The sequence below is a fragment of the Anomaloglossus baeobatrachus genome, chromosome 12 (assembly GCF_048569485.1).
Source record: "Anomaloglossus baeobatrachus isolate aAnoBae1 chromosome 12, aAnoBae1.hap1, whole genome shotgun sequence".
In the NCBI taxonomy this organism is placed as follows: Eukaryota; Metazoa; Chordata; class Amphibia; order Anura; family Aromobatidae; genus Anomaloglossus; species Anomaloglossus baeobatrachus.
The window spans coordinates 103,133,704-103,245,991 of NC_134364.1; the positions used below are offsets into that span (position 1 = coordinate 103,133,704).

Consider the following 112,288-nt stretch of genomic DNA (forward strand, 5'->3'; position numbering starts at 1 on the left):
TCTCCTGACTGTTCCTACACTACTGCCAGGGTCTCCTGACTGTTCCTACACTACTGCCAGGGTCTCCTGACTGTTCCTACACTACTGCCAGGGTCTCCTGACTGGTCCAACACCACTGCCAGGGTCTCCTGACTGGTCCTACACTACTGCCAGGGTCTCCTGACTGTTCCTACACTACTGCCAGGGTCTCCTGACTGTTCCTACACTACTGCCAGGGTCTCCTGACTGGTCCTATACTACTGCCAGGGTCTCCTGACTGGTCCTACACTACTGCCAGGGTCTCCTGACTGGTCCTATACTACTGCCAGGGTCTCCTGACTGGTCCTACACTACTGCCAGGGTCTCCTGACTGGTCCTACACTACTGCCAGGGTCTCCTGACTGTTCCTACACCACTGCCAGGGTCTCCTGACTGTTCCTACACCACTGCCAGGGTCTCCTGACTGGTCCTATACTACTGCCAGGGTCTCCTGACTGGTCCTACACCACTGCCAGGGTCTCCTGACTGGTCCTACACTACTGCCAGGGTCTCCTGACTGGTCCTACACCACTGCCAGGGTCTCCTGACTGGTCCTACACTACTGCCAGGGTCTCCTGACTGTTCCTACACCACTGCCAGGGTCTCCTGACTGTTCCTACACTACTGCCAGGGTCTCCTGACTGGTCCTACACTACTGCCAGGGTCTCCTGACTGGTCCTACACTACTGCCAGGGTCTCCTGACTGGTCCTATACTACTGCCAGGGTCTCCTGACTGTTCCTACACTACTGCCAGGGTCTCCTGACTGTTCCTACACTACTGCCAGGGTCTCCTGACTGTTCCTACACCACTGCCAGGGTCTCCTGACTGGTCCTACACTACTGCCAGGGTCTCCTGACTGGTCCTACACTACTGCCAGGGTCTCCTGACTGTTCCTACACTACTGCCAGGGTCTCCTGACTGTTCCTACACTACTGCCAAGGTCTCCTGACTGTTCCTACACTACTGCCAGGGTCTCCTGACTGTTCCTACACTACTGCCAGGGTCTCCTGACTGTTCCTACACTACTGCCAGGGTCTCCTGACTGTTCCTACACTACTGCCAGGGTCTCCTGACTGGTCCTACACCACTGCCAGGGTCTCCTGACTGGTCCTACACCACTGCCAGGGTCTCCTGACTGTTCCTACACTACTGCCAGGGTCTCCTGACTGTTCCTACACCACTGCCAGGGTCTCCTGACTGTTCCTACACCACTGCCAGGGTCTCCTGACTGGTCCTACACTACTGCCAGGGTCTCCTGACTGTTCCTACACTACTGCCAGGGTCTCCTGACTGTTCCTACACTACTGCCAGGGTCTCCTGACTGGTCCTATACTACTGCCAGGGTCCCCTGACTGGTCCTACACTACTGCCAGGGTCTCCTGACTGGTCCTATACTACTGCCAGGGTCTCCTGACTGGTCCTACACTACTGCCAGGGTCTCCTGACTGGTCCTACACTACTGCCAGGGTCTCCTGACTGTTCCTACACCACTGCCAGGGTCTCCTGACTGTTCCTACACCACTGCCAGGGTCTCCTGACTGGTCCTATACTACTGCCAGGGTCTCCTGACTGGTCCTACACCACTGCCAGGGTCTCCTGACTGGTCCTACACTACTGCCAGGGTCTCCTGACTGGTCCTACACCACTGCCAGGGTCTCCTGACTGGTCCTACACTACTGCCAGGGTCTCCTGACTGTTCCTACACCACTGCCAGGGTCTCCTGACTGGTCCTACACTACTGCCAGGGTCTCCTGACTGTTCCTACACCACTGCCAGGGTCTCCTGACTGTTCCTACACTACTGCCAGGGTCTCCTGACTGGTCCTACACTACTGCCAGGGTCTCCTGACTGGTCCTACACTACTGCCAGGGTCTCCTGACTGGTCCTATACTACTGCCAGGGTCTCCTGACTGTTCCTACACTACTGCCAGGGTCTCCTGACTGTTCCTACACTACTGCCAGGGTCTCCTGACTGTTCCTACACCACTGCCAGGGTCTCCTGACTGGTCCTACACTACTGCCAGGGTCTCCTGACTGTTCCTACACTACTGCCAGGGTCTCCTGACTGTTCCTACACTACTGCCAGGGTCTCCTGACTGTTCCTACACCACTGCCAGGGTCTCCTGACTGTTCCTACACTACTGCCAGGGTCTCCTGACTGTTCCAACACCACTGCCAGGGTCTCCTGACTGTTCCTACACCACTGCCAGGGTCTCCTGACTCTTCCTACACTACTGCCAGGGTCTCCTGACTGTTCCTACACCACTGCCAGGGTCTCCTGACTCTTCCTACACCACTGCCAGGGTCTCCTGACTGTTCCTACACCACTGCCAGGGTCTCCTGACTGTTCCTACACCACTGCCAGGGTCTCCTGACTGTTCCTACACCACTGCCAGGGTCTCCTGACTGTTCCTACACTACTGCCAGGGTCTCCTGACTGTTCCTACACCACTGCCAGGGTCTCCTGACTGTTCCTACACTACTGCCAGGGTCTCCTGACTGTTCCTACACTACTGCCAGGGTCTCCTGACTGGTCCTACACTACTGCCAGGGTCTCCTGACTGTTCCAACACCACTGCCAGGGTCTCCTGACTGTTCCTACACCACTGCCAGGGTCTCCTGACTGTTCCTACACTACTGCCAGGGTCTCCTGAATGTTCCTACACTACTGCCAGGGTCTCCTGACTGGTCCTACACCACTGCCAGGATCTCCTGACTGTTCCTACACTACTGCCAGGGTCTCCTGACTGTTCCAACACCACTGCCAGGGTCTCCTGACTGTTCCTACACCACTGCCAGGGTCTCCTGACTCTTCCTACACCACTGCCAGGGTCTCCTGACTGTTCCTACACCACTGCCAGGGTCTCCTGACTGTTCCTACACCACTGCCAGGGTCTCCTGACTGTTCCTACACTACTGCCAGGGTCTCCTGACTGTTTCTACACCACTGCCAGGGTCTCCTGACTGTTCCTACACTACTGCCAGGGTCTCCTGACTGGTCCTACACCACTGCCAGGGTCTCCTGACTGGTCCTACACCACTGCCAGGGTCTCCTGACTGTTCCTACACTACTGCCAGGGTCTCCTGACTGTTCCTACACTACTGCCAGGGTCTCCTGACTGTTCCAACACCACTGCCAGGGTCTCCTGACTGTTCATACACCACTGCCAGGGTCTCCTGACTGTTCATACACCACTGCCAGGGTCTCCTGACTGTTCCTACACTACTGCCAGGGTCTCCTGACTGGTCCTACACTACTGCCAGGGTCTCGTGACAGAGAGTCCACTCCTCCAGTGAGATAGGTAAGTGATATCGTATTTAGGGTACGGTTCCACATGCGTATGACTCATGCGAGTCTCACCCGGCACGGTGCACACTCTCCTGACAAGAGCGGGTCGGCTGCATGTATTTCCATGCAGCTGAGGCACTCCTGTCTGGAGACTGTGTGCCGTGCCGGGTGATACCGATGCGAGACTCGCACGAGTCATACGCATGTGGAACCGTATCCTTATTATACTATCTGAAAGACAGACTAATATTCCTCGTTTGTCACGGTCCTGGATAATAAACTCTTCAGAGAAATAATGTGGTTAATTGGACTCAAGAATTTGTGACCTGCACAGGGGAACTCCTCTCTTTTGTTTTCCAGGTCGATAAACCAGTTCTACTGGACAAGTGAAACTGGTTTTCTAAGTTATTTTTATCTCATCACATCACCAGTCCCTGCATTAGTCCTCAGAGAGGTAAAGTACAGCACACACAAGGATGAAATGCTGCTAGGATCAGTAGGTGTCCAAGCTCTGGGACCTCCACCAATACTGAGAATAAGGGAACCACAGCACCCATTCACTATCTATATTTTCCATCATGCTTTTTTCCAATACATGTAGATAGGTTTACAAAACCTCATTCACATGTAATGGAAAGTCCTACACTACTGCAAGATCTACATGACGGGGCCTACACTACTGCAAGATCTACATGACGGGGCCTACACTACTGCAAGATCTACATGACGGGGCCTACACTACTGCAAGATCTACATGACGGGGCCTACACTACTGCAAGATCTACATGACGGGGCCTACACTACTGCAAGATCTACATGACGGGGCCTACACTACTGCAAGATCTACATGACGGGGCCTACACTACTGCAAGATCTACATGACGGGGCCTACACCACTGCAAGATTTACATGACGGGGCCTACACCACTGCAAGATCTACATGACGGGGCCTACACTACTGCAAGATCTACATGACGGGGCCTACACCACTGCAAGATTTACATGACGGAGCCTACACTACTGCAAGATCTACATGACGGGGCCTACACTACTGCAAGATCTACATGACGGGGCCTACACTACTGCAAGATCTACATGACGGGGCCTACACTACTGCAAGATCTACATGACGGGGCCTACACTACTGCAAGATCTACATGACGGGGCCTACACTACTGCAAGATCTACATGACGGGGCCTACACTACTGCAAGATCTACATGACGGGGCCTACACTACTGCAAGATCTACATGACGGGGCCTACACTACTGCAAGATCTACATGACGGGGCCTACACTACTGCAAGATTTACATGATGGGGCCTACACTACTGCAAGATCTACATGACGGGGCCTACACTGCTGCAAGATTTACATGATGGGGCCTACACTACTGCAAGATTTATATGATGGGGCCTACACTACTGCAAGATCTACATGACGGGGCCTACACTGCTGCAAGATTTACATGATGGGGCCTACACTACTGCAAGATTTACATGATGGGGCCTACACTACTGCAAGATTTACATGATGGGGCCTACACTACTGCAAGATCTACATGACGGGGCCTACACTACTGGAAGATCTACATGACGGGGCCTACACCACTGCAAGATCTACATGACGGGGCCTACACTGCTGCAAGATTTACATGATGGGGCCTACACTACTGCAAGATCTACATGACGGGGCCTACACTGCTGCAAGATCTACATGATGGGGCCTACACCACTGCAAGATCTACATGACGGGGCCTACACTACTGCAAGATTTACATCATGGGGCCTACACCACTGCAAGATCTACATGACGGGGCCTACACCACTGCAAGATCTACATGACGGGGCCTACACCACTGCAAGATCTACATGACGGGGCCTACACCACTGCAAGATCTACATGACGGGGCCTACACTACTGCAAGATTTATATGACGGGGCCTACACTACTGCAAGATCTACATGACGGGGCCTACACTACTGCAAGATTTACATGACGGGGCCTACACTACTGCAAGATCTACATGACAGGGCCTACACTACTGCAAGATTTATATGACAGGGCCTACACTACTGCAAGATCTACATGACGGGGCCTACACTACTGCAAGATCTACATGACGGGGCCTACACCACTGCAAGATCTACATGACGGAGCCTACACTACTGCAAGATCTACATGACGGGGCCTACACTACTGCAAGATCTACATGACGGGGCCTACACTACTGCAAGATCTACATGACGGGGCCTACACTACTGCAAGATTTATATGACGGGGCCTACACTACTGCAAGATCTACATGACGGGGCCTACACTACTGCAAGATCTACATGACAGGGCCTACACTACTGCAAGATTTATATGACAGGGCCTACACTACTGTAAGATCTACGTGACGGAGCCTACACTACTGCAAGATCTACATGACGGGGCCTACACTACTGCAAGATCTACATGACGGGGCCTACACTACTGCAAGATCTACATGACGGAGCCTACACTACTGCAAGATCTACATGACGGGGCCTACACCACTGCAAGATCTACATGACGGAGCCTACACTACTGCAAGATCTACATGACGGGGCCTACACTACTGCAAGATCTACGTGACAGAGCCTACACCACTGCAAGATCTACATGACGGAGCCTACACCACTGCAAGATCTACGTGACGGGGCCTACACTACTGCAAGATCTACATGACGGGGCCTACACTACTGCAAGATCTACATGACGGGGCCTACACTGCTGCAAGATCTACATGACGGGGCCTACACTACTGCAAGATCTACATGACGGGGCCTACACTACTGCAAGATCTACATGACGGGGCCTACACTACTGCAAGATCTACATGACGGGGCCTACACTACTGCAAGATCTACATGACGGGCCTACAGTACTGCAAGATCTACATGACGGAGCCTACACTACTGCAAGATTTACATGACGGGGCCTACACTACTGCAAGATCTACGTGACGGAGCCTACACTACTGCAAGATCTAGATGACGGGGCCTACACCACTGCAAGATCTACATGACAGGGCCTACACTACTGCAAGATTTACATGACGGGGCCTACAGTACTGCAAGATCTACATGACAGGGCTTACACCACTGCAAGATCTACATGACGGGGCCTACACCACTGCAAGATCTACATGACGGGGCCTACACTACTGCAAGATCTACATGACGGGGCCTACACTACTGCAAGATCTACATGACGGGGCCTACACTACTGCAAGATCTACATGACGGGGCCTACACCACTGCAAGATCTACATGACAGGGCCTACACTACTGCAAGATTTACATGACGGGGCCTACACTACTGCAAGATTTACATGACGGGGCCTACACTACTGCAAGATTTACATGACGGGGCCTACACTACTGCAAGATCTACATGACGGGGCCTACACTACTGCAAGATCTACATGACGGGGCCTACACTACTGCAAGATCTACATGACGGGGCCTACACTACTGCAAGATCTACATGACGGGGCCTACACCACTGCAAGATTCATATGACAGGGCCTACACTACTGCAAGATTTATATGACAGGGCCTACACTACTGCAAGATTTATATGACGGAGCCTACACTACTGCGAGATTTACATGACTGGGCCTACAGTACTGCAAGATCTACATAACGGGGCCTACACTACTGCAAGATCTACATGACGGGGCCTACACCACTGCAAGATTCATATGACAGGGCCTACACTACTGCAAGATTTACATGACGGGGCCTACACTACTGCAAGATTTATATGACGCGGCCTACACTACTGCGAAATTTATATGATGGGGCCTACACTACTGCGAGATTTACATGACGGGGCCTACACTACTGCAAGATCTATATGACGGGGCCTACACTACTGCAAGATCTACATGACGGGGCCTACACTACTGCAAGATCTACATGACGAGCCTACAGTACTGCAAGATTTACATGACGGGGCCTACACTACTGCAAGATTTATATGACGCGGCCTACACTACTGCGAGATTTATATGATGGGGCCTACACTACTGCGAGATTTACATGACGGGGCCTACACTACTGCAAGATCTATATGACGGGGCCTACACTACTGCAAGATCTACATGACGGGGCCTACACTACTGCAAGATCTACATGACGGGCCTACAGTACTGCAAGATTTATATGACAGGGCCTACACTACTGCAAGATTTATATGACGGAGCCTACACTTCTGCGAGATTTACATGACGGGGCCTACTGTACTGCAAGATCTACATAACGGGGCCTACACTACTGCAAGATCTACATGACAGGGCCTACACTACTGCAAGATCTACATAACGGGGCCTACACTACTGCAAGATCTACATATCGGGGCCTACACTACTGCAAGATCTACATAACGGGGCCTACACTACTGCAAGATCTACATATCGGGGCCTACACTACTGCAAGATCTACATGACGGGGCCTACACCACTGCAAGATTCATATGACAGAGCCTATACTACTGCAAGATTTACATGACGGGGCCTACACTACTGCAAGATTTATATGACGGGGCCTACACTACTGCGAGATTTATATGATGGGGCCTACACCACTGCGAGATTTACATGACGGGGCCTACACTACTGGAAGATCTACATGACGGGGCCTACACTACTGCAAGATTTATATGACGGGGCCTACACTACTGCAAGATCTACATGATGGGGCCTACACTACTGCAAGATTTATATGACAGGGCCTACACTACTGCAAGATTTACATGACGGAGCCTACACTACTGCGAGATTTACATGACGGGGCCTACACTACTGCGAGATCTACATGACAGGGCCTACACTACTGCAAGATCTACATGACGGGGCCTACACTACTGCAAGATTCATATGACAGGGCCTACACTACTGCAAGATTTATATGACAGGGCCTACACTACTGCAAGATCTACATGACGGGGCCTACACTACTGCAAGATTTACATGACGGGGCCTACACTACTGCAAGATTTACATGATGGGTCCTACACTGCTGCGAGATTTACATCACAGGGCTTAAACTACTGCAAGATTTACATGATGGGTCCTACACTACTGCGAGATTTACATCACAGGGCTTAAACTACTGTCAGGTTCTCATGACAGGCGCTACACAATTGTCAGGTTCTAATGACTGATCCCATGCTACTGCTAGGTTTTTAAGATGGGGCCTAGACTACTGCCAGGATCTCATGACTATTCCTACATTACTGCCAGGTTCTGATGACAGGTCCTACAGGTTCTCATGACAAGTCCTACACTCCTGCAAGCTTCTCAGGACAGGTCCTACAGGTCCTTCTGACAGTTCTTATACTACTGCCAGATTCTCATGACTGGTCCTACTCTACTGCCAGTTTCTCTTGTATGGTCCTACACTACTGCCAGGTTCTCATGACTGGTTCTACACTACTGCCAGGTTCTCATGACTGGTTCTACACTACTGCCAGGTTCTCATGACAGGTCCTAAACTCTTACCAGCTTCTCCTGGACTGGTCCTACACTATTGCCGGGTTCTCCTGACTGGTCCTATATTACTGCCAGGTTCTCCTGATTGGTCCTACATTACTGCCAGGGTCTCATGACTGGTCCTACACTACTGCTAGTTGCTTATGTCAGGTCCTACACTACTGCAAGGTTCTGATGACTGGTCCTACACTACTGCCATGGTCTCCTGACTGGTCCTACACTATTGCCAGGTTCTCTTGACAGATCCGACACTACCGCCAGGTTTTTCTAAGAGGCCCACATCCTACACCACTGTCGTGTGTTACATCTACCTTGGTGAGGTGGATCCTTAAAGACAGGTAGTACTGTTTCAGTGGTACAACAGAAATGGTGTAGAAGTGTTGTTTCAGATGTAAAGGGTTATAAAGAAGAGGCTGTGTTCACACTTAAACAGAGCTTAGATGATCAAAAAAGGACACTGTCTCACGGAGCTGTTCCACTTTTAATATTTTTCTTTTTAATTTGTGACAATAACACAGAATATTCTCTTATTTCATCTACTAAGGCATAAAGGTGTCAGAACGAACAAATAAAAATGGACATTGAATTAACTGAGGGTGGGGACAACTTGTAAAGAGGCCTAAGAACAATGATGACCGGTGGATGCAGGTCATCTAGATGGGATCTTTCGGCTCGCTGAATCGTTTTCTTTTTGATACAGCCGATTCCTCCTGACTACAGGAAAGTTCCAAAGGCTGAATCTGCAAGAAACATATGGAAGCTGTTACCACAGTGTCCCGATTGTTAGTTCTCATAGTTCTCTGCGACTGCTTCTTATTGATTTGTGTCACCAAAAATGGATAATCGCAATTTTCCATGCAGTTCCGGACACTTCCAGATATTTTTTCGATGACTGCACCCCCCATCTGATTGTTTGTCATATGCTGCACTTACCTTCCTCTTTTCTTCTCTTCAGTTTCCATCTTGTCTCTGAGCTCTCCTCCTGAACTTGTTCACGCTATGCTCCACTGTCAATCCCACAATACATCAGTACACCATCACAAGACGAGCTATTGCCAGTACCATCCATTCCTGTTGTACTAGCATTGTGATTATCCCTCCCTCTATATTTTCCTAAATAAGTTAATATATTATGCGTACACAGTCCAGGCGGGCAGACAAATGGTCATCATTTTCATTATAACTGTGTGACAGGAGTTGTCTAGTCATCATCTGCACTTGTGATAGGAAATTCTGTTAGCCCTGTGATACAATGAATTTAGGTCTGGTTACTCAGATTGTGACCTCCTAGATGCTCTGCTATGTACAATCGATCTCTATGTCCAGCGTAATCTGTCTCTGGATTCAGAGGCAGCAATGCAGCTTCTAGTATAGAAAATCCTGTCTGTCATATCATGATAGTGTGTGGCTGAACAGCTAGGGCTCCTGCTAAAATGTTTGAGAATTGTTGGTTTGAGTCCCAGAGAGCATCAAAAACAATGGCCTTTTTGTAATTATTTTATAGGAGCAAAAAAAAAAATGACTTTTTCTTCATCTCTAGGGACACAGAGATATACTGTTGTGCTCAAATGTTTACACACCCCGGCAGATTTTTTGCTTTCTTGGCCTTTTTTCAGAGAATATGAATGATAAAACAAAAACTTTTTCCCACTTGGTTAGTGGTTGGGTGAAACCATTTATTGTCAGACTACTGTGTTTTCTCTTTTTAAATCATAATGACAACTAAAAACATCCAAATAACACTAGTCAAAAGTTCACATACCCCAGTCCTTAATACCGTGTATTGCAGCATCTAACATCAGTGACAGCTTGAAGTCTTTTGTAGTAGTTGTGGATGAGGCTCTTTATTTTCTCAGATGGTGAAGCTGCCCATTCTTCTTGTCAAAAAGCCTCCAATTCCTATAAATTGCTGGGCTTTCTTGCATGAACTGCGCTTTGCTTGAGTTCTCCCCAGCGTGGCTCAATTGTATTGAGGTCAGGAGACTGGGATGGCCACTCCAGAACCTTCCCTTTGTTCTGGTGTACCCAATGACAGGTCAACTTGGCCTTGTGTTTTGGATCGTTGTCATGTTGGAACGTCCAAGTACATCCCATGCGCAGCTTCTGGGCTGATGAGTGCAAATTTGCCTCTATTATTTGCTGATAACGTGCTGCATTTATATTTCCTTCAACTTTGACCAAGTTTCCTGTGCCTTTGTAGCTCGCACATCCCCACATCAACAGCGATCCACCTCCGTGCTTTACAGTAGGACTGGTGTTCCTTTCATCATAGGCCTTGTTAACACCTCTCCAAATGTAATGTTTATGGTTGTGGCCAAAAAGTTCGATTTTGGTCTTACCACTCCAAATTACCTTGCTCCAGAAGTTTGGAGGCTTGTCTCTGTGTTGTTTGGCATATTGTAGGCAAGATACTTTGTGGCATTTGCGCAGTAATGGCTTTCTTCTGGCAACTTGAACATGCAGCCCATTTTTCTTTAAGTACCTCCTTATTGTGCATCTTGAAACAGCCACCTGCTAGTTTTCAGTGAGTCCTGTATTTCAGCTGATGTTATTTGTAGGTTTTTCTTTGCATCCCGAACAATTTTCCTGGCAATTGTGGCCAAAATTTTTTTGGGTCTACCTGATCATAGTTTGGTTATTACAGAGCCCCGATTTTCTATTTGTGTACCATGTGTACCATGGTTATCAGCTTACCGACGTACACTGGTAACAAATGGTACACAATACTGTAACTATGGAAAGCGCTTTCGTTAGTTACCCAATGTGTACCATGGTTACCACCTTACCCCTGGCTCCCGGCACATGTGTGCTTGAGCCGGCGTACGCTGGTAACCATGGTACACATCGGGTAACTAAGCAAAGCGCTTTGCATAGTTAACCAATTGTGTAACATGGTTAACATGGTAGCAATGTACGCCGGCTCCCTGCCCATTCAGATCGTTGGTCTCTCACTGTCAAATACGCCGATGCGTGCTGCACAGCGGGAGACCAACGAGCAAGAAATGAACCATCATTATTCAAGACTTGCTGATTATATTATTATTCAATCTGCTACCCTACATACACATTCTACACTACCCGATACGTTAGAATCGGGCAACCTTCTAGTATAGATATATATATATATATATATGTGTGTGTATGTGTATATGTATATATATATATATATATATATAAAATAATAAGTGAGAGAATGAATTAAACTAAAATCTGTGGTCAAGTTAAGGGAACATATAATGTGAGGAATGTAAAAGAATTCAGCAATATAAGATGTAAGCAGGGCCGGATTATAGGCGGGGCAGGCGGGGCTTCAGCCCCGGGGCCCCCACCAAAAGAGCTTCCAAGGGGGCCCCCACCACCAGGGCCATACTTGCCACCCGTCAGCAATTTTTTTTTTCTTTTCTTCACACCCGCTCCCCCTCCGTTAAGACAGTCTAAATCAGCTGTGTTTTCGGGGGGGGGGGGGCACCTACATTTATTTGTATCTGCGTCTCCAAGACGCAAAAACAAGCTGCGGGCACAGGACGCTGATTGACCTCGGAAGTACCATCGTTTGTACTTCCGGGGTCAGAGGTGTGCCTGCTCCCTGCTCTGCTGCGGCGTCCAATGCTGCGGACGTCACAGCAGGACGCCGCGGACGTCACAGCAGGACGCCGCCGCGGAGAAGACCCACGCGCGCGGCCGGCTGGCCGGCCGCGGAGGAGAGGACCCACGCGGGCGGCCGGCTGCCTGGCCGGCCGCGGAGGAGAGGACCCACGCGGGCGGCCGGCTGCCTGGCCGGCCGCGGAGGAGAGGACCCACGCGGGCGGCCGGCTGGCTGGCCGGCCACGGAGGAGAGGACCCACGCGCGCGGCCGGCCGCGGAGGAGAGGACCCACGCGCGCGGCCGGCCGCGGAGAAGACCCACGCCGCGGCCAGGAGAGGAGACTAACCGGAGCAGGAGAATGGCCGCGGCACCGGAACAGCAGCAGGACGATGGCGGCCTATACCGGAGCAGCAGGAGGATGGCATCAGAGCAGGTAGAAACAGAGCTGAAGAAAGATGTGTGGTGTGATGCAGAGCTGTGTGGTGTGATGCAGAGCTGTGTGTGTGAAGCAGAGCTGTGTGTGTGAGTGTGTGTGTGAAAGAGAGCTGTGTGTGTGTGAAGCAGAGCTGAAGAAATATGTGTGGTGTGAAGCAGAGCTGTGTGTGTGTGTGTGTGTGTGTGTCTGTGTGTGAAGCAGAGCTGTGTGTGTGAGTGTGTGTGTGAAAGAGAGCTGTGTGTGTGTGAAGCAGAGCTGTGTGTGAAGCAGAGCTGAAGAAATGTGTGGTGTGAAGCAGAGCTGTGTGTGTGTCTGTGTGTGAAGCAGAGCTGTGTGTGTGTGTGTGAAAGAGAGCTGTGTGTGTGAAGCAGAGCTGTGTGTGAAGCAGAGCTGAAGAAATATGTGTGGTGTGAAGCAGAGCTGTGTGTGTGTCTGTGTGTGAAGCAGAGCTGTGTGTGAGTGTGTGTGAAAGAGAGCTGTGTGTGTGTGAAGCAGAGCTGAAGAAATGTGTGGTGTGAAGCAGAGCTGTGTGTGTGTCTGTGTGTGAAGCAGAGCTGTGTGTGTCTGTGTGTGAAGCAGAGCTGTGTGTGTGTGAGAGAAGCAGAGCTGAAGAAAGATGTGTGGTGTGAAGCAGAGCTGTGTGTGTGTGTGTGTGTGTGTGTGTGTGAAGCAGAGCTGAAGAAAGATGTGTGGTGTGAAGCAGAGCTGTGTGTGTGTGTGTGAAGCAGAGCTGAAGAAAGATGTGTGGTGTGAAGCAGAGCTGTGTGTGAAGCAGAGCTGTGTGTGTGAGTGTGTGTGTGAAAGAGAGCTGTGTGTGTGTGAAGCAGAGCTGTGTGTGAAGCAGAGCTGAAGAAATATGTGTGGTGTGAAGCAGAGCTGTGTGTGTGTCTGTGTGTGAAGCAGAGCTGTGTGTGTGAGTGTGTGTGTGAAAGAGAGCTGTGTGTGTGTGAAGCAGAGCTGTGTGTGAAGCAGAGCTGAAGAAATGTGTGGTGTGAAGCAGAGCTGTGTGTGTGTCTGTGTGTGAAGCAGAGCTGTGTGTGTGTCTGTGTGTGAAGCAGAGCTGTGTGTGTGAGTGTGAAAGAGAGCTGTGTGTGTGTGTGAAGCAGAGCTGAAGAAATGTGTGGTGTGAAGCAGAGCTGTGTGTGTGTCTGTGTGTGAAGCAGAGCTGTGTGTGAGTGTGTGTGAAAGAGAGCTGTGTGTGTGTGAAGCAGAGCTGAAGAAATGTGTGGTGTGAAGCAGAGCTGTGTGTGTGTCTGTGTGTGAAGCAGAGCTGTGTGTGTGTCTGTGTGTGAAGCAGAGCTGTGTGTGTGTGAGAGAAGCAGAGCTGAAGAAAGATGTGTGGTGTGAAGCAGAGCTGTGTGTGTGTGAGAGAAGCAGAGCTGAAGAAAGATGTGTGGTGTGAAGCAGAGCTGTGTGTGTGTCTGTGTGTGAAGCAGAGCTGTGTGTGTGTCTGTGTGTGAAGCAGAGCTGTGTGTGTGAGTGTGAAAGAGAGCTGTGTGTGTGTGTGAAGCAGAGCTGAAGAAATGTGTGGTGTGAAGCAGAGCTGTGTGTGTGTCTGTGTGTGAAGCAGAGCTGTGTGTGAGTGTGTGTGAAAGAGAGCTGTGTGTGTGTGAAGCAGAGCTGAAGAAATGTGTGGTGTGAAGCAGAGCTGTGTGTGTGTCTGTGTGTGAAGCAGAGCTGTGTGTGTGTCTGTGTGTGAAGCAGAGCTGTGTGTGTGTGAGAGAAGCAGAGCTGAAGAAAGATGTGTGGTGTGAAGCAGAGCTGTGTGTGTGTGAGAGAAGCAGAGCTGAAGAAAGATGTGTGGTGTGAAGCAGAGCTGTGTGTGTGTCTGTGTGTGAAGCAGAGCTGTGTGTGTGTCTGTGTGTGAAGCAGAGCTGTGTGTGTGAGTGTGAAAGAGAGCTGTGTGTGTGTGTGAAGCAGAGCTGAAGAAATGTGTGGTGTGAAGCAGAGCTGTGTGTGTGTCTGTGTGTGAAGCAGAGCTGTGTGTGAGTGTGTGTGAAAGAGAGCTGTGTGTGTGTGAAGCAGAGCTGAAGAAATGTGTGGTGTGAAGCAGAGCTGTGTGTGTGTCTGTGTGTGAAGCAGAGCTGTGTGTGTGTCTGTGTGTGAAGCAGAGCTGTGTGTGTGTGAGAGAAGCAGAGCTGAAGAAAGATGTGTGGTGTGAAGCAGAGCTGTGTGTGTGTGAGAGAAGCAGAGCTGAAGAAAGATGTGTGGTGTGAAGCAGAGCTGTGTGTGTGTGAAGCAGAGCTGAAGAAAGATGTGTGGTGTGAAGCAGAGCTGTGTGTGAAGCAGAGCTGAAGAAAGATGTGTGGTGTGAAGCAGAGCTATGTGTGAAGCAGAGCTGAAGAAAGATGTGTGGTGTGAAGCAGAGCTGTGTGTGTGTGTGTGAAGCAGAGCTGAAGAAAGATGTGTGGTGTGAAGCAGAGCTGTGTGTGAAGCAGAGCTGTGTGTGTGAGTGTGTGTGTGAAAGAGAGCTGTGTGTGTGTGAAGCAGAGCTGTGTGTGAAGCAGAGCTGAAGAAATATGTGTGGTGTGAAGCAGAGCTGTGTGTGTGTGTCTGTGTGTGAAGCAGAGCTGTGTGTGTGAGTGTGTGTGTGAAAGAGAGCTGTGTGTGTGTGAAGCAGAGCTGTGTGTGAAGCAGAGCTGAAGAAATGTGTGGTGTGAAGCAGAGCTGTGTGTGTGTCTGTGTGTGAAGCAGAGCTGTGTGTGTGTCTGTGTGTGAAGCAGAGCTGTGTGTGTGAGTGTGAAAGAGAGCTGTGTGTGTGTGTGAAGCAGAGCTGAAGAAATGTGTGGTGTGAAGCAGAGCTGTGTGTGTGTCTGTGTGTGAAGCAGAGCTGTGTGTGAGTGTGTGTGAAAGAGAGCTGTGTGTGTGTGAAGCAGAGCTGAAGAAATGTGTGGTGTGAAGCAGAGCTGTGTGTGTGTCTGTGTGTGAAGCAGAGCTGTGTGTGTGTCTGTGTGTGAAGCAGAGCTGTGTGTGTGTGAGAGAAGCAGAGCTGAAGAAAGATGTGTGGTGTGAAGCAGAGCTGTGTGTGTGTGAGAGAAGCAGAGCTGAAGAAAGATGTGTGGTGTGAAGCAGAGCTGTGTGTGTGTGTGTGTGTGTGTGTGTGAAGCAGAGCTGAAGAAAGATGTGTGGTGTGAAGCAGAGCTGTGTGTGAAGCAGAGCTGAAGAAAGATGTGTGGTGTGAAGCAGAGCTATGTGTGAAGCAGAGCTGAAGAAAGATTTGTGGTGTGAAGCAGAGCTGTGTGTGTGTGTGAAGCAGAGCTGTGTGTGTGTGTGTGAAGCAGAGCTGAAGAAAGATGTGTGGTGTGAAGCAGAGCTGTGTGTGTGAAGCAGAGCTGTGTGTTTGAAGCAGAGCTGTGTGTGTGTATATATGAATCAGAGCAGTCTATGCGGCACCCCAGAACTATATGGGTCCCCCAGAGCGCTAAGCCACCCATCCCAGTAATGTGTACGCCACCAGAGCGGTTTGCCACTCCAGTAACGTCTATGCCCCCCCCAGTAATGTCTATGCCCCCTGCCCCTCCTGTAATGTATTTTTCTCTATCGTTTCATTGGGGGACACAGGACCATGGGTTATGCTGCTGTCACTAGGAGGCTGACACTAAGTAAACATAAAAAAGTTAGCTCCTCCCTAGCAGCATACACCCCGAGCCGGAGGCGGGCTCAGATCAGTTTTTAGCTTAGTGTCGTAGGAGGCTGATGTGGGCCGTCTCGGCCCCCCTCAGCCATGTATGTTTTTGCGCTTTTTTATTTTATTTCGGCGCCGCTCATCGCTCTCATACCTGTCGTCTTCTTCTCTGCAGGTATTCGCTTCACTCATTCTCCGCAGCCCCGTGGGTACCGCTCCCCAGGGTCGCAGGGGCTTGAGACTTCGGGGCCCTCTCCCCCGCCCGTCCCCGTGGTACCACTCCCGGGGGTGCGCGTGTGGGCAGGTTGTTTTGTGGGCACCCCTGATTCGCCCTGAGGTATCACCCCAAAGGGCGTACAGGGGAATACAGCAGGGATGGAACCTCAGCAGCGTTTGTGATAGATGGGGCCCTGTCACGCTGCCTTCTCCTGATAGGGGGCTGTCTACCCCCATCATGATGCCTACTACCCTGCCTTCAGCACGCTCTCCCCCGGAGCCTTCCTGGACGAGCAGCGCTGTTCACAGGCAGGGCCAGGGAGCTCTGCCTGCACCGCATCCATCGCTGAGCCGGCGCCGCCGATGGCAGGTAGGATCCGACTTCCCTGCTCTTTCCCCCGGCCCCCTCCATAAATTTAGTCCCCGGCTTCGGCCTAGTCGCTCCTGCGTCCTAGCCACGCCCCCGCTGCATGCTATTGGCCGCCGGTCGTCTCCCTCTGTACCTCCCACTGCTCTGCCTCCTGGCAGATGGTGGGGGCTGTGAATCCTCCAGACTTTTCGCGCCGGAATCCTGCTCCTCCCCCAGCCTCCTCCAGCGTCCCCTCTCCATTTTAGCCTGCCTCTGGTCCCCTGAGGCTGCAGCACGCCGGCGTTCTGAGTTTTCTGGCCAGCTCATTCCTGGACTCCACTTCTGGACTGGTGGGCAGCACGCAGGACCTGGGTAAGCTCTGCTCCTAAGGAGTAGCCCTCACTAGGTAGCATTCTCTGAGTTTAGGGACGAGTTAACCCTCTCCTGTCTCCTTCCTAGCAGCCACCAGGGAGAGTACCTGTGTGCATCATGCCTAAGGCTAAGCCCACCCAATCCAAGCAGGCCCCCTTTGCACTATTTTTTGCATGCTCCTCCTGCAGCTCCAAATTTTCCCAGGGTCAGGACGCCCCACTATGCTCCGTCTGTTCTACAGACGCGCAGCCTCCGCAGGACTCCGCGGCCGACGCTTCTGATACCGCAGACGCCACAGCGCCATATGCTGCAGGGCCCTGCGTCCCGCCCCCCCCCCCGACTGGCTAGCGTCCCTGTCCCAGTCCGTAGATTCCCTCTCTGAGGCTTCTCGGACCATCGCGCAAGCTCTACGCCTGCTGCCGACGCTCGCCCAGATTCCCGCAGACCCGGCGCAATTGTCCCCGGAGCAGGTGAGCCCCGTTGCAGGGTCCTCCTCTGCTGCTCAGAAACGGACCCGCCGGGTCTCGTCCTCAGACTCTTCCCAGGTTTCACCTTCATCCCCAGGTCCAGACCGTCAGTCCTCCAGGGAGGCTTCTGACTGCTCCGAGGATGATTCCGATGCGGTACCCCTACAGGACTCAGAGCAGGCGGCCGATATTCGGCACATGGTAAATAGCCTGATAGAAGCAGTAAACCAGACCTTGAAGGTACAGGTGGACCCAGTCTCCTCCCAGAGCACCCAGGTCTCCTTTAAGCGGGTGAAGCGGGCCCAGAACACATTCAGCGGACATCCAGAATTCGCTGAGTTACTGCGCAGCCACAGGCAACAGCCGGACAGGGTATTTACCAGCGGTAAGTCCATCGATTTGCATTATCCCTTTCCTGAGGGTCTTCGAAAGGATTGGGCAGGTTCCCCTGTGGTTGACCCCCCAGTCTCCCGCCTGTCTTCTCACACAGTCCTTCCACTCACTAACGGTACGTCTCTCAAAGATCCTACGGACCGTACTATTGACAGGTTGGCCCGTTCCGCCTTCGAGGCAGCGGGCTCATCCCTCTCTCCGGCCTTCGCCTCGGTTTGGGTGGCGAAGGCCCTGATGTCCTGGGCGGACACGCTACGCGGCGGTCTCCGCGCCATTCCTGCCAATCCGGACCTGGTTCCCATCGCCTCGCAGATTTCCCTCGCGGGTGAGTACTTGCTCAATGCAGCCCTGGCGTCTGCAAGTTGCGCGACCCAGGCCGCCAGCAACAATGTGGCCATCCGTCGAGCCCTTTGGCTCCGCTCCTGGAACGCGGATGCGGCCTCTAAGAAGTCACTAACTTCCCTGCCCTTCCTAGGGGAGCGTCTCTTCGGAGATAGGCTGGACCAGCTGATCTCCGATGCAACGGGAGGAAAGAGTACATCTCTCCCCCAATTGCGCCCCAAGCGCTTCCAGAATCGGCGCTCCACCGCTCGTTTCCGGTCCTTTCGCAGCTTCAGCTCCAATCCCCAGCCGCGGAAAAGCCGCTCTCCTCCGAGAGACAGGAAGACCCCGTCATTCAAGACCAATCCCGCCTGGCGTTCACGCCCCCGCCAGTCCACGAGATCCTCTTCTGGTTACCGCCGTCGTTCCTCCAAGTGACTCGCGGTCGGCGCGCAGCAGCGCCAGACTTGTGGGAGGGCGCCTGTCTCGTTTTCAGCATGTGTGGATCCCCCTGACCGCCGATGCCTGGGTCAGAGAGATCATCACATCAGGCTACAAAATAGAATTCGAGGCAAAGCCACCGAGACGTTTTTTCCTATCTCGCCCTCCCGAGTCTACCGCGCGGGCTCGCGCGTTCTTTCACTCCATAGACTCCCTCCTCCGAACCGGAGTCGTGGTACCAGTCCCTCCCGCAGAGCGTTTCAAGGGGTTCTATTCCAACCTTTTCGTGGTCCCCAAAAAGGACGGCTCTGTCCGTCCCGTCCTCGACCTAAAGCTTCTGAACAGGTCGGTGAGACCTCGGCCGTTTCGAATGGAGTCACTCCGGTCCGTCATCGCGTCCATGGAGGTAGGCGAATTCCTGGCATCGCTGGATATTCAAGACGCCTATCTTCACGTCCCGATAGCCACCTCTCACCAACGGTTCCTCCGTTTTGCGATAGCGGAAGATCACTTCCAGTTCACAGCTCTTCCCTTCGGCCTCGCATCCGCACCCAGGGTCTTTACGAAGATCATGGCTGCTGCCATGTCCGTCCTGCATGCCAGGGGTGTCATGGTCATCCCGTACTTGGACGATATGTTGATAAAGGGCTCTTCTTTCGAGGACTGTCGTCTCGGGGTTCAGGTCACGATCGACACCCTTTCACGGTTAGGGTGGCTGATAAATCGGAAGAAGTCCTCTCTGATCCCGGCCCGTCGGATCACCTTTTTAGGCATGGTATTCGATACCATCCAAGGGCGAGTTTTCCTCACACAGGAGAAGATCTCCTCCCTACAACGAGGACTCCGCGCTCTTCGGCGTCAGCGCCAAGTGTCCATCAGGTTCGGCATGCGAGTCCTCGGTCGTATGGTGGCGGCGATGGAAGCGGTACCCTTTGCACAGTTCCATCTCCGGCCCCTCCAGCTGGCCTTGCTGAAGAAGTGGGACAGATCTCCCTTTTCTCTGGACCGCAGGTTTCATCTTTCGCCGGAGACCCGCAACTCCCTCCGTTGGTGGCTCAATCAGCGCAACCTCGCATCAGGGAGGTCTTTCCTCCCGCTCCACTGGAAGATAGTGACCACCGACGCCAGTCTCCAGGGCTGGGGAGCAGTGTTTCGACATCACACAGCGCAGGGCCGATGGTCACCGAGAGAGAGTTGTCTCCAGATCAACATTTTGGAGATAAGAGCCATCCGGCTAGCCTTGCAGCAGTTTCGGCACCTAGTACAGGGTTGCCCGGTCAGGATCCAGTCGGACAATGCGACGGCGGTGGCGTACATCAACCACCAAGGAGGCACAAGAAGTGTCGGGGCGATGCGAGAAGTCAAGAAGATATTGCACTGGGCCGAGTGTCATCACTCCCTGATCTCAGCGGTACACATCCCAGGCGTGGACAATTGGGCGGCGGACTTCCTCAGCAGGGAAGGCCTCGCCTCCGGAGAATGGTCCCTCAACCGGGAAGTCTTCAACCAGATCTGCGACAGATGGGGAGTTCCGGACGTGGACCTAATGGCCTCCCGGTTCAACCGTCAAGTTCCGCACTTTGTAGCGCGGTGCCGCGACCGCTTGGCTTTAGGAGTCGACGCCCTCACCCTGTCATGGAGCCAGTTCAGTCTCCCGTACATCTTCCCTCCGCTCCCTCTAATTCCGAGGGTCCTCAAGAAGATCAAGGCGGAAGGGATACCGGTCATCCTAGTGGCTCCGGACTGGCCCAGGCGAGCATGGTTCGCGGAACTAACTCAGCTCCTCGCAGACGCTCCGTGGCGCCTTCCAGACCGTCCAGATCTCCTGCAGCAGGGGCCTCTCTTCCATCAGAACTCACAGGTCCTAAATTTGACGGCCTGGCCATTGAATCCTGGGTTCTAGCTAAGGCTGGTTTTTCCTCAAGAGTGATTCAGACAATGATTAGGGCCAGGAAGCCATCTTCATCAAAGATTTACCACCGCACGTGGAAAGTTTTCTTCAGGTGGTGTGAAGAGCAGAATATTTCTTCTCCTCTCGCCTTCTCCCTTCCTTCCCTGTTGGCATTCTTGCAGTCAGGCCTAGATGCGGGTCTCTCGCTCGCAACACTAAAGGGCCAGATATCGGCGTTATCAATCCTGTTTCAGAAGCCACTGGCCGCTCGTTCACAGGTTAAGACCTTCATCCAGGGAGTAGCCCACCTGGCACCGCCGTACCGTCGGCCTCTAGAACCGTGGGACCTTAATCTAGTCCTAGGGTCACTTCAGGGCTCCCCATTCGAGCCCTTGCGAGAATCTTCCCTGTCTCACCTGTCTTGGAAGGTGGTGTTTCTTGTTGCCATCACTTCTATTCGCAGGACGTCAGAGCTGGCAGCTCTCTCTTGTCGTTCCCCCTTTTTGATTTTTCACCAGGACAAAGCGGTTCTCCGGCCAGATCCCGCTTTTCTCCCAAAGGTGGTCTCCCCGTTCCATCTTAACGAGGAAATCATCCTTCCATCCTTCTGTCCTGGCCCCTCTCACAGCTTGGAGAGGTCCTTGCACACCCTGGACCTAGTGCGTGCACTTAGAATTTATGTCTCCAGGACCGCGCCGTTCCGTAAGTCAGATGGTCTGTTTGTTCTCCCTTCTGGTCCCAAGAAGGGTGAATCGGCATCCAAGGCCACAATTGCCAGATGGATCCGTTCCGCCATATCAGAGGCCTACCGGATTCGGGACAAGTCTCCGCCGCGGGGGGTAAAGGCGCACTCTACCCGCGCAGTGGGCGCCTCTTGGGCGATTAGGCATCAGGCGTCGGCCGACCAGGTCTGCAAGGCCGCCACCTGGTCTAGCCTGCACACCTTTACTAGGTTCTACCACGTTCACACCCAAGCATCGGCAGATGCTATTTTTGGGAGAAAGGTCTTGCAGGCAGCAGTTGCGCACCTGTAATAGGGTGGCAGTATTCAATTATAGTGCAAGCCCGCCGAGGGAGGTTGTTGTTGTCTGCCTCTGCGGGTTTTTCGGTATTCCCACCCAGGGACTGCTTTTGGACGTCCCATGGTCCTGTGTCCCCCAATGAAACGATAGAGAAAGTAGGATTTTTGTGTACTCACCGTAAAATCTCTTTCTCTGAGTCTTCATTGGGGGACACAGCACCCACCCTGCTTGGTTTTTTGGTTGATTCAATTGCATTTGCCTGCTATTTTTTCAGTGGTCTTATGTTCATAGACCTCTTGTTGGCACGGCTGCATTGTTTTAGTTACAACTTGTGTTTATGTATGGTGATTCTGGTACTCCTCCTACTGCTTGTGCACCAACTGATCTGAGCCCGCCTCCGGCTCGGGGTGTATGCTGCTAGGGAGGAGCTAACTTTTTTATGTTTACTTAGTGTCAGCCTCCTAGTGACAGCAGCATAACCCATGGTCCTGTGTCCCCCAATGAAGACTCAGAGAAAGAGATTTTACGGTGAGTACACAAAAATCCTACTATTGTAGGCCCCAGCCCCTCCTGTGATGTATATACATCAGTGCTGTGTCAGTGTGCATGGTGTGCAGTCATGTCTGTTATTGATGGCCATCATGCAACACAGCCATATGTCCTGGAGGAGCTGGAAACAAGCGGGAGAGGTGAGTGAGGCTGCTTGTGACTTCTCCATATTAACACCTGTAATGCGTCTGTGTCTGCATGTATGTCAGTGTATATGACTGTGCATATATTTGTCTGTTTAAATGTATTTTTGTGAATTTGTCTTCAAATATGTATATGTACGTATGCCTGTATGTGTATGTGCGTGTCTGTGTGTGGATGGGGCCCACTGAGACTCTACCGGGGACCACAAAAACCTGGAGCCGTCCCTGGCTGCCTTAACATTGGGATCAATTAAAAATATGTGAGTAAAGGCCGCTTTACACGCTGCGATATCGGTCCCGATATCGCTAGCGTGCGTACCCGCCCCCATCTGTTGCGCGACACGGGCAAATCGCTGCCCGTGCCGCACAACATCGCCCAGAGCCGTCACACATACTTACCTGTCCGGCGACGTCGCTGTGACCGGCAAACCGCCTCCTTTCTAAGGGGGCGGTCCATGCGGCGTCACAGCGACGCCACTGAAGCGTCACTTAACCGCCGCCTAATAGCAGCGGAGGGGTGGAGATGAGCGGGATGTAACATCCCGCCCACCTCCTTCCTTCTGCATAGCGGCCGGGAGGCAGGTAAGGGGAGCTTCCTCGTTCCTGCGGTGTCACACGGAGCGATGTGTGCTGCCACAGGAACGAGGAACAACTTCGTTACTACTGCAGCAACGATATTAGAGAATGGACCCCCATGTCGCCGATTAGCGATTTTGCACGTTATTGCAACGATGCAAAATCGCTTATCGGTGTCACACGAAACGGCATCGCTAATGCGGCCGAATGTGCGTCACGAATTCCGTGACCCCAACGACTCCGCATTAGCGATGTCGCAGCGTGTAAAGCCCCCTTTACTCTACTTTCTTTGTATAAGTGACGACTGTGAGTGATCCTGGACTGTATCTGTATTGTACTGTGTGTATAAGTGACGGCTGTGAGTTATCCTGGACTGTATCTGTATTGTAGTCCTGTAAATCTGAATATGGCAGATCAGGGTAAAGGTCCAGTCACACTAAGCAACTTACCAGCGATCCCAACAACGATGGGGATCGCTGGTAAGTTGCTAGGAGGTTGCTGGTGAGATGTCACACTGCGACGCTCCAGCGATCCCACCAGCAACCTGACCTGGCAGGGATCGCTGGAGCGTCGCTACACAAGTTGCTGGTGAGCTCACCAGCAACCAGTGACAAGCCCCCAGCGCCGCGTGGAAGATGCTGCGCTTGGTAACTAAGGTAAATATCGGGTAACCAACCCGATATTTACCTTGGTTACCAGCGCACGCAGCTACACGTGCAGAGAGCAGGAAGCAGCGCACACTGAGCGCTGGCTCCCTGCTCTCCTAGTTACAGCACACATCGGGTTAATTACCCGATGTGTGCTGCAGCTACATGTGCACAGAGCAGGGAGCAGCGCACAATGCTTAGCGCTGGCTCCTTGCTCTCCTAGTTACAGCACACATCGGGTTAATTAACCCGATGTGTGCTGCAGCTACATGTGCACAGAGCAGGAGCCGGCACTGATAGTGAGAGCAGCGGAGGCTGGTATCAAAGGTAAATATCGGGTAACCAAGGACAGGGCTTCTTGGTTACCCGATGTTTACATTGGTTACCAGCCTCCGCAGAAGCCGGCTCCTGCTGCCTGCACATTTAGTTGTTGCTGTCTCGCTGTCACACACAGCGATCTGTGCTTCACAGCAGGACAGCAACAACTAAAAAATGGCCCAGGACATTCAGCAACAACCAACGACCTCACAGCAGGGGCCAGGTTGTTGCTGGATGTCACACACAGCAACATCACTAGCAACGTCACAAAAGTTGTTCATTAGCAGCGATGTTGCTAGCGATGTTGCTTAGTGTGACGGGGCCTTAAGATACATGTTTATTGGATTTATATCTAAATGCTACAGTTCGTGCTCTACTGTTATGGCTAAAAATGTTAACGTTTATGGGGCCCCCACCAGATTTTCTGCCCAGGGGCCCCCACCAACCTTAATCCGGCCCTGGATGTAAGTATAACCTGGGCTAGTCATTCTTATCACAGTTGTATTGCGTTACCTTGCTTTTGGGCTGTTGTCTTTTCTTGCCTCGTGTAATCAGTTTTCTCTCAAGAATTGGTGCATGTTTCTAGAAAGTAAATGAGATCAGCGTTACATATAGACACCCTTATTAATCATAAGTTGGAGGTAGTTCTCTTTGATTTGAAGTTCTTAGTTCAAATCCCACTAAGGGTATCATCTGCAAGGATTTAGCATGTTCCCATTATTTTCCAAAGGAAGTGGAAAATAACTGTACTATACAAGCAAGTAAAGTATAAAAATAAATAAGATTTCCACATTTTGGGGTTTTCTTTTTTTCATTTAGGTTGTTTTACAAAGGCGAGTGACACGTAAATCTTGCTGCGTTGTATTAGCACTGGGCCCTCTGCAATAAACCTTAACTTTACAGCATAAGACAAACAAATTACCTCTGTCTGGGTGTGGAGGTATTGTTATAAAGGAGGAAAGGAAAAAAAAATCCTTCACAACACAATACCTGCAAGATACTAACAAAGTGGTGCAGCGCTGACCCCTAGTGGAAACTAACTGTTAATGCAAAGTTAGCTTAGGTGACAGCTGTCTCTTTTTCTTTTATTTATCACATGACGATTAAACCCAGTATTTTATCTTGTGCTTTTTTGTTATTCCTCTCCTTTTTCCGATCGCCATAAATTTTATTTTTTTTTTTTTTTTGCGGGATGACTCATAGTTTTGAGTGACACTGTTCACCACACCTTCCAACATTTACAAGCAGTGGTGGCACTGAAGGATTCTTGGCAGAGTGTAGACGCAAGTCTGGGAGTGGATGGAGTCTCTGTTATAGCACCTCTTTTTTTTTTTTTTTTTTTTTTTTTTCTTTTTTAAAAAAAGCATATTAAAAATGTTTTTTTGTGATTGTTTTCCATTATTTGGTAGTAATTTTGTTGGAATTAAAAAAAAATCTGACTTTTTATTTACCTCTAGAATACAGGTATATAAAAGAAGGGAATTTTGTTTACTTACCGTAAATTCCTTTTCTTCTAGCTCCAATTGGGAGACCCAGACAATTGGGGTGTATAGCTTCTGCCTCCGGAGGCCACACAAAGTATTACACTTAAGAGTGTAAACCCCTCCCCTCTGCCTATACACCCCCCGTGCACACGGGCTCCTCAGTTTTGGTGCAAAAGCAGGAAGGAGGAAACTTATAAATTGGTCTAAGGTAAATTCAATCCGAAGGATGTTCGGAGAACTGAAAACCATGAACCAAAGAACAATTCAACATGAACAACATGTGTACACAAAAGAACAACAGCCCGAAGGGAACAGGGGCGGGTGCTGGGTCTCCCAATTGGAGCTAGAAGAAAAGGAATTTACGGTAAGTAAACAAAATTCCCTTCTTCTTTGTCGCTCCATTGGGAGACCCAGACAATTGGGACGTCCAAAAGCAGTCCCTGGGTGGGTAAAAGAATACCTCTGTAATAGAGCCGTAACACGGCCCCTTCCTACAGGTGGGCAACCGCCGCCTGAAGGACTCGCCTACCTAGGCTGGCATCTGCCGAAGCGTAGGTATGCACCTGATAGTGTTTCGTGAAAGTGTGCAGACTCGACCAGGTAGCCGCCTGACACACTTGCTGAGCCGTAGCCTGGTGCCGCAATGCCCAGGACGCACCCACGGCTCTGGTAGAATGGGCTTTCAGCCCTGAAGGAACCGGAAGCCCAGAAGAACGGTAGGCTTCAAGAATTGGTTCCTTGATCCACCGAGCCAAGGTTGACTTGGAAGCCTGCGACCCTTTACGCTGGCCAGCGACAAGGACAAAGAGCGCATCCGAGCGGCGCAGGGGCGCCGTACGAGAAATGTAGAGTCTGAGTGCTCTCACAAGATCTAACAAGTGCAAATCCTTTTCACATTGGTGAACTGGATGAGGACAAAAACAAGGTAAGGAGATATCCTGATTGAGATGAAAAGGGGATACCACCTTAGGGAGAAATTCCGGAACCGGACGCAGAACCACCTTGTCCTGGCGAAACACCAGGAAGGGGGCTTTGCATGACAGTGCAGCTAGCTCAGACACTCTGCGAAGTGATGTGACTGCCACGAGGAAGACCACCTTCTGCGAGAGGCGAGAAAGAGAAATATCTCTCATTGGCTCGAAAGGTGGTTTCTGAAGAACCGTTAGCACCCTGTTCAGATCCCAGGGTTCTAGCGGGCGCTTGTAAGGGGGGACTATGTGGCAAACCCCCTGCAGGAACGTGCGTACTTGCGGAAGCCTTGCTAGACGCTTTTGAAAAAATACAGAGAGCGCCGAGACTTGTCCCTTAAGAGAGCCGAGAGACAGCCCCTTTTCCATTCCGGATTGAAGGAAGGACAGAAAAGTGGGCAAGGCAAATGGCCAGGGAGTAAAACCCTGATCAGAGCACCAGGATAAGAAGATCCTCCACGTCCTGTGGTAGATCTTGGCTGACGTTGGTTTCCTGGCCTGTCTCATAGTGGCAATGACCTCTTGAGATAACCCTGAAGACGCTAGGATCCAGGACTCAATGGCCACACAGTCAGGTTGAGGGCCGCAGAATTCAGATGGAAAAATGGCCCTTGAGACAGCAAGTCTGGTCGGTCCGGTAGTGCCCACGGTTGACCCACCGTGAGATGCCACAGATCCGGGTACCACGACCTCCTCGGCCAGTCTGGGGCGATGAGGATGGCGCGGCGGCAGTCGGACCTGATCTTGCGTAACACTCTGGGCAGCAGTGCCAGAGGAGGAAAAACATAAGGCAGTCGAAACTGCGACCAATCCTGAACTAATGCGTCTGCCGCCAGCGCTTTGTGATCTTGAGACCGTGCCATGAATGCCGAGACCTTGTTGTTGTGCCGGGACGCCATTAGGTCGACGTCCGGCTTCCCCCAGCGGCAACAGATCTCTTGAAACACGTCCGGGTGAAGAGACCATTCCCCTGCGTCCATACCCTGGCGACTGAGGAAGTCTGCTTACCAGTTTTCCACGCCCGGGATGTGAACTGCGGAGATGGTGGAGGCTGTGGCTTCCACCCACAGCAGAATCCGCCGGACTTCCTGGAAGGCTTGCCGACTGCGTGTGCCGCCTTGGTGGTTGATGTATGCCACCGCCGTGGCGTTGTCCGACTGAATTCGGATCTGCCTGCCTTCCAGCCATGGCTGGAACGCTTTTAGGGCTAGATACACTGCCCTTATCTCCAGAACATTGATCTGAAGGGAGGACTCTGGCTGAGTCCAGGTACCCTGAGCCCTGTGGTGGAGGAAGACCGCTCCCCACCCTGACAGACTCGCGTCCGTCGTGACCACAGCCCAGGATGGGGGCAGGAATGATTTCCCCTTCGACAAAGAAGTGGGAAGAAGCCACCACTGAAGAGTGGCCTTGGCTGCCCGAGAAAGGGAGACGTTCCTGTCGAGGGACGTCGACTTCCTGTCCCATTTGCGGAGAATGTCCCATTGAAGTGGACGCAGATGAAACTGCGCAAATGGAACTGCCTCCATTGCTGCCACCATCTTCCCTAGGAAGTGCATGAGGCGCCTCAAGGGGTGCGACTGGGCTCGAAGGAGAGATTGCACCCCTGTCTGTAGTGAACGCTGCTTGTCCAGCGGAAGTTTCACTATCGCTGGGAGAGTATGAAACTCCATCCTGAGATATGTCAGCGATTGGGTCGGTGTCAGTTTTGACTTTGGGAAATTGATGATCCACCCGAACCTCTGGAGAGTCTCCAGAGCAATGTTCAGGCTGTGTTGGCATGCCACCCGAGAGGGGGCCTTGACAAGAAGATCGTCTAAGTAAGGGATCACTGAGTGTCCCTGAGAGTGTAGGACTGCTACCACTGTTGCCATGACCTTGGTGAAGACCCGTGGGGCTGTTGCCAGGCCGAAAGGCAGTGCCACGAACTGAAGGTGTTCGTCCCCGATGGCGAAACGCAGGAAGCGCTGATGCTCTGGTGCAATTGGCACGTGGAGATAAGCATCCCTGATGTCGATTGATGCTAGGAAGTCTCCTTGGGACATCGAGGCAATGACGGAGCGGAGAGATTCCATCCGGAACCGCCTGGTTTTCACGTGTTTGTTGAGCAGTTTGAGGTCCAGAACGGGACGGAAAGATCCGTCCTTTTTTGGCACCACAAACAAGTTGGAGTAAAAACCGTGACCCCATTGCTGAAGGGGAACAGGGATAACCACTCCTTCTGCCTTCAGAGTGCTCACCGCCTGAAGAAGAGCCTCGGCTCGCTCGGGGGGCGGAGATGTTCTGAAGAAACGAGTCGGAGGACGAGAACTGAACTCTATCCTGTAACCGTGAGACAGAATGTCTCTCACCCATCGGTCTTGGACAAGTGGCAACCAGGCGTCTAATGATTTCATCCAATTGCTCGCCAAACAGGCGGTCGCCAGAAAATGGCAAACCGGTTAAAAACTTTTTGGAAGCAGAGTCTGCCTTCCATTCACGTAGCCACATGGCCCTGCGGACTGCCACTGAATTGGCGGATGCTACCGCCGTACGGCTCGCAGAGTCCAGGACAGCATTCATGGCGTAGGACGCAAACGCCGACGCCTGAGAGGTTAAGGACACAACCTGCGGAGTAGCGGCACGTGTGACTGCATTAATCTCAGACTGACAAGCTGAGATAGCTTGGAGTGCCCATACGGCTGCAAATGCCGGAGCAAAGGACGCGCCGATAGCCTCATAGATGGATTTCATCAGGAGCTCTATCTGTCTGTCAGTGGCATCCTTGAGCGATGCACCATCTGCCACTGCAACTATGGATCTGGCCGCCAGTCTGGAGACTGGAGGATCCACCTTAGGACACTGAGCCCAACCCTTGACTACGTCAGGGGGGAAGGGATAACGTGTGTCATTAAGGCGCTTAGTAAAGCGCTTATCCGGAAAAGCTCGGTGTTTCTGGACTGTATCTCTGAAGTCGGAGTGATCAAGAAATACACTCCGTGTACGTTTGGGAAACCTAAAATGGAATTTCTCCTGCTGAGAAGCTGACTCCTCAATCGGAGGGGCTGGAGGAGAAAGGTCTAACACCTGATTGATGGACGCTATAAGGTCGTTTACTATGGCGTCCCCTTCAGGCGTATCAAGGTTGAGAGCGGCGTCAGGATCAGAGCCCTGATCTGCCACCTCCGCTTCATCCTCCAGAGAGTCCTCATGCTGAGACCCTGAACAGTGTGATGAAGTCGAGGGAAGCTCCCAGCGAGCCCGCTTAGTCGGTCTGAGACTGCGGTCCGTGTCGGAGTCCTCACCGTGGGACCTATGAGTCGACCCAGGAGCACTCTGCTGTGCCGAGCGAGGGGGGGCTGGGAGCAATGATTCAACAGTGCCCGGGACCTGTGTTACCGGTCTGGACTGCAAAGCTTCTAGTATCTTAGCAGACCATCGATCCATAGACTCAGAAAGTTTGTCAGCGAATACTGCAAACTCTGTCCCTGTCACCTGGACAGTGGTAGCCGGTGGTTCCACCTGGGCCGAGGGTCCCACCAGTGGCTGAGACTCCGGCTGAGTGAGTGTCACAGGGGCCGAGCATTGCACACAATGAGGGTAGGTGGAACCTGCAGGTAGCATTGCCGCACATGAGGTACAGGTTGCAAAGTAAGCCTGTGCCTTGGCACCCTTGCTTTTTGCGGACGACATGCTGTTGTCTCCTCTGAGCGTAATCAGAGAGGGTATATAGCCAAAAGCAAATAATGCGGCCGTACAGAGTAAATGTATACAATATAAGCATATAAATATACACTTCGGCACCCAGGGGGGCCAGCACCTAGTAACAAGTGCGGCTTACCGACCGCCCTTAGCGGTTGTGTGACCACCAGATTCCCTGCCTGGGCCTCCCAGAGCTGTGGAGCTCGGCTCTGAAGTTCTCCAGCGTCAGACGTGCTGATAGGAATGGCTGCCAGCGTTCTGAGAGGAGGAGGTAGCCGTGGGCGTGCCTCAGAAAGTGCGGGAATCTGGTGCCCCACGGTGCTCAGTGAGGGGGGAGGAGGATACTAAGTATGCTCCAGCCCTCAGCGCTGACGTCCAGTGCAGCGTCCCGCCCTTACCCCTGACTGGCAGGCCTGGGGGCGGGAGTATGCGGTACTAGGCCGCAAAAGCCGGGGACTATAGTTATAAGCGCGGCCGGCAAACAAGCGCGGTCAGCGCGGTAGTCCCGGCGCACAAACACACCCAGCAGCTGCTGCAGCGTCCATTACACAGGCGCTCTATGCGCCGTCCCCAAGGGGACACAGAGTACCTCATAGGAGCAGGGCCTGTCCCTGACGATACCCGGTCTCCTGTCCAGCAGATTCCCCCAGGGGCTGCGGAGGGAGCACGGTCCCAGTGCCTGGTGACCTGTTAGGATCCCACTTCACCCAGAGCCCCTAAGGGATGGGGAAGGAAAACAGCATGTGGCTCCAGCCTTTGTACCCGCAATGGGTACCTCAACCTTAACAACACCGCCGACCAGAGTGGGGTGAGAAGGGAGCATGCCGGGGGCCCTGTTATGGGCCCTCTTTTCTTCCATCCGATATAGTCAGCAGCTGCTGCTGACTAAATTGTGGAGCTTGCATGGAAGTGTGCCTCCTTCAACACAAAGCATAAAAACTGAGGAGCCCGTGATGCACGGGGGGGTGTATAGGCAGAGGGGAGGGGCTTACACTTTTAAGTGTAATACTTTGTGTGGCCTCCGGAGGCAGAAGCTATACACCCAATTGTCTGGGTCTCCCAATGGAGCGACAAAGAAACTCTCTGTGGTACATAGGAAAGAACCCAGGCACTTTTCTTTTTGGAATAGTTGGGGGAGATTTTGTGATTTTGTAAGGTGCGCAGGTGAAAGTGTGTGTTGTGGAACAGATGGCTAGAGAGGAGCTGGGTGTTTGATAGTAATGTGTGGGGACAGCAGAATCAGAGCTGTAGAGGCCGGACACAAACTGTGACCAGGCGAGAGCGACAGCTGCAAATAGAGACAGTGCAAGACGGCATGAATCCAGCAGCAAGCTTCAGTGGAGGCCGTAGCTGTGAAACAGGGGGTCCATCATCTGTGACTGCATGTATTCAGCACCTTTCTCCGATGGGATCCTGCTATTGCAGTCAGGGGTCCAAGTCTGTAATCTCAGAGCGCCTATATATGACTCTGTTGTCAGACATTATCCATTATAGCCCCTACTAGCTATAGTACCCGGCATTGCCCGGATTAGTAACTGTCTCTCTGTCTCTCTCCAGGTCTCTGTCTGTCTATATGTCTCTTTCTGTCTGTCTCTTTCTGTCTGTGTTTCTTTGTCTGTGTCTGTCTTTCTGTCTGTCTATGTCTCTTTTTGTCTCTGTCTGTCTATGTCTTTTTCTGTCTCTGTCTGTGTCTATCTGTCTCTTTCTGTCTGTCTCTGTCTGTCTCTCTCCCTATCTGTGTCTGCCTCTGTCTGTCTTTTTATGTCTGTCTTTCTTTGTCTGTCTCTGTGTGTCTGTCTCTGTCTGTCTCTGTCTGTCTGTCTCTCTGTCTGTCTCTTTCCGTGTCTGTCTGTGTGTCTATCTCTATCCATGTGTGTCTCTGTCTCTATCCATGTCTGTCTGTCTGTGTCTCTCTCTGTCTGTCTTTCTATCTCACTGTGTCTGTCTGTCTCTTTCCCTGTCTGTCTCTTTCCCCGGCTGTCTCTGTCTGTCTCTCTCTCTTTCCCTGTCTGTTTGTCTCTGTCTGTCCATTTCTCTGTCTGTCTCTGTCTCTCTCTCTATCTGTCTCTCCACCAACATCTTATTACCTCACAGATAAGCTTCTTATACTATGAATGTCCTTTGTTCTTATAGCAACCAATCACAGGTGTTATTAATAACCTTTAGCTCGTAGCTCCATAGACTTTAATGGAGGCAGGATTTTTAGAGAGTAACTGTAAAGCGCGGGGTTAAATTTGCCCGTCAAAACATAGTCTATGACGTTCCCTGAGTCATATGGGGCGTCTGTGCATAATTTTGTGATTGTACATGTGACGGTGCGGATTACTTTAGCGGACACACACACATAGACACGTACATACATACACATACATAGACACATACATACATACACACACAAACACACATACATACATACATACAAACAGCTTTATATATTAGATAACCTTTCTAAGCCTGTCACTTCTATGGCTTTTCCATGGCAGTCAACTCTTCTTTCTGTACTTTTTGGGAGAGTAGCTGTATACATCGAGCTCTGCCGGGAATACTCAAAGTATATTTCTCAGATTTTGCTTGAACTGTTAAATGTGACACCTACTCATTCACCAAACACTCATTCATTGATTGTGGTTAATAAAATAATCACTAAACTTTATATCCATTGCTGTGACTTTAACTGACCGTGTCAGGAATGACCCGTCCACTCCGGGTCTTTCGGCCTTCGGTTGTAGAGGTGGGATCGTTTTCCATGGACAGACTTTGCTAAAGAATCAATAGTAAAGATTTATTCAATATTATCCATTATAGTAGAATGTATGTGCAATCACAATAGCAGAAGGCCAGCCACATAGTAGTATCAAGATGGCAGCCTTAGGGGGCCACAGTTAGCCCCCAGCTGCATGGCAATCTAACATTTGATGTCACAGCTCACCTTCTTCTCCTGTACAATGACTAATAACACCTCTATATACACTATGTAACACAGAATCCACCATTCACTATAGGTGATGTCACAGCTCACCTCCTTCTCCTATACAATGACTAATAACACCTCTATATACACTATGTAACACAGAATCCACCATTCACTATAAGTGATGTCACAGCTCACCTCCTTCTCCTATACAATGACTAATAACACCTCTATATACACTATGTAACACAAAATCCACCATTCACTATAGGTGATGTCACAGCTCACCTCCTTCTCCAGTACAATGACTAATAACACCTCTATATACACTATGTAACACAGAATCCACCATTCACTATAGGTGATGTCACAGCTCACCTCCTCCTATACAATGACTAATAACACCTCTATATACACTATGTAACACAGAATCCACCATTCACTATAGGTGATGTCACAGCTCACCTCCTTCTCCTGTACAATGACTAATAACACCTCTATATACACTATGTAACACAGAATCCACCATTCACTATAGGTGATGTCACAGCTCACCTCCTTCTCCAGTACAATGACTAATAACACCTCTATATACACTATGTAACACAGTATCCACCATTCACTATAGGTGATGTCACAGCTCACCTCCTTCTCCTGTACAATGACTAATAACACCTCTATATACACTATGTAACACAGAATTCACCATTCACTATAGGTGATGTCACAGTTCACCTCCTTCTCCAGTACAATGACTAATAACACCTCTATATACACTATGTAACACAGAATCCACCATTCACTATAGGTGATGTCACAGCTCACCTCCTTCTCCAGTACAATGACTGATAACACCTCTATAGACACTACATAACAGAATCCAACCTACACAATAGGTGATGTCACAGCTCACCTCCTCCTCCTCCTCATGTTTATTGACTGATATCATCTCTGAATACAGTAGATAACCTAGGATCCACCATTCGCAATAGCTAATGTCACAGATCACCTTCTCCTCCTCCTTCTGTACAATGGCTGATAACATCTCTATATACAGTAGATAACACAGGATCCACCATTCACAATAGGTGATGTCACAGCTCACCTCCTCCTGTACACTAACTGATAACACCTCTATATATAGTAGATAACACCGAATCAACCATTCACAATAGGTGATGTCACAGCTCACCTACCCCCCCTCTACGATGACTGATGACACCTATATATACAGGACATAACAGAGGATTTACTATTCACAATAGCTGATATCACAAGTCACCCTCTCCTCCTCCTGTATAATTACTCGTATCACCTCTATATACAGTAGATAACACAGGATGCACCATTCACAGAAGGCGATATCACAGCTCACCTCCTCCTGTACAATAACTGATAACACCTGTATATAAAGTAGATAACACAGAATCAACCATTCACAATAGGTGATGTCACAGCTCACCTTCTCCTGTATAATTACTGGTATCACCTCTATATACAGTAATATACAGTAGATAACACAGGATCCACCATTCACAATAGTTGATGTGACTCACTTCCTCCTCCCAAAAAAAATAACATAAAATGATGGAACACATACCTGGGATTTTGGGCTCGGTGATTGTTTGTTCTTCCTGCCATCATCCTCTAGACAAGTAAGGTTAAGTTCTGAAAATACATATAACAGTATCAGAAATATAATTATTAGATTTAGAGGAGTGCATAGAAAGCTGACTGACATTAGGCGGCAGGGGGGGGATTGTTTAATCAGGTCTCCTTCTACAGTATTGTTGTATACAGAAAAAATTACATTCTCCAATATAGTCTGGACGGTGATAGTGGTCTTCAGGAAGCCCCTTGTTAGAGAGCCGCTGAAAGCCGATGCACTCGCATATCGACAATTGTACCATTTAAATGCCGCTATCAGTCACTTCTGTTACAGTGCTGCCTGACGGCATTGCATAATGGGGCTCAGCTATATACATGAGGACCTGACCTAGGCCGATCTACTACGTCCTTCATTAGAAAGCGGTTAAAGTCCACCAGTGGCAGCCATTTCTACAGAGATTTACTACTCTAAAGGCTGCTTTACACGCAGCGACATCGCTGGTGAAATCACCCACCCCTGTGGTTTGTGCGTCACGGGCAAATCACTGCCCGTGGTGCACAATATCGCTAGGACGCGCAACACGGACTTACCTTCCTAGCGACGTCGCTGTGGCCGGCAAAAAACCTCTTTTGTAAGGGGGAGGTTCGTGCGGCGTCAAAGCGACGTCACACAGCGGCTGCCCAATAGAAGCGGAGGGGCGGTGACCAGCCGCATTAACGACACGCCCACCTCATTGCCGGAGGACGCAGGTACGGTGATGTTTCTCGTTCCCGGGGTGTCACACGTAGCGATGTGTGCTGCCTCAGGAACGACGAACAACCTGCGTCCTGCATCAGCAACGATTTTTTGAAAATGAACGACGTGTTGACGATCAACGATTAGGTGAGTATTTTTGATCGTTGACACTCGCTCATAGGTGTCACACACAACGACGTCGCTAACGAGGCCGGATGTGCGTCACGATTTCCGTGACCCCGACGACATATCGTTAGCGATATCGTTGTGTGTAAAGCGGCCTTTAATAATAGAAGTGAATGTCTCCCCTAAGACATTTGACTGGGATTTCTTAAAGGGTTATTTATCATATTCATAAATGGGTATTTTCGGATAGAGCGTGTAAATACGAGAAAGAAGGGAATTTTGTTACTTACCGTAAATTCCTTTTCTTCTAGCTCCTATTGGGAGACCCAGACGATTGGGTGTATAGCACTGCCTCCGGAGGCCACACAAAGCAATTACACTAAAAAGTGTAAGGCCCCTCCCCTTCTGGCTATACACCCCCAGTGGGATCACTGGCTCACCAGTTTTAGTGCTAAAGCAAGAAGGAGGAAAGCCAATAACTGGTTTAAACAAATTCACTCCGAAGTAACGTCGGAGAACTGAAAACCATTCAACATGAACAACATGTGTACCCGAAAAACAACCAACAATCCCGAAGGACAACAGGGCGGGTGCTGGGTCTCCCAATAGGAGCTAGAAGAAAAGGAATTTACGGTAAGTAACAAAATTCCCTTCTTCTTCGGCGCTCCATTGGGAGACCCAGACGATTGGGACGTCCAAAAGCTGTCCCTGGGTGGGTAAAGAAATACCTCATGTTAGAGCTGCAAAGACAGCCCTCCCCTACGGGGAGGCAACTGCCGCCTGCAGGACTCTTCTACCTAGGCTGGCGTCCGCCGAAGCATAGGTATGCACCTGATAATGTTTGGTGAAAGTGTGCAGACTCGACCAGGTAGCTGCCTGGCACACCTGTTGAGCCGTAGCCTGGTGCCGTAATGCCCAGGACGCACCCACGGCTCTAGTAGAATGGGCCTTCAGCCCTGAAGGAACCGGAAGCCCAGCAGAACGGTAGGCTTCAAGAATTGGTTCTTTGATCCATCAAGCCAGGGTGGCCTTGGAAGCCTGCGACCCTTTGCGCTTACCAGCGACAAGGACAAAGAGTGCATCCGAACGGCGCAGGGGCGCCGTGCGAGAAATGTAGATTCTGAGTGCTCTCACCAGATCTAACAAATGTAAATCCTTCTCATAGCGATGAACTGCATGAGGACAAAAAGAAGGCAAAGAGATATCCTGATTAAGATGAAAAGAGGATACCACCTTCGGGAGAAACTCCTGAATGGGTCGCAGCACTACCTTGTCCTGGTGGAAGACCAGGAAGGGAGCCTTGGATGACAGCGCTGCTAGCTCAGACACTCTCCGAAGAGATGTGATCGCTACCAGAAAAGCCACTTTCTGTGATAGTCTAGAAAGTGAAACCTCCCTCAGAGGCTCGAAGGGCGGCTTCTGGAGGGCAACCAGTACCCTGTTCAGATCCCATGGATCTAACGGCCGCTTGTACGGGGGTACGATATGACAAACCCCCTGCAGGAACGTGCGTACGTTAGAAAGTCGTGCTAGACGCTTCTGAAAAAAGACGGATAGCGCCGAGACTTGCCCTTTAAGGGAGCCGAGCGACAAACCTTTTTCTAACCCAGATTGCAGGAAAGAAAGAAAAGTAGGCAATGCAAATGGCCAGGGAGACACTCCCTGAGCAGAGCACCAGGATAAGAATATCCTCCACGTTCTGTGGTAGATCTTAGCGGACGTGGGCTTCCTAGCCTGTCTCATGGTGGCAACGACCCCTTGGGATAATCCTGAAGACGCTAGGATCCAGGACTCAATGGCCACACAGTCAGGTTCAGGGCCGCAGAATTCCGATGGAAAAACGGCCCTTGGGACAGCAAGTCTGGTCGGTCTGGTAGTGCCCACGGTTGGCCGACCGTGAGATGCCACAGATCCGGATACCACGCCCTCCTTGGCCAGTCTGGGGCGACGAGTATGACGCGGCTGCAGTCGGATCTGATCTTGCGTAGCACCCTGGGCAAGAGTGCCAGAGGTGGAAACACATAAGGGAGCCGGAACTGCGACCAATCTTGCACTAAGGCGTCTGCCGCCAGAGCTCTGTGATCGCGAGACCGTGCCATGAAGGTTGGGACCTTGTTGTTGTGCCGGGACGCCATTAAGTCGACGTCCGGCCTTCCCCAGCGGCGACAGATTTCCTGAAACACGTCCGGGTGAAGGGACCATTCCCCTGCGTCCATGCCCTGGCGACTGAGGAAGTCTGCTTCCCAGTTTTCTACGCCGGGGATGTGAACTGCGGATATGGTGGAGGCCGTGGCTTCCACCCACATCAGAATCCGCCGGACTTCCTGGAAGGCTTGCCGACTGCGTGTCCCCCCTTGGTGGTTGATGTATGCCACCGCTGTGGAGTTGTCCGACTGAATTCGGATCTGCCTTCCTTCCAGCCACTGCTGGAAGGCTAGTAGGGCAAGATACACTGCTCTGATTTCCAGAACATTGATCTGAAGGGTGGACTCCTGCTGGCTCCACGTACCCTGAGCCCTGTGGTGGAGAAAAACTGCTCCCCACCCTGACAGACTCGCGTCTGTCGTGACCACCGCCCAGGATGGTGGTAGGAAGGATCTTCCCTGTGATAATGAGGTGGGAAGAAGCCACCACTGCAGAGAGTCCTTGGCCGTCTGGGAAAGGGAGACTTTCCTGTCCAGGGATGTTGACTTCCCGTCCCATTGGCGGAGAATGTCCCATTGAAGTGGGCGCAGATGAAACTGCGCAAACGGAACCGCCTCCATTGCCGCCACCATCTTCCCCAGGAAGTGCATGAGGCGTCTTAAGGAGTGCGACTGATTTTGAAGGAGAGCCTGCACCCCAGTCTGTAGTGACCGCTGCTTGTCCAGCGGAAGTTTCACTATTGCTGAGAGAGTATGAAACTCCCTGCCAAGATACGTCAGTGATTGGGTCGGTAACAGATTTGACTTTGAGAAGTTGATGATCCACCCGAACGTCTGGAGAGTCTCCAGTGCAACGTTCAGGCTGAGTTGGCATGCCTCCTGAGAGGGTGCCTTGACAAGTAGATCGTCTAAGTAAGGGATCACAGAGTGTCCCTGAGAGTGCAAGACTGCTACCACTGCCGCCATGACCTTGGTGAACACCCGTGGGGCTGTCGCCAGACCAAATGGCAGAGCTACGAACTGAAGATGGTCGTCTCCTATCACGAAGCGTAGAAAGCGTTGGTGCTCTGTAGCAATCGGCACGTGGAGATAAGCATCTTTGATGTCTATTGATGCTAGGAAATCTCCTTGAGACATTGAGGCAATGACTGAGCGGAGGGATTCCATCCGGAACCGCCTGGCGTTCACATGCTTGTTGAGCAGTTTTAGGTCCAGAACAGGACGGAATGAGCCGTCCTTTTTTGGCACCACAAAGAGATTGGAGTAAAAACCTTGTCCTTGTTCCCGAAGAGGAACAGGGACCACCACTCCTTCTGCTCTTAGAGAATGCACCGCCTGCAGAAGGGCATCTGCTCGGTCGGGATGTGGGGAAGTTCTGAAGAACCGAGGCGGAGGACGAGAACTGAACTCTATCCTGTACCCGTGAGACAAAATGTCTGTTACCCACCGGTCTTTGACCTGTGGCAGCCAAATGTCGCAAAAGCGGGAGAGCCTGCCACCGACCGAGGATGCGGAGGGAGGCGGCCGAAAGTCATGAGGCAGCCGCTTTGGAAGCGGTACCTCCGGCTGCTTTCTTGGGGCGTGAGTGAGCCCGCCAGGAATCAGAGCTCCTTTGCTCTTTCTGAGTCCCTTTGGACGAGGAGAATTGGGGCTTGCCCGAGCCTCGAAAGGACCGAAACTTTGACTGCCACCTCCTTTGTTGAGGTTTGCTTGATCTGGGCTGGGGTAAGGAGGAGTCCTTACCTTTGGACTGTTTAATGATTTCCGCCAATTGCTCACCAAACAGTCTGTCTCCAGATAGTGGCAAGCTGGTTAAACATTTTTTAGAAGCAGAATCTGCTTTCCATTCCTTTAACCACAAGGCTCTGCGCAAAACTACAGAGTTGGCGGAAGCCATTGCGGTACGGCTCGTAGAGTCCAGTACCGCATTAATAGCGTAGGTCGCAAACGCAGACATGTGCGTAGTTAAGGACGCCACTTGCGGCACTGCTGGACGTATGAAAGAGTCCACCTGTGCCAAACCGGCTGAAATAGCTTGGAGCGCCCACACGGCCGCGAATGCTGGAGCAAACGACGCGCCAATAGCTTCATAGACAGATTTCAACCAAAGGTCCATCTGTCTGTCATTGGCATCTTTAAGTGAAGCCCCATCCTCCACTGCAACTATGGATCTAGCTGCAAGCCTGGATATTGGAGGGTCCACTTTTGGACACTGGGTCCAGCGTTTGACCACGTCAGGGGGAAAGGGATAACGTGTATCCTTAAGACGTTTGGAAAAACGCTTGTCCGGATAAGCATGGTGTTTCTGGATTGATGCTCTGAAGTCAGAGTGGTCCAGAAAGGTGCTCAATTTACGCTTGGGATACAGGAAATGGAATTTCTCCTGCTGGGCAGCTGCCTCCTCTGCTGAAGGGGCTGGGGGAGAAATATCCAACAGCCTATTGATGGCCGCTATAAGGTCATTTACCATGGCGTCACCATCTGGCGTATCCAAATTGAGTGCGGTGTCAGGGCTAGACTCCTGATCACCCACCTCTGTCTCATCATATAGAGACCCTTCTCGCTGAGACCCTGACCCGCGTGATGACGTGGAGGGTCTCTCCCAGCGAGCTCGCTTAGGCGGCCTGGGACTGTCATCGGAGTCAGAGCCCTCAGCCAGTGATGCCTGAGACCCCCGTGAAGTACGGATTAGTTCCAACTGAGGGGGACCGGGGAACATAGGGACAGTAGTGTCCATGGTCTGAGCAACTGGCCTGGACTGCAAGGTCTCCAGGATTTTTGTCATAGTCACAGACATTTTATCAGCAAAGACTGCAAATTCTGTCCCCGTCACCGGGGCAGGGTTCACAGGCGACTCTGCCTGGGCTACTACCACCCTAGGCTCTGGCTGACGAAGTGCCACTGGAACTGAACATTGCACACAATGAGAGTCGTTGGAGCCTGCTGGTAGATTAGCCCCACATGCTGCACAAGCAGTGTATACAGCCCGTGCCTTGGCACCCTTGCGTTTTGTGGATGACATGTTGTTGTCTTCCCAGAGCAATATAGGGTATACAGCCAAGAAGCGACCGTACAGTGCAGTATATATCTAAAGATATCTGGTACAGGAAAAAGTACACCAATACACACTGTGGCACAAGAGGGGCCAGCACTAAAGTGCTGCTTACCGCCCGCTAAACGCGGGTGTGTGGTCCAGAAATCCCTAGTCTTGGGTCTCCCAGAGCCTGTGTCCGTCCTCCAGCCAGAACTGCATGCAGGAATGGCTGCCGGCGTCCTGTGGAGGGGGGGGGCGGGCCCTGGGCGTGCCAGACTAAAAGCGGGAAACCTGTGTCCCACTGTGCCAAGTGAGAGGGCTGGAGCATGTAAATAAGGCTCCAGCCCTCGGCGCTGAGTAAACGTACAGCGTCTCTCCCCTTCCCTGATTGACAGGGAGGGGGCGGGAACGAAGCGGAGCTAGGCCGCAAAAGCCGGGGACTAAATTTATAAGCGCCGCCGCCGTAAAAGCGCGGTCGGCGCTAAGTCCCCGGCGCACTACAAGTCCCAGCCGCGCCGCCGCTCCGAGAGTGGCCGGCGCGGTAGTTCCCATTACATGAAGTCACACAGCTAAGCTGCTGTGACTCAAACCCCAGCGTTACTGTCCCCGGCGCACTAACACACCCAGCAAGTCTGGTGTGTGCGTGCCCGCCTGAACGGGGACACAGAGTACCTGAAAGTTGCAGGGCCTTGTCCCTGAATGGTACACAGCTCCTTATCCATCAGGTTCAACTGGGTCTGTGGATGGAGCCCGGCCTCAGGGCTTGGGGGCCGGTAAGATCCCACTTCCACAGAGCCCCTCAGGGGGATGGGGAAGGAAAGCAGCATGTGGGCTCCAGCCTCCGTACCAGCAATAGGTACCTCAACCTTACGAACCACAAGTGGGGTAAGAAGGGAGCATGCTGGGGGCCGTATATGGGCCCTCTTTTCTTCCATCCGACATAGTCAGCAGCTACTGCTGACTAAACAGTGGAGCTATGCGTGGATGTCTGACCTCCTTCGCACAAAGCAGAAAACTGGTGAGCCAGTGATCCCACTGGGGGTGTATAGCCAGAAGGGGAGGGGCCTTACACTTTTTAGTGTAATTGCTTTGTGTGGCCTCCGGAGGCAGTGCTATACACCCAATCGTCTGGGTCTCCCAATGGAGCGCCGAAGAAATTTGTAATTTATTGCTTGTTAAGATGTCAAGTCGTTCTTTAGATATTAACCCTTTTCTTTTGTTAATATCACATTGCCTTGGAGACGACCACTGCTAATAGACAGCAAAATGTGCGCTATATATATATATATATAATGTTACTATTGAGTTTGCAATCACTGTTTTGAAGTTGGCCAGGATTGCAGGAGCATGATGTGATCTCCTATTCCCAGCCAGCTTCGGTGCAGTGCTTGCAAGCTACATAGCGGTGGTGGTCGGCCTCCTAGGCAACGAGCTGTAAAGAAAACAAGAGTGTTATTATCTCAAGAACGGCTTCACATTTTAAGAAACATGAAATTGCGAAAGTGCTTGCTTTTGCAACTATTGTTCAAAAATATTGATCTCGAAATATGGAAATACCCCTTTTAAAAGGGTAAACTGACATTAACCATGGTTAGTACATTTTGCAGTCAATTCTAGTTCATCTCTGATCTATAAAGTGGAAAATATTTGGGGTTTTATAAAGCTGGTAATTAGAGTTGAGCGAGTACCTAACTAGTCGCACTCACTATACTCATAATGAGTACTGTCTAATACTCGCGTATTCGTTCCAAATAGCGTGTGCTATGCAAGTCAATGGGGAAAACTCGCAAAGTAACGAGTAACCCGAATGCCATACTATTCATAGAATCATAGAATCATAGAATATTAGAGTTGGAATGGACCTCCTGGGTCATCTACTCCAACCCTCTGCTCAAAGCAGGATTCAGTAAATCATCCCAGACAGATGTCCGTCCAACCTCTTTTTAAAGACTTCCATTGAAGGAGAACTCTCCACCTCTCGTGGCCGCCTGCTCCACTCATTGATCACCCTCACTGTCAAAAAGTTTTTTCTAATATCTAATCTGTGTCTCCTCCCCATCAGTTTCTTCCCATTGCTTCTAGTCTTTCCTTGTGAAATGAGAATAAAACTAAACCCTCTACAGTGTGACAGTCTTTAAGATATTTGTAGACAGCTTTTAAGTCTCCTCTCAGTCTTCTCTTTTGCAAGCTAAGCAATCCTAAATCCTGTAACCGTTCCTCATAGGACATGGTTTGCAGAGCAATCACCATTCTGGTCACTCTTTTCTGAACTTGCTCCAGTTTGTTGATGTCTGTTTTAAAATGTGGTGCCCAGAACTGGACACAATTTTCCAGATGAGGTCTGACCAAAGAGGAGGAAAGGAGGATAATGACTACACGTGATCTAGACTGTATGCTTCTGTTAAAACATCCTAGAATGGTGTTTGCCTTTTTTGCTGCTGCATCACACTGTTGACTCATGTTCAGTCTGTGATCTATTAGTATACCTAAGTCTTTTTCACACATGCTTTTGGATAGCTCTATTCCTCCCATGCTGTATATGCTTTTTTCCTTATTCTTGCCAAGATGTATGACTTTGCATTTCTCCCTGTTAAAAACCATTCTATTAGTTGCTGCCCATTGTTCCAGCTTGTTTAGATCTTGTTGAATCCTCTCTCTCTTCTCTAGTATTAGCTATTCCTCCTAGCTTTGTGTCATCAGCAAATTTAATCAGTTAACCCTTAATACCTTCATCTAAATCATTGATAAAGAAGTTGAACAACACTGGGCCCAGTGCGAGTAGTGAATAATGCGGAATTCAGGTTACTCGATACATTGCGAGTATTCCCCATTGACTTGTATTGTACATGCTATTTGGAACGAATACTCGTTATGAGTATAGCAAGTACAAATAGTTAGATACTCGCTCAAATCTACTGGAAATTAAACAATATGTCCTTTTCCCCAACCCATCCATAAATCTGCATGAAAACGCAGCATCAACCCTATTACACAAAAATACAAATTAGCCAAAGTTACATTTTATAGAGAAAAAACAACAAAATCCAGTGGTGAAAAATAATCACAGAACAACAAACATTCATTAATAAAAAAAAGTACAAAGCCCTAGCCTCCTCATAACAGCGCAGACTCCATTTTAACTATTTTGCGCTTCTTACCGTCAATCTTCAATTCTGTGACATTGTTTTTCCCCAAATCAATGGAATTGTCACAAAGCGTCTCGCCCTTTACGGAGGTAAGAAGAAAACAGAGCAAGTTTATTCTTGCTGCAACGGATTTCATTTTACTTTTATTGATTTTGTTTGTTTTTTAGTTTTAGTAAAATGGAAATCTAATTTCAGGACATCGCTGGGAAGATAATAACCGGGTTTCATTCAGTATTTAAGCCACAGAAATGCAGCTTCAATAAATGTGGAGATCAATTATAATACAACTGTCAAATGCAGTCTACTAATAAAAGCCAAATTACTGCAGTTCTGATGAAATAAGAAAAAAAAACTAATACTTTTATGTAGAAATTTAGGGGGTAAATGATGATGAAAATGTATGCTGTGATTGTCCATGTCTCCTCCCAGTAAAGCTCAGCCTATTTCTCAAAAAGGCGTAAAAATGCCAAACTCATACCCCCCTCGTTTCACTTACAGCTTCATCTGGAGATTCATCCACATCCATCTCGGTGGTTTCTAGGGGAGTTTTGCTATCCGTTTTCTTTAGTATGTTCTTTTCCATGTCCTCTATCCTGTCTTTTTCAGTAGTGACTCTTACTTTTAAGGTATGAAAAGGAGTAGCCACTTCACCCACATTCAGGTACATGGGTTCCCCCTCAAACATCATACCGTCACAGGTCCCTTCTTTGAAGCCCGGAGGCTGATAATCTAAAGGGGTTACTGAAAAAAATAAGATTCTTCATGTACACAAAGGTTTTTAATATATAGGTATATATATATATATATATATATATATATATATATATATATATATATAGTGGGTGAAATAAGTATTCACCAGATCACCAATTTTCTAAGTAAATATATTGCCAAAGCTGCTATTGACATGAATTTCTCACTAGATGTCGGTAACTACCCATCCGATCCACCCATGGAAAGAAATCAAACCATAGATGCCCATAAATTATGTTGTGTGTAATAATGAGAGATGACAGCGAAAAGAAGGGAATTTTGTTTACTTACCGTAAATTCCTTTTCTTCTAGCTCCAATTGGGAGACCCAGACAGTGGGTGTATAGCTACTGCCTCTGGAGGCCGCACAAAGAACTACACTCAAAAGTGTAAGGCCCCTCCCCTTCTGGCTATACACCCTCCCGTAGGAGTACGGATTCCTCAGTTTTAGTACCAAAGCAAGAAGGAGGAAAGCCAATAACAGTTTCAAAAACAAATTCAATCCGATAACAAGATCGGAGAACTTAAGAAACAACATGAACAACATGTGCACCCGAAAAACGAAACCCTAAGAACAAATAGGGCGGGTGCTGGGTCTCCCAATTGGAGCTAGAAGAAAAGGAATTTACGGTAAGTAAACAAAATTCCCTTCTTCTTTTTCGCTCCTAATTGGGAGACCCAGACAGTGGGACGTCCAAAAGCAGTCCCTGGGTGGGTAAAAAGATACCACATGAACGGGCTGTCAGACAGCCTCTTCCTACAGGTGGGCCACCGCCGCCTGAAGGACCTGTCTACCTAGGCTGGCATCTGCCGAAGCGTAGGTATGCACTTGATAGTGTTTGGTAAACGTGTACAGACTCGACCAGGTAGCCGCCTGGCACACTTGCTGAGCCGTAGCCTGATGCCGCAATGCCCAGGACGCACCCACGGCTCTGGTAGAATGGGCCTTCAGTCCAGATGGAATCGGAAGCCCAGCAGAACGGTATGTGTGAAGAATTGGTTCCTTGATCCACCGCGCCAGGGTGGATTTGGAAGCTTGCGATCCCTTATGCTGACCAGCGACTAGGACAAAGAGCGCATCAGAACGGCGTAGAGACGCCGTGCGAGAAATGTAAATCCTGAGTGCTCTCACCAGGTCCAACAGATGTAAACCCTTTTCAAATTGGTGAACTGGATGCGGACACAAAGATGGCAAAGTGATATCCTGATTGAGATGAAAGGAAGAAACCACCTTGGGAGAAAACTCTGGAATTGGACGCAGTACTACCTTGTCTTGGTGAAACACCAGGAAGGGAGATTTGCAAGATAACGCCGCTAGCTCGGACACTCTTCGAAGAGACGTGACCGCCACAAGAAAAACTACCTTTTGTGAAAGCCGAGAAAGGGGAACCTCTTTCAAAGGCTCGAAAGGCGGCTTCTGGAGAGCAATGAGAACCTTGTTCAGATCCCAGGGTTCCAATGGCCGTCTGTAAGGAGGAACGATATGACAAACTCCTTGGAGAAACGTGCGTACTTTAGAAAGCCGTGCCAAGCGCTTCTGAAAGAATACGGATAGCGCGGAGACTTGACCCTTAAGCGAGCTAAGCGACAAACCTTTTTCCAACCCAGACTGCAGGAAGGAAAGAAAAATTGGCAATGCAAATGGCCAGGGAGAAAACCCTTGAGCCAAGCACCACGCTAAGAATATCTTCCACGTCCTGTGATAGATCTTAGCTGAGGATGGTTTTCTAGCCTGTCTCATTGTGGCAACAACTTCATGAGATAAACCTGAGGCCGCTAGGATCCAGGACTCAATGGCCACACAGTCAGGTTCAGGGCCGCAGAATTCAGATGGAAAAACGGCCCTTGAGACAGCAAATCTGGACGGTTTGGTAGTGTCCACGGTTGGCCTACCGTGAGATGCCACAGATCCGGGTACCACGACCTTCTTGGCCAATCTGGAGCGACGAGTATGGCTCGATGGCAGTCGGACTTGATTTTCCGGAGAACTCTGGGTAACAATGCTAGAGGTGGGAACACATAGGGGAGTCGGAATTGCGACCAATCCTGAACCAAGGCGTCTGCCGCCAGCGCTCGGTGATCGTGAGACCGTGCCATGAAAACTGGGACCTTGTTGTTGTGCCGTGACGCCATCAGATCGACGTCCGGCGTCCCCCAGCGGCAACAGATCTGCTGAAACACGTCCGGGTGAAGGGACCATTCTCCTGCGTCCATGCCCTGGCGACTGAGAAAGTCTGCTTCCCAGTTTTCCACGCCTGGGATGTGAACTGCGGATATGGTGGACGCTCTGCTTTCCACCCACGTCAAAATCCGCTGGACTTCTTGAAAAGCTTGGCGACTGCGTGTTCCCCCTTGGTGGTTGATGTACGCCACCGCCGTGGAATTGTCCGACTGAATCCGAATCTGCTTGCCTTCCAGCCATTGTTGGAAGGCTCGCAGGGCAAGATAGATTGCTCTGATTTCCAGAACATTGATCTGCAGGGTGGACTCTTCCTGAGTCCACGTCCCCTGAGCCCTGTGGTGGAGAAACACCGCTCCCCACCCTGATAGGCTCGCACATTGTAGAGGGCGCAGATGAAACTGCGCGAACGGGACTGCCTCCATTGCTGCTACCATCTTTCCTAGGAAATGCATGAGGCGCCTCAGTGAGTGCGACTGGCTCTGAAGGAGAGATTGCACTCCAGTCCGTAGCGAGCACTGCTTGTTCAGTGGAAGCCTCACTATCGCTGAGAGAGTATGAAACTCCATGCCAAGATAAGTCAGAGATTGGGTCGGGGTTAGATGAGACTTTGGAAAGTTGATAATCCACCCGAAACTCTGGAGAGTGTCTAGTGCCACCTTCAGACTGTGTTGGCATGCCTCTTGAGAGGGTGCCTTTATAAGCAGGTCGTCTAGATACGGGATGACCGAGTGACCCTGCGAGTGCAGAACAGCTACTACTGCTGCCATGACTTTGGTGAAGACCCGGGGGGCTGTTGCCAGACCGAAAGGTAACGCTACGAACTGTAGGTGTTCGTCGTGTATGACGAAGCGTAGGAAACGCTGATGCTCTGGTGCAATCGGCACGTGGAGATACGCATCTTTGATATCTATTGATGCTAGAAAATCTCCTTGAGACATTGAGGCTATGACTGAGCGTAGGGATTCCATCCGGAACCTCCTGACTTTTACGTGTCTGTTGAGCAACTTTAGATCCAGGACGGGTCGATACGATCCGTCCTTTTTTGGGACCACAAACAGATTGGAGTAAAAACCGTGACCTTGTTCCTGAAGAGGGACGGAGGTCACCACTCCTTCCGCCTTTAGAGCGGCCACCGCCTGCAACAGAGCATCGGCTCGGTCTGGTGTTGGAGAAGTTCTGAAGAAACGAGTTGGCGGACGAGAACTGAACTCTATCCTGTACCCGTGAGACAGAATATCCCTCACCCAACGGTCTTTGACGCGTGACAGCCAAATGTCGCCAAAGTGGGAAAGCCTCCCACCGACCGCGGGTGTGGGAATCGGAGACCGCAAGTCAGGAGGACGCCGTCTTGGCAACGGTTCCTCCGGCTGTCCTTTTTGGGCGTGACTGAGACCTCCAAGAATCTGAGCGTCTCTGGTCTTTTTGAGTCTTTTTTGACGAGGCGAATTGGGACCTGCCCGGTCCTTGAAAGGACCGATAACCAGACTGACCCTTCCTCTGTTGGGGTTTGTTTTGTCTGTGTTGCGGTAAGGATGAGTCCTTACCCTTGGAGTGTTTGATGATTTCATCCAAACGCTCTCCAAACAATCGGTCACGAGAAAAAGGCAAATTGGTTAAGCACTTCTTGGAATGAGAATCTGCTTTCCAATGTCTCAACCACAGGGCCCTACGCAAAACAACGGAGTTGGCTGACGCCACTGCCGTGCGGCTTGTAGCGTCAAGAACAGCATTAATCGCGTACGACGCGAATGCCGCCATTTGCGAGGTCAATGGTGCTACCTGCGGGGCAAATGCACGTGTGACTGAGTCGACTCGCGCAAGCCCGGCTGAGATAGCTTGGAGTGCCCATACGGCCGCAAAAGAAGGCGCTAATGACGCTCCAATCGCTTCATAGATGGATTTCAGCCAGAGCTCCATCTGCCTGTCAGTGGCATCTTTAAGTGCCGCTCCATCTTCAACTGCAACCAAGGATCTAGCTGCAAGCCTGGAAATTGGAGGATCCACTTTTGGACACTGGGTCCAACCCTTGACCACCTCAGGGGGAAAAGGGTAGCGTGTATCTTTAAGCCGTTTAGGAAAACGCCTTTCAGGATAAGCGTGGGGTTTCTGGATTGCGTCTCTAAAGTCAGCGTGGTCCAGAAAAGTGCTTAATGTACGCTTAGGGTATCTGAAATGGATTCTCTCGTGCTGCGAAGCTGACTCCTCTACAAGAGGAGCTGGTGGGGAAATATTTAACATCTTATTGATGTTAAATATAAGATCATTAACTATGGCGTCACCATCTGGTGTATCTAGATTGAGAGCGGTCCCAGGATCAGAATCCTGATCAGTTACGTCCGCCTCATCACCCATAGATTCATCTCGCTGGGATCCTGACCATTGAGATGAATGTGAAGGCCCGTCATAGCGAGCCCGCTTAGGCTGCCCGGGGCCATCGTCCGAGTCAGAGTCTTCACCCTGAGGTGTAGATGCCCGTCCCGGAGCTTGGAGCTGAGGGGGACCAGGGGGCAATGATTGCACAGTGTCCGTGGCCTGAAGTACAGGCCTAGCTCGCAATGTGTCAAGAATTTGTGACATAGTGAGAGACATTCTGTCAGCAAAAGCTGCAAACTCAGTTCCTGTCACCTGGACAGCATTCACAGGTGGTACACCCTGGGTCACGTCCAGCAGAGGTCCCGACTGTGCAAGCGCCGCAGGGGCCGAGCACTGCACACAATGGGGGTCCGTGGAGCCTGCCGGTAGAAAAGTCCCACATGCGGTGCAGGAAGCATATAATGTCTGTGCCTTGGCACCCTTGCGTTTTACGGACGACATGCTGCTGGCTCTCTGCAATGTGAGAGAGTCTATAGCCAAAGGGCGACCAGCGCTATGTAATACCAAGTATTTGTAGAAACAAAATACTAAGAATACTACTGGCACAAGAGGGGGTGAGCCCTGAGGGCTGCTTACCGCCCGCTGAATAGCGGGTAAGAGGCGCAGAATTCCTTGTCTGGGTCTCCCCGGCTCCCCTCTGCAGCTCAGCGTGTCAGCAGGAATGGCTGCCGGCGTCTGTGGAGAGGGGCGGTCCGTGGGAGTTCCCAAACAAAAGTGCGGGAAACAGTGTCCCCTCTGTGCCTATTGTGAGGGCTGGAGTATGTAAAAACGACTCCAGCCCTCAGCGCTGATGCACTGACCAGCGTCCCGCCCCTCTCCTGACTGGCAGGTCTGGGGGCGGGAACGAACGGAAGCAGGCCGCAAAAGCCGGGGACTCGAGTTATCAGCGCGGCCGCCGTAAAAGCGCGGGCCGCGCTGAAGTCCCCGGCGCACCACAAGTGCCAGCCGCGCCGCAGTCCCAGCGGCCGGCGTGACCGTTCCCAGAAGTGGCCAGCGTCCCGCCCCTCTCCTGACTGGCAGGTCTGGGGGCGGGAACGAACGGAAGCAGGCCGCAAAAGCCGGGGACTCGAGTTATCAGCGCGGCCGCCGTAAAAGCGCGGGCCGCGCTGAAGTCCCCGGCGCACCACAAGTGCCAGCCGCGCCGCAGTCCCAGCGGCCGGCGCGACCGATTCCTAGAAGTGTGCCTGCTTCAGCGAAGCTGAATGAGGCCATGGCACAAGCGCCGTAGCGCTGATGTCCCCCGGCGCACTACAACACCCAGCATGCTGCGGTGTGAGCGCCAAATACACGGGGACACAGAGTACCTTGAGGAAGCAGGGCCATGTCCCTGATGTACTCCGCTCCATCCAGCATCTTCTCCAGGGGCTGTAGATGGAGCACGGTCTCAGTGCCTGGAGACCAGTAAATCCCACTTCACCCAGAGCCCTGTAAAAAGGGATGGGGAAGGAATCAGCATGTGGGCTCCTGCCGCCGTACCCGCAATGGGTACCTCAACCTTACAAACACCTCCGACATACAGTGGGGTGAGAAGGGAGCATGCTGGGAGCCCTGTATGGGCCCTCTTTTCTTCCATCCGACATAGTCAGCAGCTGCTGCTGACTAAAAACAATGGAGCTATGCGTGCGTGTCTGACCTCCTGCGCACAAAGCTAAAACTGAGGAATCCGTACTCCTACGGGAGGGTGTATAGCCAGAAGGGGAGGGGCCTTACACTTTTGAGTGTAGTTCTTTGTGCGGCCTCCAGAGGCAGTAGCTATACACCCACTGTCTGGGTCTCCCAATTAGGAGCGAAAAAGAAAGTATCAAACACATAAAGAAAGAGAGAAAGAGAGATGCAAAAAGCCATGGGAAGTCATGATACCAACTGAAATCTATCAGTAATTAGAAAGCAATCCTGCCATTTAGTGAAAATATCAGCTGGTTCAACTGATGTACTATAAAGGGATGTCTCATTACCAAGGTTACACACAAGAAACATCTCATGATGGGTAAAACCAGTGATCTGTCTCAAGGCCTTTTAGCAGCTATATTGCAAAACGTACTGATGGCATTGGTTACAGAAGAATTTTAAACTACTGAAGATTCCACTGAGTAGTGTTAGGGCCATAACCCAGAATTGGAAACAACATCATTTCACCATAAACCGTCCACGACCAGGGGCTCACTGCGAGATTTCAGACAGAGGCGTGAAAATAATTGTTCAATGAGTTGTCTGCGTGCCGATGACCACATGTGGAGAGCTAGAGAAAGACTTGGAATGTCCAGGTACAATTGTTTTAATGAAAACAATAACAACTGCACCCACCCACCATGGCCTGTGTGCACGCTCTTGTGTGCACGCTCACCACACAGGACTCCATTGCTGAAGAAAATGCATGTTCAAGTGCATTTTAAGTTTTCTGAGCAACACTTAGGCAAGCCTGTGAAATACTAGCAGAATATAGTCTGGTCAGATGAGACCAAAAGTGAACTTTTTGGATGTCATAATTAGAGATGAGCGAACCGGTCCCGGTTCGGCTCGAGGTCGGTTCGCCGAACGGAGGTCCCGTTCGAGTTCGGTTCGTCGAACCGAACTCGAACCGCATAGGAAACAATGGCAGGCAATCACAAACACATAAAAACACCTAGAAAACACCCTCAAAGGTGTCCAAAAGGTGGCAAACAACTCACAACATAACACAAACACATGGGAAAGTGACAAGGACATATACTCATGCGAAAATAAAAGAGCTGGACAAGGAAAAAGAGGAGGACACACAGATATAGGCATGGCCCTTCTAAAATCATGTAAAACACCGCAAGGTGACTCCAAGCGGAGTCTCCCTTTTTTCCAAAAATTGGGCCCCACACACACCCACCCCTTCAGTGGCAGCACTTGTGCCCCAGTTGTACGCTTCACAGCTAGATTTGCATCAAGCACATTCAAAAATACGCCATTCTTAACCGTCCCCAGGATGACACCGGGGTAGGTAGCTAAGTCTTTCCTGATCCCAGCTCTGTTCATCTTGGCTCCTTTTTAAAAACACTGTAAGCAAGGGTTACTCCAAGCGGAGTCTCCCTTTTTTCCAAAAATTGGGCCACACAGACACCCCATCAGTGGCAGCACTTGTGCCCTAGTTGCAAACAGGATGTTTTGATTTGCATCAAGCACATTCAAAAATACGCCATCCTTAACCGTCCCCAGGATGACACCGGGGTAGGTAGCAAAGTCTTTCCTGATCCCAGCTCTGTTCATCTTGGATCATTTTTAAAAAACACAGCAAGCAAGGGTTACTCCAAGCGGAGTCTCCCTTTTTTTACAAAAATTGGGCCCCACACACACCCACCCATTCAGTGGCAGTTGTGCCCCAGTTGTACACTTCACAGCTAGATTTGCATCAAGCACATTCAAAAATACGCCATAATTAACCGTGCCCAGCATGACACCGGGGTAGGTAGCAAAGTCTTTGCTGAACCATGACTTGTTCATCTTGGCTCCTTTTAAAAAAAAACAGCAATCAAGGGTTACTCCAAGCGGAGTCTCCCTTTTTTTCCAAAAATTGGGCCACACACACACCCACCCCTTCAGTGGCAGCAGTTGTGCCCCAGTTGTACACTTCACAGCTAGATTTGCATCAAGCACATTCAAAAATACGCCATCCTTAACCGTCCCCAGGATGACACCGGGGTAGGTAGCAAAGTCTTTCCTGATCCCAGCTCTGTTCATCTTGGATCATTTTTAAAAAACACAGCAAGCAAGGGTTACTCCAAGTGGAGTCTCCCTTTTTTCCAAAAATTGGGCCACACAGACACCCCATCAGTGGCAGCACTTGTGCCCTAGTTGCAAACAGGATGTTTTGATTTGCATCAAGCACATTCCAAATCCACAAGCATTTACTCTCCCCAGGATGACACAGGGGTAGTAAATTCCATGACTTGTTCATTTTGATGAACGTCAGTCTGTCCACATTGTCACTGGACAGACGCGTGCGCTTATCTGTCAGCACACACCCAGCAGCACTGAAGACACGTTCAGAGACAACGCTGGCAGCTAGACACGACAAAATCTCCAAGGCGTAAGTTGAGAGCTCTGGCCATTTTTCAAGATTTGAAGCCCAAAATGAGCAAGGCTCCATTTGCAAAGTCATGGCATCAATGTTCATTTGGAGATACTCCTGTATCATCCTCTCCAGCCGTTGACTATGTGTCAGACTTGTTGTCTCTGGTGGCCTTGCAATGGACGGTCTAAAAAAATTTTGAAAATATTCCATAAAATTGCTGTTACCAGCACCAGATACGGTGCTACTGGTACGGGTAGACTGTTGAAGATGACGAGACCGTCCCATGTTTGTCAAGTTACAACTGGGAGATTCACTCCCTGCACCTGCACGGTTGTTTGGTGGAAAAGCCGAGCTAAGATCGAGTAACAGCTTCTGCTGATACTCCTGCATACGTGCGTCCCTTTCTATGGCTGGAATTATGTCACAAAATTTGGACTTGTACCGGGGATCTAATAGTGTGGCAAGCCAGTAGTCATCATCACTTCTAATTTTGACAATACGAGGGTCATGTTGGAGGTAGTGCAGCAAGAAGGCGCTCATGTGTCTTGCGCGGCCATGCGGACCAAGTCCACGCTGTGTTTGTGGCATAGAGGTGCTCACCGTTCTTTCTTCCTCTGACATCTCCCCCCAACCTCTTTCAACTGAAATTTGACCAAGGTCTCCCTCATCCGCTGAGTCTTCCATGTCCATGGACAGTTCGTCCTCCATTTCTTCATGTTCTCCTGCACCTTCTTCAACATCTCGCCTGCTACCATGTGCCCTTGTTGATCCCTGTCCCCCATGGTCCCATGCCTGCCGCCTTGGTGATGATGAACGTCTGGACCTTGGTGATGTTGTTGTGTCTTGCGCATAGGAATCCTCCTGTAGTTCCTCCCCTTCCTGTTGTCCCACCCCCTGACTCCGAAAAGTGTTTAGCGTGTGCTCCAGCATGTAAATGACTGGAATTGTCATGCTGATAATGGCATTGTCAGCGCTAAACATATTCGTCGCCATGTCGAAACTCTGCAGAAGGGTGAATAGGTCCTTGATCTGAGACCACTCCATCAGGGTGATCTGCCCCACCTCTGCATCTCGTTGGCCCAGGCTATACGTCATGACGTATTGCACCAGGGCTCGCCGGTGCTGCCACAGTCGCTGTAACATGTGGAAAGTCGAATTCCAGGGTGTCGCCACATCGCATTTCAGGCCAGAAGGCCATCAAGGCCGGGATAGTGTGTTAAGAATTGCTGGACAACAAGGTTCAACACGTGAGCCATACAAGGCTTGTGTGTCACCTTGCCCAGGCGAAGGGCCGCACCCAGGTTTGCAGCATTGTCGCACACGGCCTTACCAGGCTGCAGGTTGAGTGGAGACAACCATTTATTAAACTCGGACCGCAGAGCTGACCACAACTCCTCAGCTGTGTGACTCTTATTCCCAAGACATGTCAAGCTAAAGACCGCCTGATGCCGTTGCGCTCTGCTGCCAGCATAGTAATGAGGGGTGCGTGATTCCTTCTGCGCAGTGAGAACGCTGGTGGCCTGACCAGGCAGGCTTGGGGCGGAGGTGGAGGACCCAGATGAGGTGGAGGAGGCAGAAGCAGTGGCGGAACTTGGAAAGACAGAGGATTGACACACAAGTCGTGGGGACGGCAAGACTTGTGCAGCAGACCCTTCACCATCTATCACCATAGTTACCCAGTGCCCAGTCAGCGACATGTAACGTCCCTGTCCATGCTTACTGGTCCAAGTATCGGTGGTGAAATGCACCCGTTGACACACAGAGTTTCTCAAGGAAGCGGTGATGTTGTGTACGACATGCTGGTGTAGCGCGGGCACACCTTTCTTAGAGAAGTAGTGGCGACTGGGCATCTGGTACTGGGGCACAGCGACAGACATAAGGTCTCTAAAATCCTGTGTGTCCACCAGGCGGAAAGGCAGCATTTCGGTAGCTAAGAGCTTACAGAGGGATAAAGTCAACCTCTTAGCTTTGTCATGGGTCGCAGGAAATGGCCTTTTATTTGTCCACATCTGAGGGACAGAGATCTGGCTGCTGTGTGTAGACGGTGTTGAGTAGGGTGTCCCTGGAAAAATGCAGCTTTGTGAGGAAAGTGCAGGCGGAGACATGATGTCGCCTTCATCCAACGTTGGTGCTATCGATGTCTGAGAGAGCTGTACACATGCACTTGTTTCCCCTTCCAAACCAACTGACGACCTACCAAGCAAACTGCCTGTTGCGGTTACAGTGGTGGAAGTTGTGCGTGGAAAACCAGGTGTGACAGCTGTCCTCACAGTCCTAGAAGATGAAGAGCGCGCGGATGCACTGGAAGAGGCAGGCGGTGGATGGTTCGCTTCGCTAGGCCGCATTGCAGCACGGTGAGCTTCCCACCGGGACATATGATATTTATTCATGTGACGATTCATGGGAGAAGTTGTCAAACTGCTGAGGTTTTGACCTCTACTAAGAGAACCATGACAAATTTTACAAATCACATAATTTGGGCGATCTTTTGCTATGTCAAAAAAGGACCAGGCTAGGCAAGGCTTAGAGGGCATGCGACCTGTTGATCCACCCCGACTAGTGCTCAGAGGCAGAGTGGTGGCTGAGGATGCAGTTGTAGACGTGCTACCAGTACTCCGACTCTGTCCAGGAAGGCGCAAGGTAACTTCGTCATCAGTTGCATCCTCCTCCACCACCTCTGTTGACCTCCTCGAGTGCCTGACTGTGGGTTGACAGTAGGTGGGATCTAGAACTTCCTCATCAATTGTTGTGTTTGCACTCCCCTCACCCTCAGACCGAGCCTCTTCTTGCCCTGACCAAATATTTAAGTTGTCATCCCAATCTGGTATCTGCGTCTCATCGTCATCAGTATGTTCCTCATTGTCTATAACAACAGGTGTTACAGTTTGTGAAAAAGGGTCAACATTATGCTCAGAAACTTGGTCCTCACGGCCTGAATCAGAGTCACAAAGGTTCTGGGCATCACTGCAGACCATTTCCTGTTCTGTACTCACTGTAGCTTGGGAGCAGACCTCTGATTCCCAGGCTATAGTGTGACTGAACAGCTCTGCAGACTCAGCCATCTCAGTTCCACCATACTGTGCAGGGCGGATGGAGACTTCAGAGCTGGGAGAAAGCAAGTTTGATTGGGATGACAACTCAGAGGACTGGTGTTTTTTGGATGCGGTAGTTGAGGTGGCGGAGAGGGCACTTGTTGGACCACTTGAGATCCATTCAAGCATTTTCCTTTTTTGGCCATCATCTACCTTTGTTCCAGTTGTCCGTGTCCGTAAAAAAGGGAGTACATCGGATTGTCCACGGTAAGTAGTATACATCTTACTTTTGCTGGTAGATGGTCTATCTTCAGCAGATGTTAATGGAGCTTTGCCACCTTCCCCACGGACAAACCTTTTTTTTCCTTTTCTAACACGCCTCTTACCCTTTCCACCAGCATCTGTCATTTTGCCACTCATTTTGATTGCGACAAGATTGTGCACTTAAAATGTGGTAGTAAAAATTGAGAGGTGGTGTAGATTTCAGCGGTGGTCTATCTTTATTAACAGCAGAATAAACAACAATAATTATCACTGACAATGCAACTACAGCCCTTAAACTGGCAGCAGTCTTTGCTAGTATAATGGCTTAGTAACAATGAGTTGGAGTGTGCAATGCAGGCAGACGTGCTGCAAATATCTTTGCACTAGTGGGACTATACAGAAGTCCAATAGCCACGTTTAGGATGACACTAGGTTCAATCAGTGCTTGCTAGTATAATGGCTTAGTAACAATGACTTGGGGTGTGCAATGCAGGTAGACGTGCTGCAAATATATTTTCACTAGTGGGACTATACAGAAGTCCAACAGCCACGTTAAGGATGACAATAGGTTCACTCAGTGTTTGCTAGTATAATGGCTTAGCTACAATGAGTTGGAGTGTGCAATGCAGGCAGACGTGCTGCAAATATCTTTGCACTAGTGGGACTATACAGAAGTCCAATAGCCACGTTTAGGATGACACTAGGTTCACTCAGTGTTTGCTAGTATAATGGCTTAGTAACAATGAGTTGGAGTGTGCAATGCAGGCAGAGGTGCTGCAAATATCTTTGCACTAGTGGGACTATACAGAAGTCCAACAGCCACGTTTAGGATGACACTAAGTTCACTCAGTGTTTGCTAGTATAATGGCTTAGTAACAATGAGTTGGAGTGTGCAATGCAGGCAGAGGTGCTGCAAATATCTTTGCACTAGTGGGACTATACAGAAGTCCAATAGCCACGTTTAGGATGCCACTAAGTTCACTCAGTGTTTGCTAGTATAATGGCTTAGTAACAATGAGTTTGAGTGTGCAATACAGGCAGACGTGCTGCAAATATCTTTGCACTAGTGGGACTATACAGAAGTCCAATAGCCACATTTAGGATGCCACTAGGTTCAATCAGTGTTTGCTAGTATAATGGCTTAGTAACAATGAGTTTGAGTGTGCAATGCAGGCAGAGGTGCTGCAAATATCTTTGCACTAGTGGGACTATATAGAAGTCCAATAGCCACGTTTAGGATGCCACTAGGTTCACTCAGTGTTTGCTAGTATAATGGCTTAGCTACAATGAGTTGGAGTGTGCAATGCAGGCAGAGGTGCTGCAAATATCTTTGCACTAGTGGGACTATACAGAAGTCCAACAGCCACGTTTAGGATGCCACTAAGTTCACTCAGTGTTTGCTAGTATAATGGCTTAGTAACAATGAGTTTGAGTGTGCAATGCAGGCAGAGGTGCTGCAAATATCTTTGCACTTGTGGGACTATACAGAAGTCCAATAGCCACGTTTAGGATGCCACTAGGTTCACTCAGTGTTTGCTAGTATAATGGCTTAGCTACAATGAGTTGGAGTGTGCAATGCAGGCAGAGGTGCTGCAAATATCTGTGCACTACTGGGGCAATACAGCAGTCCAACAGCCACGTTAAGGATGCCACTAGGTTCACTCAGTGTTTGCTAGTATAATGGCTTAGTAACAATGAGTTGGAGTGTGCAAAGGACAGGAGGGTACAGTGGCAGGGTTGTGGGTCTCTGGGTAGAGGAAAGGAAGCCTGCCTTTCTATCCCTCCTAATGGGGAAATGCAGCAAGGAAATCCCTGACCTTAGCTACACAGACGCTGTCATCTTGTGTAGCTGTTAAACTCTGTTTTCAGGACCTGTCACCTTTGGCTCTGACCCTGCCGGTATGAGCCCTTAAAAGGACTGAGAGAAAGTGCTATCCCTAAGCTGTCCAGCGCTGTGTATGGAGCGCATACAGCAGTATCGGCGATAGGACTCAGGACGGAGCTGCGCCAGTGATGTCTGACACCAAGGACGCAGAAGGCAGATAATGGCGTGCTGGAGGAAAATGTCCGTTTTTATAATGCAGGGACATGTGACATGGACATCCTATCACACATGCCGTTGCTTCTCTGGCTAAACGTCCACTTAGCTGTGTGTGTGTCTGGGATTGGCTGACATGCTGGCCCTCCCCACTACACGCGCGCGCTTAGGGAAGGAAGACAAGGAAAAAAAAAAAAATGGCGATCGCCATTATACAAACAGCAGTGATCTGAAGGCGCTGTTCCCGCACACTATACACTGAAATGTCATAATAGTGTGAGTCACAGAGTGACTTACACTATTACAGCGGAAAGCCAGCTAGGAATTAGCTGTTTTTTTTGCTGCTAGAACCGTTCTCAAACGTATCTAGAACTATCGAGCTTTTGCAAAAAGCTCGAGTTCTAGTTCGATCTAGAACAGCCCCCAAAATCACTCGAGCCTCGAACTGGAGAACCTCGAACCGCGAACCGCGCTCAACTCTAGTCATAATACACAGCATGTTTGGAGGCCAAAAGACATATCACCCCAAAAACACCAACAGTGAATTGTGGATGTTGGAACATCATGGTGTGGGGCTTTTTTCATCATACAACACTGGCATACGGCATATAATTGACGGAACGATGAATAGGCAAATGTACTGAGACTTTCTTGATAAAAATCTGCTGCCATCTACCAGGATGATGAAGATGAAATGGGGTTAGACATTTCAGCAAGATAAAGCCGAGGAAACTCTCTATTGGTTTCAGATAAAGAAAATAAAGCTGCTAGAATGGCTGAGCCGATCACCGGAGCTGAATCCAATAGAAAATGTATGGAAGGAACTAAAGCTCAGAGTTCATAGAAGGAGCCCACTGGACCTGCAGGATGTGAAAACTGTTTGAAAGAATAGGCCAAAATCCCACCTGAGCAATGAAGGCGACTAATTTCTCCATACAGGAAGTGTCTGGAAGCTTCATGACCAGCAAAGGCTTTCACACAAAGTATAGGATAAATTTCAGTAAAGGGGGCTTTACACGCTGCGACATCGCTAATGCGGAGTCGTTGGGGTCACGGAATTTGTGACGCACATCCGGCCGCATTAGCGATGCCGTTGCGTGTGACACCGATAAGCGATTTTGCATCGTTGCAAAAACGTGCAAAATCGCTAATCGGCGACATGGGGGTCCATTCTTAAAAATCGTTACTGCAGCAGTAATGAAGTTGTTCCTCGTTCCTGAGGCAGCACATATCGCTGCGTGTGACGCCGCAGGAACGAGGAAGCTCCCCTTACCTGCCTCCCGGCTGCTATGCAGAAGTAAGGAGGTGGGCGGGATGTTACGTCCCGCTCATCTCCGCCCCTCCGCTGCTATTGGGCGGCGGTTCAGTGACGTCGCTATGACGCTGCACGGACCGCCCCCTTAGAAAGGAGGCGGTTCGCCGGTCACAGCGACGTCGCCGGACAGGTAAGTATGTGTGACGGCTCTGGGCGATGTTGTGTGGCACGGGCAGCGATATGCCCGTGTCGCGCAACCTATGGGGGCGGGTACCCACACTAGCGATATCGGGACCGATATCGCAGTGTGTAAAGTAGCCTTAAGGCTATGTGCGCACAAGAAAATGACTTTTTCTTAAGGAAAAACCGGACCCTGTGAAAGAATCCCGCACCTGCGGTAAAAAGCCGCACCAAAACCACAACGAATTCCGCATGCGGTTTTGCAGCGTTTTAGTGCGGTTTTGTTGCGGAACTTCTGCTGTTTTGCCGCAGGTTGGTCCCTACGTTTTTTTACCAATAATTAATGGCAAAACCGCATGGACCTGCAGAAAAGAAGTGACATGCACATTAATCCCACAGCTGAAATTCCGCGGGTAAATCCGCAGGGACATAAAAACGCACTGTGCACACAGCTTTTTTTAATCCCCATAGATTTTGCTGGAGTAAGACTGCAGAAATGTTATAAACATTTTCTGCAGCATTTCTGCAGCGAAATCCGAGGCAATTCCGCTGGTAAATCCGCAACGTGTGCACTTGGCCTAAGGATGTTGAATTCTTTCTCCCTGTGTCATCTCTCACTAAATGTATTGATAACTATGTTTTGATTTGTTTGTCTGTGGGGATTGGATGGGTTGTTATCGGTTATCTTCCCTCCCTTCCCCAATCTCCACCCCAAAAAAAATGCAATATAAAGAGATCAAAATGTCATATGTACATCGAGCCTTTTTTTTTATAAGGGCCACATTGTCGTAATGAACCAATCTGGGGGCCGCACGAAAAATTAAAGGGGTATTACCTTCTGTGACATTTATGACCTATTGAAAGTAGATACCATAGATGTGAACTGAATTAATTCCGAATATTTACCTTCATCGTAATAAAACAGCTTCATGGTCAGACAGACGTCATTTGGCAGAGGACCCAAATTCTGCATCAATATGTACAGCTTGCGGACCAGCAAGATGCTGGACCTCTTTATATCTGTGGAAGCAGAAATAATGCTTCCTTTGTTGCTGGGGGGCAACAAAAAGATGACACAAGTCAATATGAGGCACAAGCAGCCAGGTTTATAAAATATAAAATGCATGATATTTGAAAAAAGACAAATTAAGACAAATTGTCCGGAATCCTCATATTAACCTTGAGGTCCGATTTTGGAGTGTGACTGTCGATCGTGTGAAACAGATACTAGACATAAACCCCCGGTTAAAATGAGACCGTAGCTCGTTCAGATGAACATATAACTGATCCATGTGCAAAACGAGAAGCCAAAACTCTAAATAAAGATGGTTCAGGAAAAAAAACTCCGGCATTTCCTGAAGCGGTTTCCGCTTGGAAACCGCGTCATTTACACCTGCTTGAAAAAGACGTTGTGTGAACATGGACTTATAGTAAAAAAAAAAAAAGCTCATTATCCAAACCATATACATACCTAGTGAAGTCCATGATGGGCCCACTAGGAGAGTACTTAAATTTGAACTGGTAGCACTCAGTGATAGTCTAAAATGCATAGAAATACACAATTAATTCCACTCCGCACACGGGACCAGAGCTGCGCTGGAAACGGGAGAAGACAGCGATCATTCCATAGGTTATTAAGGGGGATTTTAATGAGACTTTTCTTTTAAGTAGCATACTTTTGAGTTAGTAAAGCTCAGTGTTCTGCATAATTCTCTACACAGTGGCGAAGTGGAGGCAAAAATGTATCACAAGGGCTGACAAACCCACCTGTGGATCTTCAATGTTTGTATATAGCTAAAAAGAAATAAATAAAATAAAAAGACACATTTTAATATTGCTGATTGCAAAATATTTTAGAAAAAGAGTGAGAAGAAGGGAATTTTGTTTACTTACCGTAAATTCCTTTTCTTCTAGCTCCAATTGGGAGACCCAGACAATTGGGTGTATAGCTTCTGCCTCCGGAGGCCACACAAAGTATTACACTTAAAAGTGTAAAGCCCCTCCCCTCTGCTATACACCCTCCCGTGCATCACGGGCTCCTCAGTTTTGGTGCAAAAGCAGGAAGGAGGAAACTTATAAATTGGTCTAAGGTAACTTCAATCCGAAGGATGTTCGGAGAACTGAAACCATAACCAAGAACAATTCAATCTGAACAACATGTGTACACAAAGAACTAACAGCCCGAAGGGAACAGGGGCGGGTGCTGGGTCTCCCAATTGGAGCTAGAAGAAAAGGAATTTACGGTAAGTAAACAAAATTCCCTTCTTCTTTGTCGCTCCATTGGGAGACCCAGACAATTGGGACGTCCAAAAGCAGTCCCTGGGTGGGTAAAAGAATACCTCGGTAAAAAGAGCCGTAAAACGGCCCCTTCCTACAGTTGGGCAACCGCCGCCTGAAGGACTCGCCTACCTAAGCTGGCATCTGCCGAGCGTAGGTATGCACTAGATAGTGCTTCGTGAAAGCGTGCAGACTCAACCAGGTAGTCGTCTGACACACCTGCTGAGCCGTAGCCTGGTGCAGCAACGCCCAGGACGCACCCACGGCTCTGGCGGAATGGGCCTTCAGCCCCGAAGGAACCGGAAGCCCAGCAGAACTGTAGGCTTCAAGAATTGGTTCCTTGATCCACCGAGCCAAGTTGACTTGGGAGCTTGTGACCCTTTACGCTGGCCAGCGACAAGGACAAAGAGTGCATCCGAGCGGCGCAGGGGCGCCGTATGGGAAATGTAGAGTCTAAGTGCTCTCACCAGACCTAACAAGTGCCAATCCTTTTCACGTTGGTGAACCGGATGAGAACAAAAAGAAGGTAAGAAGATATCCTGATTGAGATGAACAGAGGATACCACCTTCGGGGGAAATTCCGGAACCGGACGCAGAACCACCTTGTCCTGGTGAAACACCAGGAAGGGGGGCTTTGCATGACAGCGCTGCTATGTCAGACACTCTGCGGAGTGACGTGACAGCCACTAGGAAGGCCACCTTCTGCGAAAGGCGTGAAAGAGAATATCCCTCATTGGCTCGAAGGGTGGTTTCCGAAGAGCCGGTATCACCCTGTTCCGATCCCAGGGTTCTAGCCGACGCTTGTAAGGAGAGACAACCCCTTTTCCATTCCGGATTGAAGGAAGGACAGAAAGTGGGCCAAGTGAATGGCCAGAGAGTAAAACTCTGATCAGGGCACCAGGATAAGAAAATATTCCACGTCCTGTGGTAGATCTTGGCGGACGTTGGTTTCCTGGCCTGTCTCATAGTGGCAATGACCTCTTGAGATAACTCTGAAGACGCTAGGATCCAGGATTCAATGGCTACGCAGTCAGGTTGAGGGCCGCAGAATTCAGATGGAAAAAACGGCCCTTGAGACAGCAAGTCTGGCCGGTCTGGTAGTGTCCACGGTTAGCCTACCGTGAGATGCCACAGGTCCGGGTACCACGACCTCCTCGGCCAGCGAGGATGGCGCGGCGGCAGTCGGATCTGATCTTGCGTAACACTCTGGGCAGCATCGCCAGAGGGGGAAATACGTGAGGCAGTGGAAACTGCAACCAATCCTGAACTAATGCGTCTGCCGCCAGAGCTCTGTGATCTTGAGAACGTGCCATGAATGCCGGGACCTTGTTGTTGTGCCGGGACGTCAATAGGTCGACGTCCAGCTTCCCCAGCGGCAACAAATCTCTGAAACACGTCCGGTTGAAGAGACCATTCCCTGTGTCCATGCCCTGGCGACTGAGAAAGTCTGCTTCCCAGTTTTCTACGCCCGGGATGTGAGCTGCGGAGATGGTGGAGGCTGTGGCTTCCACCCACAGCAGAATCCGCCGGACTTGCTGGAAGGCTTGCCGACTGCTTGTGCCGCCTTGGCGGTTGATGTATGCCACCGCCGTGGCGTAGTCCGACTGAATTCGGATCTGCCTATCTTCCAGCCATGGCTGGAACGCTTATAGGGCTAGACACTGCCCTTCCCTCCAGAACATTGATCTGTAGGGAGGACTCTGCTGAGTACATGTACCCTGAGCCCTGTGGCGGAGGAAGACCTCCTGACAGACTCGCGTCCGCCGTGACCGCAGCCCAGAATGTGGGCAGGAAGGACTTTTCCTTCGAGAAGAAGTGGGAAGAAGCCGCCACTGAAGGGAGGCCTTGGCTGCCCGAGAAGGAGCAACGTTCCTGTCGAGGGACGCTGTCCCATTTGTGGAGAAAGTCCCATTGAAGTGGGCGCAGATGAATCTGCGCAAACGGAGCTGCCTCCATTGCTGCCACCAACTTCTCTAGGAAATGCATGAGGCGCCTCAAAGGGTGTGACTGGGCTCGAAGGAGCGATTGCACCCCTGTCTGTAGTGAACGCTGTTTGTCCAGCGGAAGATTCACTATCGCTGATAGAGTATGAACAATGTTCAGGCTGTGATGCCATGCCACCCGAGAGGGGGCCTTGACCAGTACATTGCCTGAGATAGTAGGACCGCTAGGCGCAGCGCAGGAAGCGCTGATATTCTGGTACAATCGGCACGTGGAGATAAGTATCCCTGATGTCGATTGACGCTAAGAAGCCTCCTTGGGCCATCAAGGGCGATGGCGAGCGGAGAAAATCCATCCGGAACCGTCAGGTTCCCTGTCCGTTGAGCAGTGTGAAGTCCAGAACGGGCCGGAGTGATCCGTCCTATCTGGTACCACGAACAAGCTGGAGTAAAAAGCCGCGACTACGTTCTTGAAGGGGAACGAGGATCGCGACTCCTCCTGCTTTTGGAGTGTTCACCGCCTGGAAACGTGCCTCGGCTCGCTCGGGGGACGGAGATGCTCTGAAGCAACGAGTCGGAGGACGAGAACTGAGCTCTATCCTGTGACCGTAAGACAGAATGCCTCCTACATCGGTCTTGGCCATGTGGGGACCACTCCCCTGACCTGGATGCAGAAAAGGTTCTCTGTGCACGGCGGAGGATGAAAATACCACCGCCTGAAACGTCAAAGACGCTAATTGCGGAGCACCGGAAGACCGCATTGATCTCAGACCGAGCAGCTGAGATAGCCTGGAGTGCCCACCCCTGCAAAGGCTGGGGCAACGGACGCGCCTATGGCTTCATAGATGGATCTCATTAGGAGTTCTATCTGTCTGTCCGTGGCATTCTTGAGCGTGGACTCGCCAGCCACTGCTACTACTGATCTAGCCGCCAGTCAAGAGGCTGGAGGGCACCTTATGACACTGAGCCCAAGCCTTAACAACGTCAGAGGGGAAGGGACAACGTGTGTTATAAGGCGTTCAGTAAAACGCTTGTCCGGGAAGGTGTGCTTCTGGACAGTATCTGTGAAGCCTTAAGAGCCACGACCGGACAGAGTCCTGGGTTGCGACCTCCGCCCCATCCTCTAGGGGGCCCTCAAGCTGAGACCCTTGGAGAAGTCGGGGAAGATTCCAAGCAAGGCTGCTTAGCCGGACTGGGACTGCGGTTCGTGCTGGAGTTCACCACGTAATAACTAGAGGCCACCCCAGGAACACGCTTCGTCGCAGACCGATAGAGGCCTGGGGCGATCCCGCAGTGCCCGGGGCCTGTGTAAGGGGCCGGTCTGGACTGCAAACTCCTAGTCTCTTAGCCGACCATTTGTCCATAGCCTGAGACATGGATAGTGAAAATGGCCCAGAGAGTTTCTCAGCAAAAACTGCAACTCTGTCCCTGCCGCCTGGACAGGGAACGCCGGCGGAGCTCAACCAGTGCCCCCGTCTCCGCTGAGCGAGTGCCACATGGCCCGAGCAATGTTCACAGTGACCACTGAGGATACATATGTACAGCCGAACTGTGAAACTGCATACAAACATTATATATCCATATATACAGTTCATCACATATACAGTTCATCACTCTAGGGGGCCCAGCATCGAGAAGAAACCCCCTGGTGAACCGACCCTGAAGCAGTATGTGCTGCTGAAAAAAAGGCTGTCGGCGTATACAGTGGAGGGGGGAGCCGTGGGCATAACCCCAAAAGTGCGGGAATCTGGTACCCTGAGTGAAAAGTGAGGGGGGCGGAGGACACCAAGTGTGCTCCAGCCCTCACTGCTAGCCTCCGACTGACCGTCCCGCCCTTCCCCCTGACTGGCAGGGCCAGGGACGGGAGTTTAAGGCGCTAGGCCGCAAAAGCCGGGACCTAAAGTTACAGACCGCGGCCGGCAAGCAGGCGCGGTCGGCGCGGTGGTCGCCAAGTCTGAGGCCAAGGTGCTCTCTGCACCGTCCCCAAGGGGACACTGAGTAACTTGCGGGGATCAGCGTGCTTAGTGAGGGGGGCGGAGGACAGCGAAGTGTGCTCCGGCCCTCACTGTCGGCGTCAGCCCGACTGTGTCGCCCTTCCCCCTGACTGGCAGGTCCGGGGGCGGTTTAATGATTGAACAGTGCCCGGGCTGAATCACCAGCCTGGACTGTACGGCTTCTCCAGTAGTAGCCAAAAATGCACAGTGCGACCATACAGTGTAAATCAAGCATACAAGCATATATATATATATATTACACTTCGGCACTCAGTGGGGCCAGCACCTCAGGTGCTGCTTACCGACCGCACAAGCGGTTGTGTGATCACTAGAATCCCTGCCTAGGCCTCCCAGTGTTGTCTCTCCTCTCCAGCGTCAGAATTGCTGACAGGAATGGCTGCCGGCGTTCTGTGGGGAGGAGGGGGCCGTGGGCGTGCCCTAGAAAGTGCGGGAATCTAGTGCCCCACTGTGCTGAGTGAGGGGGGAGGAGGATACAGAGTATGCTCCTGCCCTCAGCACTGACGTCTTGTGCAGCGTCCCGCCCTTCCCCTGACTGGCAGGCCTGTGGGCGGGAATAAGCGAAACTAGGCCGCAAAAGCCGGGGACTAAAGTTATAAGCGCGGCCGGCATATAAGCGCGGCCGGCGCGGTAGTCCCCGGCGCACTAACACACCCAGCAGTGCTGCAGTGTGTATGGCACAAGCGCTCCATGCGCGGTCCCCACGGGGACACAGAGTACCTCACAGTAGCAGGGCCTTGTCCCTGATGATACTCGGCTCCTATCCAGCAGATTCCCCAGGGGCTGCGGAGGGAGCACGGTCCCAGTGCCTGGAGACCGATTAGGACCCACTTCACCCAGAGCCCTATAGGGATGGGGAAGGAAAACAGCATGTGGCTCCTGCCTATGTACTCGCAATGAGTACCTCAACCTTAACAACACCGCCGACCAGAGTGGGGTGAGAAGGGAGCATGCTGGGGGCCCAATATGGGCCCTCTTTTCTTCCATCCGACCTAGTCAGCAGCTGCTGCTGACTAAGATGTGGAGCTATGCGTGGATGTCAGCCTCCTTCGCACAAAGCATGAAAACTGAGGAGCCCGTGATGCACGGGAGGGTGTATAGCAGAGGGGAGGGGTTTACACTTTTAAGTGTAATACTTTGTGTGGCCTCCGGAGGCAGAAGCTATACACCCAATTGTCTGGGTCTCCCAATGGAGCGACAAAGAAATCATAGACAAACTCTCTTCTTCTGTCATCCTTATATATGTCCATACATAAAAGTTTCCTAAAAGTTATTTTTTTTTTAAATTATTTAGGGCTACATTAACATTGCGAGAAATAACAGGATAAAACAAGAGCAAATAAATAAATAAATAAATACTCCTGGCCTCTACATGTTACATTATTGTATCCTGGACTCGTTCACTTTGGATTTAACCCTTGGGTTACTTGTTCTAGCATAAAATGGCAAAAAAAATACTCAGAATAAAAAAAATGTTCTAATACTTACTGCTAGTACCACCATTCTTAGCTATATAAAGCAAAAAAGGCGAGATATATTACGGTATTATATTACTATATCACTACATTAAAAAATCACACATAAACGTTCAAGTAGCCCAAGCAGAGCGGTTGGTAACGCTTTCAGCTCTGAAGTCAGGAAACACATCCATACTAATGCCTATACCTGTGACGTGATGTGAGCAGAGCCTAGGTGCACTGGCGTTATGTGGGGCCCCCAACTATCACAAGTCGTTAACAGTCTTTTCATATGGCCCCCAGGCACCATGGCACAGTGCGATTGCAACCATAGGTGATTGTGATTCTTTCCGATATGGCGTGTGTAGAAATTGTACAGTGTGATATTTCTGATTTGCTTCCTGTACAAATATTAATACTTACATATTTTCTCTGTAATGCATCGTAACACCCCAGCATCCTGCAACAAAAGGTGGGATTTAACAGAAATGCATGTAGCATTACATGTAGTCACAAGTCTGGGCTTATCAGCTTCAAGTGGCCACTGTGGAGGAAATGGAGTGTTACAAAGGAAGAAGTGACCACGTAAGGCTGTGTTTACACTTGATGTGTAAGCTGGGAGCTTTCCCGGTGTATGCCCAAAACATAGCCTAATATATGGTACATAGAGACCTTATCTTTTAGGGCCAGGGGACTTGCGTGTGAGTGTCAGGATGGGAGCTGTATCCATGAGAGTTGGGTTGAAGTCTTGTATATGAGGGTCGGTACTAGGGCCTTGTCTGTGTGGGTCAGTAAAAGGGCCTTGTCTGTGATGGTTGGTACAGGGGCCTTGTCCATGATGATCGGCAATGAGGCCTTGACTGTGAGGGTCAATACTGAGACCTTTTCTGTAAGGGTCGGTACAAGTGCCTTGTCCGCTAAGGTCAAGACTGGGGCCTTGTCTGTGAAGGTTTGTACAGGGGCCTTTTCCATGACAGTCGGTATGGGGGCCTTGTCTGTGAGGGCTGAGATGGGTGTCTTGTCCTGCGGGACTGGGAAGAGGGCATGTGTAGCGCCTCATGGGGCAGGCGGTTAACCTACTTGTCGCCGAGCCGTTTCGGATCGGGTCAGGCATTGTCACGGGGTGGCCTTGCCCAGTTCAATTGCCCGGAGGCGTACAGTAAATGGTGGCGGAAGCGGGGTATTTGGGAAAGTTTGTCGTGACGCCACCTGTGTTATGCAGCCAGGGAATAACCGCCGCTACTAGGTTCCTCTTCAGGGCAGGTGTTATGGCAGCCGGGATGGTGTCGCTCCCCACAGGCGGAGCGGGCCCTGGGTGGATGATCAGGGTTATAATGGCCGTTGGCACCTAAGCGCTGGGTGGCGGCACCGGTAAGGATGAGCCAACACAGTCTGTGCGGGTTCAGGGTGTAATTTACTCACAACTTCAGCAGCCAGCCCGGTCACACTGGTCACTGCCGTGATGGGCTCAGGTCGATCCCGAATCCGTGGGAGGTCAGAACCGGTGCGGTAGTCTGTGGGCCCTTCCTCACTGCGCTTTTTAGTGCAGGTCCCTGTGGCCTGAAGCACTTAGAGTTCCTTTAGTACTAGGTAGAGTATTTTTCCCTATGCCTGTAACGGGGATCCCCTTCAGTCTGACTGTAATGTAGGCCCCGGGAGTCCTATATGCCACCTGGCTCTGGAAACTTGGGTGGTCGAAGAAGCATGGAACATCTCTGTCCAGCAGAATCTGGTGATGCAACGTTTAATTACACCACCCAAGGGTGCTGCACCCTGAACAGCGCTGGCCCCGGGGGAACTGACACGGTATCCTCCTCAGGGACCTTTAAACTCCTATGTCCCACAGGAGCTACCGGGAAAGACGTCTGCTCACTGTCACTCCTGCTGAACTCTCTTGAAAATTGTAAACTGCGTGTGTGACTCCTATCTCCCCCTGGTTGCCGCTCCTCCCCCCCACCCAGGTCCTAAGCTAGTGGATTGGGGACCCTGTTGTGATGGCATCCTGTAAATGCTACACACTGTTGGAAACCCCTTTTATACCTGACCTTAGCCCAGTCCCCAGTGGGGAAGGGGCAACCCGTCTGTGTATGTGGTTGTGGATGATGAAACCGGTACCGACCTCCTTTTGGATCCATGATCAGTACCACACCCTTAGTGGGGTGCAGTACCCTGTGGCGACCTGAGCCTCAGGGGTGCCATATTCCCCCACAGCAAATGACAGCACTCCCGGGTTGCAACAAACACAATTAACACCGCATTTTTATATGTGCATGCATGCAACAGGTTACAATAAACTTTCTTCCCTTTATGGGAGGCAGCAATGACTTCAAACGTTTCAAACATGTTCAACATTACTGGTGACAGGTCATCAAAGCAGTTAGCAGCAGCAGATGTCAGTAGAAATCATTTCACTTTATAAAACTGTGCAAAGATAGAATTTGGATTTGTTCAGGTAACTAGGGTTACCTGGATTCTTGGTGTTACTGGCACTGGGGTTCTGGGTCCCTAAGGGAGTAGCCCCTGCATCCTTGTGGAGATGCAGAACCTTGTAGCACCGTGAGGTGTTCAGAGGCGCTACATACCGCTCACTGGTATCTAACATCTTCCATAATGAGCAGATTCTTGTCACCCTAATTCTGGTAGGGTGCGCAACAAGTGCAATTATGTACAAAAAGGAGTCCTGGCCACCTGCTGTCCGATGTACAAATGTTTATCAAACCATGATCAGGTCAACTTTGCAAAAACTGTAGGAAAACAATTTTACTGGGGACTGGTTGGCTCCTGACCAGCCGGTCTACGGAAGTCCTGCCCATCAATCTGGGTACATTGATCTTATACACGCAATACACAAGGTGCTCGGTGGGAAGCAGGGACTGGCTCTGGACACCTAACTGAAGCGGGCCCTGCTTCAGCATCCTCCTGTCGACAAACTCCCACATCCAGGGCATACCAGCCCCGCTCTCTCCTGTGCCGTGTATACACAACCCGGTCTCCTGAGTAAACATCCCGGCCTGGATGACCCCGCTGGAGGTGGGATCCAACATCACGCTGGGACAAACACTTCCTTGCTCAGTCCCGGCTCTGTAATGAACCCCCACCCCCGCTCGAGATCAAACCGGGTCACAGTACTTCTGTGCAGTGGACCCCGCTCCAATGGATGAGACTGGCGGGCCCGCTGCTTGGCGGCCAGGTTTTGGGTCTCCACCGCCCACTTTTGCTCCTGGCGCCACCGTTCCTCCATGGCCAGCTGGGCAACGGTGTCCGGATAGGTGGTTCAGCTGGTTGTCACCTCGCAACTTAGCTGAGACTGTCCTTTTTCCCATACCAGACCGGGCATGGGTTCTCCTGACACCTCGGTGCTTGCCTCAGCTCCCGGTGGTTGGTGGGTCTTGGGTAGGTCTTCAGCCTTTTTAGTAATGGTCAACGGATCCTCGGTCACCTGGGGAACGGTCACCGATTCTTTAGCAACCTGGGGTACGGTTACCGGTATTTCAGTGACCTGAATGATGGTCACTGGCTCTTCAGCAACTGGTGGGGTGGCTCTCAGGTCCTTGGCAGCTTCGATGGCGGCTGCCATGTCTTCAGCAAGGGATGGCTGATGGTGCGAGGGATCCTGGAGGGTGTCACCGGTTGCAGTACTGACTGGAATCTCGGTCTCCTCCACCACAGACCCTTCCTCTGACATTTTTCCATCCAGGATTGGCGGCAGTTGTTCCTCGTAGACCGCATGGCCCCCGCCATCCCCATCATGGATGCGGATGTCACGGATGATGCCCAGCTGGGATTGCTGAAGCTCCTGAGTCACCCGGTTCACTTCTTCCTCCATTTCCCGGGCACTCCAGAACATTGAGCGCACTAGTATGCTCCCTTGATGGCCAGGGTATGCCATGACTGACACCCTGCACTTACGGTGGGCCTGGTACGTCCGCTCTCTTGCTTCTCCAACTCTTGACTCTTTTACGTTTTCTGTCTTTTCCGGTCTCTGGAGCTGTTGCCTAAGCCCACATTCTCTGTTAGTTTCATTTCTCCCTCTGGACCATGGGAAGGGGCTTAGGCTATCGTGCCACTTTTTCCTGCCAACCCATGAAAGTCGGGCACACCCTGGCCACTTGTGGTCTTCTAATGGCCGCTAAGGTGTAACTTTTTCAAATAAACAGTCCAGAACTGTCCATAAGGCGCACAGTACCCAGTTTAATGGGCACAATATCCTGTTTGTGACGACAAATGTAGCGCCCCACGGGACAGGCGGTTAACTTACTAGTCGCCGGGCCATTTCAGGTCGGGTCAGGCGTTGTCACAAGGTGGCCTTGCCCGGTTCCGTTGCCCCAAGGCGTACAGTAACAGGTGTGGGAAGCGGGGTATTTGGGAAAGTTTGTAGTGACGCCACCTGTGGTATGCGGCCAAGGAATAGCCGCCGCTACCAGGTTTCTCCCTGGGGGAGGTGTTATGGCAGACGGGATGGTGTCACTCCCCACAGGTGGAGCATGCACCGGGTGGATGATCAGGGTTGTAATCACCGTTGGCGCCTAATCGCTGGGCGGCGGCGCCGGTAAGGACAAGCCAACACAGTCTCTGTGGGTTCAGGGTGTAGTTTACTCACAACTTCAGCTGCCAGCCCGGTCACACTGGTCACTGCCGTGATGGGCTCAGGTCAATCCAGAATCCGCGGGAGGTCAGAACCAGTACGGTAGTTTGCGGGCCCTTCCTCACTGCGCTTTTTAATGTCGGTCTGTGTGGCTTGAAGCACTTAGAGTCCCTTCCTTACTAGGTAGAGTACTGTTCCCTATGCCAGTAATGGGAATCCCCTTGAGTCTGACCGTGATCTAGGCCCTGGGAGTCCTATATGCCACCTGGCTCTGGAAACTTGGGTGGTCGAAGAAGCATGGAACCTCTCCGTCCGGCAGAATCTGGTGATGCAACGTGTAATTACACCACCCTGGGGTTCTGCACCCTGAACAGCACTGGCCCAGGGCGAACTGACACGGTATTCTCCTCAGTGACCGTTAAACTCCTTTGTCCCACAGGGGCATCCGGGAAAAACGTCTGCTCACTGTCACTCCCGTTGTAGAACTCTCTTGAAAATTGTAAACTGCGTATGTGACTCCTAACTCCCCCTGGTGGCCGCTCCTGCCCCTACCCAGGTCCTAAGCTAGTGGATTGGGGCCCCTGTTGTGATGGCATCCTGTAAATGCCACACACTGTTGGAAACCCCTTTTATACCCGACCTTAGCCCAGTCCCCAGTGGGGAAGGGGCAACCCGTGTGTGCATGTGGTTGTGGATGATGAAAACGGTACCGACCTCCTTTTGGATCCATGATCAGCACCACAACCTTAGTGGGTTGCAGTACCCTGTGGTGATCTGAGCCTCAGGGGTGCCACACATGCATCACTTAAAAATAGTACGTACTGTTTGGTTTTTTTTAGTTGCATATTAGCCAATGTCTCTCTCTATCAGTTTCATCAACACTTTGTCTCATCTTGTCTTGAAGTTACAAAAGACAACTAAAGGGGGCTTTACACGCAACAACATCACTAATGAGATGTCGTTGGGGGTCACGGAATTCGTAACACATATCCGGCCTCGTTAGCGACGTCGTTGCGTGTGAAACGCAGGAACGACCGTTAACGATCAAAATTACTCACCTAATCGTTGATCATTGACACGTCGTTCTAATCCCAAATATTGTTGCTGTTGCAGGACGCAGGTTGTTCGTTGTTCCTGCGGCAGCACATATCGCTATGTGTGACATCGCAGGAACGAGGAACAACATTGTACCTGTGGCCGCCGGCAATAAGGTGGGCGGGATGTTACGGCCGCTCATCTCCGCCTCTCCGCTTCTATTGGGCGGCCGCTTAGTGATGCCGCTGTGACGCCGCACGAACCGCCCCCTTAGAAAGAAGGCGGTTCGCCGGCCACAGCGACGTCGCTAGGCAGGTAAGTATGTGTGACGGGTCCTAGCGATGTTGTGCGCCACAGGCAGCGATTCGCCTGTGACGCACAACTGACGGGGGCCGGTACTTTCACCAGCGACATCGCTAGCAATGTTGCTGCGTGTAAAGCAGCCTTAAGTTTTTATTCTGAGCATGAATTGAGATTGATTCAGCCTTAAAGTGTGAAAAACATGATTTTTTTTTCCAAATATGATGGAGAGCAGTTTTATTTTAACATCTGTTTCTGGAAAAATGTTTTCAAAATGATGGATTGTAAAAATATTATCCAAATTATTCTATACATGTAGGGGGCCAACAATTTTTTTTTTTCAATATCGATCATATCAGTTTTCTTTAGATCCTATACTAGAGAAACAAATTAACAATATTCAAACTATCATGTTTTTTTTTCTTTTACGTTCTGAAATTATATATCTCAGGTATCTCACCATTTGACAAGCTGAGTGGAGCCAGGACAGCTTTTATCTTCCCTCAAGATCTTCACACATATGTCTAGAAGACCAGGAAAAAAAATCATCATACAGAGGCTATGGCGGCACTTCAAACTTAATAAACTTGCATAATATTTATTTACAATTCTGGAGCATCTTTTCCTAGACCACTGAATTATGAATGAACAAAACGGTTGTTCATCGGGAGAAATATTCTTTTGTTTTGCACAAAAGAGCATTGTCAGGCCTTATTAAATGACCGCTGATGGGTAAATGTTTACCAATCAGCTGTTCTTTAAAGGCCCCGTCACACTAAGCAACATCGCTAGCAACATCGCTGCTAACGAACAACTTTTGTGACGTTGCTAGCGATGTTGCTTAGTGTGACATCCAGCAACAACCTGGCCCCTGCTGTGAGGTCGTTGGTTGTTGCTGAATGTCCTGGGCCATTTTTTAGTTGTTGCTGTCCTGCTGTGAAGCACACATCGCTGTGTATGACAGCGACAGAGCAACAACTAAATGTGCAGGCAGCAGGAGCCGGCTTCTGCGGAGGCTGGTATCCACAGTAAATATCGGGTAACCAAGAAGCCCTGTCCTTGGTTACCCGATATTTACCTTCGATACCAGCCTCCGCCGCTCTCACTGTCAGTGCCGGCTCCTGCTCTGTGCACATGTAGCTAGCTGCAGGACACATCGGGTTAATTAACCCGATGTGTGCTGTAGCTAGGAGAGCAGGGAGCCAGCGCTAAGCATTGTGCACTGCTCCCTGCTCTGTGCACATTTAGCTGCAGTACACATCGGGTAATTAACCCGATGTGTGCTGTAACTAGGAGAGCAAGGAGCCAGCGCTCAGTGTGCGCTGCTCCCTGCTCTTTGCACGTGTAGCTCCGTGCGGTGGTAACCAAGGTAAATATCGGGTTGGTTACCGATATTTACCTTAGTTACCAAGCGCAGCATCTTCCACGCGGCGCTGGGGGCTTGTCACTGGTTGCTGGTGAGCTCACCAGCAACTCGTGTAGCCACGCTCCAGCGATCCCTGCCAGGTCAGGTTGCTGGTGGGATCGCTGGAGCGTCGCAGTGTGACATCTCACCAGCAACCTCCTAGCAACTTACCAGCGATCCCTATCGTTGTTGGGATCGCTGGTAAGTTGCTTAGTGTGACGGTACCTTAACACTGCAAAAGTGGATAAAGCCACCTAAAGAGATCTTACCTTCCAGGTATCTCGTCCCATACGCATATTCAGGGAATAAGCCCCTCAGGTAGGTGATACATGACACGGACACCGCAAGCAGCCTCTTTACAAGAACCATGGACTGCTGCTCTGTGGCCACGCGATTTGGTAATGTCACTGTACTCTGAAGACAAAAGATCAAGATGCAGCTAGAACAGGTGAGGACCATTAGCTCAGACAGCGAAACACTCATTGCATGGACCTGGAGCCACAGAAATGTATTAGGGCAGAACAAGGCCAATGCTAAAGTACTTGCGTTCTCACTACTGGCACCTTGAGTTCGTACTCCATTGTTATATTGCATAACAGTGAGCACGGATAGATCTTCTTGAGTTATGCCTACTTTACACGAGACGAGCTATCGTGCGATGTGTCGTCGGGGTCACGGTTTTCGTGACGCACATCCGGCATAGCGCACGACGTCGTCTCATGTGACACCTCCGAGCGATGCAGTATCGCTCACAAATCGTGAGTCATGTACTCGTCGTTTACTTTCAAAGAAGGGAATTTTGTTACTTACCGTAAATTCCTTTTCTTCTAGCTCCAATTGGGAGACCCAGACGATTGGGTGTATAGCTACTGCCTCCGGAGGCCACACAAAGCATTACACTAAAAAGTGTAAGGCCCCTCCCCTTCTGGCTATACACCCCCCGTGGGATCACGGCTGCTCAGTTTTAGTGCTAAAGCAAGAAGGAGGAAAGCCAATAACTGGTTTAAACAAATTCAATCCGAAGTAACATCGGAGAACTGAAACCGTTCAACATGAACAAACATGTGTACCCGAAAAAACCAAAAATCCCGAAGGAAACAGGGCGGGTGCTGGGTCTCCCAATTGGAGCTAGAAGAAAAGGAATTTACGGTAAGTAACAAAATTCCCTTCTTCTTCGGCGCTCCATTGGGAGACCCAGACGATTGGGACGTCCAAAAGCAGTCCCTGGGTGGGTAAAGTAATACCTCAAGTGAGAGCTGCAAAACAGCCCTCTCCTACGAGGAGGCAACCGCCGCCTGCAGGACTCTTCTACCTAGGCTGGCGTCCGCCGAAGCGTAGGTATGCACCTGATAATGTTTGGTGAAAGTGTGCAGACTCGACCAGGTAGCTGCCTGGCACACCTGTTGAGCCGTAGCCTGGTGTCGTAATGCCCAGGATGCACCCACGGCTCTGGTAGAATGGGCCTTCAGCCCTGATGGAACCGGAAGCCCAGCAGAACGGTAGGCTTCAAGAATTGGTTCCTTGATCCATCGAGCCAGGGTGGATTTGGAAGCCTGCGATCCTTTGCGCTTACCAGCGACAAGGACAAAGAGTGCATCCGAGCGGCGCAAGGGCGCCGTGCGGGAAATGTAGATTCTGAGTGCTCTCACGAGATCCAACAAATGCAAATCCTTTTCATACCTATGAACTGGATGAGGACAAAAGGAAGGCAAGGAGATATCCTGATTGAGATGAAAAGAGGATACCACCTTAGGGAGAAACTCCTGAATCGGGCGCAGCACTACCTTGTCCTGGTGAAAAACCAGGAAAGGAGCTTTGGATGACAGCGCTGCCAGCTCGGATACCCTCCGAAGAGACGTGACCGCTACCAGAAAGGCCACTTTCTGTGAGAGCCGGGAAAGTGAAACATTTTTCAGAGGCTCGAAGGGCGGCTTCTGGAGAGTAACTAGTACCCTGTTCAGATCCCATGGATCTAACGGCCGTTTGTACGGAGGGACTATGTGACAAACCCCCTGCAGGAACGTGCGTACCTGAGGAAGTCGTGCTAGACGCTTTTGAAAAAATACCGATAGCGCTGAGACTTGCCCTTTAAGGGAGCCTAGCGATAAGCCTTTTTCCAAACCAGATTGCAGGAAGGAAAGAAAAGTAGGCAATGCAAACGGCCAGGGGGACACTCCCTGTGTCGAGCACCAGGATAAGAAAATCTTCCACGTTCTGTGGTAGATCTTAGCAGAAGTGGGCTTCCTAGCCTGTCTCATGGTGGCCACGACCCCTTGAGATAATCCTGAAGATGCTAGTATCCAGGACTCAATGGCCACACAGTCAGGTTCAGGGCCGCAGAATTCAGATGGAAAAACGGCCCTTGTGACAGTAAGTCTGGCCGGTCTGGTAGCGCCCACGGTTGGCCGACCGTGAGATGCCACAGATCCGGATACCACGACCTTCTCGGCCAGTCTGGGGCGACGAGCAGGGCGCGGCGGCAATCGGACCTGATCTTGCGTAGCACTCTGGGCAAGAGTGCCAGAGGGGGAAACACATAGGGCAGTTGGAACTGCGACCAATCTTGCACTAAGGCGTCTGCCGCCAGAGCTCTGTGATCGCGAGACCGTGCCATGAAAGTTGGGACCTTGTTGTTGTGCCGGGACGCCATTAGATCGACGTCCGGCCTTCCCCAGCGGCGACAGATTTCCTGAAACACGTCCGGGTGAAGGGACCATTCCCCTGCGTCCATACCCTGGCGACTGAGGAAGTCCGCTTCCCAGTTTTCTACGCCGGGAATGTGAACTGCGGATATGGTGGAGGCCGTGGCTTCCACCCACATTAGAATCCGCCGGACTTCCTGGAAGGCTTGCCGACTGCGTGTCCCGCCTTGGTGGTTGATGTATGCCACCGCTGTGGAGTTGTCCGACTGAATTCGGATCTGCTTTCCTTCCAGCCACTGCTGAAAGGCTTGTAGGGCAAGATACACTGCCCTGATTTCCAGAACATTGATCTGAAGGGTGGACTCCTGCTGAGTCCACGTACCCTGAGCTCTGTGGTGGAGAAAAACTGCTCCCCACCCTGACAGACTCGCGTCTGTCGTGACCACCGCTCAGGATGGGGGTAGGAAGGACCTTCCCTGTGATAATGAGGTGGGAAGAAGCCACCATTGAAGAGAGTCCTTGGCCGTCTGGGAAAGGGAGACTTTCCTGTCCAAGGACGTCGACTTCCCGTCCCATTGGCGGAGAATGTCCCATTGAAGTGGGCGCAGATGAAACTGCGCAAACGGAACTGCCTCCATTGCTGCTACCATCTTCCCCAGGAAGTGCATGAGGCGTCTTAAGGGATGCGACTGGCCCTGAAGGAGAGAATGCACCCCTGTCTGTAGTGAACGCTGCTTGTCCAGCGGAAGCTTCACTATCGCTGAGAGAGTATGAAACTCCATGCCAAGATATGTTAGTGATTGGGTCGGTGACAGATTTGACTTTGAAAAGTTGATGATCCACCCGAAAGTCTGGAGAGTCTCCAGCGCAACGTTCAGGCTGTGCTGGCATGCCTCTTGAGAGGGTGCCTTGACAAGTAGATCGTCCAAGTAAGGGATCACCGAGTGTCCCTGAGAGTGCAAGACTGCTACCACTGCTGCCATGACCTTGGTGAAAACCCGTGGGGCTGTCGCCAGACCAAACGGCAGGGCTATGAACTGAAAGTGTTCGTCTCCTATAACGAAGCGTAGAAAACGCTGGTGCTCTGGGGCAATCGGCACGTGGAGATAAGCATCTTTGATGTCTATTGATGCTAGGAAATCTCCTTGAGACATTGAGGCAATGACGGAGCGGAGGGATTCCATCCGGAACCGCCTGGTTTTCACGTGCTTGTTGAGCAGTTTTAGGTCCAGAACAGGACGGAAAGAGCCGTCCTTTTTTGGCACCACAAATAGATTGGAGTAAAAACCCTGACCTCTTTCCAGAAGAGGAACAGGGATTACCACTCCCTCTGCCCTTAGAGAGCACACCGCTTGCAGAAGAGCATCGGCTCGGTCGGGATGTGGGGAGGTTCTGAAGAACCGAGGCGGAGGACGAGAACTGAACTCTATCCGGTACCCGTGAGACAAAATGTCTGTTACCCACCGGTCTTTGACCTGTGGCAGCCAAATGCCGCAAAAGCGGGAGAGCCTGCCACCGACCGAGGATGCGGAGAGAGGAGGCCGAAAGTCATGAGGCAGCCGGCTTGGAAGCGGTTCCTCCGGCTGCTTTCTTTGGACGTGAGTGAGTCCGCCAGGAATCTGAGCTCCTCTGCTCCTTCTGAGTCCTTTTGGACGAGGAGAATTGGGTCCTGCCCGAACCTCGAAAGGACCGAAACCTCGACTGTCCCTTCCACTGCTGAGGTTTGTTTGATCTGGGCTGGGGTAAGGAAGAGTCCTTACCCTTGGACTGTTTAATGATTTCCGCCAATTGCTCACCAAACAGCCTGTCTTGAGATAATGGCAAACTGGTCAAGCATTTTTTGGAAGCAGAATCTGCTTTCCATTCTTTTAACCATAAGGCTCTGCGTAAAACCACCGAGTTGGCGGACGCCATTGACGTACGGCTGGTAGAGTCCAAGACCGCATTGATAGCGTAAGTCGCAAACGCAGACATTTGCGAGGTCAAGGACGCCACTTGCGGCACTGATGGACGTATGATCGAGTCCACCTGCGCTAGACCAGCTGAAATAGCTTGGAGTGCCCACACGGCTGCGAATGCTGGAGCAAACGACGCACCGATAGCTTCATAGACAGATTTCAACCAAAGGTCCATCTGTCTGTCATTGGCATCTTTATGTGAAGCCCCATCTTCCACTGCAACTATGGATCTAGCCGCAAGCCTGGAGATTGGGGGATCCACCTTTGGACACTGGGTCCAGCGTTTGACCACGTCAGGGGGAAAGGGATAACGTGTATCCTTAAGACGTTTGGAGAAACGCTTATCAGGAGAAGCATGGTGTTTCTGGACTGCTTCTCTGAAGTCCGCGTGGTCCAGAAAAGAGCTCAATTTACGTTTGGGATACCTAAAATGGAATTTCTCCTGCTGTGCTGCTGCCTCCTCCGCTGGAGGAGAAATATCCAGCAGTCTATTGATGGCCGCTATAAGATCATTCACCATGGCGTCACCATCAGGGGTATCCAGGTTGAGAGCAGTCTCAGGATTAGACTCCTGATCACCTAACTCTGTCTCATCATACAGAGAATCCTCTCGCTGAGACCCTGACCAGCGTGATGACGCCGAGTGTCTCTCCCAGCGAGCTCGCTTAGGCTGCCTGGGACTGTCGTCCGAGTCAGAGCCTTCAGCCTGTGATGCCTGGGACCCCCTTGGAGCACGTATTAGTTCCAACTGAGGGGGACCGGGAAACATTGAATCAGCAGTGCCCATGGTCTGAGTGACCGGCCTGGACTGCAAGGTTTCTAGGATTTTTGTCATAGTCACAGACATCTTATCAGCAAAAACTGCAAACTCTGTCCCCGTCACCGGGGCAGGGTTCACAGGCGTCTCTGTCTGGGCCACTACCAGCATAGACTCCGGCTGACGAAGTGGCACAGGGACCGAACATTGCACACAATGGGGGTCAGTGGAACCTGCCGGTAGATCAGCCCCACACGCGGTACAGGCAGTATATAAAGCCCGTGCCTTGGCACCCTTGCTTTTTGCGGATGACATGCTGTTGTCTCCTCAGAGCAATATAGGGGTATAAGCCAAGAAGCGACCGTACAGTGCAATATATATATATATATATATGTACCAACAAAAGTACACAAAACAACACTGTGGCACTAGTGGGGTCAGCACCTAGGTGCTGCTTACCACCCGCTTAATAGCGGTTGTGTGGTCGCCAGAATCCCCTGTCTGGGTCTCCCAGGGCTATGTCCGTTCTCCAGCTCAGACTGCGTGCAGGAATGGCTGCCGGCGTTCAGTGAAGAGGGGCGGGCCGTGGGCGTGTGCAGACAAAGAGCGGGAACTGGCGTCCCACTGTGCCAAGTGAGAGGGCTGGAGTATGTAAATAAGACTCCAGCCCTCGGCGCTGACTACTGTACAGCGTCTCTCCCCTGCCCTGACTGACAGGGCTGGGGGCGGGAACGAACGCAACTAGGCCGCAGAAGCCGGGGACTAGATTAATCAGCGCCGCCGTCGTAAAAGCACGGTCGGCGCTAAGTCCCCGGCGCACCACAAGTCTCAGCCGCGCCGCTGTCTCCATGGCGGCCGGCGCGGTAGTTCCCCACATAAACTCACTCAGCTAAGCTGCAGTGAGTAAAACCCAGGCGCACAGCGCTACTGTCCCCGGCGCACTAGAACACCCAGCAACGCTGGAGTGTGTCTGTGCCTATCTGCACGGGGACACAGAGTACCTGAATGTTGCAGGGCCTTGTCCCTGATGGTACCCAGCTCCGTATCCATCTCCGGGTCTGTGGATGGAGCCCGGCCTCAGAGTCTGGAGGCCGGTAAGATCCCACTTCAACAGAGCCCTCATGGGGATGGAGAAGGAAAACAGCATGTGGGCTCCAGCCTCCGTACCCGCAATGGGTACCTCAACCTTAACAAACACCCGACAAAAGTGGGGTGAGAAGGGAGCATGCTGGGGACCCTTTAGTATGGGCCCTCTTTTCTTCCATCCGATATAGTCAGCAGCTACTGCTGACTAAACAGTGGAGCTATGCGTGGATGTCTGACCTCCTTCGCACAAAGCTTGAAAACTGAGCAGCCGTGATCCCACGGGGGGTGTATAGCCAGAAGGGGAGGGGCCTTACACTTTTTAGTGTAATGCTTTGTGTGGCCTCCGGAGGCAGTAGCTATACACCCAATCGTCTGGGTCTCCCAATGGAGCGCCGAAGAAATATTGTTTATTTTTAATGGCGCCGGTTGTTCATCGTTTCCGTGGCTGCACACATCGCTACGTGTGTCACCACGGGAACGATGAACACAGCTTACCTGCGTCCCGCCGCACCCGCCGGCTATGTGGAAGGAAAGAGGTGGGCGGGATGTTTACATCCCGCTTATCTCCGCCCCTCCGCTTCTATTGGCCGGCTGCCGTGTGACGTCGCTGTGACGCCGAACGTCCCTTCCACTTCAGGAAGTGGACGTTCGTCACCCACAGCGAGGTCGTCCGGAAGGTAAGTGCGTGTGACGGGGGTTAAACGAGTTTGTGCGCCACGGGCAGCAATTTGCCCGTGACGCAAAAACGACCGGGGCGGGTACGATCGCTCGTGCTATCGCACAATAGATCGACTCGTGTAAAGCAGGAATTAGGCTTTGTTCACACAACCGTATTTTCAGTCCAAGTCTCTGCTGTAAATGACTGATACAGGTAAAATATATATCTTTGTACCGTGTTAGCCAGTAGAGATAAAAAATTGTTTAAAAGAACTTAAGTCCTCAGTGGTTGATACCTTTTAATGGCTAACTGAAAAGATGGTAATAATAGCAAGTAAATGACTGATGAATTGGGGGCTACATGCTTAGTTTACACTGCTGGTTTGGGACGACAGACTCCCTTTAACATCTGGTTTATGGAAGTGAGCACTCCTAAGATCATGCTTCCTAGTACACACGATCTTGAGGGACTGTTTCCTTCTCGTTCCTCTTTGGCTCCCACAAATCACTCCTGACTTCTCTTGAGAACTAATTTGTGGGTTATTATATAGTTCATGGACCAACATTTGCATCTATATTGTGTTCCAAGTATTCTAAACAAGTGCTGATGGGAAGTGTCAGTCCTTTTATTTTAGCGAGGTGGATTCGCAAAGGTATGGGTTGAACTTGATGTACTTATGTCTACCTTCAGCCTTAAAAACTATGATGCTATAATTCCTCCGTCAAGAATAATTTGAAAGCCCCCATACGTTAAGGGATAGAACAGATTGACAGTTACATAAACTATACATGTGACTTACCACAGAGCTTCGCTGCATCTGAGCAGTTGCCATCTTCGATTATTGTTCACCACCTGAAATACAACCCAGTTTATTCATGTTATAATGTACGTGTAAATGTCACTGTCTATTTGAAGACCCCCAAATACTACATTTCTCTGTGTAAAGCCTTATTCAGACGCAGGTGAAACGCAGTCCATGGAAGGACCGTCCCAAACCCCAACTTGACAATCTCAGAGTCATAGATTAGGCTGATGAGTTGAGTCGGGAGAACTGTGGCCAGTTTGTAAATCATGGTCCATATTGCTCAGATGTCTGAATTGGGCCTAAGGTTGTGTTCATGAAGGAACTTATGAAATCCCCAGATTTATATGCAGATTTTATTTATGCTTCCCAATAGTGGAGGACACAGGAACCATGGCAGCAGCATATACCAATGGATATGATGTCCCCCAATAAAGACTACGAGAAAGGGATTTTATTTTAAGTATAAAAATCCTCTTTTTTTGCACATTTGCTATAAAATCTGGATTTTCTTCTTTGTCCATAACAATACAAACATATAAATATCACATAAAGCTTGGGTATCTCCAGTAGCCCCTTAGCAGTGGGTGCAGGAGTAACACACATGCTATATCTCCACACCACCCCTCTTCATTCTGGCAATTTATTGAGCTACCAGAGATTGGACCACCATTGATCTGACAATATAAAATCACAACTGTAGGTCTATTCCAAGCAAATTAAATGGCGGTCTATTTTTAAGACAGATAAGTAGAGTTTGTGAGAATCGATTCACACGTCCTAGTCCATTGGCTATGATAGTGGTCTGCGGTCTTTACCGGCTCTTATATGACAGCATCCTCAGATCTTCTTTCAATTACCTGGCCTGGCATCAAAATTGCAGAGAGGCACTCTTGTGCTCATCAAAAGAAGAACCTCGGATGCCGTCAGATAGAGTATCGGGTTTTCGTAAAACATGGCACCTAAATGCATACTTAACATGTATATGACAATGAAAGAAAACACGTGGAAGAGTTGGTAAATCTCCAAAGTCTCAAGAAAGCAAAGATCCCCTATTATATTCTTTGCCTGTCACCCATAACCCCATTCAAGGGACATGGATGGAACCTGGTCGTAAAATTGAATATTCTAACTTGTTTCATGCTGTTAAATCAAAGAAAAAAATTAAAAAGATGGGAATATAAATGTTGAAAATTATTCATGCAGATATGTAAACGAACCTCATCCGCCATGAACATCGTCCACATGCTGCAAAATTTTAATTTAATGCAGAAATTGACCCACGGTGCCGACTACATTTTCACCTTTCTAGGACTTGTGAAAAGTTCCTTTATCAAATTTTCATCTCAGCGCCGTTGTTTTAGATGAATGGAAAAGTTGAGAAAATTGTCAATGTTCTCTCCTAGCGGAAAAGTATTCAGTTGAGGAAAACCAGATGCATTTTAAAATGCATCAGATTTAAAAGACATTTCATGCCAAAAATAACTGCAGAGTAAATTGACAAGAGCTATGGGTTTGAGATCATGGATACAAAGGGCGAAATGCGCAGTTTTTTGGTGACTTCTTTGCAACGATGCCCAATCGCAGAACCTCTGCATTAAAAATAGTTCTGTAGGAAGGTGCCTTAAAGTTAATTTCGACAGTTGTGGATTTAATTCAGATTTTCCACAACATGTATGTATAATTTCCAAGTCTGATGTGTCACCGATGCAGACGGCGGTCTTCCAAAGGGTTCACCGCCATCTTGAAGATCATTTTGACTATTTATTGCAATATTGTAGCATTGAGGTACATAGCACGGATAAACACTTGTACTATATCAATTTTTTTAGAGGGTCTAAAATAAGTCAAATAAATGAAAATAATATTAAACAGACAAAAATATTTTAATCGATCCACTCTTCCCATTCAAAAATAAAAAATATCTGGTATCGCAGCATCCATAAAAGTCCAATCTATGAAAATATAAAAATAAATTCAAATGACAGAATGGCAATTTTTGCAGTTTCCTCTCCGCCCAGAAAAATAGGAGAATACATGATAAGAACATCGTAAAAAAACAAGCTCCATTGACACATAAGTAGTAATATATATATATATATATATATATATATATATATATATATATATATATATATATGTATCTAGATATATACTAATACTTATCTATCTATCTAGATATATAAAGTTATATTAACCCCTTTATGACCTAGGACGTATATATACAACCTAGGTCACCTCCCTTTGGTTACCGCAGGCTTTTGCGGTGAGCCCGCAGTCATCCCCGCACGTATGTTGATCTAATCAGTAGACATATGCGGCTATCAGATGCGGACATATGCGGCTATCAGATGCGGATGGATCTCCGATCCACCTGCGCCTGTTAACCCCTTAAATCGCACTGTCAAACTCTGACTGTGCAATATAACGCCTCCGGCGAGGTCGCTCTGTTCCCTCCCACCATCAGCGGCCTGGTGATGCGATCACAGAAGGCCAATAAAATGCCATAACATCGCTCTCATGACTCACTTCCTGTGAATGGCAGCAGAGTGCCAACACTCACAGGAGATCAGCATTTCTGACAAAGCATCGCTCTGATCAGGGGCAGCGATCAGACAATGCAGGTATAAAGTCCCCTAAGGAGACTAGTGTAATAAAATAAATCAAAAATGTAAAAAAAACCCAAACCAGCTTTAAAAAATATTAAATTAAAAAACCTAAAAGTTCAAACTGTCCCCCTTTTGCCTCATTGAGAATAAAACAACAATAATAATAATAATAATAATAATAATAATAATAACATATTTTACGGCATATAAGATGACTGGGCGTATAAGACGACCTACAACTTTTCCAGTTAAAATATAGAGTTTGGGATATACTGTATATAATAGAGAATAAGCCACTGAGTAATGTGCCCATTGTTTAGTAATGTCCCCTGCAGTAATGTCCCCATTGTTTAGTAATGTCCCCTGCAGTAATGTCCCCATTGTTTAGTAATGTCCCCTGCAGTAATGTGTCCATTGTTTAGTAATGTCCCCTACAGTAATGTCCCCATTGTTTAGTAATGTCCCCTGCAGTAATGAGCCCATTGTCTAGTAATGTCCCCTGCAGTAATGTGCCCATTGTTTAGTAATGTCCCCTGCAGTAATGTCCCCATTGTTTAGTAATGTCCCCTGCAGTAATGTCCCCATTGTTTAGTAATGTCCCCTGCAGTAATGTGCCCATTGTTTAGTAATGTCCCCTACAGTAATGTCCCCATTGTTTAGTAATGTCCCCTGCAGTAATGAGCCCATTGTCTAGTAATGTCCCCTGCAGTAATGTGCCCATTGTTTAGTAATGTCCCCTGCAGTAATGTCCCCATTGTTTAGTAATGTCCCCTGCAGTAATGTCCCCATTGTTTAGTAATGTCCCCTGCAGTAATGAGCCCATTGTCTAGTAATGTCCCCTGCAGTAATGTGCCCATTGTTTAGTAATGTCCCCTGCAGTAATGTGTCTATTGTTTAGTAATGTCCCCATTGTTTAGTAATATGCCCTGCAGTAATGAGCCCATTGTTTAGTAATGTGCCCATCCTTGTCCCCCCCCTTTTAGTAATGAGACCATTGTTTAGTAATGCACTCCTACTGGTCCCCTTCTTGTTCTCTATTATGCCGTTATTTACACATAATAAACATTATTCTCACCTGTCCTCGTCCCTGCGGTGACCTCAACTGCTTCTTGTAGACTGCTAGGCAGTCATGGCTTTACTGCAGTTGAATGCTTTGCGGTGCCGTAAAGTCAGCAGCAGCCCCGTGTATTGGATGTGATCATGGAGGAGTGCTTCTTGCAGACCGCAGGCCCATAGACCCCTCCATAATAGCATCCTGTACACGGGCCGCCGTTGATGGCAGATGGCAGAAGTGGCGGCGGCCCCGTGTACAGGAAACTATCATGGAGGAGTGCTTCTTGCGAACCGCAGGTCCATACACCCCTGCATGATCGCGTCCTGTACACGGGGCCGCCGTTGCTGCTGTCAGTGCGTCACTGCACTTTAATGCTTTACGGCACCGCAAAGCATTCAACTGCAGTAAAGCCATGACGGCAGCCCCGTGTACAGGACGCTATCGCGAAGGGGTCTGTGGGCCTGCGGTCTGCCAGAGGCTGAAGGCACCGCGGGAACGGAGGACAGATGAGAATAATGTAAGTGTGGAAGAAGGGGACTGGTAGGAGGGCATTACTAAACAATGGGCTCATGCAGCACTGTGCACCACCGTATAACACGACACCCAGCGTATAAAGGGTACTTTACACGCTGCGATCTCGCTAGCGAGATCACCAGCGATCGTGCCTGCCCCCGTCGGTTGTGCGACATGGGCAAATCGCTGCCCGTGTCGCACAACCTCGCTTACCCCCGTCACACGGACTTACCTGCCCTGCGACATCGCTCTGGCCGGCGATCCGCCTCCTTTCTATGGGGGCGGGTCATGTGGCATCACAGCGACGTCACACGGCAGCCGTCCAATAGAAGCAGAGGGGCGGAGATGAGCGGGACGTAAACATCCCGCCCACCTCCTTCCTTCCGCATTGCCGGTGGACGCAGGTAAGGAGATGTTCGTTGCTCCTGCGGTGTCACACATATCGATGTGTGGTGCCGCAGGAACGAGGAACAACATTACTAAAGAGAGGAAAACGATTTTTTGTTTCAGGACGAACTCTACACGGCAAACGATTTTGGCCGCTTTTGCGATCGTTTAAGGTCGCACATAAGTGTTACACGCTGCGATATCGTTAATGATGCCGGATGTGCGTCACAAACAACGTGACGCCGACAACAATTCATTAATGATATCGTATCGTGTAAAGCCCGCTTAAGACGACCCCCGACTTTTGAGAAGATTTTCAGGGGTTAAAAAGTCGTCTTATACGTCGGAAAATACGGTACACATATTTGCTATTAGAAATACCCAATCTATCAAAATATAAAATCAATTAATCTGATCTGTACACGGCGTGGCGAGAAAATGTTTTTTTCCAAAAGCCAAAATTACGTTTTTGGTTGCCTCAATATTGTAAAACACGCAATATCAAGCAATCAAAACGTAGCATCCGCACAAGAATGGTATAATGAAAAACGTCAACTCAAGACGCCAAAATAAGCCATCGCTGAGCCCCAGATCCTGAAAAATGAGAATGCTATTGTGAGTAAAGAGTTAACTAAACTTGAGTAGATAGTCAAGCACGCAATTTACAAGAAGTACAAACAGACCCTTCTATGCTCTCGATGCTGGACAAGAGCCAAGGACAAATGAACTATGCTTTGCAGAGAAATGAAACATGCTTCGCCGAGAAACGAAGCTTACACTTTGCTGAGAATGAGAATCGAAACTTACGCTTATGCACACGACATAGATACGCCCACACTAGCTTGATAAAAACCTGTATGTGTAATAAACTTCAGTTCAGAGCGCACTCTTGCTTTATGTGCAGATACAAGTCTCTGTCTGTATCTCATTAAGGTTGAGAGAAGCTGAGGGGGTGACCGGGACCCTCTCCACATTCGATCATCGCTGGCAACAGTTGTGACCTATTGAGGGGTAAACCTAACACTATGGGTCTCGGAAAATGGCGACAAAAGCGTTGTTTTTTTTGTATAAAATTCTGATTTTTTTTCCCATTACTTAGGTAAAAGTAAACATGTTTGGTATCTACAAACCCGTACCGACATGAGGCATCGTACCAACACATACGCTTTACTATATAGTGAATACAATGGCCAAAAAACAGCGGAATTGCACTTTTTGTTTTACAATTTCACTGCACTTGGAATTTTTTTCTATGCTTTTCAGTACAATATGGGGCAGAATGAAAAAGTACAACTTGTCCCACAAATAACAAGCCCTCGTATGGCCATATTGAAAAATTATATTAAAAAAATGGCAGAATTGCCCTTTTCTTTCACCATTTTCACCACAAATCTAATTTTGTCTTGTTTTGCAGTACATTTACTGGAAAATATAAATAGTCCCACAAAAAAAGGAAACAAAAGATAAATCTTGGGAAAAATGTATAAAAAAAAAAGTGTTAAACGAACGCCAACTGGTTATAATTTGTGCGGTTGATGTAAATCGTCTGTTGAAACAATATGGCCGCCGGTGTACTGCGACTGCATCACCTCAGATCGGCCCACATGGGCTCAGAGGGGCGTCCTTCAGCAGATGCAATGGCGCCCCCTCATATTTTTCCTCATAAATGATTGTGATTATGGTAATTAGTCCCTATGAAGGAAAAAAAAACACTTTAAAATGAGTTTTATTTCCAGTCTATTCAATGGAAAATGATGTGTGCACCTCAGAAACAGGCAGCTGAGTCTGCCAATGTGGAAACCCAGCCGGGGAGGATCTATGCCTAGAATGACGTAGTTTATTACACCCTACTTAACTGGATGTAAAATGGCGATGGAAAGAGAGAGAGCGGTGACTGAAGACGGCGGAGGTCACGTGACGCAGCAGCTTCTTCCTCCTGCCTCCTCTTCACAAGGCGGGAAACAGATGCCGCGCGGTGCGGAGGGGGCGGGTCACGTGACGCTACTTCGTCTCACTCGGCGGGAAACTGCGGCAGCGATGAGGCGGGGTCACGTGGTGCCGACTGTGGTGTTGTAGTGCAGCCGCTTTTAAAATGGCGTCCACTCAGGGTGGGTAATGGGTATAGTTGTTGTCTTTATTCAGCTATATGCAGCGCTCTTGACGTTTTTTTTTATTGCAGAGAAAGCTTTATGACAGGCAGGGACTGAAGTGTATTGTATTGGCAGCAGAATTGTCTCAGAAATAATACATTTATATATATGGTGTCAAACTATCACCATTCTTGTCTTGGACGGTGTTACCATGGAGTGCTGTAATTTGTGTGTATTCTTCTGAAAAACCATTAGCATATATCACAGAATTATAAATCAAACATTAATAACGAAAAAATAAAACAATTATATACATATTAAATTATTATATTTTTTCCTCTACACTATTCTCAATGGTCATTATCATATATCATTTATATGAGAAAAAAAAATACTCCACCATTATAATAACATATCTTTAGATATTTTATATATATATATATATATATATATATATTCACTTACATCATGAGCACTATCAGATAGCATCAAAGTATATCATTTTTAGACTGACAATATAATAATAAAAACCCCTCTATGTATATTCCACCATGGGTATATATATATATATATATATATAGATACACTTCTTGTCCTGGACGTAATCGCCATGATTTTTATACTAAATAAATAATGAAAATATATATATATATATAAAAATCATGTGCCATATGGTAATCCTTTCAGAAAATACATATATATATATATATATATATATATATATATATATATATATATATATATATACTGTAGGACCCAGCAAAGGAGGGTGCCGTGAAGGGGCGCTGGGCTAGTATTACAATGGCCATTTTAATATTCTAAATACCTCCAAAAATATTTATTAGGTAGAATTTATTGTGGTTTTTCACAGTGTGCGACTGTTCCATTTTTTCTCATATAGATAGAGTGCTATCATTTCTGTATTTTCCTGAAAAGGCATTATTATCGTGTATCATTTTATTATTATTATTATTATTATTGTTAATTATAATAGAAATATATATATATATATGCCTATATTCTTTTATTTATTATTATTATTATTATTATTACTACTGATAATACTACTACTAATAATAATTATAAAATAGTACGATAGTGTCTTTTCAGGAAAGTACACAGAAATGATGCCACTCTGTAGTAAACCAATTCCTGGAAACGAATTATGGTGGACGCCGCTCTTTACTGTATAAAACTGCTCCCCTTTTCAGTGAACACCAGCTCCCTACATACCTCAGGCTAAGTTCACACTTCAGTTGTTTTGCATCAGTCACATGCGTTGCTTGACGCATGTGACTGATGTGTTGTACAACGGATGACAACGGTGACAAAGAAAAGAATTTCTTTGTCGGACTCCGTTGTGTGCGGGGGGCGGAGTTCGGGGGCGGAGCTGAGGACGTCAGTGCCGCGGTCTGCATGGCTGGGGACAGGTGAGTGAGTGTGTGTGTGTGTGTGTCTACATGCGTGTGTACATGCGGAGTGCGATAGGGGGCGGAGCGGAGCCGTGGAGCTGAGGACGTCAGTGCCGCGGGGACTGCAGGGCTGGGGACAAGTGAGTGAGTGAGTGTGTGTGTACACATGCGGAGTGCGGGAGGGGTGGAGCCGAGTGGGGAAGTGTCGGCCTCCTTGCACACTGTATCTGTCACGCTCCCCGGGTCCTCACCCCCGTTCCCCGGCTCACCTGCCACGCTCTCCGCTCCCCAGTCACCGGATTCCGTCCGTCCCAGGGCTCCGGGCCCCCGATCCCGGCGCCCGACAGCTTCCCTGGACCTGGCCGGCTCCCCTGCGTCCTCCTCGCAGCCTCCTTCCCTGGCTTCTGGCACCCGGGCGGCGCGCATGCGCATTAGGGCGCGCGCGCGGTCACTGACCCTTTCTTAAAGGGCCAGCGTCCATTAACAGGAAATGAGGTTGCACAGGTACAGGGTATATAGGGGGTCATTGTCCAAGGGGGCGGGGCCTGATCTTCGTGTTCCCTGAGCTAGGAGTCAGGTCTCCTGGTGTTACTGTGCTCGTACTCACCTATCTCTCTTTGTAGAGCCGTGCCTGCTTCGCCATCCAGTCTGCCGTATCCTGAAACCCGAACGCTGTCCATCTGCCATCCTGACAGTCCGCACCACCTCGGATCCCTGCGGTGACTCGTCTTCTTGCTCCCAAGGTTCCGGACCCCGCCTGACATCATCTCGGCTTCCGAACCTGAGCTGCGTCACCCGGACTACCACCCGTAACTCCGTAGTCCCAGGGACTTCTCCGCTATACCTGTGTGCAAGGACTGCTCTGCTGTTTCTAGTGCTCCAGCTGCCGGACTCTTTGCTACCATCTAGGAGTTCGGTCCAGTGGATCCACCTCCTGGGCCTGCCCGTACACCTGGCCGTGACAGTAAGATCAGGCCATGGATCCCGCTGCAGCACTATTGGCCCTGCAAGAGGAACTCCAACGCCAGCGTGAAGTCCAGACCCGCATGCTGCAATTTATGACCTCCGTGGACACCCGCCTGTACACGTTACAAGCATCAATGACGCCTGCGGCACCCAGGTCCTCCAATGGACAATCCACGGCTCCCGCACCAGTGGCAGCCTCGTCGGGTGCTTCCCAACTCCGGTTGGCTTCACCACCTCGTTATTCTGGAGATCCCAAGACCTGCAGGGGCTTCATCAACCAGTGTTCCCTTCATTTCACGCAGCTGCCACATCTATTCGCCTCCGACCAAGCCAAGGTCGCCTTTATAATGTCCCACCTAGAGGGCGAGGCACTGGCGTGGATGAACCCCTTGTGGGAGAAGGAGGACCCCGTGACCAAGAACCTTCGAGAGTTCCTGCAGGCCTTTCGCAGTACCTTTGACGAGCCGGGACGCGCCTCTGCGTCTGCTTCATCACTTCTCCGCCTACGTCAAGGAACACTGACGGTGGGCCAATACGCCATCCGTTTCCGCACTTTGGCTTCTGAACTCGGGTGGAATAATGAGGCCCTGACAGCCGCCTTCTGGGAGGGACTCTCGAGTCGCATCAAAGATGAGTTGGCGGGTCGTGACTTGCCCTCCACCCTAGATGCCCTGATTGCCCTGGCTACTCGAGTGGACATTCGTTTTCAGGAGCGCTCTAAAGAGCTGTCTCGTGAGAGACGACCGGTACGGCATTCCTCACCTCCCCAGAAGCCCTCCGCACCTCAGTCATCAACAGCTGGGATTCCCGTCCACGAGCCCATGCAGATTGACCGAGTACGACAGTCTGAACAGCGTCGAGCAGAGCGGCTCGCCAAGGGCCTCTGCTTTTACTGCGGAGAGGGCACACACCTGCTACGCGCCTGTCCAGAGAGGCCGGGAAACTCCAAAGCCTAGGGTTGGTAGGAGAGGCCACCCTAGGTGCTGGGACTCTCTCAGACCCGGTTATGTGGACTGTGCAAGTGTCAACGGGAGAGACGCGGTTCACGGCTGAGGCATACCTCGATTCCGGGGCAGCAGGCAATTTCATTCAGCAGGCCACGGTGGACAAGTACCAGCTGCCTGTTACTCCACTTGACAAACCCCTCGTGATAGCCTCTGTGGATGGGAGACCTCTCTCTGATACCATCTCCTGGGTCACCAGACCGGTCGAACTACGTATCGGTGCCCTGCACACCGAGAACATCTCTCTCTACGTCCTTCCACACATGTCCCATCAAATCCTGCTGGGACTTCCCTGGTTGCGGACACACGAACCCTCAGTCAGCTGGGGTACTGGCGAAATCACCCGATGGGGTCCTTCTTGTCATGAGAAGTGTCTGAAGTCCATACCACACATCCGACGACCTCCGGTTCCAGAGAACCTACCGGAACTGCCCTCGGCCTATTGGTCCTTCGCAGACGTTTTCGACAAGAAGGAGTCTGAGGTACTTCCGCCACACCGTCCCTACGATTGTGCCATCGACCTGCTCCCAGGAACAACACCACCTCGAGGACGGATATATCCGTTGTCCCCAGCCGAAACCAGGGCCATGTCTACCTACATCACAGAGAGCCTGGCTAAGGGATTCATCCGGAGATCCTCCTCTCCTGCGGGAGCGGGCTTCTTCTTCGTTAAGAAGAAAGAGGGTGACCTACGCCCCTGCATCGACTACCGGGGTCTGAATCAGATCACCGTAAAGAACAAGTACCCTCTGCCGCTCATCCCCGAATTGTTCGACCGGCTCAGAGGAGCCCGTGTGTTCACCAAACTGGATCTTCGGGGTGCTTACAACCTAGTTCGTATCCGCTCTGGGGACGAATGGAAGACCGCGTTTAATACTCGCGATGGGCACTATGAATACTGCGTGATGCCCTTCGGCCTATGTAATGCACCAGCAGTCTTCCAAGAATTGGTGAACGACATCTTCCGGGACCTCCTCTACGTCTGTGTAGTAGTGTATCTGGATGACATCCTTATCTACTCTCCGGACCTCCAGACCCACAGAGAGAACGTCCAGCTGGTCCTACAACGACTGAGAGAGAATCGTCTATACGCCAAATATGAGAAGTGTGTCTTTGAGCAGTCTTCTCTCCCTTTCCTGGGATACATCATCTCGGGTACTGGACTGCAAATGGATCCTAAGAAGGTGTCCTCCATACTCAACTGGCCTCCCCCTTCTGGACTAAAGGCAATCCAACGGTTCCTGGGATTTGCCAACTACTACCGCCAGTTCATCCCTCACTTCTCTGCCCTGACTGCTCCTCTCTCCGCTTTGACCAAAAAGGAGGCTAATCCAAAGGACTGGTCACCTGCGGCCGACGCCGCGTTTTGCTCACTGAAGCGAGCATTTGCCTCCGCTCCTGTACTCCACCGTCCGGAGTTAAACCGCCAGTTCACCTTGGAGGTGGATGCCTCCTCCTCGGGAGCCGGAGCAGTGCTCATGCAAAAGTCCTCCTCCGGGAAGATGGTTACATGCGGTTTCTTCTCCAAGAGCTTCTCTGCACCTGAACGTAATTACACCATCGGTGACCGAGAACTATTGGCGGTCAAACTGGCTCTGGAGGAATGGCGCTACCTCCTGGAAGGAGCAGTGTACCCCGTGATTATCTACACGGACCACAAGAACCTGGAATACCTACGGTCCGCTCAGCGACTGAACCCACGGCAAGCCAGGTGGTCCTTATTCTTTGCCAGGTTCGACTTCCAGCTCCATTTCCGACCCGCAGACAAGAATGTACGTGCGGATGCCTTGTCTAGGTCTTTCATGCCCATGGAGCAGGAGGAAGAGACTACCCAGCCTATCATCCCTCCTAGCAAGATTATTCCGGTGGCCCCTGTCACCCTGGCCCAGATACCGCCCGGAAAGACCTATGTCTCTGAGACTGACAGGCAAAAGGTGTTACACTGGGGTCATGCCTCGAAAACAGCCGGTCATGCAGGCCAGAAGAGAACATGGGGTGCGATTGTACGCCATTATTGGTGGCCATCCCTTCGCACGGACGTCGCTGCTTTTGTCTCTGCCTGCTCCTCTTGTGCCAGGAACAAGACGCCCAAACACCTGCCCTATGGCCGTCTTCTGCCTCTACCGATACCCTCAGTCCCGTGGCAACACATAGCAATGGACTTTATTACGGACTTGCCATTATCCTCCGGGCACACAGTCATATGGGTCGTGGTTGATCGATTCTCCAAAATGGCCCACTTCGTTCCTATGGCCGGACTGCCCTCTGCTCAGGAACTCGCGGAAGCCTATATACATCACATCTTCCGCTTGCATGGCTTTCCATCCCACATAGTGTCCGACAGAGGAACTCAGTTCACCTCCCGCTTCTGGAGGGCTCTATGCAAACATCTGGGAGTGACTCTGGACTTTTCTTCTTCTTACCATCCTCAGTCTAACGGCCAAGTGGAGAGGGTCAATCAAATCGTGACCTCATACCTACGTCACTATGTCAACGCCCATCACGACGACTGGTCCTCGCTTCTGCCTTGGGCTGAATTCTCCCATAACCACCACGTCAGTGAGTCATCCTCCGAATCTCCCTTCCATGTTGTTTATGGACTCCAGCCCGCCGTCCCATTGCCTATATCCCCTTCATCGGATGTTCCGGCTGCTGATACTGCAGTTCGTGACTTTGCTACCATTTGGGACTCTGTCAAAGCGTCCCTTGGGCGCGCTTCCCAGCGGATGAAGAAACACGCTGACAAGAGACGTCTGGATCCTCCGTGTTTCTCTCCTGGTGACCTGGTCTGGCTTGCTTCCCAGTACATCCGATTGAAGATACCTTCCTACAAGCTGGGTCCTCGCTACATCGGGCCGTTTAAGGTCCTCAGCAAGATCAATGAGGTATCCTACAAGCTACAGCTCCCGGCCACGATGAGGATACCCAACTCCTTCCACGTCTCTCTGCTCAAGCCGGTTGTCCTTGGTCCCTTCTCCGCTGCTGCCAGTCCGGCCCCTCCTCCTATTGCCGATGATGACATCTATGCGGTAAGGGATATCGTGGCCATGAAGACCGTACGAGGTCGACAGTTCTTCCTGGTGGACTGGGAGGGGTATGGTCCTGAGGATAGGTCTTGGGAGCCCAGGGAGAACGTGGGCACTCCTCTTATCCGTGCCTTCATGTCCCGGTTGCGGGGAGGGGGGCGTGGGGGGGGGGGGTACTGTCACGCTCCCCGGGTCCTCACCCCCGTTCCCCGGCTCACCTGCCACGCTCTCCGCTCCCCAGTCACCGGATTCCGTCCGTCCCAGGGCTCCGGGCCCCCGATCCCGGCGCCCGACAGCTTCCCTGGACCTGGCCGGCTCCCCTGCGTCCTCCTCGCAGCCTCCTTCCCTGGCTTCTGGCACCCGGGCGGCGCGCATGCGCATTAGGGCGCGCGCGCGGTCACTGACCCTTTCTTAAAGGGCCAGCGTCCATTAACAGGAAATGAGGTTGCACAGGTACAGGGTATATAGGGGGTCATTGTCCAAGGGGGCGGGGCCTGATCTTCGTGTTCCCTGAGCTAGGAGTCAGGTCTCCTGGTGTTACTGTGCTCGTACTCACCTATCTCTCTTTGTAGAGCCGTGCCTGCTTCGCCATCCAGTCTGCCGTATCCTGAAACCCGAACGCTGTCCATCTGCCATCCTGACAGTCCGCACCACCTCGGATCCCTGCGGTGACTCGTCTTCTTGCTCCCAAGGTTCCGGACCCCGCCTGACATCATCTCGGCTTCCGAACCTGAGCTGCGTCACCCGGACTACCACCCGTAACTCCGTAGTCCCAGGGACTTCTCCGCTATACCTGTGTGCAAGGACTGCTCTGCTGTTTCTAGTGCTCCAGCTGCCGGACTCTTTGCTACCATCTAGGAGTTCGGTCCAGTGGATCCACCTCCTGGGCCTGCCCGTACACCTGGCCGTGACAGTATCCAGGGTAAATATCGGGTAAAAGCAAAGCACTTTTTGCTTGGTTACCCGATATTTATCTTGGATACCAGCTTAGCGCGGGCTCCCTGCACCCGTAACCACTGTAAATATCGGGTAACTAACCAAAGCGCATTGCTTGGTTACCCGATGTTTATCCTGGTTACGGGGGCGGGAGCCAGAGAGCGCATGCGCAGCGAAATCCTACGGATCGCGCTGCTCAAAAAACATTACATGCTGCGTTGCTCCCGCCCGGCGGTCAGTTAAAAAACGACTGACCGCGACGCAGCGGATGCAATGCAGCATCATCAGTCACAATCCGTCACTAATAGAAGCCTATGGGGAAAAACAGGATTCCTGCAAAATATTTTGCAGGATACCGTAATTCCTCAAGGCTACGGATTGTGACTGATGCAAAACAACGGAAGAGTGAACTTAGCCTCAGATGCGCACCAAAATAAATGTTTGAGCACCAAACGTCTTTCTGAAGCCCCATTAATATTTTGCCCTCACTGATCAATCTGCATCTCCACATAAAGATAAAATGATTCAGACAGGATTTCAGTAATCCAGTTGCTTGTTACCATGGCAAATGGGAACCCATAGTGGCGATCCTGAATTAGACCTTTGTTAAGGGGGTCATGAATTTTTATGCATGTTCCTGTCAGGAAAGTTCCTTGAAAAAAGTGGAAGAGTTTCCAAATTTCCTGTGACGTGTCGAAAACATCTTAGGCCCAATTCACACTGAGTTTTGATCCTAGTGGTCAGGTGCACTGTCCAAATACTCCCCCAAAAATTCACACGGGACCTCTGAAGCAGTAATTAAGTTCAAATGGACTCTCCTTGTGCTTTTCTTTCTGGCTATTTGTGCCTATTCAGACCAGCGTAGCTTGACATTCATGGGTCCCAAGGCAAAACCTCCACCAGGGCTCCCAACTATCATGGATCTTTAATAGTTTGCATCAATAGGACCTTTCGGGGTCACCAAGACTTTAGGGGCAACTTCAATAGACTTTTTTTTTTTTTCGCTTTATGGTTTTGACTTGGTTTCCAAAAAAAGAATGTTTACAGAACACCTGGTGAGCAATGGGAATAAGGCTGAAAACGTTTCGTCCCTGTCTATGCAAGATCTTTCAGTCAACTGGAGCAGGACGGGGAGTAACTAGTCAGGAGCGGAGCCAGACTAGTCAGATCTATCCCTGTAGTTTTTAAACTGGCTTTTAAAACCATGTTTTCTCTGAAACATCATATTTCAAGGTAAAGCTTACCTGCCTGACTGGTATTCCGCAGCAGTGGCTCAGGATTGAGTAATGACCACAGAACCATGGCCATCAGTGAAATATACAGTACAGACCAAAAGTTTGGACACACCTTCTCATTCAATGAGTTTTCTTTATTTTCATGACTCTGAAAATTGTAGATTCACATTGAAGGCATCAAAACTATGAAGTAACACATGTAGAATGAAATACTTAACAAAAAAAGTGTGAAACAACTGAAAATCTGTCTTATATTCTAGGTTCTTCAAAGTAGCCACCTTTTGCTTTGATTACTGCTTTGCACACTCTTGGCATTCTTTTGATGAGCTTCAAGAGGTAGTCACCGGAAATGGTCTTCTAACAGTCTTGAAGGAGTTCCCAGAGATGCTTAGCACTTGTTGGCCCTTTTGCCTTCACTCTGCGGTCCAGCTCACCCCAAACCATCTCAATTGGGTTCAAGTCTGGTGACTGTGGAGGCCAGGTCATCTGGCGTAGCACCCCATCACTCTCCTTCTTAGTCAAATAGCCTTACACAGACTGGAGGTGTGTTTGGGGTCATTGTCCTGTTGAAAAAAAACTTATGGTCCAACTAAACGCAAACCGGATGGAATAGCACACTGCTGCAAGATGCTGTGGTAGCCATGCTGGTTCTGTATGCCTTAATTTTGAATAAAGCCCCAACAGTGTCACTAGCAAAGCCCCCCCCCACACCATCACACCTCCTCCTCCATGCTTCACGGTGGGAACCAGCCATGTAGAGTTCGTCCGTTCACCTTTTCTACAAAGACACGGTGGTTGGATCCAAAGATCTCAAATTTGGACTCATCAGACCAAAGCACAGATTTCCACCGGTCTAATGTCCATTCCTTGTGTTCTTTAGCCCAAACAAGTCTCTTCTGCTTGTTGCCTGTCCTTAGCAGTGGTTTCCTAGCAGCTATTTTACCATGAAGGCTGCTGCACAAAGTCCCCTCCTAACAGTTGTTCTAGAGATGAGAAGGTGTGTCCAAACTTTTGGTCTGTACTGTATGTATGACAGGAAGTCTGTCAGATTCTGCCTGGTAGTGTTGGACACCCCCTTACTGTACCCTAATAGAAAATTTTGAGAAGGTTTTTTTTGACAAGACAACAACTTCAAATCTTAGTTGATGATCTTAAATGTACAAAAACAGAAGGAATAAGGAAGGGGGAAATATTTTTTTTCATAGCACTTCATAATCAAATGTTATTTTTTAGACTTCTGTGGAAGTCTTATCTTGTACATGTATAAATAAAACATTGTGTAAATATACAGGTTTTTTTCACTTGATATTCCTTGGAAATTAATATTGTAAAGAAAAAAATATTGGTATCCACCTCCTTCAATATTTGCTGATATTAACAGAACAAACAACAGATGTCTTGATCTTTACTCTTTGTCGCAGTTTACATTTTGTGGCACAATTTACGTTAGTAGGCAAATGCAGTCACCTATAGAAAGTAAAACGATTTAGCTTAACAATGGGATTTCAGTCCCCAAATCTGCTGGGATCAGATACAGCAGTCACATATTTCTTCTGTAGTAACTATATAGTATTGCATAGTGTCCCTCACACTTGTAGGCAACCGTGCAATATATATGATCACTGAGATCTACATTCATTCCAACAGCTCTTTTAGCATAGGAATCCAGCTACAGGAGGTGCATTGGCTGAACTCAATGGTGATACGTCATGGTGGTCCTACACATGTGTAAACAGTCACTACTTTCTCTAATTCAGTCAGCTCCCTCTCTGTGAGCTCCTCACCCTCACTGAGGCCTGCAACACACATCCGTGCCGCCGGCACGTGTTTGTCATTTTTTTACACGTACCGGCGGCACGGAGACATGTTAAGCAATGCTACCCTATTGTAGCAGGCACACACACGTAAAACCACACGGAACGTGTGTCCGTGTGCGTTTGTACGTGTGTGCGTTTTTCAAAGCGCTGACATGTCAGTGTTTTCTCCCGCAGCACAGGTGTCACACGGCCCGCACCTGTACCACACGGGTGTAGTGTGGATGTGGTCCCGTGTGACACGCGCCGGAGAAAACTCACGTGTCAGTGGAAAAAAACCAAACATTTACTCACCTTCTCCAGCCCTCCTGCCTCTGCCGCTGCTGCCTCTTGCTGCCGACCGCTGCTCATTAATCTCATAGAATATTCACTTCACTGCCTGGCAGCAGCAGCAGCGGGGAGACGGGAGGGCTGGAGACCGAAGATCAGCACCACGGACAGCAGTGCGGACATCAGGAAGGACCAGGTGAGTATGTTAATTACCGGTTCTACGTGTGCTATCGCGGATAGCACACGTAGAACACACGTGTCCCGCACGTACCAGAGACACGTACTTACCTGCACGCAACACGCAGGGGAAATACGTGTCTCTCGGCACGTGCGTGATTTTCACGTGAATGTGGCAGAGGCCTGACTAGTAGCATAGCCCACTTCTCTGGCATATCCTTTTCCGACCATCTTTTTCTCACAGCAAGGTCTATAGCATCTCTTATGGATGCTTTAGCACATCTTTCTTTTTGGATAATGGATGATCACCGAATCCTCTGCTTGGAATAAATCCCAGAGGCCTTGTTCTTGCAACCTCTTTCATTGCAATAGTAAGGTAACCTGTTTACCACTTACTATGTGTCAGGCTCTCATGAGGGTCTTCCTTGCTTACGCTCTGCAACTGACCCAAACATCAAAAGAGCCGCGGATACCTTCAGGTAGGAGGTGGTTCTCATGACTCCCATTTAGTGGCCAGAGATTTCTGTCATGGCTATTTGTACGAAAAGATACCAAGGACCACCAAAGCAGGGAAATTTTCATGCAAGTAATAACATTTTTATTTTACCTAGCTGTTAGAGTAAAGATAAGGCTGCTTTCACACTGCGCTTTTTTAACATGCGTCATGAACGTTTTTTTGCTGCAAAAGCGGATCCTGCTTTTACAAGCAAAAAAACGCATGCAAACGCATGTGTTATTTTCCAGGATCCTGTCACTTTAAGTTTATGGGCGGGCATTGGAGTCATGTGATCGGGAGTCAGTGGAACGGAACGTATTAGACTGGGAGCTGGCTCCTAGCACCTGCAGAGGCTCGTACCCAAGGTAAACATCGGGTAACTTGCTTGGATACCCGATATTTACGTTGGTTACGAGCATCCGCAGCTGCTAGGAGCCGGGCTGCTTGCTCCCTGCACATGTAACCAACGTAAACATCGGGTAACTAAGAGAAGCTCTTTGCTTGGTTACCCGATATTTATCTTGGTTACGAGTGCAGCTCTCAGGCGGGGGAGAGAGAGAGGGAGAGGGAGGAGAGGCAGAGAGAGAGGGGGAAAGAGACAGAGAGGGAGGAGGAGAGAGACAGAGAGGGAGGAGGAGAGAGACAGAGAGGGAGGAGGAGAGGGAGAGGGAGGGACTGATCACCCGAGGCTGGTTTCTGGGCATGCTCAGTAGAGCAAGCAGGATCCTGTCTATCAGCATGCCAGCGTTCACCTGCGTTTGCATGCTGTTTAGTCAGGATCCAGCAATTTGCAGTATTTGGACTCAGCTCAAAAACGCTACAAGTAGCGTTTTTGAAAAATGTTAAAAAACTGCAAGTCGCTGGATCCTTACTTTAATGCACGCAAACGCAGGTGAACGCATGTTGACGCGAGTACATTGCAAATGCATTGAAATGAAAACGCATTTGCACTGGATCCGTTTTTGCGTTAGAAAACGTTCATGACGGATGTTAAAAAACGTAGTGTGAAAGCCGCCTAACCTGTTACTCGGATTCATGTTGATCAGGTCTTAGCTGCTTAACTGTGTTTCATAGAAAAAGTAGAACTGGCCAGGACTATAGGGAGGGACGAGCTTAGTCCAGCTCCACCTTAGGCCAGCTACTCCCTGCACCACTCCAATTGACTGAGACATCTTTTCATAGTTTTTAAGGTTGAAGGGAGACTCTAAGTCCATCTAGTTCAACCCGTAGCCTAACATGTTGATCCAGAGGAAGGCAAAAAAACCCCAATGTGTCAAATAAGCTCCAATGGGGAAAAAAATTCCTTCCTGACTCCACATACGGCAATCAGACTAGTTCCCTGGATCAACACCCTGTCATAAAATCCAATATACATAACTGGTAATATTATATTTTTCAATTAATGCGATCAGGCTCTGCTTAAATTTTACTTGTGAATCCCTCAATACAACATCATACGGCAGAGAGCTCCATAGTCTCACTGCTCGTACAGTAAAGAATCCTCATCTGTGATTATGATTAAACATTCTTTCCTCAAGACGTAGCGGATGCCCCCGTGTTCCAGTCGCAGGCCTAGGTGTAAAGAGATCTTTGGAAAGGTCTCTGTACTGTCCCCTCATATATTTATACATTGTGATTAGATCCCCCTAAGCCTTTGTTTTTCCTAACTAACTAACCCCAAGTTTAATAACCTGTCTTGGTATTGCAGCCCACCCATTCCTCTAATAATCTTGGTCGCTCTTCTATCTACCTGTAAGATTATGCTATTTATAACCTTCTATACTTTTGCTATCAAGAAATGCATCCATTCCTCTCTTAAATTCATTCAGTGAGTTGGCCATCACCACTTCCTCAGGAAGAGAGTTCCAGAGCCTCACTGCTCTTACCGTGAAGAACCCTCTTCTATGCTGATGTAGGAATTTTCTTTCCTCCAATCGAAAAGAATGCCCCCTTGTTCTTGTCATAGTCCTTGGTACAAACAGATCATGGGAGAGATCTCTATATGGCCCTCTGATATATTTGTACATATTTATTAGGTCTCCCCTAAGTCTTCTCTTTTCTAGAGTAAATAGACCTAATTTTGATAACCTTTCCGTGTATTGTAATGCACCCATTCCATTTATTATTTTAGTAGCCCGCCTCTGAACCCTTTCAAGTTCAGTAATGTCTTTCTTCAGCACCGGCGCCCAAAATTGCACACAATACTCCAAGTGTGGTCTGACTAGTGATTTGTACAGAGGGAGAATGATGTTTTCATCTTGTGCCCCCAGACCTCTTCTAATGCATCCCATCACCCTATTTGCTTTGGTGGCTGCTGCCTGACACTGGGCACTCCAATTTAGATTCTTATTCACTAAGATGCCTAAGTCTTTTTCCATGTCTGATTTCCCCAGCAGTTTCCCATTTAGTAAGTAATCGTAGCATCTGTTTCTCCTTCCCATGTGCATAACCTTACACTTATCTGTGTTAAACCTCATTTGCCATTTTTCAGCCCAATTCTCCAATTTACTCAAGTCCATCTGTAGTTGCAAACTGTCCTCCTTTGTGTTAACTACCTTACATAGTTTTGTATCATCTGCAAATACTGATATTTTACTCTGTAAACCATCCACCAGATCATTAATAAATATATTAAATAGTAGGGGGCCCAATACAGACCCCTGTGGCACCCCACTAGTAACCCTGGCCCAATCTGAGTATGCACCATTAATAACCACTCTTTGTTTTCTACCACTAAGCCAGCTACCTACCCATCTACACACATTTTCCCCGAGCCCAAGCTTTCTCATTTTACTTATCAGTCTTTTATGTGGGACAGTGTCAAATGCTTTACCGAAGTCGAGATAAATGACATCCAATGATTCTCCTCGGTCCATGTGAGAGCTTACATCCTCATAGAAGCTGATCAGGTTAGTTTGACAGGAGCGATCCTTCATAAATCCATGTTGATATGGAGTTAAACAGTTATTAACATTGAGACATTCCATAATAGTATCCCTTAAAAACCCTTCAAACATTTTACCCACAACAGATGTTAAGCTTACCGGCCTATAGTTTCCAGGTTCCCTTTTGCACCCTTTTTTGAATATTGGTACCACATTTGCTAGCCGCCAATCCAGTGGAACAGACCCAGTTTCTATAGAGTCTTTAAATAAAGACTTTCCACATGTGTATATCAGGAGAGATCTGTCAATTAACGGTAAACTTGACCGGTGTGGGTACAAGATGGCTATATTTTCACTGTAATACCATAGAGCGTAGTTTATGCTATCTGTGGTTTGGGCTGCATGATTTGATGATGGTAAGGTACCCTTTAAAGCAGGTATGTCAAACTCAAATACACAAAATATACAGAATAATGGGCCCCACCTAGTCCTCCATACATATTAATGGACCCCAAATTGTCCTCCATACAGAATAATGGGCCTCACATAGCCCTCCATACAGAGTAATGGGTCCCATAGTCCTCTACACAGAATAATGTGCCCCACATAGCCCTCCATACAGAATAATATGCCCAACAAAATCCCCCATACAGAATAATGGGCCCCACGTTGTCCTCCATACAGAATAATGGACCCCACATAGTCCTCCATACAGAATTTTGGGCAACATATAGTCCCCTATACAGAATAAGGGACCCTATATAATCATCAATACAAAATAATGGGTCTCACATAGCCCTCCATACAGAATAGTGGGTCCCATAGTCCTCTACACAGAATAATGTGCCCCACGTAGCTCTCCATGCAGAATAATGTGCCCCACAAAGTCCTCCATACAAAATAATGGGCCCCATATAGCCCTCCATACAGAATAATGAGCCCCACATAGCCCTACATACAGAAGAATGGGCCCCGCATAGTCCTTCATACAGAATAATGTGCCCCACATAGCCCTCCATACAGAATAATGGACTCCACATAGCCCTCCATACAGAATAATGGGCCCCACAGTCCTCCATACAGATTAATGGACCCCACAAAGCCCTCCATACAGAATAATGGACCCCACATAGCCCTCCATACAGAATAATGGGCCCCACATAGCCCTCCATACAGAATAATGGGCCCCACATAGCCCTCCATACAGAATAATGAGCCCCACATAGCCCTCCATACAGAATAATGGGCCCCACATAGCCCTCCATACAGAATAATGGGCCCCACATAGTCCTCCATACAGAATAATGGGCCCCACATAGCCCTCCATACAGAATAATGGACCCCACATAGCCCTCCATACAGAATAATGGGCCCCACATAGCCCTCCATACAGAATAATGGGCCCCACATAGTCCTCCATACAGAATAATGGACCTCACATAGCCCTCCATACAGAATAATGGACCCCACATAGCCCTCCATACAGAATAATGGGCCCCACATAGCCCTCCATACAGAATAATGGGCCCCACATAGTTCTCCATACAGAATAATGGACCTCACATAGCCCTCCATACAGAATAATGGACCACACATAGCCCTCCATACAGAATAATGGGCCCCACATAGCCCTCCATATGTCACGCTCCCCGGGTCCTCACCCCCGTTCCCCGGCTCACCTGCCACGCTCTCCGCTCCCCAGTCACCGGATTCCGTCCGTCCCAGGGCTCCGGGCCCCCGATCCCGGCGCCCGACAGCTTCCCTGGACCTGGCCGGCTCCCCTGCGTCCTCCTCGCAGCCTCCTTCCCTGGCTTCTGGCACCCGGGCGGCGCGCATGCGCATTAGGGCGCGCGCGCGGTCACTGACCCTTTCTTAAAGGGCCAGCGTCCATTAACAGGAAATGAGGTTGCACAGGTACAGGGTATATAAGGGGTCATTGTCCAAGGGGGCGGGGCCTGATCTTCGTGTTCCCTGAGCTAGGAGTCAGGTCTCCTGGTGTTACTGTGCTCGTACTCACCTATCTCTCTTTGTAGAGCCGTGCCTGCTTCGCCATCCAGTCTGCCGTGTCCTGATCCCCGCACGCTGTCCGTCTGCCATCTGACAGTCCGTACCATCCCGGATCCCTGCGGTGACCCGTCATCTTGCTCCAGAGGTTCCGGACCCCGCCTGATATCACCTCGGCCTCCGAACCTGAGCTACGTCACCAAGACCACCTTCTGTGACTCCGTGGTCCCTGGGACTCCTCCGCTGCCTTCACTTGCACGGACTGTTCTACTGCCCATCAGTGCTTCAGCTGCCGGACTCCCTACCACCATCTCAGAGAGTTCGGTCCAGTGGATCCACCTCCTGGGTCTGCCCGACCGCCCGGCCGTGACAGTAAGATCAGGCCATGGATCCCGCTGCAGCACTATTGGCCCTGCAAGAGGAACTCCAACGCCAGCGTGAAGTCCAGACCCGCATGCTGCAATTTATGACCTCCGTGGACACCCGCCTGTACACGTTACAAGCATCCATGACGCCTGCGGCACCCAGGTCCTCCAATGGACAATCCACGGCTCCCGCACCAGTGGCAGCCTCGTCGGGTGCTTCCCAACTCCGGTTGGCTTCTCCACCTCGTTATTCTGGAGATCCCAAGACCTGCAGGGGCTTCATCAACCAATGTTCCCTTCATTTCACGCAGCTGCCACATCTATTCGCCTCCGACCAAGCCAAGGTCGCCTTTATAATGTCCCACCTAGAGGGCGAGGCACTGGCGTGGATGAACCCCTTGTGGGAGAAGGAGGACCCCGTGACCAAGAACCTTCGAGAGTTCCTGCAGGCCTTTCGCAGTACCTTTGACGAGCCGGGACGCGCCTCTGCGTCTGCCTCATCACTTCTCCGCCTACGTCAAGGAACACTGACGGTGGGCCAATACGCCATCCGTTTCCGCACTTTGGCTTCTGAACTCGGGTGGAATAATGAGGCCCTGACAGCCGCCTTCTGGGAGGGACTCTCGAGTCGCATCAAAGATGAGTTGGCGGGTCGTGACTTGCCCTCCACCCTAGATGCCCTGATTGCCCTGGCTACTCGAGTGGACATTCGTTTTCAGGAGCGCTCTAAAGAGCTGTCTCGTGAGAGACGACCGGTACGGCATTCCTCACCTCCCCAGAAGCCCTCCGCACCTCAGTCATCAACAGCTGGGATTCCCGTCCACGAGCCCATGCAGATTGACCGAGTACGACAGTCTGAACAGCGTCGAGCAGAGCGGCTCGCCAAGGGCCTCTGCTTTTACTGCGGAGAGGGCACACACCTGCTACGCGCCTGTCCAGAGAGGCCGGGAAACTCCAAAGCCTAGGGTTGGTAGGAGAGGCCACCCTAGGTGCTGGGACTCTCTCAGACCCGGTTATGTGGACTGTGCAAGTGTCAACGGGAGAGACACGGTTCACGGCTGAGGCATACCTCGATTCCGGGGCAGCAGGCAATTTCATTCAGCAGGCCACGGTGGACAAGTACCAGCTGCCTGTTACTCCACTTGACAAACCCCTCGTGATAGCCTCTGTGGATGGGAGACCCCTCTCTGATACCATCTCCTGGGTCACCAGACCGGTCGAACTACGTATCGGTGCCCTGCACACCGAGAACATCTCTCTCTACGTCCTTCCACACATGTCCCATCAAATCCTGCTGGGACTTCCCTGGTTGCGGACACACGAACCCTCAGTCAGCTGGGGTACTGGCGAAATCACCCGATGGGGTCCTTCTTGTCATGAGAAGTGTCTGAAGTCCATACCACACATCCGACGACCTCCGGTTCCAGAGAACCTACCGGAACTGCCCTCGGCCTATTGGTCCTTCGCAGACGTTTTCGACAAGAAGGAGTCTGAGGTACTTCCGCCACACCGTCCCTACGATTGTGCCATCGACCTGCTCCCAGGAACAACACCACCTCGAGGACGGATATATCCGTTGTCCCCAGCCGAAACCAGGGCCATGTCTACCTACATCACAGAGAGCCTGGCTAAGGGATTCATCCGGAGATCCTCCTCTCCTGCGGGAGCGGGCTTCTTCTTCGTTAAGAAGAAAGAGGGTGACCTACGCCCCTGCATCGACTACCGGGGTCTGAATCAGATCACCGTAAAGAACAAGTACCCTCTGCCGCTCATCCCCGAATTGTTCGACCGGCTCAGAGGAGCCCGTGTGTTCACCAAACTGGATCTTCGGGGTGCTTACAACCTAGTTCGTATCCGCTCTGGGGACGAATGGAAGACCGCGTTTAATACTCGCGATGGGCACTATGAATACTGCGTGATGCCCTTCGGCCTATGTAATGCACCAGCAGTCTTCCAAGAATTGGTGAACGACATCTTCCGGGACCTCCTCTACGTCTGTGTAGTAGTGTATCTGGATGACATCCTTATCTACTCTCCGGACCTCCAGACCCACAGAGAGAACGTCCAGCTGGTCCTACAACGACTGAGAGAGAATCGTCTATACGCCAAATATGAGAAGTGTGTCTTTGAGCAGTCTTCTCTCCCTTTCCTGGGATACATCATCTCGGGTACTGGACTGCAAATGGATCCTAAGAAGGTGTCCTCCATACTCAACTGGCCTCCCCCTTCTGGACTAAAGGCAATCCAACGGTTCCTGGGATTTGCCAACTACTACCGCCAGTTCATCCCTCACTTCTCTGCCCTGACTGCTCCTCTCTCTGCTTTGACCAAAAAGGAGGCTAATCCAAAGGACTGGTCACCTGCGGCCGACGCCGCGTTTTGCTCTCTGAAGCGAGCATTTGCCTCCGCTCCTGTACTCCACCGTCCGGAGTTAAACCGCCAGTTCACCTTGGAGGTGGATGCCTCCTCCTCGGGAGCCGGAGCAGTGCTCATGCAAAAGTCCTCCTCCGGGAAGATGGTTACATGCGGTTTCTTCTCCAAGAGCTTCTCTGCACCTGAACGTAATTACACCATCGGTGACCGAGAACTATTGGCGGTCAAACTGGCTCTGGAGGAATGGCGCTACCTCCTGGAAGGAGCAGTGTACCCCGTGATTATCTACACGGACCACAAGAACCTGGAATACCTACGGTCCGCTCAGCGACTGAACCCACGGCAAGCCAGGTGGTCCTTATTCTTTGCCAGGTTCGACTTCCAGCTCCATTTCCGACCCGCAGACAAGAATGTACGTGCGGATGCCTTGTCTAGGTCTTTCATGCCCATGGAGCAGGAGGAAGAGACTACCCAGCCTATCATCCCTCCTAGCAAGATTATTCCGGTGGCCCCTGTCACCCTGGCCCAGATACCGCCCGGAAAGACCTATGTCTCTGAGACTGACAGGCAAAAGGTGTTACACTGGGGTCATGCCTCGAAAACAGCCGGTCATGCAGGCCAGAAGAGAACATGGGGTGCGATTGTACGCCATTATTGGTGGCCATCCCTTCGCACGGACGTCGCTGCTTTTGTCTCTGCCTGCTCCTCTTGTGCCAGGAACAAGACGCCCAAACACCTGCCCTATGGCCGTCTTCTGCCTCTGCCGATACCCACAATTCCGTGGCAACACATAGCGATGGATTTTATTACGGACTTGCCATTATCCTCTGGACACACAGTCATATGGGTCGTGGTGGACCGGTTCTCCAAAATGGCTCACTTCGTCCCTATGGCTGGACTGCCCTCTGCTCAGGAACTCGCGGAAGCCTATATACATCACATCTTCCGCTTGCATGGTTTCCCATCCCACATCGTGTCCGACCGAGGAACTCAGTTTACCTCCCGCTTCTGGAGGGCGCTCTGCAAACATCTGGGTGTGACTCTGGACTTTTCTTCTGCTTACCATCCTCAGTCTAATGGCCAAGTGGAGAGGGTCAATCAAATCTTGACCTCCTTCTTACGTCACTACGTCAACGCCCATCACGACGACTGGTCCACGCTTCTACCTTGGGCTGAATTCTCACATAACCACCACATCAGTGAGTCGTCCTCCAAATCTCCCTTCCATGTAGTTTACGGACTTCAACCCTCCGTCCCGTTGCCTATATCCCCTTCATCGGATGTTCCGGCTGCTGATACTGCAGTTCGTGACTTTGCTACCATTTGGGACTCTGTCAAAGCGTCCCTTGGGCGCGCTTCCCAGCGGATGAAGAAACACGCTGACAAGAGACGTCTGGATCCTCCGTGTTTCTCTCCTGGTGACCTGGTCTGGCTTGCTTCCCAGTACATCCGATTGAAGATACCTTCCTACAAGCTGGGTCCTCGCTACATCGGGCCGTTTAAGGTCCTCAGCAAGATCAATGAGGTATCCTACAAGCTACAGCTCCCGGCCACGATGAGGATACCCAACTCCTTCCACGTCTCTCTGCTCAAGCCGGTTGTCCTTGGTCCCTTCTCCGCTGCTGCCAGTCCGGCCCCTCCTCCTATTGCCGATGATGACATCTATGCGGTAAGGGATATCGTGGCCATGAAGACCGTACGAGGTCGACAGTTCTTCCTGGTGGACTGGGAAGGGTATGGTCCTGAGGATAGGTCCTGGGAGCCCAGGGAGAACGTGGGCACTCCTCTTATCCGTGCCTTCATGTCCCGGTTGCGGGGAGGGGGGCGTGGGGGGGGGGGTACTGTCACGCTCCCCGGGTCCTCACCCCCGTTCCCCGGCTCACCTGCCACGCTCTCCGCTCCCCAGTCACCGGATTCCGTCCGTCCCAGGGCTCCGGGCCCCCGATCCCGGCGCCCGACAGCTTCCCTGGACCTGGCCGGCTCCCCTGCGTCCTCCTCGCAGCCTCCTTCCCTGGCTTCTGGCACCCGGGCGGCGCGCATGCGCATTAGGGCGCGCGCGCGGTCACTGACCCTTTCTTAAAGGGCCAGCGTCCATTAACAGGAAATGAGGTTGCACAGGTACAGGGTATATAAGGGGTCATTGTCCAAGGGGGCGGGGCCTGATCTTCGTGTTCCCTGAGCTAGGAGTCAGGTCTCCTGGTGTTACTGTGCTCGTACTCACCTATCTCTCTTTGTAGAGCCGTGCCTGCTTCGCCATCCAGTCTGCCGTGTCCTGATCCCCGCACGCTGTCCGTCTGCCATCTGACAGTCCGTACCATCCCGGATCCCTGCGGTGACCCGTCATCTTGCTCCAGAGGTTCCGGACCCCGCCTGATATCACCTCGGCCTCCGAACCTGAGCTACGTCACCAAGACCACCTTCTGTGACTCCGTGGTCCCTGGGACTCCTCCGCTGCCTTCACTTGCACGGACTGTTCTACTGCCCATCAGTGCTTCAGCTGCCGGACTCCCTACCACCATCTCAGAGAGTTCGGTCCAGTGGATCCACCTCCTGGGTCTGCCCGACCGCCCGGCCGTGACACCATACAGAATAATGGACCTCACATAGCCCTCCATACAGAATAATGGACCCCACATAGCCCTCCATACAGAATAATGGGCCCCACATAGCCCTCCATACAGAATAATGGGCCCCACATAGCCCTCCATACAGAATAATGGCCCCACATAGCCCTCCATACAGAATAATGGACTCCACATAGCCCTCCATACAGAATAATGGACCCCACATAGCCCTCCATACAGAATAATGGGCCCCACATAGTCCTCCATACAGAATAATGGGCCCCACATAGCCCTCCATACAGAATAATGGGCCCCACATAGCCCTCCATACAGAATAATGGGCCCCACATAGTCCTCCATACAGAATAATGGACCCCACATAGCCCTCCATACAGAATAATGGACTCCACATAGCCCTCCATACAGAATAATGGGCCCCACAGTCCTCCATAGAGATTAATGGACCCCACAAAGCCCTCCATACAGAATAATGGACCCCACATAGCCCTCCATACAGAATAATGGGACCCACATAGCCCTCCATACAGAATAATGAGCCCCACATAGCCCTCCATACAGAATAATGTGGCCCACATAGCCCTCCATACAGAATAATGAGCCCCACATAGCTCTCCATACAGAATAATGTGCCCCACATAGCCCTCCATACAGAATAATGGGCCCCACATAGTCCTCCATACATAATAATGGGCCCCACATAGCCCTCCATACAGAATAATGGACCCCACATAGCCCTCCATACAGAATAATGCACCCCACATAGCCCTCCATACAGAATAATGGGCCCCACATAGCCCTCCATACAGAATAATGGACCCCACATAGCCCTCCATACAGAATAATGGACCCCACATAGCCCTCCATACAGAATAATGGGCCCCACATAGCCCTCCATACAGAATAATGGGCCCCACATAGCCCTCCATACAGAATAATGGGCCCCACATAGTCCTCCATACAGAATAATGGACCTCACATAGCCCTCCATACAGAATAATGGGCCCCACATAGCCCTCCATACAGAATAATGGGCCCCACAT

At 50.2% G+C, this 112,288-nt stretch overlaps 1 protein-coding gene across 3 annotated transcripts; it reads right to left on the minus strand.

Annotated features, from left to right (window-relative positions):
- Window positions 1–9,299: 9,299 nt before the first annotated feature.
- On the minus strand, window positions 9,300–89,600 carry HORMAD1 (HORMA domain containing 1). Of its 3 annotated transcripts, none has more exons than XM_075331075.1 (15): window positions 89,467–89,600; window positions 83,045–83,097; window positions 75,414–75,558; window positions 74,200–74,263; window positions 68,243–68,279; window positions 67,851–67,871; window positions 61,901–61,927; window positions 61,605–61,672; window positions 61,040–61,185; window positions 44,515–44,759; window positions 44,031–44,097; window positions 34,825–34,892; window positions 32,993–33,073; window positions 24,694–24,762; window positions 9,300–9,569 (listed from the first exon to the last, which is right to left on the minus strand). In XM_075331075.1, the coding sequence occupies exons 2-15, from the start codon at window positions 83,075–83,077 to the stop codon at window positions 9,483–9,485; spliced, it is 1,158 nt and encodes a 385-aa protein (XP_075187190.1). In that variant the 5' UTR covers window positions 83,078–83,097; window positions 89,467–89,600; the 3' UTR covers window positions 9,300–9,482. The 3 variants fall into 3 exon arrangements, with proteins under 3 accessions (XP_075187190.1, XP_075187191.1, XP_075187189.1); XM_075331076.1 differs by having other exon boundaries at window positions 44,515–44,747; window positions 89,466–89,600; XM_075331074.1 differs by lacking the exon at window positions 89,467–89,600 and adding an exon at window positions 89,375–89,421.
- Between the last annotated feature and the right edge of the window lie 22,688 nt (window positions 89,601–112,288).

Coding starts and splice junctions, on each gene's coding strand:
- HORMAD1 (XM_075331075.1), bottom strand. CDS start 83,077: ATGGCAACTGCTCAGATGCAGCGAAGCTCTGTG. Junction 75,559..83,044: donor AGATGCAGCGAAGCTCTGTG/GTAAGTCACATG, acceptor TTTTGTCTTCAG/AGTACAGTGACATTACCAAA. Junction 34,893..44,030: donor CACAGAATTGAAGATTGACG/GTAAGAAGCGCA, acceptor ATGTATTTTCAG/AACTTAACCTTACTTGTCTA.